At 51.0% G+C, this 122,190-nt stretch overlaps 6 protein-coding genes and 3 pseudogenes across 6 annotated transcripts; 3 read left to right on the top strand and 6 right to left on the bottom strand.

The window, feature by feature from the left end:
* Positions 1–2,334: 2,334 nt before the first annotated feature.
* LOC135883117 (olfactory receptor 52B2-like) lies at positions 2,335–3,270 on the bottom strand. Its single transcript, XM_065410178.1, has one exon. The coding sequence runs from the start codon at positions 3,268–3,270 to the stop codon at positions 2,335–2,337; it is 936 nt and encodes a 311-aa protein (XP_065266250.1).
* A 17,640-nt stretch (positions 3,271–20,910) lies between these two features.
* LOC135883115 (olfactory receptor 52B2-like) lies at positions 20,911–21,846 on the bottom strand. Its single transcript, XM_065410164.1, has one exon. It carries the CDS (start codon positions 21,844–21,846, stop codon positions 20,911–20,913), a length of 936 nt encoding a protein of 311 aa, XP_065266236.1.
* Positions 21,847–28,710: 6,864 nt separating this feature from the next.
* LOC135873711 (ubiquilin-1-like) lies at positions 28,711–30,294 on the bottom strand (annotated as a pseudogene).
* Positions 30,295–39,714: 9,420 nt separating this feature from the next.
* LOC135883082 (olfactory receptor 52B2-like) lies at positions 39,715–40,689 on the bottom strand. Its single transcript, XM_065410124.1, has one exon. It carries the CDS (start codon positions 40,687–40,689, stop codon positions 39,715–39,717), a length of 975 nt encoding a protein of 324 aa, XP_065266196.1.
* Positions 40,690–51,346: 10,657 nt separating this feature from the next.
* LOC135873700 (olfactory receptor 52Z1P-like) lies at positions 51,347–119,642 on the bottom strand. The gene is made up of 3 exons (XM_065398341.1): positions 119,411–119,642; positions 97,786–97,798; positions 51,347–52,046 (listed from the first exon to the last, which is right to left on the bottom strand). Exons 1-3 carry the CDS (start codon positions 119,640–119,642, stop codon positions 51,347–51,349), a joined length of 945 nt encoding a protein of 314 aa, XP_065254413.1.
* LOC135895457 (olfactory receptor 52B2-like) lies at positions 72,377–73,327 on the top strand. Its single transcript, XM_065423569.1, has one exon. The coding sequence runs from the start codon at positions 72,377–72,379 to the stop codon at positions 73,325–73,327; it is 951 nt and encodes a 316-aa protein (XP_065279641.1).
* On the bottom strand, positions 74,728–76,390 carry LOC135892137 (olfactomedin-4-like; annotated as a pseudogene).
* LOC135895458 (olfactory receptor 52B2-like) lies at positions 91,094–92,044 on the top strand. The gene has a single exon (XM_065423570.1). It carries the CDS (start codon positions 91,094–91,096, stop codon positions 92,042–92,044), a length of 951 nt encoding a protein of 316 aa, XP_065279642.1.
* Positions 92,468–96,448, top strand: LOC135892035 (olfactory receptor 52Z1P-like; annotated as a pseudogene).
* Positions 119,643–122,190: the final 2,548 nt, after the last annotated feature.

Raw genomic sequence — 122,190 nt, 5'->3', positions numbered from 1 at the left:
CTGTTTCAGCAAGGGCTGCTGAAGGGGTGTAAATGAGTTAGGGGAGGTTAAAGATGATTTGGCCCCACAGGGTTTCGAGTCAGAAGCAGAGTTAACAGACCAGCTTTAGAGACAGGAGCTGGGACTTGGTCCTGGGGGAGTGGAGAAAAAAGAAAAGGTTTCGAAGTGAAAAATGGCCGGGTTTGCAGGAGCAGGTAACGACCCCCCCTCTTCTCCCAGAGCCAGGCTGAGAACCTGGGGGTGAGGGTATCCAACTGTTTCAACCCGGGGAGCCTACTCTTGGCTCAGAGGTAACTATATCCTTTTCTTCTTTTCCTTCTTCTTTCTCTCTTTATTTAATTTGCTGCTGGTAGCCTGTCCTTTAAACTGACCTCACAAGCTTACTTGGTTTCTTTCCACCTCTTCCCCTCCACTCCCCCTGCCTTTCCACACTTCTGTTTTTCTGATGTTTTAATGGAGGGGACTTTGGATACTTATGTGAAATGTTTTTGAGGTTTTTTTTGGGGGGGGGGGTGGACAAAGGATGACGGAGGTCTGCTGTATTCCACAGGAATTTTTGGAGTAAAAGATCCCTGGGCAACCATGGAGACAAATGTTTTCCTGCCTTTTGAACAGTCTCAAGATAAAGGCAGCACAGGCTAAGGAACTGGAAAAGTAAACGGTGTGGGTGTGCGGAGCTGTTTTATGGGAAAGGCTGATACCGGATTCCTAAGAAGGGAAAGAAAGGGAATGATCATTTCCACGGTCAGTGTTCAAAAGGTTCCTATAGAAAATCCGGCTGTTGGCTCTTGCCAGGCTGGGGCTTCATGGTCTGTGTAAGGACCTGACGCCCAAGAGAGGAACCGCAGCAGAGACTTGGTCCGTAGATTGACTTCCCTCCCCTCCACATAGGTCACATTTAAAAACGGGGCAGGGGGGTACATAGGTTAGACGGGGCTCAGGGCACTCACCTGGGATGGAAACCCAGGGTCAAGCGGCTGCTCAAACTCAATAGAGCACTTGAACGTGGGTCCCCCACAACCGAGGGGAGTGGTTGCACCACTGGCTCCAATCTGTCTCCGTCTTTCTCAATCTCCCAGTTGAAGCACTTCCACTTTGTGTAACTCATTAAACGTTCCCCGGGCCAAAGAGCTAGAGACCGACTCTGGAGCCCAGTGACTGGGGCATTCCCCGGGGAGACCCGGGGACGCGTCTCTGCTCCAGCGACCACACAAAGTGGACCAGCTCCAAGGGAAGGGACAGCAAGAGGCCTGTCACTGGGTAAGTGCCCCCCCACCCCCCCGTAGGTGGGCACGGGATCCAGTGTGCCTGTGACTCCGCAGGTGCCATCTGCCTGGGTTTAAGTGAGGGCACCTGGGCTGGAGGAGGGGGCAGGTGAGGGCTGGGGAGACCGAAGGAGCAGCAGAGGCCTGCCTGAGGGAAAGCTGCCGGTGCAGAATTTGGAGGACAGCTGTTGGCGGGGGCTGGCTGCAGCTGGGGAGCCCTGCTGAGTTGCAGGGAGGCCCCTAGGAATGAGGGGAAGAGCCAGCATGGTCCGTGTAAGCCAGGCCCAGAGGCAGGGCTCACAGCCAGGAGGCCTGAGGAGTGCGCCAAGGCAGGAAGCCCTATGGCAGAAGACCTGGCACCCAAGTGGAGCCAAGGAACGAGGGGGGTCCTGGTGGGAGGTTGCCCTGAACAGGGATAGGACTCCTTGGAGGCCGGGCCAAGTGGAATCCTGCTGGGGGCCCTCTCACAGGAGACCTGAGTGGGGGCTCTGGGAGAAGAGTGGTGGAGGGAAGCGGGTCTGGGAGGTCTCGGGGAGAGGCCTGGAGAGTGGAGGCATGGAGAGGGGGCTGATGAATGGGACAGAGGGGTGAGACAATACTCCTTTGCATGGGTAACTTCAGGGGAAACTGAGCCAGACGCACCTGTCATGCTGCCCTTTGCCATTGGAGGTAGCTCCAGGCAGGGCTGCCTTATTACAAGCCCCACCCCAGAATAGCCTATAGCCTGGTGGTTCTATAGATCTATTTGATCCCTTTATAATAATTTCTAAGAAGCTCGTCATCTGAGCTCCTGCAGTTTGAGAAGCGCAGAGGAACAGCTATTTTCGATTTGTAAAGGACTTTGATAGACAAGTACGAAATACACTCAGACTGTGGTGGGATTAGAGTAGTATGGGGAAGCCTCAAATGAAACAACGTGTATCAGGAATTGTAGCCTGCCAGATTCAGCTTCATTATGTTGTCTGCCTGCATCGTCCCACTGCAATTCTCTACCCAACATCATTTAAACCCAATTTCATTTCTAAACAGACTTGTTGGCGAGATTCATGGCTCAGCCCAGCTGCCACACTCAACGCGAGAACGCACGGATCGCTCCTTCCCAGACCTGTTTGCTCCTCACCCCGTAAACGATGGGGTTCAGCATGGGGGGGACGACGACATAGAGGTTGGCCAGTAGGATGAGGGTGTGGCGGGGGATGCGGCGACCAAACCGATGGGTGCCCCAGGAGAAAAACGCTGGGGTGTAAAACATCAGTACGACACAGATGTGGGAGCCACACGTGTTCAGAGCCTTGAGGTGGACGCCCTGGGATGGCAACCTAAAGAGAGACCTGAGGATGCAAGCGTAGGAGACTGCAATAAAAATAGCATCCAATCCAGCTGATAGGAAAGCAGCTGCTACACCAGACCAAATGTTGAGTGTTATGTCCACACAGGCCAGTGTGGCCACACCTATGTGCTCGCAGTACGTGTGAGGCATAATATTATGTCCACAGTAGTGGAGCCGTTTAAGGAGAAAGACGGCTGGGAATATTAAACAGAAGCTCCTGGTTAGAGCGGCCACGGCTATCTTCCTGATCACAGAGTGTGTTAATACAGTTGTGTACCGCAGCGGGTCGCAGATGGCAACGTACCGATCAAAGGCCATGGCCAGCAGGATGGCCGACTCGGTAATGAAAATAAAATCAATGAAAAACATCTGGGTGAGGCAGCCGTTGAAAGAGATCTCCTTGGAGAGAGACCAGAAAACACTCAGGGTTTTCGGCACCGTGGTGGTGGATAACAGCACATCGGCCACTGTTAACATGGAGAGGAAAATGTACATGGGCTCATGGAGGCTCGGCTCTGTTATGATGGTGAAGAGGAGGACAGAGTTCCCGAGAAGGGCTATAACGTACATCAGACAGAAAGGGATGGAGAGCCAGACGTGCGCCTGCTCCATGCCTGGGATGCCGAGCAGGACGAACGTTGCGGGATGGGAGGTGGTGTAATTGAGCGCTGACATGGTACGATACAGGCCAGTCACTGCCACGCAGGCTCTCCGGCCTGTGAGGGAAGACAAGAACAGTCGCTGTCAGAGTATCTGAAACTACAAAGTTCATTGCCAGAAATATTCATTAGCAAGTGTCCTCCCCCCCCACCAGCCCCCATTTGGGCGAGCCGGCGTTCTCAGGGTATGTTCTCTATTGTGATCAGCCCAGATCCCAGCCAAGCTGCAGTGAGCTTAGGGGGAGGGATAGCTCAGTGGTTTGAGCATTGGTCTGCTAAACCCAGGGTTGTAAGTTCAATTCACTTAGGGATCTGGGGTAAAATCAGTACTTGGTCCTACTAGTGAAGACAGGGGGCTGGACTCAGTGACCTTTTAGGGTCACTTCCAGTTCCATTTAAAAAAAGAAAAGAGCCCCATTGTTCAGGCTCTCTCTGTCAGTGTCCTGGGGACTGGCTTTGCCATTGTCTTCTCCAATTCTCCACTGATATGGGGACCCCTCAGGCAGTCCTTTTTAGTGACCCGTTCAGATAGCTGGGTGACATTCCTACCTATGTTTCTTAGCCTGGCCCGAGAGCAAACAGTCCTTCCCCACTCCCCCGGATAACAATGCAAAATAGAGGGGAAACTGAGGCATGCATAGGCTTCATAAAAATATGACAGAAAATTCCCCCTTCACCACAGCCACATAGAATCGTGTCTGCTTCCTGGATGGGATCAGTTTGATAAGGAGAATAACAAACATATGGAAGGGAAAATTCCCTTCTGGGTTGTATTTTGGAGGGACGAACATTCATGGTAAAATGTAGGAAACCTTCACATTTGCAACACCCACCCGCCACTCGCTTGCTCCAAAGATTGATGTCACCGGTGAGTCCCGCTTGCTGCTTTTCTGTCCAGAGACATTCCTGCATCAATAACTTTTGGTTTCACCCGCTCTAGGGCATGACAGAATTGCACCATCTTGAATGTGGTTTGCAAAAGAAGGTAAAGTGCCTGCCCACCTGTGCACGTTCGCACAGACCTTCGCATGGCGGTTTTGTAGCCAGCGTTCCAAGGTATTTATGTGCCCGATATGCTCAACATTCGTATGCCCCTTCATGCTTTGGCCATCATTCCAGAGGACATGCTTCCATGCTGATGATGCTCATTAAAAAAATAAAGGGGGAGGAACACCCAGTGCTCTATTTGAGCTGCAAGCCGTTCCCGCGAGAACGGGCCGACTCTGTCACAGAGAAGGAGGGCCTGTCAGTGAAATGGGCCATAGACTCTCTCCAATACTATCTCCTGGGAAACCCATTCAAGCTCGTCACCGACCCTGTCCTGTTAAGATGGCTAAATGCCATGAAGTACACAAAACCCCGCCTGATGCGCGGTACCTGTCTCTCCAGCCCTACGTGTTCCAAATTGAGCATGGAGCCAGGAAAGCCACCAGAACGCTGACTTCGTTTCCAGGGAAGGGGGTGTACAAAGCCCACACTAGGCAACAAGGGGCTGAGGGATTATTTAGGGCTCAGCGCCCTGCCACACCTGCAGAAAATGCTCCATCTGCGGGAGCAATTATACGGCAGGGGATTGGCTCATTTGGGTGGCAGAGCTGGAGGTGAGCAGACCTGCAGCCCACAGCTCCAGCAGAGCAGAGGGAAGCCTAAGACTCTGCCATAACTATAAAGGGAAGGGTAACAGCTCTCCTGTGTACAACACTATAAAATCCCTCCTGGCCAGAGACTCCAAATCCTTTTACCTGTAAAGGGTTAAGAAGCTCAGGTAACCTGGCTGACACCTGACCCAAAGGACCAATAAGGGGACAAGATACTTTCAAATCTTGGGGCGGGGGGAGGCTTTTGTTTGTGCTCTTTGTTTTGGGGGTTGTTCGCTCTTGGGACTGAGAGGGTCCAGACATCAATCCAGGCTCTCCAAATCTTTCTGAACAAGTCTCTCATATTTCAAACTTGTAAGTAAACAGCCAGGCAAGGCGTGTTAGTTTACCTTTGTTTTCTCAACTTGTAAATGTACCTTTTACTAGAGTGTTTATCTCTGTTTGCTCTACTTTGAACCTAAGGCTAGAGGGGGGTCCTCTGGGCTCTTTAAGTTTGATTACCCTGTAAAGTTATTTTCCATCCTGATTTTACAGAGATGATTTTTACCTTTTTCTTTAATTAAAAGCCTTCTTTTTAAGAACCTGATTGATTTTCCTTGTTTTTAGATCCAAGGGGGTTGGATCTTGATCCACCAGGAGTTGGTGGAAGGGAGGAGGGGGGATGGTTAATTTCTCCTTGTTTTAAGATCCAAGGGGTTTGGATCTGTATTCACCAGGGAATTGGTGAAGAGTCTCTCAAGGCTACCCAGGGAAGGGAATTAGCACATTGGGAGTGGTGGCAGCGGACCAGATCTAAGCTGGTAGTTAAGCTTAGAAGTTTTCATGCAGGCCCCCACATCTATACCCTAAAGTTCAGAGTGGGGAAGCAGCCTTGACAGACTCTGATACAGCTGCCGAAATAGGCCCTCCCTGAGGGAAGGGGGGGACACACCCTGGAGACAACCAGAGAAGAAAATACCCTCTGGACCATGGACATTGGTAACCCCCTCTTACCCATTGGTGTTTGGGTTTCCCCACCAGGGGGAAAACCTTGGACTAAGCTGACCCCAGGGGTGGTGGATGAGAGGAAGAGGCCCAGGGAGGACAGCCAGACTGCTGGTAGCACAAAGGGCCCTGGGTCGCAGCCTGGTGTAGTGGGAGGGCCCGGGCTCCCCTCCCCACAACCCCCTTGGCAGTCACAAGTTGCAGCTGTGACCATTAGAACATGCTCCCCAAGTGGGAACTGTTACAACTCTCCTGCTATGGAAGGTCTCCAATCCAGAAGAGGGAAGATGGTTTGGATGGTTCTGGCCCCAGGTGAAGCAGGGCGCGCCCGCCTGGTGTTGCTGTCCACAGCAGAATCTCACCTTTGCTACAGTCACCCTGAGGGCTCCAGCGGTGACTGTGAGAGTGAGTTAAGGCAGCCACATGACTGGTTCTTCTGGCACTTACCCCGGTTTCACACTCACTACTGCAGAGTCACTCCCAGTTAGTAATGGGATGAGAGAAGAACCCCTTTCCTTCACAATACCTCTGCTGGCTCCTTCATGCTCTGAGACCCTGACCCGACCAACACTCAAGCACACGAGTGAACTCATTCACGAGCAACTCCCATTGACTTTTATGAAAATACTCACCTGAGTAAAGTATCAGAGGGGTAGCCGTGTTAGTCTGGATCTGTAAAAAGCAACAGAGAGTCCTGTGGCACCTTTAAGACTAACAGATGTTGTCAAGGCTGTATCCCCACTTTGAACTTTAGGGTACAAGTGTGGGGGCCTGCATGAGGACTTCTAAGCTTAACTACCAGCTTAGTTCTGGTCCGCTGCCACCATTCCCTTCCCTGGAAAGCTTTGAGAAACCTTTCACCAATTCCCTGGTGAATACAGATCCAAATCCCTTGGATATTAAAACAAGGAGAAATTGACCCTTCCCCCCTCCTTCCTTTCACCAACTCCTGGTGAATACAGATCCAAACCCCTTGGATCTTAAAACAAGGAGAAATTGACCCTTCCCCCCCCTCCTTCCTTTCACCAACTCCTGGTGAATACAGACCCAACTCCCTGGGATCTAAAAACAAGGAAAAATCAATCAGGTTCTTAAAAAGAAGGCTTTTAATTAAAGAAAAAGGTAAAAATCATCTCTGTAAAATTAGTATGGAAAATAACTTTACAGGGTAATCAAACTTAAAGAGCTCAGAGGACCCCCCTCTAGCCCAGGTTCAAAGTATAGCAAACAAAGATAAACACTCTAGTAAACGGTACATTTACAAGTTGAGAAAACAAAGTAAAACTAAGATGCCTTGCCTGGCTTTTTACTTACAAGTTTGAAATATGAGAGACTTGTTTAGAAAGATGGGGAGAACCTGGATTGATGTCTGGTCCCTCTCAGTCCCAAGAGCGAACAACCCCTTAAACAAAGAGCACACACAAAAGCCTTTCCCCCCCCCCCCAAGATTTGAAAGTATCTTGTCCCCTTATTGGTCCTTTGGGTCAGGTGTCAGCCAGGTTACCCGAGCTTCTTAACCCTTTACAGGTAAAAGGATTTGGAGTCTCTGGCCAGGAGGGGTTTTTAGTACTGTACACAGGAGAGCTGTTACCCTTCCCTTTATAGTTATGACAGATGTATTGGAGCATAAGCTTTCGTGGGTGAATACCCACTTCGTCCGATGAAGTGGGCATTCACCCACGAAAGCTTATGCTCCAATACATCTGTTAGTCTTAAAGGTGCCACAGGACTCTCTGTCACCTGAGTAAAGTTGCAAGTTTTTTCAGGATTTGATTATGTGAAGTCAATCTCAGTTAAGGTCTGGTCTGCACTACAGACCTATACCGGGATAATTATGTTGCTCAGGGGTTACTTCTGAGTGCTGTAGTTACACCGACCTAACCCCCATGTAGACATAGCTACCGCCTCTCGGGGAGGTGGATTAACTACGCTGCCAGGGGAGCTCTCCGCCATCAGCGCAGAGCGTCTCCACTAATGCACCACAGCGGTGCAGCTGCGCGGACGCAGCATTTTAAGCCTAGCTGAGCTGGTAGCTCTGCTCCAGAGAACTACAGCTGCAGTAGGTGGAGGGGGACCAGAGGTTTTTAAAGGGATAGTTCTGTATTTAAACCTTTCTGCAGGTGTCCCAACTTTTTCTTATAAATGGGCAAATTGTCCCGTATTTTCTATCTCCCCCCAGTCGGTACTGGCATGTCCTGCTGCTGGCCAGATCCCTGCTTCCCAGATGCCCGCCTACCAGCGGTGTGTGTGTGTGTGTCTATTGACCGACGATTAGGGTGGGTGTGCAAGCTGGTGGGAAGGCAAAATGCAGCACATGGGGCCGGACGCTCCCCCTGCTGGTCCATCAGCTCAACCCCCCAATGTGCTGGCTCTTGGCCAGCAGGGCCCTGTCCCCCATCCCATTTCCTGCCATCACTGGTTAGGCCCTGGAAGCTGCAGTGGCCAGTGAGTGCGGGCAGGCACCAGGCAGCGGCCAGTTACCTGTTGCCTCTGCTGCCCACCCATCAGTCTTTTCCATGCTCCGCCTCTTGCTGTGCTCTCTCTGCTTTGCCCCTTCACTCCCCCAAACCCGCAAGTGGGGTGCATCCTGCTTCCAGCGCTGGGCGGGGAACCAGCCCCTCCTCACATCACTCAGCTCATTAGCAGATGGGCCGGAAGGCTCCTTCATCCCCACACTGCCTCTGGCTGGGCCGGCGCCCCAGGAAAGGCCAAGACCCTCCCGCCCGGGGCGCTGGCCAGGAGGTGCTGAGACCTGCATGTGCCAAAGCCCCGCACAGCGCTGGCACGGGGAAGCCTCTCTGCCCCTCAGCTAAGCTCTGGAGTGGCTGCGGAAGGAGGGGAAAGCAATTTCCAGCCTATTCATTGGGGGAGGAATAGCTCAGTGGTTTGAGCATCAGTCTGCTAAACCCCAGGTTGTAAGTTCAATCCTTGAGGGAGCCACTTAGGGATCTGGGGCAAAAATCAGTACTTGGTCCTGCTAGTGAAGGCAGGGAGCTGGACTCAATGTCCCTTCCAGTTCTGTGAGATAGGTATATCTCCATTTATTTTTTTATTTTATATTTTATTCATGCCACGAATCTCTAGGTTCCACAACAGCCTCCGGGGCAGGGGCTTAGCACCATTTTCACCCCCCAGCCCCCCACCCTGGGTCCTGGTCCAGGAAGCTTGGGGCTGCTCTGTCCCCTAGACACCCTCCTCTGCTGAGTCACCTCTCTGGCTGGGTTTGCTGAAACCCCTGCAGTCAATGCATCCTTAGGGCTTAACCCCTTCCTGCCCGCGCTGTAGCCAGGGGACAAGAGGTGGCTGGGTTATGTGGGTGTGGGCAGGCAGAGACAAGCTGCTTCCAGACTCAGGGAGGGCAGGGGGAGAAGAGATGAGTTCTGCAAAGACATGGGCCAGATCATCCCTTCCCCCACCCTCCTTCCCTGTGACTGGAAGCAGCTCCTGTCCCTCCTCTGCCCACCCCCCACAGTGCAGAAAGGCTGCTGTTGGCCACATTCTTGTGTGAACCCTGCAGAAATCTGGATGTGTGATGCTGTTTGCTCCTCCCCCTCCCCCCCACCACAACGTGTTGCCTTGGGAAGTCATGGTGCAAGGTAACCGGAGAGGCGGATCCATCCTGGGGGCCCAGCCAGGCGTGGAGGGGAGAGACCGCTTGGCAGGGAGGGTCAGGTCAGTCAGTCACCCCCCGCCCCTCCCCGTGTGAGACAGATGTACGAGATTCATAGATTCATAGATTCTAGGACTGGAAGGGACCTCGAGAGGTCATCGAGTCCAGTCCCCTGCCCACATGGCAGGACCAAATACTGTCTAGACCATCCCTGATAGACATTTATCTAACCTACTCTTAAATATCTCCAGAGATGGAGATTCCACAACCTCCCTAGGCAATTTATTCCAGTGTTTAACCACCCTGACAGTTAGGAACTTTTTCCTAATGTCCAACCTAGACCTCCCTTGCTGCAGTTTAAACCCATTGCTTCTTGTTCTATCCTCAGAGACTAAGGTGAACAAGTTTTCTCCCTCCTCCTTATGACACACTTTTAAATACCTGAAAACTGCTATCATGTCCCCTCTCAGTCTTCTCTTTTCCAAACTAAACAAACTCAGTTCTTTCAGCCTTCCTTCATAGGTCATGTTCTCAAGACCTTTAATCATTCTTGTTGCTCTTCTCTGGACCCTTTCCAATTTCTCCACATCTTTTTTGAAATGCGGTGCCCAGAACTGGACACAATACTCCAGCCGAGGCCTAACCAGAGCAGAGTAGAGCGGAAGAATGACTTCTCGTGTCTTGCTCACAACACACCTGTTAATACATCCCAGAATCATGTTTGCTTTTTTTGCAACAGCATCACACTGTTGACTCATATTTAGCTTGTGGTCCACTATAACTCCTAGATCCCTTTCTGCCGTACTCCTTCCTAGACAGTCTCTTCCCATTCTCTATGTGTGAAACTGATTTTTTCTTCCTAAGTGGAGCACTTTGCATTTGTCTTTGTTAAACTTCATCCTGTTTAACTCAGACCATTTCTCCAATTTGTCCAGATCATTTTGAATTATGACCCTGTCCTCCAAAGCAGTTGCAATCCCTCCCAGTTTGGTATCATCTGCAAACTTAATAAGCGTACTTTCTATGCTAATATCTAAGTCGTTAATGAAGATATTGAACAGAGTCGGTCCCAAAACAGACCCCTGCGGAACCCCACTCATTATACCTTTCCAGCAGGATTGGGAACCATTAATAACAACTCTCTGAGTACGGTTATCCAGCCAGTTATGCACCCACCTTATAGTAGCCCCATCTAAATTGTATTTGCCTAGTTTATCGATAAGAATATCATGCGAGACCGTATCAAATGCCTTACTAAAGTCTAGGTATACCACATCCACAGCTTCACCCTTATCCACAAGGCTCGTTATCCTATCAAAGAAAGCTATCAGATTGGTTTGACATGATTTGTTCTTTACAAATCCATGCTGGCTGTTCCCTATCACCTTACCACCTTCCAAGTGTTTGCAGATGATTTCCTTAATTACTTGCTCCATTATCTTCCCTGGCACAGAAGTTAAACTAACTGGTCTGTAGTTTCCTGGGTTGTTTTTATTTCCCTTTTTATAGATGGGCACTATATTTGCCCTTTTCCAGTCTTCTGGAATCTCTCCCGTCTCCCATGATTTTCCAAAGATAATAGCTAGAGGCTCAGATACCTCCTCTATTAGCTCCTTGAGTATTCTAGGATGCATTTCATCAGGCCCTGGTGACTTGCAGGCATCTAACTTTTCTAAGTGATTTTTAACTTGTTCTTTTTTTATTTTATCTGCTAAACCTACCCCCTTCCCATTAGCATTCACTATGTTAGGCATTCCTTCAGACTTCTCGGTGAAGACCGAAACAAAAAAGTCATTAAGCATCTCTGCCATTTCCAAGTTTCCTGTTACTGTTTCTCCCTCTTCACTAAGCAGTGGGCCTACCCTGTCTTTGGTCTTCCTCTTGCTGCTAATGTATTGATAAAAAATCTTCTTGTTTCCCTTTATTCCTGTAGCTAGTTTGAGCTCATTTTGTGCCTTTGCCTTTCTAATCTTGCCCCTGCATTCCTGTGTTGTTTGCCTATATTCATCCTTTGTAATCTGTCCTAGTTTCCATTTTTTATATGACTCCTTTTTATTTTTTAGATCATGCAAGATCTCGTGGTTAAGCCAAGGTGGTCTTTTGCCACATTTTCTATATTTCCTAACCAGTGGAATAGCTTGCTTTTGGGCCCTTAATAGTGTCCCTTTGAAAAACTGCCAACTCTCCTCAGTTGTTTGTGTGTCACCTCTCCCCTTATGTATGTGTGTGTTGGGGGTGGGGGTGGGGAATGTGTGTCACCCAGCCCTATGTGGACCCTAAAGCCTTAAAGATAAGAAGGTAAATAAAAAGAATCCAACTACGCTGCATTTTTTTTAATGGTGGCTCAGTCAACTTGATGTCAAATTGAACGTTTGTACTGCATAGTTCTGATTGCCGTTGAACTCGCTTGAATACCAGGTGTCCCGTATTCAGAGTAGGGAGATCTGGTCACCCTAAAAAGCTGGAACATCGGTATCAAAGCAGCCCTTAGAATTGGCTGCTCCAGGGTCCTACAGTTCAGACATTCACAGCTATGCTCCTTGAAACCAGATAATTTCTGCCAACCAGAACAGACCCAGTCCTGGGGTCCTTATGGCATTAATGGAAGTGTTGCCTGAGTGAAGGTCTCGGGATTTGAGGTGTAGAATATTACAGGGCCTGAGTAGGTTTCCAATGAGGTTTACTCTGAACAGTCACGTAACCAAGAATGGCCCAATCCAGAGCCCACTGAGGTCAGCAGCAAGACCCCCAGTGACGTCCGTGGAAGTGCATCAGGGTAACCCGGAGACCTCTTCCTAACACCGAACCCCAGCGCAGTCACAGGAGCGTTATCTCAGTGCCCCGGCTCCCGTCCTGCCCCTGCACTCAGAGTTCCGCACCCCCATTCTATCCAACCCCAGCTCAAACATTGCACAGGTTTCATGTCTTTCCATTCGCCCCTTCACAGCTTCATTCCATGCAAACGACTCACCAGGCTCCGGCCCCAGCTGGGGAGGAGGAATCTCTGCCTGTGACCGGGTCGGGGAGCTGCAGGCAGCGGGGAATCTGCACTGACCCGGGCTGAGGTACAGGGATATTTATACTGCTGCCCTGGGAATCCCAGCAGGGGCTCAGAGCCAGTAGGGAGCCCCAGGGACCTGGTCTCTGTGACTGGCTCAGGTGGTGAAGAGCAGCAGAGAATTAACCCTTTCCTCCTCTCATTTGTTTGATCTGATCATTTCTCCTTTTGTACGTTATTTAGAAAGGTCCTTGTGACACTGAGGCACGCGGCAAAGAGTTCCCTGTTCTTTGCAAACAGTTCTCATCTCAGGCCTGACAAACTCACTACACCACACACAAGTCTATGGAATATTTACCCATAAAGAGTAGCATGTAAGGTGTGTGCGGAAAGCTTGTAACTTCTCAAGCTTCATAACCATTGCAAAATGTATGTCCAGGTAATAGTTAAGGAATAACATATTGATATTGACAGTGTGTTTTATGGACTTAGAGAAGTTAGTCACCAGGGCATAGTGTGTCTTGGTGATGGCCATTCCAGGAGGGCGTCATCACCCCACGCTGGTTAGCCGGGGATGTAATGCCAGGCTCAGTTCTCCACCCTTGTTCCAGCCCAAGATTATCAATGGAAAACCATCAGAGACAACTGCAAACAATGAAGGAACATTACAACAGACAGGATTGCCCTGTCATAGAATATCAGGGTTGGAAGGGACCTCAGGAGGTCATCTAGTCCATCTGTCTGTGAACAGAGACAAAAGACTGTTTCAGGATAACACAGAGTGGGGAGAGGCCCTCTGGATCCTTTTACTGAGGAGACATCTTGGAGTGAGGGGATGTTATCATGAAAAGTTGGTTCCCGGTTCTTGTGAATCCAGCCAGCTCTGCAACAGACTAAACTTTGGGAAGGAGGAACCTACTTTATTAACTAGGAAAGGGAACTATTGACCCAAGTTTTCATTTTGTGATGTTCTATTGGAACCATTTGTTTCCACCTCTCTCTCTCGTTTCTAGTTAATTCTCCTTTCTTCTTAACTAAACCGACTTTTATTTTATTATAAGTGCTGACACAAGCCGTGTGTAATACAGGAGTGGTGATTTACAGCAACTCTGGTAAATTGGGATATGCTGCTCCTTTTGGGGCAAGTATCAGGGGGTAGCCGTGTTAGTCTGTATCCACAAAAACAACAAGGAGTCCGGTGGCACCTTAAAGACTAACAGATTTATTTGGGCATAAGCTTTCGTGGGTAAAAAACCTCACTGCATCTGAAGAAGTGGGTTTTTTACCCACGAAAGCTTATGCCCAAATAAATCTGTTAGTAATTAAGGTGCCACTGGACTCCTTGTTGTTCTTTTGGGGCAGAGATTCTGGATTTCTCTGAGTAGCCAGTGTCAGGGGCTGGGTGTCACAGGGGAATGAGTCACAGGGGCTCAGAAGTGGAGGTGCCCTTTTGTTAACCTGTGAGGTGAAGTCAGGGCTGGCCTAGCCCAGAGGAAGCTGCCTGAGTGGCTGAAGCGCAGGTGGTGTCCGGGACCTGACACCCAGTCACCACAAGAGAGACTCCCTCTCTCCGAGTCAGGCGGTAATGAGGTGACTCGCAGTCCTGGGACCCCCCGAGAGCCATCACAGTCGTTTTTATACAGACTGCCTTTAGCCTCACTTATTCCAACCATCCTGAACACCTGTATGTGTGTGTGCCATGTCATTGTAGCCCTGTCAGTCCCAGGATATTACAGAGACAAGGTGAGGGAGGGAATATCTTTTCCTGGATCAACTTCTGTCAGCCTGTTCACCTTGAATGGTCCCTTTGAATAGGCATGAGCTACTCATGCTAAACTATCTGATCCACCTTGTATTTAGCTGGGACACTCTCAGTACCTTTCCCACACCTGAAGAACTGCTATATGTAGCTGGAAAGCTTGTCTCTCTCCCCACCACAAGTTGGTCCAATAAAAGATATTGCCCCCCGCCTGCAGCTTGTCTCTCTCTATGTGTATATGTAAGACAGTAGATGTGATAGAGAGGAGAAATTATGAGCTGCTCTTTTTCTTATTACACAAGAACAAGGGACATGCAAGGAAAGTAAAATGTGACAAATAAAAAACGATACAAGGAAATAGTTTTCCCTACAACACGTAATTAAACTCTGGAACTCACTGCTGCAGGATTTTGTTGAGGCCAAGTCCTTAGCAAGATTCAAAAAGGGATTGGGCATTTATCTGGGTATCAAAAATACCCAGAGTTACCAGAATTAATGACACACATTTTGGAAGGGAGCGTGAGCCCCATGGCTTTGGGTTTGAGCCAATATCTGTTAGAGATAAGGATGGGACACAGGGTATGAGGGGAAAATTATCCCATATCCCCCTCATGATAGATTCTCACAGCTTCTTCTGAAGCATCTGGTGCTGGCAACTGCTGGAGATTGTTGTGCTAGATGGACCCGGCTCTGATCCAGTCTGGTGGTTCCCATGTTCCTCTAACAAGGTGCAAAGTTGACCTGCTGGCACTTTTCAAAAATCATTGGCACTTTTTAGGAACAACTTAGACCCACACCTGTCAGGGATGGTCTAGTGATCACTTCCTCCTGCCTTGAGTGTAGGGGACTGGACTAGATGACTCATTGAGGTCCCTTCCAGTCCTATTTTGGGCCCCACACTACAAGAAGGATGTGGAAAAATTGGAAAGAGTCCAGCGGAGGGCAACAAAAATGATTAGGGGGCTGGAGCACATGACTTATGAGGAGAGGCTGAGGGAACTGGGATTGTTTAGTCTGCAGAAGAGAAGAATGAGGAGGAATTTGATAGCAGCTTTCAACTACCTGAAGGGGGGTTCCAAAGAGGATGGATCTATACTGTTCTCAGTGGTACCAGATGACAGAACAAGGAGTAATGGTCTCAAGTTGCAGTGGGGGAGGTTTAGGTTGGATATTAGGAAAAACTTTTTCACTAGGACGGTGGTGAAGCACTGGAATGTTTTACCTAGGGAGGTGGTGAAATCTCCTTCCTTAGAGGTTTTTAAGGTCAGGCTTGACGAAGCCCTGGCTGAGATGATTTAGTTGGGAATTGGTCCTGCTTTGAGCAGGGGGTTGGACTAGATGACCTCCTGAGGTCCCTTCCAACCCTGATATTCTATGATTCTATACGGCTAGGATTATCACTGGGTAATGTCCCCTAGGGATTCCAAGTCAGGTGGGTTGACCTGATTGCTTCTGTCAGCGAGGGGCTGAGTCTGAGAATTTGTCCTCTTTGCGCAGACTTGATTGGCAGCAGTAGTAAAGGGCGCCAGGAGAGAAGGCTGCCATTGGCCTGTTTGACTCTGTCTCCATTGCTGTCTGTGTGTCAGGGACCACAGGTCTTAAACTGGGTCTACAGGGCCTGAGGCACTAATACTGGCCAACCTGCCAGCAGTTACTACACCGGAAGCTGAAATCCTCAAGAGGACTCCAGTCCTGGAAGCTGCTTGGCAGGATGCTGGGGTCCTGCCTAGTCCACAGCTCCTAAAGAAACCCAGCGCAGGAACGGGAAGTTGTCCTCGCAACTGGGATCCACCCTGCTCTGGACTCTGTGCCATGTGGCTCCTCCTCCTGCTCTCCCGGCTTGACGTCCTGGTATCCTGACCCGGCCTGACTCCATTTATTGATCTGTGGTTCTCTCTCAAGTTTGTCTCCTGCCTCTGATCTCCTGGTAGCCTGACCCTGATTGCTTCCTGATGCTCGATTCTCATGTTGCCCTCTGGCCTATCTTGGACTCTGACCTACTGGGATCTGCCCTGGCCCGATTCCTGCTTTTCCCACTGGGTCAGACTGCCCACGTCCCAGCCGTGACACGGTGACACCAGGAGCACTGGGGGTGCCACAGCTAGCAGAGACCAGAGCTAACCCCCCAGGGCCTGGGGGAGCCTCCTACCATTGGGGGTCACCTTCAGGTCCAAGCAAAAGGTGTATCCCCTTGAATGGGCCTCCCCCGCAAGCACTGATTCCCCTGGGGGATAAGAGCGACGCCCAGTTTGGAAAGCAGAGTGCACAATGATGGGGGGGCCCAGCCCTCTCAGGCGAATGACCCTTCTGTTAGCCTCTGTGTACAGCACCTGGATAACTCGTCACTGGGGTAGTGCCCAACATGTGCTGGGAGCCGCACATACAGGTAGGGAGAGACTGTCCCTGACCGAGGTGCTCTCGGTCTACGCAGACCAGCCAGACACAGCATCTGGGAAGGGGGCAGATGCACGGGGGTGGCTGAGGTGAGGCCGGGTGCAGAGATTGGGCGCTCGAGGGGTGCATACATTAATTTTAGTTGAGCTGTTGTGGTTTGGCTCTTCACACAGCATTACAGATACGGGGACACCAGACGGACCCAGCTGTGTTCCAAATCTCCGTGTTCAGTCACTCTGTGCAGACATACAGACCGAGCTACGCACACATGCTGCTTCTGTCAGCAACGAGTGGTTTCTGCAACAGCGGACAGGGAGCGGGCACCCAGGCGATTTTAAAGGGATGCTTCTCAGTTCGTCTAGACTACAAACACCATCACCGTTCCCCACTCCTCCCCTCTTCCCAGGTGCCCCTATCTGCCAGGAAGCCCTTCCCCCGGCTAATCCCGGCTCACCTAGCGACCCCTTTCCCTTCCCTGCAGTCTCGGGCCCATCCTGTAACTACTAGGCCTTACTTCCTCTTGTGTGTTTCTGCGGGCGATCAGACCATCTGCAGCTATATATTGAATAGCCCAGGGGAGAGAAACCCCCAAGCCTCAGGATAGAAACTATCCAACAGCAGATGGGAGTGAGGAAAAAACCTCCCCCTATGAGCAGGCTACTCCAGAACTGCACATGCTGGGACTTCTTCCATGGCTGGTCTGTGTCAGTGCCAGGCCCCTGGGCCGGCCGCCCCCTGCTCTAATGGTAAGTCACCTCTGCTTATCCTGGCCAGGCTGGAATTCATCCAGCCCCTCTGAGCGGAGGGGTCACAGCCACGTTCCTCTGCTGCCCTCCACAGGGCCGAGGAGAGCGTGACAACTTCAAACCGGGCTGCTGGTGCTGGCTGGACTCACGCCCACTCGCTTTTCGCTCCCCTTACGCCGGGGTCAATTTCACAGAGCAACAGATGAAACCGCTCCACTAACGTCTACAAACACTGACAGCTACAGTCACTGCAAAGGGTGGTTTTTTTCCCCTTTCTTATCTGAAATTTTGTCTGTGCTCAATAATGTAGATGCTGAAACAACTGATTACGTAGGACAACTAAATGTATTATTCAATCCTCAATAGAAGAGCCAGGGTGAGCCTACATGAAAGCAGATCTCCAGTGGTCAGACGTCCTAATCCCTGGTTTGCTTTTCTAAGGTATCAAGTGTGTATATAAAGCCAACTCCTTCAGGGGTCATAAAAGCCCTCATGCATTTAGTTGCAGAGGTCCCAGGTTTGATCCCTGCTGCTGACACCCTGTGGGGGTTGATATATAGCTATAGTCCTGCTCCGAGTGCATGAGACACACACAGGTGATTTACTGAGGTCCCTTCCAGCCCTTCGATTTAAAGGCAAAATAACAAATCACTAGTGAGGGCTGTCAGCGTTGTTCCTGCTGTGCTGGACCCACTTGTCTCTGGAGTGTTATTCAGAACAAGGAATTGGAAATGTAAATGGTGTGGGTGTGCGGAGCTGTTTTATGGGAAAAGCTGATACCGGATTCCTAAGAAGGGAAAGAAAGGGAATGATCATTTCCACGGTCAGTGTTTAAAAGGTTCCTATAGAAAATCCGGCTGTTGGCTCTTGCCAGGCTGGGGCGTCACGGTCTTTGTAAGGACCTGACGCCCGAGATAGGAACCGCAGCAGAGACTTGGTCCGTAGATTGACTTCCCTCCCCTCCACATAGGTCACATTTAAAAACAAGTGGGGGGGGGGGGTACATAGGTTAGACAGGGCTCAGGGCACTCACCTGGGATGGAAACCCAGGGTCAAGCGGCTGCTCAAACTCAGTAGAGCACTTGAACATGGGTCCCCCACATCCGAGGGGAGTGGTTGCACCACTGGCTCCAGTCTGTCTCCGTCTTTCTCAGTCTCCCAGTGGAGGCACTTCCACTTTGTGTAACTCATTAAACGTTCCCCGGGCCAAAGAGCTAGAGACCAACTCTGGAGCCCAGTGACTGGGGCATTCCCCGGGGAGACCCGGGGCCGCGTCTCTGCTCCAGCGACCACACAAAGTGGACCAGCTCCAAGGGAAGGGACAGCAAGAGGCCTGTCACTGGGTGAGTGCCCCCCCCCCTGTAGGTGGGCACGGGATCCGGTGTGCCTGTGACTCCGCAGGTGCCATCTGCCTGGGTTTAAGTGAGGGCACCTGGGCTGGAGGAGGGGGCAGGTGAGGGCTGGGGAGACTGAAGGAGCAGCAGAGGCCTGCCTGAGGGAAAGCTGCCGGTGCAGAATTTGGAGGACAGCTGTTGGCGGGGGCTGGCTGCAGCCGGGGAGCTGTGCTGAGTTGCAGGGAGGCCCCTAGGAATGAGGGGAAGAGCCAGCATGGTCCGTGTAAGCCAGGCCCAGAGGCAGGGCTCACATCCAGGAGGCCTGAGGAGTGCGCCAAGGCAGGGAGCCCTATGGCAGAAGACCTGGCACCCAAGTGGAGGGCTGGGGGAGGAGCCAAGGAACGAGGGGTGTCCTGGTGGGAGGTTGCCCTGAACAGGGATAGGGCTCCTGGGAGGCCGGGCCGAGTGGAATCCTGCTGGGGGCCCTCTCACAGGAGACCTGAGTGGGGGCTCTGGGAGAAGATTGGTGGAGGGAAGCGGGTCTGGGAGGTTTCGGGGAGAGGCCTGGAGAGTGGAGGCCTGGAGAGGGGGCTGATGAACGGGACAGAGGGTTGAGACAATACTCCTTTGCATGGATAACTACAGGGTAAACTGAGGCATGCAGACTTGTCATGCTGCCCTTTGCCATTGGAGGTAGCTCCAGGCAGGGCTGCCTTGTCACAAGCCCCACCCCAGAATAGCCCATAGCCTGGTGGTTAGGGGACACCCTGGGATGTGGGTGACCCAAATGAAGGCCCTACTCTGAGTCAGACAGATTAATCATGTGATGGGTTGGGTCACAGAGACCCCCTTGGGACTGCCACCTGGCAAACTTATACAGGGTAAACTCATAAATTGTTCGCCCTCTATAACACTGATAGAGAGATATGCCCAGCTGTTTGCTCCCCCAGGTATTAATACTTACTCTGCTTTAATTAATAAGCAAAAAGTAATTTTATTAAGTATAAAAAGTAGGATTTAAGTGGTTCCAAGTAATAACAGACAGAACAAAGTGAGTTACCAAGCAAACTAAAACAAAAACACGTAAGTCTATGCCTAATACAGTAAGAATCTGATTACAGATGAAACCTCACCCTCAGAGATGTTCCAATAAGCTTCTTTCACAGACTAGACTCCTTTCTAGTCTGGGCCCAATCCTTTCCCCTGCTACAGTCCTTGTTCCAGCTCAAATGGTAACTAGGGGATTTCTCATGACTGCTGCCTGCTTTGTTCTGTTCCACCCCCTTATATGGCTTTGGCACAAGGCAGGAATCTTTTGTCTCTCTGGGCCCGACCCCGAATTGAAAATTGAAAAGCAGCAGGTTAAAGATGGATTCCAGTACCAGGTGACATGGTCACATGTCCTGTGAGACCCCAGCCTCCATCCTTCCTGGCCTGACTCACAGAAAAGCTTGCAAGTAAACAGAGCCATCTATAGTCAATTGTCCTAGTTGATGGGAGCTACCAAGATTCCAAACCACCATTAATGGCCCACGCTTTGCATAACTACAATAGGACCTCAGAGATATATTTCGTATTTATAGTTTCAGATACAAGAATGATACATTTATACAAATAGGATGACCACACTCAGTAGATTATAAGCTTTGTAAAGATATCTTACAAGAGACTTTTTGCATGTAGTATATTCCAGTTACATTATATTCACACTCATTAGCATATTTTCATAGAATCATATGGAGTACAACATGACAAATCAGTTAAAGACAGTGTAAAAAACATATCCACGAGGAGGGGCTGTACTCAGACTGCCTGGGCCTTCTGGCATGTCCGAACATGTGAATGCTTGACTTTGCAACCTTAATAATGTTCTTTTTAACATTGTGTTTTGCACGTTCTATAGATCTATTTGATCCCTTTATAATAATTTCTAAGAAGCTCGTCATCTGAGCTCCTGCAGTTTGGGAAGCGCAGAGGAACAGCTATTTTCGATTTGTAAAGGACTTTGATAGACAAGTACGAAATACACTCAGGCCGTGGTGGGATTAGAGCAGTGTTGGGAAGCCTCAAATGAAACAACGTGGATCAGGAATTGTAGCCTGCCAGATTCAGCTTCATTATGTTGTCTGCCTGCATCGTCCCACTGCAATTCTCTACCCAACATCATTTCAACCCAATTTCATTTCTAAACAGACTTGTTGGCGAGATTCATGGCTCAGCCCAGCTGCCGCACTCAACGCGAGAACGCACGGATCGCTCCTTCCCAGACCTGTTTGCTCCTCACCCCGTAAACGATGGGGTTCAGCATGGGGGGGACAACGACATAGAGGTTGGCCAGTAGGATGAGGGTGTGGCGGGGGATGCGGCGACCAAACCGATGGGTGCCCCAGGAGAAAAACGCTGGGGTGTAAAACATCAGTACGACACAGATGTGGGAGCCGCACGTGTTCAGAGCCTTGAGGTGGACGCCCTGGGATGGCAACCTAAAGAGAGACCTGAGGATGCAAGCATAGGAGACTGCAATAAAGATAGCATCCAATCCGGCTGATAGGAAACCAGCTACTAAACCATACCAAATATTGACTGTTATGTCCCCACAGGCCAATGTGGCCACACCTATGTGCTCGCAGTACGTGTGAGGCATAATATTATGTCCGCAATAGTGGAGCCGTTTAAGGAGAAAGATGACTGGGAACATTATACAGAAGCTCCTGGTTAGAGTGGCCACGGCTATCTTCCTGATCACAGAGTGTGTTAATACAGTTGTGTACCGCAGCGGGTCACAGATGGCAACGTACCGATCAAAGGCCATGGCCAGTAGGATGGCTGACTCGGTAATGAAAATAAAATCAATGAAAAACATCTGGGTGAGGCAGCCATTGAAAGAGATCTCCTTGGAGAGAGACCAGAAAACACTCAGGGTTTTCGGCACCGTGGTGGTGGATAACAGCACATCGGCCACTGTTAACATGGAGAGGAAAATGTACATGGGCTCATGGAGGCTCGGCTCTGTTATGATGGTGAAGAGGAGGACAGAGTTCCCGAGAAGGGCAACAACGTACATCAGACAGAAGGGGATGGAGAGCCAGACGTGCGCCTGCTCCATGCCTGGGATGCCGAGCAGGACGAACGTTGCGGGGTGGGAGCTGGTGTAATTGAGCGCTGACATGGTACGATGAAGGCCTGTCACTGCCACGCAGGTTCCCCGGCCTGTGAGGGAAGACAAGAACAGTCGCTGTCAGAATAGCTGAAACTACAAAGTTCATTGCCAGAAATATTCATTAGCAAGTCTTGTCCCGCCCCCCATTTGGGCGAGCCGGCGTTCCCAGGGTGTATTCTCTATTTGCAAATAGTGACTAATTTGAATGAAGGTCGGATGGTGGTTTGGCCATGAGGTGTTTCCTCCAGCTATTCACTACCCTTTATCCGAGCTGTGTGATTGGCCACTGTCACAGACCCACAGGATCCTGCTGCGCTCCCAGCTTTGGAACCCCTTCAGCCTGCCAGACCCCAAGTGGTCTCTCTCTTCCTCTGGGGTAGGTCAGGAGGCCTCTGGTATTCAGCCCTCCGGCTTCACACCATGAGCTCTGCCCAGCAAGTCCAACTGAGGCAGACAGACCCCTGGGAGACACTGGTCCATGCTGCAGGGGTTAATGCCCCTCGCCCAGCATTTGCAGTGACACTCCAACTGCATTGTCAAAACAGTCGGTTTATTAGTTGACGAATGCAGCATGGGAAGTCCTAGGTAAGCACAGAGAACTGACGGTTAAAGCGTCGTTTGTTCTGGTCAGCTCAGAGCCCAGCCAAGCTGTAGTGAGCCCCACTGTTCAGGCTTTGTCTGTCTCTCTGTCAGTGTACTGGGAACTGGCTTTTCCATTGTCTTCTCCAATTCTCCACTGATATGGGGACCCCTCAGCCAGTCCTTTTTAGTGACCCATTCAGGCTCAGATAGCTGGGTGACATTCCTACCTATGTTTCTTAGCCTGCCCCGAGAGCAAACAGTCCTTCCTCACTCCCCCGGATAACAATGCAAAATAGAGGAGAAACGGAGGCACGCAGAGGCTTCATAAAAATATGACAGAAAATTCCCCCTTCACCACAGCCACGTAGAATCGTGTCTGCTTCCTGGATGGGATCAGTTTGCTAAGGAGAATAACAAACATATGGAAGGGACAATTCCCTTCTGGGTTGTATTTTGGAGGGACGAACATTCATGGTAAAATGTAGGAAACCTTCACATTTGCAACACCCACCCGCCACTCGCTTGCTCCAAAGAATGATTTACCCAGTGATTCCCGCTTGCTGCTTTTCTGTGCAGACACATTCTTGCATTAATAACTTTCTGTGATACAAAACATACTCCTCATCATTCCCTATGGCGCTTCACTCCTGTCTTCTGGAGTGTGGCACCGGGCAGGAGCCAGCCCAGCATTTGTGCCATACATGGTGGTGTGCACAGAGATGGACTCACTCCATGCAGTCCCGCTCCCGGCAGAGGAATCGCCTGGTTAATATCCGGGCAGGTGACTCCGCTGTCCCCTTCATGTCATGGAATGACAGGTCCCAGCCCCCTCCCGGGGATCCTTACCAGAGGGGTTAGAATGTCACAGGCAGAACGTCTGTCAGGTCAGGGCATGGCCGTGTGTCCTGGGCAGTGACGCCACATTATAATCAATCCTGTCTGGGCGAGGGGCGGATCCCAGCTCTGAACCTAGAAGCTGCATCTCCTGAGTGTTTTTTCCTCCAGCTGCAGATTCCCTCCCCCTCGCTCCAATCACAGTCCTCATGCCAACAGGCCCTGCTGAATGCCCGAGAGCTGCCCCCGACCCAAACGTCTAATGCCAGCGACTCACCAGGCTCTGGCCCCGGCCGGGGAGGAGGAATCTCTGCCTGTGATCCGGGTGGGGAGCGGCAGGCGGTGGAGAATCTGCACTGACCGGGGCTGAGACACAGGGATACTCATAGTGCTGCCCTGGGAATCCCAGCGGGGGGCTCCGAGCCAGCAGGGAGCCCCAGGGACCTGCCTCTGTGACTCAGGTGGTGAAGAGCAACAGGGATTTAACCCTTTGTTTCTCTGTGCATTTTTCTAGCATTATTGGCATCATAATTCTGCCTTCCTATAGCCAAGGCGCTTCCTCATTGAACAGGGATCCCATTTCAGTATCTGATGGGGCTGCGCTCAGTGACCCAGGAGAGCCCTTTTAGTCCTACACACGAGCACCCCATGCAGGAATGAGCCGACCAGAGCCTCAAGCACTGGGTTTGCCCCTAGGGCTGCCTGGAACAGCTGTCATCAGCACCAGAACAGAGACCAGTGATCTCTGCAGAGTGTGTTGCATGGCTCCGGCTTGGGAAGGGTGTCCAGACCTAGGCTGTTCAGTCAGCGCTTAGAGCCCAATCCTGCAGTCCCAGTGCAAGGGAATCAAAGCAGTAGCAATTTATACTCACTCGGTACAGCTGCACATACTGTAGGCAAGGCAAGTTGCCAGGCAGGGCAGTATCAGGCCCTCTGCATTGTGTGTGACATATCACGGCCGTTCCTGCCCGTAGACTGTTACCACTTTGCAGCAGCAATCTGCTATTTCAGTGGTTCTCAAACGTTTCTGCACCCACAGATGCAGAGGAACACAGGTGATAAAGGGTTAACCCTTGTGGAAATTCCAGTTGTGTTTTTTCTGGTTGTCCGCTGGTTCTGGAACCCAGCAATGGATTTATCAGGCCACTGGTTCGTGGGGCTACTGGTCCTCCCCAAGAAATCAGCAGAGACCTATGGGAGGGTTGGAATGGAGTCTGCTGGAATTTCTACAGAGCAAGCAGCCACTTGCATTGCATGCTGCAGGGAGGCTGAAATCAGAGGAGAAGAGACTGCAGACCTGTGCTTGGAGTGGGTCACTAGGATCTAGGACTCCTGGGTTCAGCTGGTATCAACCAGCTTCCCAACAGGCATGGAGCTTTGAGAGGCCAATCTGGATTTCTCAAGAATTAGTGAATCATCAGGTGGCCGTAATACATCTGAGTAAATCAACTAATCGCTCATTCATGGCTCTGCTGTTGTGTAATTTTAGGCAAGACAGTTAAAATCTCTGTTTGCCAACCAGTGAAATAGGTGGGCTAACCCTTGCCCACAAGGAGTTTTATTGGCAGTGTTGTTGTAGCCGTGTCAGTCCCAGGATATTACAGAGACAAGGTGGGGGAGGTCATATATTTTATGGGACCAACTTCAGTTGGTGAGCTTGTCTCCCTCCCCACCTTGTCTCTCTCAGAGTATTGCTGTGAGGAAAGGCATCTATTAAGGCCTTGATCAGCAGAACACTTAAGCACATGCTTTACTTTAAGCATATGTTATCTCTGTCCCTATTCAGTAAAGCACTTAAGTATATGTTTAACTTTGAAGATAATCAAAGAATCATAGAATCATAGAATATCAGGGCTGGAAGGGACCTCAGGAGGTCATCTAGTCCAACCCCCTGCTCAAAGCAGGACCAATCCCAACTAAATCATCCCAGCCAGGGCTTTGTCAAGCCTGACCTTAAAAACCTCGAAGGAAGGAGATTCCACCACCTCCCTAGGTAACCCATTCCAGTGCTTCACCACCCTCCTAGTGAAAAAGTTTTTCCTAATATCCAACCTAAACCTCCCCCGCTGCAACTTGAGACCATTACTCCTTGTTCTGTCATCTGCTACCACTGAGAACAGTCTAGATCCATCCTCTTTGGAACCTCCTTTCAGGTAGTTGAAAGCAGCTATCAAATCCCCCATCATTCTTCTCTTTTGCAGACATAATAGGTATGGCTACACTGCAATTAAAAACCCACGGCTGCCCATGCCAGCTGACTCAGGCTCCAGGACGCCGAGCCCAGATGTCTACACCACAGTGAAACAGCACCTTAGCCCGAGCCCTGGGAGCCCGAATCAGCTGACACAGGCCAGCCATGGGTGTCTAATTGCCATGTAGACATACTCATTGGGTCTTAAGCATGTGCTAAGATGGATGTAAGCACGTATTAAAGCTCAGACCATGCTTAAGTGCTTTGCCCAGTCAGGGTCTAAGTGCAAATAATCACAAAGGGCCCACTGTAAAGTCCATTGAAGTCACCAGGAGTGTTTCTGTGGAGTTCAATGGCCCAGCTGTTCAAGGGGACCTACAGATTCTACCTTGCATTTCACTCAGCCCCTTTCATAAACTCATAGACTCATAGACTTTAAGGTCAGAAGGGACCATTATGATTGTCTAGTCTGACCTCCTGCACAACGCAGGCCACAGAATCTCACCCACCCACTCCTGTAATAAACCCTTAACCTATGTCTGAGCTATTGAAGTCCTCAAAACGTGGTTTAAAGACCTCAAGGTGCAGAGAATCCTCCAGCAAGTGACCCGTGCCCCACGCTGCAGAGGAAGGCAAAAATCCTCCAGGGCCTCTGCCAATCTGCCCTTGAGGAAAATTCCTTCCCGACCCCAAATATGGCGATCAGCTAAACCCTGAGCATGTGGGCAAGACTCACCAGCCTGCACCCAGGAAAGAATTCTCTGGCTGGCTTCTGAGTGAGGCGTGCAGGAAGGCCAACTTCGGTGAAAGCCCTGGCGTGCGATACGCAAACCAGCCTCGCCACCCAGCGGCTGCACCAGGAGCCTAGCACAACCCAGTGTTCAGAAAGCCGGGGAGGGATAGCTCAGTGGTTTGAGCATTGGTCAGGGTTGTGAGTTCAATCCTGGACGGGGCCATTTAGGGAGCTGGGGCAAAAATCTGTCTGGGGATTGGTCCTGCTTTGAGCAGAGGGTTGGACTAGATGACCTCCTGAGGTCCCTTCCAACCCTGATATTCTATGAGTCTCTCCGCGGGGGAGCCATTGGAAAGGCCCTGTGAATGCTGTGCTTTCCCAAGGAGCAGCGGAGCAATTAAGCTAACATTTTAACCAAGCTCCAAGTATAAATCTTCCTAAGGAGCTGACTAATATCGCATTATGTATGAGTTGAACGGGCAGGCGCTCTGGAGCTGGTGACTGATTGACCAAGTGGTTCGTTTCCTCTCTTTCCCAAACGTGCACAACCTGTGCAAAAACCTGCCCGAGGCCGCTCAGTCACCCCTCAGAGCAGAGTTACTGCCAGGGTTTGAAAATGCTTCCGCCGCCTTTGCAGGAGGGCTGCAAAGTCTGACAAAGGACTGGATTGATTTCTAGGTGTACGGTGTGCGTTTGTTCAATGCCGTCCTTTTAGACCCAGTCACCTAAGTCCTCTAAGTGACAGCGGGCTGGTGTTTTAGAGCCACGGAGGACCAATAGCTGCTGTTGAGGTCAGTGGGACCACTCATGTAAGTCACGTTACTCTTGTGCTCAGGCATTAGCAGGCCATGAACTGGGCAGCGAGGCAGCTGGCATGCTGAGCCCACTGCCCATCACGCTGGCCAAGAGTGTCTCATTTGTTCCTTGCACTCCCCCATCTGTCTGTCTGCGCCTCTCATCTGATACTTCTTGTTCTGTGATGTACAGCACCTGGCACAACAGGGACCTAGTCCGTGACTGGGATTCCTTGGCGAGAGGGTAATATGAATAGATAACGATAATTAATAAAACAAGACACACTAAGCAGGGGTAACCAGGGCCGGCTCCAGGCACCAGCTAAGGAAGCAGGTGCTTGGGGCGGCCGATACAAAGGGGCAGCACTCCGTCCGCTATTGGGGTGCCCCGTCCAGGTCTGCGGCGGGTCCCTCAGTCCCTCTCTTTCTCTTTGGGCTGTCGCCAAAGTGCTGCCGAAGAGGAAGAGAGGAGGAAGAGAGGAGTGAAGGACCTGCCGCCGAACTGCCGCCGAAGAATGGAGCGGCACAATTGAGCTGCCGCCGAAGTGCCGCCGATCGGCTTTTTTTTTTTTTTTTTTTTGCCGCTGGGGCGGCAGAAAACCTGGAGCCGGCCCTGGGGGTAACAAACAAGGCCCTAATTCAACAAGGAGCTTAAACATGCTCCTCACTTTAAATGCATGGGCAGTCCCATGTGCTCACAGTTAGGCATGTGCCGATGGACCTTCCTCTGACTCGGGCCCCAGGGGAAGGAATGGGGAGGAAGAGACGGGGGTAACAGTGTTAGGAGCAGTGGGTAACGCACATGTGATGAACAGTCACGACAGCGATGTTTTTGAAATATAAATAAATACATGTTGTGTAGTAGAAAGAGAGCCTGAAACATGGGCCTGGTCAAGGCCTGAGGCCTAGACCACAGCCAGCAAAAGTTACACTACAAGCAGCAGTCAGGCCCTGTCAAAAGCAGATGCTTCCTGAATTCCTGCCAGTCAGTGCCCAGTACATGAACTCGGCACCAGTATCGCTAGCATTGCTAAAACACACTGAACAGGTGAGCACATTCCAGCAGGCCAGCACAAGCACACCCCAACCAAGCAGACGAGAGGATGGTTTGTGATGAAGAGTGATCTCTTGTCTGAAACATCAGGAGTAAAAGTACAAAGCCAGGTGGTGAATAGGGAGGTTTCTGCTTTTTCACAGGGCCTGACCCTTGCTCAGAGCATAACTTTTGCTGACCCTGGTTCAGGCCTCAGGCCTTGAACAAAGCCCGTGCTTCTGGCTCTCTCTTCCCACTACAGTTGGTAACTGATTATTATTAGAGCTGGTCAAAAATGTTTAATCCAAAAAAGAATTCAACCAAAAATGACCTTTTTTTCTCCACCTTTGTAGGTATTCATCAAACAGCTGCTAAGAACCACCAGGAAATGGTTTTCGCCACCTTTTTTTCTTGGAAAATAAAATACATTTTTTTTTTTTTTTTTGGCCAGCTCTAATTTTTTTCTTCATATCACGTTATTTGCTTCTGATGCAGGAAACCCCTTTTACAGAGGAAGCTTTGAGGCCCTCTGTGGCGACGGCTGCTGTGCTCCTACCTTAGGCAGAGCAACACGACCCGGAATGAAATAAACAAAGATGGGGCTTGAAAGATTTAGGGACTTTTTATCAGAAATCATGACATTCTTTTTGTTTTTTGTTTCTTTTTCATGTTAAGTGACAGCCGTGCTGGGAGCCCAAGAGCCTGTTCATTGTCGCATCAGCATTTCCTCTGCTGCTAGCGGAGCTGGGGAATTTGCACGGCGCCTTGGGAAGCCCATGGCACTCAGCAGCTCCGGCGGCTTGTCAGAGGTTTTGGGCTTGCTGCGGATTTGCTCTAGCAAGGGCCTGCAGCATCTGCTGAACAGTGAACAGCTGGCTTGCGCTGCTGAGGCGGGATGTGCCGCTTCCTTGAGCCCAGCGCTAGAGGGCGCTGTCCCTGCTGAGCCTGCAGTGTCCCCCGACTCCGCTAAAGGAGACAGGAACTGCAGTGGGATGCCAGGTTCTCCCATTGCCAGTGCCTGCAGCCTCTGTTGAATCTGTGCCAGCACTTGCATTTCTCTAGGGCCCGGCATGGCCGCCAGCACCTCTGGGTGCCAGATTTGCTGATGGGAGGTTGGGAGGGGCTGCATCGGAGGCTTCCCAGCTGTCGGGGGGTTCTGCAGCGGCGTCTGTCCCCCCAGGTCGGGGTTCTGGCTGAGCGACTGCCGCACGCTCCTCGCACCGGGCCTGACCAGGATGTTCTGCACAAGCTGTTTGACAGCCCGCTGCAGCAAGCTCTTGATGGTTGTTGAGACAGCGGCACTGGCTCCTCTTCCTGGGTCTGGAGTGGCTCCGGTGCAGCTCTGTGCTGTGCAATCAGTAATGCTACAGCTGCAGCCGAGGCTGCTGCTGCTGGTGGTGTTACTGGGGGAGCTGGATTGTGGAGTACAAGCCGGGGGCGAAGGGGTTTGGCCCCTGGCGAGGGATGAGTTGCTCCTCAGAGAAGCAAATGAGTTCCCCGCAGTCTGCGTCTGCACCGCCTTCAGCGTTAGATCCGGGTGATCCCTACCCACGTGCTGCGAGGCGCTGCCTCCGTCCAGGATGCTGGCCAGAAAGCTCAAGGCCTGGCTGGGGTCCTTCATGATTTCCCGCACGGTGGCCGGGCTCCGAGCGAGCTCCAGCATGAGCCTCAGCATGTCGGGAGTGTTCAGGAAGTGGCCGATCTCCGGGGTTTTCTGGATCACTTGTTGCTTCAGAGGATTGTCCGTGATCAGCTCAGTCATCAGGTCTGGGTTGGAGAGCCGGCTCTGAATGAAGGGGTTCTCCAAGAGCTGGAACATCATCTCGGGGTTGGACGTGAGCTGGCTCTGGAACTCGGAGAAGTTGGCCGTGTTCAGGCCGAGGTTGCTGGCAAGTTCCTGCAGGCCGTCCGTGCCGAAGGCCGTGCTGGAGAAGCTGCTGTTCTCCACCTGGGTGGCGGCCGCACCCTCTGGGGAGCCGGCGTGCTGACCCAGACATTCCTGAGGTCTCCTTCGTGACTGGATGACAAGGTAGATGGTGGCATCGTCCTGGATGCCATGCTGGCTCAGGGTCTTTTGATCTTTTAAAATCCTGCCAGCGAATATCAGCACGAGCCGGTCGGTGGGAGAGGAGAAACGGGTGGAGATGCCAGCCTTAAACTCCTTGATGAGCCTGTCCTCGGGCACCACGAACTCCTCCTTCTGCCCGGGGGTCTTGACGGTCACCCTGATGACTCGGGGAGCGGCGGCAGCCTCTAGACGAGCTCCAGGGACATCTCCGCTTCTGACCATGCTTAGTGGGATGGTGTCTCAGTGATGGGACATTTGCAAGCTTTGGCACAGGGATGGGGGCGAGAGGCAAAGGACACAGCGTCTTCTGCTTCCCCGCTACTGGCCCCCTCTAATCATGGGACTCCGGAGAGAACCTCCTCAGTGTCTCCAACCAAAGCCCGGGCTCCCCTGTTGCTCTGCTCCTCTACTGACCTGCAGCAATTGATGGAGCTGCCCGCAACCTCCTGTGTCTGCACTGTGACATCACGGCTGATGCCATAAGCTGCCATGGCACCCGTGGATTTCCTCTACACTAACTCCCACGCAAGCAACTCGCTCTGAGAACTTCAACTTGGCAATTTCCTGGCAAAGGCCCAAATTCTTCCCCGGTGGCGTAAGTAGGTGCAACTAGGCCGAGGGCAATGGAGCTGGGTCTTCGTACATCACAGGTGAATTTGGCCCCAAATCTGTAATAATCTTAGTTCTAATAATAAATAGTTCTGGGATCCTTACTCAGTCTTTACTCGGGCAACTTCTATGGGGAGGGAATGGAGGTTTCTCTGCCATCCATCACTTTTACCCTGCACAAACTTAAATATCAGTCTGGGCTGGGTTAAATCCAGTTGAAGTTGCAGGAGTGTAGCAGCCACCTTTCATTCAGGATAAATGTGAAGCAGCGAGTAAGCTCCTTTATTAACCAGGGAACTGAAACAATAGATGCCACCACCCATCACACGGGCTAGGCTTTAGTAGAGGTTGAACTGTGTGGCCCAGTAGGTTTCCCTGGGGACTGATACAGCAAATGCAGATGGAACTGAGTGTGTCTGGGTGTCTCTGAGAGAGACACTGCAGCAAGGCCAGCAAAGCTGGGAAACAAGGCAAGAAGGAAACACCAAATTGCCACCGAAGCGCTGGTGGAGTGGCCCTGAGAAAGGTAAGAGAGCTTTTTGGCAGAGTGCTGGCAGAAAGAGGCTTGGAGCTGCAAACAAAGAAACTATCCCCTGTTGCTTAGTTCCTCCTGGAGTCAAGGAACCAGGACGTCGTACCTTCTGTGTAAATAAACAGGATTCCATCAAAGAAATGTGTGACAGCATCATCAGTTTCGCATCCTAACAGAAACAACTTGCAGGGCCCCAAACTTTGTCCAACCGCTTAGGCCAAAAGTGGTAACAATATGAATAAAGCTTTACTGGCCTCGACAAGGGAACAAGAGGGTCCTACAAAAAGCCATGATCCAAACTTTAAACACACTTAGCAGCTGCAGACAGTCAGACCCTCCAGTGGGGTTCATCAGCAGAGCTCCACTAAGGCCTGGTCTACACTAGGAGCTTATATCGAATTTAGCGCCGTTACATCGAATTAACCCTGCACCCGTCCACACCAGGAAGCTACTTAGTTCGAAATAGAGCTCTTTTAAATTCGACTTCTGTAATCCTCGAAAACGAGAGGAGTAGCGCTAAATTCGAAATGGCAATATCGAATTAGGCTAGGTGTGGATGGAAATCGACGGTAATAGCTCCGGGAGCTATCCCACAGTGCACCACTCTGTTGACGCTCTGGACAGCACTTTGAGCTCGGATGCTCTGACCAGCCACACAGGAAAAGCCCCGGGAAAATTTGAATTCCTTTTCCTGTCTGGCCAGTTTGAATCTCATTTTCTGTTTGGACAGCGTGGAGAGCTCAGCAGCACTGGCAACGATGCAGAGCTCTCCAGCAGAGTTGGCCCTGCAATCTAATAGAAAGAGGGCCCCAGCATGGACTGATCGGGAAGTCTTGGATCTCATCGCTGTGTGGGGCGATGAGTCCGTGCTTTCAGAGCTGCGCTCCAAAAGACGGAATGCAAAGATCTACGAGAAGATCTCTAAAGCCATGGCAGAGAGAGGATACAGCCGGGATGCAACGCAGTGCCGCGTGAAAATCAAGGAGCTGAGACAAGGCTACCAAAAAACCAAAGAGGCAAACCGACGCTCCGGATCCCAGCCCCACACATCACGTTTCTACGAGGCACTGCATTCCATCCTAGGTGCGGCCGCCACCACTACCCCACCAGTGACCGTGGACTCCGAGGATGGGATATTGTCCACGGCCGGTTCCTCCTCGGAAATGTTAGGTGACGGGGAAGATGAGGAAGGAGATGAGAAGGACGAGGCAGTCGACAGCGCTTGCACCGCTGATTTCCCCGACAGCCAGGAGCTCTTCATCACCCTTACCGAGATCCCCTACCAACCGTCCACAGCCCTTACCCCGGACACCGAATCAGGGGAAGGATCAAGCAGTGAGTGCTTTAAACATCTAAACATTTCATTTTAACATAACTGGAATATTTACATTGTTAAGAATGGGCTTTTCAGTCACTCATTTAAACATAGAAACTTTTATTTATAACAAAACAGGAATATTCACTATATTAGTAATTTGTTGTTCATGATTTGGTTGGCTTAGTGAACTATTTACTCCTAACTATGTATAGAAAATCAAGTACTGTCCGGATATTCATGATTAGTCCACCACTGGACGCTCCACTCTGTAGTCCCTGATGCTGAACTTAAATGAAAAGGCGGTCAATGTGCCCGGGAATGGACAGACAGTCCTCCTGGGATAGCTCGGCATAGCTCTCCTGGAGGTACCGCTCCAGCATGCGCATGAGGTTCCACGGCAGGGCGATCTTGTTCGGTCCCCCGTGGTAGGACACGTTCCCACGCCATGAGTCCATCAGGTAGTCGGGGATTAGTGCGCGGCACAGCATGGCGGCATACGGCCCAGGCCTCTGCATGCTCTCACGCAGCATCCTTCCCCTCTCGGTCTCCGAGATCCTCATGAGTGTAATGTCACACATGACGCCCTGCTTTAAATTAGGGAGGGGAATGTTAGTATTGGGACTGCTTTACAGCCACGCGGTGGAGGCGGCAGAGGGGCAGCATACAGGGAGCTTTCCCGGGGACAGCCGCGAGGTGGTGGGACAGGGGCAGAGCTCATGCTTCCCTGATTGCTGCCAGCAGAGAGTGGCCTTGCATTCAGTGCGAAAGGAGCCCAGTGCTACTATTACATTTTTAAGCTGCCACAAGTCTACGGCTTACCATGTTTTCCTGCAGCAGAAGTAGAGGTGTCCTGCAACGGTTCTCTGAGCGCAACTGCAGGACCCCAGACACATAAGGCGAGGGCCGAAAATTCGACCTTGTCCTGAGTGCGCATGTGAAAGGTGCAGTGCATGGTGTTGTTCACAGAGAAAGACTATGTTCTTTGTTAGCAACTTCATTTATCTGTCTCAGGAATTTACTCCCTTTTTCCCATTCCCACAGACACATCTGCGACTGTCTCCCAACCCAGCCTGGCATCACACTCCCAGAGGCTAGCGCAGATTAGAAGAAGGAAGAGAAAAACGCGGGAAGACATGTTTTATGAACTTATGGAGTGCTCACGAGAGCAGGCAGCCCAGACGACACAGTGGAGGGAGAACTTGTCACAAATGCACAGAGCAGTCATGGAACGGGAGGAGAGGTGGCGCCAGGAGGACCAGCAGGCTACTCAAACCCTGCTTGGACTAATGAGGGAGCAAACGGAGACGCTCCGGCGCCTAGTGGATGTTCTGCAAGACCGGAGGCAGGAGGACAGAGCACTGCTGCTGTCTATCTCTAACCGCCCTCCCCCGCCACCAAGTCCCACACCCCCCTCACCAAAAGTACAAAGAAGGAGGGGCGGCAAGGGCCGTTAAAACTTTCAGTCAGCCCCTGCACACTGCTGCAGCAATGGAAGGCTCTCGTTCCAAAGTTTGAAAAGTCCTTTCCTACCCATCTCACACTTGCCCACGTCCAAGTTTCCTCCCCCCCCCTTTTCATGTGCGGTTCATAATAAAACATCTGTTTCTGTTAAGTACTGTTTCCGAAAGTGTCTTTTGGAGGGGATTCTGTCTGAAGGGGGGGAAGGGGTTTGTTACTTGGACAGGACAGTCACCTGTAGCAGGCTACAGAGGCGGGGGCAGGTCCAGCATCAGGACACATACACAGCACAGTCACCAGTTACCCTGGTCAGTCTGGGAGGCGGTTTTCTTGTTCTGGGGTGCGAGGGGGTTGATCTGTGACTTTGTGGCGGGGGAGGGCAGTTAGAGATCCTATGCCGCGGTCCTTATCCTGGATCACAGAGCCACGCAGCAGGGGATCTGTTACCCTCCGCCCCCTGCCAGAAAGTCACTTGGCCGACACATACATGCAGTCCCGCCCATGACTGCTGGCAGGCTGCGTTGAAACAACCAATCCAGCACTGCGGAGCCTGTCATTCCCGGACTTTAGAAGCATCATTTGCATCAAAACACTAAGTCCGCCCCCCCGCCACAGTCTGCGTCCCCGGTTTAAAACATTCCCGTGAAAACAGTAAAAAAGAGAACCTTGTTCATTAACAGAACAGAACAGATTTTATTTGTTGGGAAGGTGGGGAAGGGGGTATGTAACTTGGAAGGATAGTCAACAGTAACTGGGTAAAGAAACGGGGGCAGGTTCAGCATCTGTGTCCACAAAGTAAAAAGTCACTGGAGACCCTGTTCAGTCAGGAACCTGGCTTTCAAAGCCTCCCTGATGCACAGCGCGTCCCGCTGGGATCTTCTAATCGCCCTGCTGTCTGGCTGGACGTAATCAGAAGCCAGGCTATTTGCGTCAATCTCCCACCCCGACATATAGGTCTCCCCCTTGCTCTCACACAAATTGTGGAGCACACAGCAAGCAGCTATCACAATCGGGATATTGGTCTCGCTGAGATCACAGCGAGTGAGTAGGCTTCTCCATCTCCCCTTGAGACGGCCAAAAGCACACTCCACCACCATTCTGCACTTGTTGAGCCGGTAGTTGAATAGTTCTTTCCCTGAGTCCAGTGCGCCAGTGTAGGGCTTCATGAGCCAGGGCATTAGCGGGTATGCAGGGTCCCCGAGGATGACTGTAGGCATCTCCACATCCCCAACAGTTACTTTGTGGTCCGGGAAGTAAAGACCTTCCTGCAGCCGTCTACACAGACCAGAGTTCCTGAACACCCTAGCGTCATGAACCTTGCCAGGCCATCCAACGTAGATATTGGTAAAACGTCCCCGATGGTCCACCAGTGCTTGCAGCACCATGGAAAAGTAGCCCTTCCGGTTGATGTACTGGCTGGCCTGGTTGTCCGGTGCCAGGATAGGGATGTGAGTCCCATCTATAGCCCCACCGCAGTTTGGGAATCCCATCTCGGCAAAGCCATCTCTGATGAGCTCCACGTTTCCCAGGGTCACTACCTTAGATAGCAGTAGCTTGACGATTGCCCTGGCTAGTTGCATAACAGCAACCCCCACGGTAGACTTGCCCACGCCAAACTGGTTAGCGACGGACCGGTAGCTGTCTGGCGTTGCGAGCTTCCAGAGGGCTATGGCCACTTGCTTCTGGACAGTCAGGGCTGCCCGCATCCGGGTGTCCTTTCGCTTCAGGGCAGGGGACAGCAACTCACACAGTTCGAGGAAAGTCCCCTTCCGCATGCGAAAGTTGCGCAGCCACTGGGATTCATCCCAGACCTGCAGCACTATGCGGTCCCACCATTCCGTGCTTGTTTCACGGGCCCAGAATCGCCGTTCAACAGTATCAACAAGACCCAGTGACAGCGAGATGTCCTGGGCGCTGGGTCTCATGTTCTCAGAGAGGTCGGAGCTAGTGTCCGACTTCATGCCGTCACGGTGGTGCCGTAGCCTCCTGTCATGATTGATCTGCAGCTGCCTCTGGTACAGGTGGAGGAGAAGCTGCGAGGCGTTGAGAACTGCCACAACTGCAGCGATGGTCGCAGCGGGATCCATGCTCGCACTGCTGTGGCGTCCGCGCTGTCAGTAATCAGAAAAGCGCGCGAACTGATTTCCCGCCGGCGCTTTCAGGGAGGGAGGGAGGGAGGGCGTGAGTGACGGACGGATGACGACAGGCGCCCAAAAGCGCCCTCGACACATTTTTTTACCCAGAAGGCATTTGGGGCTCGACCCAGAATTCCAATGGGCAGGGGGGGCTGCGGGAACTGTGGGATAGCTGCCCACAGTGCATCGCTTCCAATGTCGACGCTTGCCCCGTTAGTGTGGACTCACAAAGTCTCACAAAGTCGAATTACTGTCCTTAGTGTGGACACACACGTTCGACTTAGTAATATTGATTCCACATAGTCGAATTAACTAAAATCGAAGTACTCTCGTAGTGTAGACAAGGCCTGAGACTGAGCTATACCAGTGGAAGGGGAGAGGACGAGACAATGGATGGACAGATGTTTCCCAAAAACCCTTAGCATACTTCTTGGAGACCTTCCCAGCTCTTAATCCCTCAGCTTTCCAGTCAGTTCCTTCTCCGTGCTGCATGTCCCTGCTGGAACTCCTTGCGTGATCTTCACAATTAGCACAGCCATGTCCTATAACCCAATGTATTGTCCTGTCCCTAGCAAAACAGACCCCTGGGCCTATAAAACATGCAGCTCCAGATTGAACTGTTTGAATCTCAAAACGGACTGTCATTGAATAATTATTGTCTGATCCCCCCTCATCATTTCTCGCAACTGTGAAAATGTACATTCGTGAAAATCGAAAAGAAAAATGCTTCGAACCCGTAACTGCGCACAACTGCGAAAATCTCAATCACTACAAATAGAAAAAACAATGCTTAAAATAAACATTGAGCTTATCTGCTGAAATGATACATATAAAAAATCCCATTCTGCCAAGTGTAAACATCATCCGTCCTGCGCTCTCACAGAGCAACGTCAAGGCCCTGGTGCCCACATGAAACCTGGATGAACTATGGTTTTTAATTGAGTCTAGATCTTAACATGAGTGATAGTGCCACAGCATGTGACCAAAAGGAATGAGATGCTGAGCAAGAGGGACTGGTTGTGTTAGACTTCTAGTGACCCTGGAATACCAGTGTTATTTCATTTAAGGTTTGGGTTAAAGCAGTAAAGACAAAGAAAACATAGGGAGTTGGACACCAGGTGCAGTAAATAATCAGTTTCTTTAGTTTATTATAAAGAAATGCAGTTTAGAACGAAATATGGGAAAATGAGATAAGAAGGAAACCTTGGGAAGAAAGGGGCCCAGCCATGAATCTTGTCCTACCCAGACCTGAGGGCAAGGTTCACCCCTAAAACTGCCTCACCTGCCCTTAGCTAAGGTCCAATAACTGGCAACGACACCTCTTGTGTGTTATAGTGTATAAAAAGCCAGGTTTTTAGGGGTTCTTTGTCAAAGCTTTTCCTTAGCCCTCTGGAGAGCACCATGATGGAAAGGTATTTCCCGGGCCTGATCCCGTTGGTACTTATAATTGTATGCTGGTGGGTACAGAATATAGGTGCATACGTTTATGTTTGTACTCTGGGTATAATTATCACCAAGTGGCCTTTGAATTACATAAAGGAACGTTTGTGTGGAAGTTCAGCTGTGGTAAACCTTAATAAATGTAGTAGGAAAATAAGTCCCAACATCTCCTCTGCTGTGTCTTTGTCTTTGCAGGGAGTCTCAAACGGGCCTACATAATCTAGAAACACACGTTCCATTGGCTTGACTTGACTTCCAATGGGGGGTTTGTGAAAATCCCATCCCAAGGGAACCAAGTGCTTTTTGCCTCTGCTTGGCCCAGGAAGAGGGAGGACCAAAAAGGGGCTGGGCTGTCATTCGAGCAGCTCTGAGCCCCTTATGGTAATGCTCCTGGGGTCGGCAGGCAGCCATCCCAGTGCTGCCGCCATCTTGTTTTTTCCCTTCTCTGTGAGGCAATCATGTCTGGCCCCTCCATTCCTGCACCACAGAGCAACTTCATTATGGGCCACATCTAACCCCTTCCCAGCCCACATTCCCATCTCACCAGAGCCGCCGGGCATGGCACAGAGAGTTTATCAGCACCAGGGGAAGGACCCTTCCCTTCAGAGTCACTGCTGTGCTCTCCTTCCTCGGGGGGCAGGGGGAAATTGATGGTAGTAGATCTGTGAAGCAGCAGGTCCACTGCCTTGCCCCATAACCCTGATGCAGAGGGACCCTGGACATGGCACATAGATGAGGTAGATCCAGGTGCAGCTATCTTGCACCAGATCTCTCAACAATGCCTCCAACAGAATGGAACTGGGTTCACCCCAGACAGGCTCTTCTGCCCTGTAAGGGGATGGGCCAGGGTTTGCCTAGATCAGCGGAGGTTTGGGTAGATCTAGCACAGAGGGCATTGGAACAATTGGGGGCATTCATGCTCTAAACGTAAATCCAAGCCACCTTCACTCTTCGTAGGCTTCATGGGCCTGATTTGCCCCTGCCCTGCTCCTAGTAATTCATTTGCTCCTCTGCAGAGTGTGTGTGAAATATTGTCCCTAGTGTTTCACACCTAGTTTGCACACAGTAACAAGACCATGCTCTTACATAGTGCTTTTCAGTGGCAGATCTTGTGCTACAAAGGAGGTCAGTAGCATTGTCCCCCCCCTTTACCGATGGGGAAATTGAGCCACAGAACAGGGAAGTGACTTGCCCAAGATCACCCAGCAGGCCTGAGGCAGAGCTGGAGATAGAACCCAAGTCTCCTGAGTCTGTCAAAAAAAGATATCAAATTAGTTTGACAGGCTCTAGTTTCCATAAACTAATGTTGATTGGTATTAATTGTATTACCCTTTAATTCTTTAGTAATCAAATCCTTTTTTGCCCACTCCATTATCTTGCCCAGGATCAATGTCAGACTGACAGGCCTATAATTACCTGGGTCATCCCCTTTGCCTTTTTTTAAAAATTGGCACAACATTCGATTTCTTCCAGTCTTCTGGAACATCCCAACATTAATAGTCCACTGAGTGCCTGAGACAGCTCTTTTAAAACTCTTGGATGCATTTGCTCTATACCTGCTAATTTAAAAATGTCCAACTTTAGTAGCTGCTGTTTAACATCCTCCAGCGATACTAGTGGAAAGGAAAGAGTGTTGTCATCATCATATGATAGGACTATTATCCATATCCTAGTAATGCCTGATGACTCCAATCAGAGCTCAGGGCCCCACTGTGCTAGGCGGTCTCCTGATAACACAAAGACAGCCTGCACCTCAGAGCGCTGACAGTCTACGATTGAGACAGTGCACAACAGGTGAATAAACAGACAAATGGGAGGGAAGGAGCGGACAGACTAACAATAGTGACAGGGATATAAGATCACAGTCACAGAGATCTCGACAATCCTCACTGTTTTCTGAATGTTCTTCATTTGATCTGTGCTGGAGGGGAGCGTCTGATGGTTCATCTGAGCCACAGGAAGCAAACACCACGGGAGGAACCTCCAGTGATGAAAAGACCAGATGAGCCAGGCTCCCATCTCCTGAAAACCCTCCTTCGAAGCAATCTGGTTTCATTTAGAAGGAACCTGCCGGTCTTGGGTCTCTGCCCTGCAGCAGCACTCAGCACCAATTGCTCATTCCCAGTCCGCATCTTGGCATTATGTGCAGGTCAACATCCCCTCCCCCCGCAGAAGCAGTGAAATCCCCAGGCCTGGGAGACCATGCGGGTCACTCGTTCCCGGATTTGTCTTGTTCTCACCCCGTAGACGATGGGGTTTAGCATGGGGGGAACAATCACATAGAGATTGGCCAGGAGGATGTGAATGTGTCCAGGGATATTGTGGCCAAACCGGTGAGTGAGGAAGGAGAAAAAGGCTGGCGTGTAGAACATCAGGATGACGCAGATGTGGGAGCCGCAGGTGCTGAGAGCCTTGAGCCGGGCGTCCTTGGACGGGAGCCGGAAGACGGCCCTGAGGATCAGCACGTAAGACACAGCAATGAGCATGACATCCAGCCCTGACGACAGCAGAGTTGTGGTGAACCCATACCAGATGTTGGCTGTTATATCAGCGCAGGCCAGCCGGGCTATGCCCATGTGCTCACAGTACGTGTGAGGCATAACGGTGTGACCACAGTACGGTAGCCTCTTAAGGAGGAAAATAGGTGGGAACATTATACACAACCCTCTAACAACAGCTGTCACAGCTATTTTCCCTATCACTGAGTGTGTGAGGATAGTCGGGTATCTCAGAGGGTAGCAGATGGCAACATACCGGTCAAACGCCATGGCCAGCAAAACGGTTGACTCTGCGATGAAACTAAAATGGGTAAAGAACATCTGGGTAACGCAGGCATCAAAAGAAATCTCCCTGGCACTAAACCAGAATATGGCCAGCATCTTGGGCACCGTAGTCGTGGATAACATTAGATCAGCGACCGCCAGCATGGCGAGGAAAAGGTACATGGGCTCATGGAGGCTACGCTCTGTTATGATGATGAAGAGTAAAACGGAGTTGGCAAAAAGTGCAACAACGTACATCAGGCAGACTGGGACGGAGATCCAGATGTGAGACTCTTCCATGCCCGGGATGCCGGTCAGGATGAACGTTATAGGATCAAAGCTGCTTTGGTTGAGAGTCGGCATGGTGGGCCCTGTGTTTGAACTCACACTGGCTCTGTAGAGAAAGACAAACGCATAAATAACTCCTCTGATTAGCTAGGGGTCACACGACCGAATTGGACCAGACATAGTGTCGCCCCTTACAAATGTCTGTTTCTGAAATGACTCCAGTTAGAAGATGTTTGCAAAGCAGGGACTTAATTCATGAAGGAATCTCCCTTTTTTAAAATGGACTGAAGTAGTAAAATCATTAACCAGCTAGTTCCCTGCCATTCGCCCTCTTTAATTTTATTTCTAAGGGCTTCTTCTCTGGTTGTGCAGTTATAATGGGCCAGATCCAGTCTGACTTGGGGTTGAAATATCGCCGTAGTCTCTGTGCACTCAGATCCTACAAACACTTACACGTGGGAGTAACTGTGCTCCCAAGTAGCCCCGTTGAAGCCAATGGACCTGCTCACGTGCGTACAACTCATAAGTGCAAAGTTACCCCTGTGCGTCACTGTTCATAGGACTGTGCCCTTGCTTAGCAGGGATGCCTGGGCCAGTGTTTCCCGGCCTTTTCAGGTTTTCGCATCCTCCTTACACATCCAAAAAAGGTCTCCATGCTGACAATGATAGGAGCTGTATAATATAGCTCCTACTACAGCTATGCCAATTGTCCCCCCTTTTGGGACCCCTGGGGAAGGGGGTCATGACTCATTAGCTGAGAAACACTAAGCTAATGGATAGGGCTCTGCGCTAGCACATGGGAGACTTGGATTCAATTCTCAGCTCAACCGTCCTGGGTGAGGCATTTAATCTACCCGGGCCTCAGCTACTCATCTGTGAAATGGGGACAATACTTCCCGCCTTCCGGGCACGAGGTTAGGATAACAGCCCATTCTCCACCTTGACTGCAAGAACGAGGGCCAGGGAACTGCCTAGAGAACTACATTACTTTCTGACAGGCAAACAACCAATAGCACAAACGACAAGCAAGCCGTACTTGGTATCAGGTGAGTGAGGCCATGCTAGACACACAGGCAGGGCTGTGTAATCACCGGCCAGACAAGAGGGTTCCTTGTCTTTTGTTTTGCTTTTCTGCAGGTTTTTCAAATGCCACGAAGTGCCCAGGGCCACCAGGGACTGACTGGTGATTCTGCTAGGGGCGTGTGCAATGGCCAGAGTCCGGATCAGCATTCATGTTCCGAGTGACCAAATGCACTCGGCCCGAGAGCCAAGCCCTTTCTTTGCGATCACTTCCCCCATATCCCAGCAAGGACATCTGGGCTTGGTGTTAAAGCATCAGAACAGCCATACGGGGTCAGAACAACAGCCCCTCTAGCCCAGCGTCCTGTCTTACCACAGGGCTGGTGCCAAGTGCTTCAAAGGGAATGAACAGAACGGGGCAATTTATCGAGTGATCCATCCCCTGCCGTCCTGTCCCAGCTTTTGGCAGTCAAAGGTTTAGGGACAACCCGAGCACGGGGTTATGTCTCTGACCATGCTGTCTGATAGCCATTGATGGACCTATCCTCCAGGAACTTATCTCATTCTTTTTTGAACCCTGTTATACCTTTGACCTTCACAACATCCCCTGGCAATGAGTTCCACAGGTTGACTGTGGGTTGTGTGAAGAAATATTTCCTTTTGTTTGTTTTAAACCTGCTGCCTATTTATTTCATCGGGTGACCCCTCTACGGAAGCAGTTCCATACCCCTAATCATTTTTATCACTCATCTCTGTCCCTTTTCAATCCAATATCTGTTTCTGAGCTGGGGTGATAAGAACTGCACATAGTATTCAAGGTATGGGGGAACCATGGGTTTGTGTAGTGGCATTATGATATGCGGGGAGGGGGAGGGAGTATACATTTAGTTTGAGCCTCTATTATGGTATTTGTAAAGAGTTTCCATTTAGCTGGCAGGAATTTCATTCTTATCACGGTTCCTTTTCGTTTCTGAGTAACTAGCTTCCCCATTTGTGTGTAGTTCGCCTTTTGGAAGTTAACACTACTGTGGTACGTTTCTTTGGTATTTTCTGCCCTACAACAATGTTAAATTTAATTACATTATGGTTACTATTACCAAGTGGTTCAGCTATATTCACCTCTTGGACCAGATCCTGCATGCCACTTAGGCCTAAATCAAGACTTGCCTCTCCTCTTGTGGATTCCAAGACTAGCTGCTCCAGGAAGCCGTCCTTAGTGATGTCTAGAAACTTTATCTCTGCATCCTGCCCTGACATGTATCCAGTCAATAAAGGGATAGTTGAAATCCCCCATTATTGTTGGGTTTTCTGTTTTTGTAGCCTCTCTAATCTCCCTGAGCATTTCACAATCACCATCACCATCCTGGTCAGGTGGTCGGTAGAATATTCTTACTGCTATAGTCTTCTTATTCAAGCATGGGATTTCTAGCCATAGAGTTTGATTCATTTAAGATTTTTACTATATTTGACTTTCTGCTTTCTTTCACACATAGTGCCACTCCCCCACCAGCACAACCTGCTCTGTCATTCCTCTACATTTTGTACCCTGGTATTACCATGCCCCATATATTAACATTGCTCCACCAAGTTTCTGTGATGCCTGTTATATTAATATCCACATTTAATACCTGGTGCTCAAGTTCACCCACCTTAGTATTTAGACGTCTAGGATTTCTATACACGCACTTATAAAATCTGTCAGTATTTAGTTGTCTGCCTTCATGTGACGGAACTGAATGTCACTCTTTTTCTGTGACTGTTTCTCTTCAGTTTCTGCCTGCATTTCATCAACTTCTATCTGCTCTTCTTTACTAGGACATAGAGAATCCCCATTAATAGATCCTCCCCTAAAGGATGTCTCTTTCCGAACCGTATACTCCTCCGCACCTCTTGGCTTTCCCTCAGCCCTTAGTTTAAAAACTGGTCTACAACCTTGTTAATTTTACATGCCAGCCATCTGGTGCAGGTGGAGTCCATCCTTCCCGTGTAGGCTCCTCCTTTCCCAAAAGGTTCCCCAGGTCCTAATAAATCTAACCCCCTCCTCCCTACACCGTGGTCTCATCCACACATTGAGACCCTGCAGCTCTGCCTGTCTAACTGGCCCTGCGCATGGAACTGGGAGCATTTCAGAGAATGCCACCACGGAGGTCCTGGATTTCAGTCTCTTCCCTAGCAGCCTAAATTTGGCCTCCAGGATCTCTCTCCTACCCTTCCCTATGTCATTGGTACCTACATGTACCGCGACCACTGGCTCATTCCAAGCACTACACATAAGTCTGTCTGGATGCCTCATGAGGTCCGCAACCTCTGCACCAGGCAGGCAAGTCACCATGTGCTTCTCCTGGTCATCACAAACCCAGCTAGCTAGAATCCTAATAATCAAACTGAAAATGCATGATGAAGTCACACGCTGAGCTAAGTCAGGAAAAGCCCGTGGCTATTCTCCCAGAGGGAGACCCTGCATTTGCCCACTTCATTGACTGCCAAGGCTTGTTCCCCTCACTGTTCCCCTCATGCTCATGGAGTTTAGAATCATACAGGACAGGAGGTAGCCAGCTTGCAAACCCCCTGAACTAAGTCATATGTCCCCACCTCTGAGCCTAGAAGTGCCTCTCAGAGGAGCCATTTGTCCCAGCTGAAAATTTCCTGCCTTTGAACATTTTTTTAAATGACTTTGAGCTGCCCCAAACCCAAACGTTTAATGCAAACAACTCACCAGGCTCCTGTGTTGGCTGGGAAGGAAGATCCTGTGCCTGTGATCCGGGCGGGGAGCTGCAGGTGGTGGGGAATTGGTACTGACCAGGGCTGAGACGTGGGGATATTAATATTGCCTCCTTATGAATCCCAGCAGTGAGCCCCAGGCAGGCTCTTGGATTTGCTGAATCTTAAACTGCCTGGTGCATTAAAGATTAACAGGAACTAACCCGGTCAGTTTGGTTTAGCCATTTCCTGCTTTCCCATCATTTGCATTACAAGTGGTTTTACTTGTCCAACCTGCAAGGGCCTGAGTGGCACTTATGCTGACTACTTAAACCAAGAACAATGGATATGGAGCCAGGCACTGAAGAGCATTAAGAGCTTCAGAGCCAGGCTGGTGTTTTCAGGGCCTGGTCTCTCTGCTACCTAGGATACAATTTACCCTTTAGTCTTTGTGAAGATATTTGCATTACCAGCAACACCTCCAAACACATCAGCTACATTACGCAGGTGTTGCTCTGTGGGTCTGGCTGTGGCAAGGGTTTCTGCCAGTGGCAAAACACAGAAAGCTGCATAGTTTCTCCACACGTTAGCATTCCACTCTGAACTAGCATAAGCTGAATTACATTCACGTTTCTGGTGAAGACCAGAGAGGCCAGAATCTCAGAAATTATTATTTATTTATAGTTCATTACTATTCAGACAGCATTTTAAAGGTGCATGACACTGACAAATGACAAGCAAGGTCCCAGCATCCCAAACTATAGCTCTATCTATTTAGCTTGTCCAAGGGAAGGTTAAGAGGTGAAGAGATTTCTGATAGTAGGTGGCTCTTTGCTCTACTCTACTCTGGCTTAGACAGAAGTTATAGGCTTGGCGCAGAAATGGCTAGGTAAGATTCTGTGCAAGAGCCCAGAATAGATAATCACAGGGATCATTCTAGCATTAAAGTCAATGAATTTCTCAGTCCCTGGCCTTGAACAGCTGAAATAATATTGATGCTCATTTTCCTTTATAATGCCATCTTGCATCCAAGAAACCAAAGCATTGGAGGGCTACTTTTTCAAAAGGGCATGTGCTGCTCGCATGCCTGGCACCAGATTTTCAAAGAAGCTTGGTGCTAGTGCTGGTAGAAAAACGAAACATGTCTTGCACAAAAAATCTTGAGAAAAAAACGGTCCCTTTTTTGTCGGAAAATTTCAAAACTTGGGGGGGGGGGGGGAGTGGGTTTTTTTGTTTTTTTTTCCAGCTCTGCTCGGCACCCAGCAATTACCACTGAAAACACCAGCTACTTCTGAAAATGCTGGCCTTCACGCCCACAAGCATATGCAGATCTGTCTACACTGCACATAGGCCCAGAGTCTGACTCAGGTTTGAGTCCAAGTCCCGCTTCCATCCACACAGAAGTCAGTCTCAGTTGAGTCAGCGAGCTTCAGGAACCAAGGCACTAGGACCTGGCTAGCAGGGTGGGTCAGAGCCCGAGTCCCACTGGGACTTGAATCCAAGCCCTGTAATTTTGCAGTGTGGACACAGGCCAAGCCCCAGAGCCAAGTCAGAAGGTCTGTGCAGTGCAGGATGGATGCGTTAGCACAGCTGGGTCCAGCAATTGTACATCTCCCCCCCCCCAGGTTAAACCCCATCATTTATGGGGTGAGCATGAGGCAGATTCGAGAGTGATCACATGTTGGCCCAGATGAGGAAGTTGTGAGGAATTCTGCAGTGGGACTGCTCCTTGCCCGATGCAGGTAGAACTGGAATCCGGGTCTGCAAGGGGAGGGGGCTTCTGAAACATCTCATTGGCTCTGGATCAAGTTCTCTTCCCCTGCTGGCAAAGACAAGATCAGTCCCATGCACCCCCTGCTGCACACACCCACAACTTGCAGGCGTTCTCAGCAAGGCTGAGCATCACGGGCTGCAGCGGGAGCTCCTCTTGTTAACCCTTTTCCCGCACATACTGCAGAGCGTTACCTGGGAGCCCGCGCAGCGTGAGAACCCTGACCCACCCTCAGATGGGAGCAGAGAGCACTCAGGCCTGGACGAGCGCGAACCCGAAAGTCTGACCCAACCCCCACTAAGCTCGGGAGAAAGACCCGCTGGGTGAATTCAATGGACCAGGAGCTAAACGAGCAGAGCACATTTTGTGCTGCTCCTTGCCGGAGGCAGGCTGTGCCTTGCACATGTCCTCCTCGACGCCTTCGGAGCAAAGGGCTGCAGCTGAGCAAACAGGGCAAGGAAAGAATTATTCTGCAAATAGTTGTGGGGGTTGGTAATGGAGCTCCCTCTGGCCGTGCCCTCGCGTTCCCTGAACAGTCAGGAGCCTGGGGTTGGGCACAGGCCCCCTTACAAGTGCTGATGTAGCACCAAAAAGAATTTCAGGGGCCTTGCAACAGTGGCAGCCAGTAAGGAGGGGCTAATGGGGCTGCCCCTGGGCCAGTAAACTCCCTGTCCTTCCTTCCTTCCCTCCCCCCTTGTCTCCAGCACCCGAGGGAGAGAACAGCAGGGGGAGGGGACCGGAGGTGATGAGGGGGGTCAGTACAGCAGGGCCATAAAGGGCAGTCAGTGGGCTCCTAAAATGGCTGCACCCTCCCTTGAAACTCTTAGAGCTCACAGCATTTTTGGAGGTTGACGTTTAGCCCCTCAAAGCCTGAGCAGCCTCACAGCGCAGAGCCCCCCTCTGCCCCCCCCCCCAGGGGGGGAAACTGAGGCAGAGAGGGCTTGTGATTGCAGGGGTGCTGCAAGGCAAGGAGGAGCCTGGGATCTGGTGAAGGTGGGGAGGGGTAGTGAGCACAGCAGTGTGTGTGTGTGGGGGGGGGTGCCCACTGATTTGCAGCAGAGGAGTTCCATCACATGAGCTGTGGGGGAGGGAGCAACTGGATTGATTTACTGGGGGCAAGGAAGGAGCCCCCGCTCATTTAGTTACTTGGCTGATTTTATCTGGGAAGCCAGGAATAATCTGGGGGACATGAGAACAGAAATACATGGTGAGGGGGCAAGGAGGCAGCCCCAGCACCACCATCACCCTAGGCACCACTGCCCTGCAGGCGGTGCCTGAGGGGGGCCCCTCTCCCAGCGTTGACCTACAGGATGGGGAAATGGAGGCACCACGGGGGGACTTTGCTCTGTGTCCTGATTGCCCATGCCTCCCCTGTATCTCTCTGGCTTGTCCCCTCTTCTCCTGCGTTCAGATCTCCGTGGAAAACTCTCAGGTTTTCCCAAACACAAAGACCAGCCAGAAATGTCCCATCAAAATGACCTTTATTTTAGACTAAGGAAAACATAAGGAAAAACATAAGAACGGCCTGACTGGGTCAGACTAAAGGTCCATCTAGCCCTGTGCCCTGTCTTCTGACAGGGGCCAATGCCAGGTGCCCCAGAGGGAATGAACAGAACAGGGCAATTATCAAGTGATCCATCCCCTGTCGCCCAGTCCCAGCTTCTGGAAGTTGGAGGTTTAGGTACCACCAGAGCATGGGGTTGCATCCCTGACCATCTTGGCTAATAGCTGTCCTCCATTGCTCTGGAGGGCATTCTGCGCCAAACAATTTGAACTTCTGCAACGAAAAATTAGAAATTCTGTGCACAATATTTTAAAATTCTAACAAAATTTGGTAAATTTTATTTGTCAAATAAATGTGGAGGCTCCAGCATGGCATTGGGGAGCACAGGCCACTAGCTGCACTGAGGTGGGAGATCACCCTGCAGCTCCCCCCTCCCCCGGCACATGGACTCAGCGGTGATACTGCACCCAACCCTGACACAGCACAAGGACCAGGCCTGCCCCAGAAACACCCCAGGGCCCTGCCCCTCCATGCCAGGTGCACCAGGTGTGGGCAGACAGGCTCAGCCAGCCAGGATCCAAGTGTGGAGGGGCTTAGTGTGGGGGGATCCAGGTGTGGGTTGAGAGGGTTCTGTGCGGGGCAATCTGGGTGCGGGCGGCTCAGTTGGGAATCTGGGTGCAGGGGGGATCTGGATGCCCAGGAGCTTACTCAGGGGTTATGGGTGCAACAGTAACGGGAGTCTGCAGGAGGGTCCAGGTGAAGGTGGTTGGGGCTCAGCAGGTGGGGGGGGAGTGTGGGTGTAGAGGGGGGATAGAGCTCGGCGGGGGGGTCTGCATGTGGGGGGGTCTAGTGGGGGGTCCAGATGTTAGGGGAGCGGGGCTCTGTCAAAGCTGATTCCCCACTCTGGCACTTTGAGTGCAGAAGGTGGGGGCCTGCAAGGATTTTAAAAATTAATACTGGCCACTCCAGGCTGGTATTAAACTCCGAAGGTTACAGCTTCTCTCTGACCTTGGATGGGTAGCTACTGCAACCACCCAAGTGCAACCCCCCCGACCCCTTTTGAGAACCCAGGAAGGAACACTTGGGAATTCCTTCCTGTGGGGTACCCTCAAGCCCTTTCACCTCCCCCTGGGGAAGAGCTGAGAAAAAAAACAAAGGAAATCAGCTGTTGCCACCAGCCAATTAAACTACATGCACAAACCTCTTAGGGACACAAAAATCCAATCCTGTTCTTAAAAAATGTAAATTTTATTAAAAACAAAAAGAAAGAAAATACATCTGGAACTTAGGCTTTTTCTAGATTTTAAAAAAAACCCACTTACAAAAATAAAACATCAAGAATAACCTTCGTGAGGTCCAGCTTAAAGGTTACAAGCAAAACAAAAAGCATTTGGGGTTAGCACAGAGGAGTCCACAAGCCAATAAGAAATAAAGGAAATAACCCTAATCGCATCTTTTTAGACATTCCCTGAGTTACTTACATATCTGGGGTTTCAGACAGGTAGGGTCGAGGTATGAATTGATGCTTTTTCATATCTGGTTTTAAAGCTGCTCACAGCATTGCTGCTCTGTGCCTCCGCTCTCTGGAGAACACCACCACCCAGACAAAGGGAAGTATTTTTTCCCTATTTTAAAAAGTTCTAGCCCTCACATTGGCTCTTTTGCTCAAGTGCCCACTCCCTTCCTATACCTGTAGACTTTTTAACCCTTTTACAGGTAAAGCAAGTAGAAAACAGCTACTAAGAGGGACTTTATAGCCAACTGGCTGGCTGGGTGTCCATAAAAGGGAGCTACCCCCCCCCCACCTCTTCATTTATCCCAGTCTCAGTAGAGTATGGATCCAGGTGCAGCTGGTTGAGGCTTGGTGGGGTGGGGTCCGGGTGTGGGTGGCTCATGAGGGTGGTCCAGGTGCAGGGGGAGTGGGGCTCAGCAGGGGGGTTCCTGTGTGCAGGGTCGGCGGGAGGATCTGGTACGAAGGGGTCTGGATGCATGGGGGTTGAGTGGATGGGGGAGCATCTCCCTGTACAGAGATCCCTCCCCCTGCAGCTGAGGAGCGATGGGCACAGAAAGCAGACAGGGGGAGACTTTACAGAGCTTCCTGCAGCCTGGTGAGAAATTTTAAGGCGCATCTGACCTGGCCCCGGATGCCGTGCAGGGGAAAAGGAAGTCCCGTCCTCACCAGCCTAGCCAGGACTAGCAACTGAGCCCAGTGCAGGGTAGGAGCCACCATCTGGGTCTTCCCCAGTCCCACCCCCACCCCACAGTGATTTACCTCTCTGCCAGCTGCCCTGGGCATCCAAACCATACTGCTGGGGTGGGTCACATGATTGCTCTGGAGGCTTCTCTTTGCTTCCCCGTGAGAAAGACATTTTTCCATGAGGAAACAAAGAAATCTGCGGGGGACATGAATTCTGCACATGCACAGTGGCACATAATTCCCCCAGGAATACTCCATGAACTTATCTAATTCCTTTTTGAACCCTTTGGCCTTCCAACATCCCCTGGTGATGAGTTCCACAGGTTGACTGTGCATTGTGTAAAGAAATACTTCCTTTTGTTTGTTTTAAACCTGCTGCCTATTAATTTAATTTGGTGACCTCTGGTTCTTGTGTTATAGGAAGGGGTAAATAATACTTCCCTACTCACTTTCTCCAGACCATTCATGCTTTTATCATATTCCCACCCCCTTATTCATATCTTGCCAGTATTTATTCTCCTTTTATTTTCTTCACTAGGATTTGCCTTGTAGTTGCTCTTTTTGAAGGTAAATGTTACTTTGGTGCGTTTCTTTGATATTTCCCCCTCTACAAGGATGTTAAATGTAATTACATGATGGTCACTATTACCGAGCAGTTCAGCTATATTCACCCCTTATACCAGACCCTGTGCTCCACTTAGCACTAAATCAAGAATTGCCTCTCCCCTTGCAGGTTCCAGGACTAGCTGCTCCAAGAAGCCGTCATTAATGCTGTCTGAACATTTTATCTCTGCATCCTGTCCTGAAGTGACATCCCACTCAATATGGGGATAGTTGAAATCCTCCATTATTACTGCGTTTTCTGTTTTTTTTAGCCTCTTCAATCTCCTTGATTATTTCACAATCACCCGCACCATCCTGGTCAGTAGCATATTCCTACTGCTCTACCGTTCTTATTCAAAGCATGGAATTTCTGTCCACAGGGATTCTACGCTACAGTTTGATTCATTTAAGATTATTACTATATTTGACTCTGTTTTCTTTCACATATAGTGCCACTCCCCTAACAATGCGACCTACTCTGTCATTCTTCTCTATTTTGTATCTAGATTTTTTTCCCATATGAGAATTTTTAAAACACTAGTATTGAATTCAGGCTGGAACAGGTGTGGAGAAGGACTGCTAGGATGGTCAGGGCAGTGGAGGGCCTGGCTTAGGAGGGGAGGCTAAAGGACCCTAACTCTAAGGACAATTCAGCTCTGGAACAGGCTTCCAAGGGAGGTGGTGGAGCCCCCTCATTGGATGCTTTTAAACACAAGTTGGACAAACCCCTGTCAGGGCTGGTCTAGGCATACTGGGAACTGCCACAGCGCAGGGGGAGGGATTGATGCCTTCTCAAGATCCCCTCCAGCTCTCTATGTCTATGATTAACCATTGTGCCTGGTGCTGTACAAACAACTCATAAATGACAATCTGATTCCGCTTCTGGGGAAGCTTGTTGGTGAGGTTAATTGCTCAGGTACTGGGCCAGCTGCAGCCCTCAGAACCATTTGCCTGCCTTGCAGAGCTCCTGAATCACTTGTTCCCGAATCTGTCTGGTTCTCACCCCGTACACGATGGGATTTAACATGGGAGGAACGATTACAAAGACATTGGCCAGCAGGACGTGAATATAGTGAGGGATGTTAGCTCCACCAAAGTGATATGCAAAGATTGAGAAAAAGGCAGGGATGTAAAACATCAATATGACACAGATGTGGGAGCCGCAGGTGCCTAGAGCCTTGAGCCGGGCGTCTTTGGACGGGAGCCGGAAGACGGTCTGGAGGATCAGAATGTAGGACACAATAATAAACACAGCATCTAGCCCTGTGGTTACAAGAGCCACCGTTAAACCATGCCAGATATTGAGCATTATATCAGCACAGGCCAGCCGGGCTATTCCCATGTGCTCGCAGAACGTGTGATAAATGACATTAGGTCCGCAGTACGGTAACCTTTTCAGAAAGAAGATAAGGGAGGCCACCAGGCAAACCCCTCTGATGACAGCTGCCGCCGTGATTTTCCCTATCTTTGAGTGCATTAGTATGGTGGTGTATCTGAGGGGGTCGCAGATGGCAACGTACCGATCAAATGCCATGGCCAGCAGGATGGCTGACTGCATGATGAAAATAAAATGGATAAAGAACATCTGGGTGAAGCAGGCACTGAAAGCGATTTCCCTGGCGTTGAACCAGAATACGCTGAGCGTTTTGGGCAGTGTGGTGGTAGACAGCAGAACATCCAGATGTGAGAGGCCTCCGTGCCTGGGATGCCGACCAACGTGCAACTTACGAGAGTGAAGCTGGTGTGATTGAGAGTGGCCATGATGGGGCGGGGCTCCGTTCCAGTTCACAGGGGTTCTCTGTAGACAAAACAAGTGGCAATGACTGTCCGGTTAACTGAGAGTCCCATCAGGCGAAATTCACCCCCAGGCCTTGATGGCCCCACACAGGTCACGTCTACCCAGAAAAGAAAAAATAAATAAAAACCCTGAGGCAGCAAGTCTCAGTGCCCAGGTCTACAGACGCGGGCTCACGCTACGATGCTAAACACAGTCGTGTAGGCATTCCAGCTCAGGCTGGAGCTCAGGCTCTGACACCTGGAGAGGAGAGTTTTAGAACACAGTGTAGACGTAAAACTTGGGCACCGCTTAAATCCTATTTATTCAGAGACTCTGAGGCCAGACGGGATCATTGTGATCATCTAGTCTGACCTCCTGTATAGCACAGGCCAGAGACCTGCCCCACAATCATTCCTAGCGCAGAGAGTTTAGAAAAATGTGCAATCTTGACATAAAAATCACCAGTGATGGAGAATCCATTATAGCCCTTGGTAACTTGTTCCAATGGTTAATTACCCTCACTGTTAAAAAGTTAGGCCTTATTTCCGATCTGAATTTGTATCTTCCAGCATTAGATAGCCTTATACCTTTAACTGCTAGACTAAAGAGCCCATTATCAAAATTTTGTTCCCCATGAAGGTACTTATCAACTGCGCTCAAGTTACACCATAACGTTCTCCTTGTTAAGCTAAAACGATTGAGCGCCTTGAGTCTATCACTATAAGGCAGGTTTTCTCATCCTTTAATCATTGTCATGGCTCTTCTCTGAAACCTTCCCAATTTAGCAACATCCTTCCTGAATTGTGGACACCAGAACTGGACACAATATTCCAGCAGTGCTCGCCTGAGAGCCAAATACAAAGGTCATATAACCTCTCTCCCCCTACTCAAGATTCCCCTGCTTTCTCATCCAAGGCTGACAGTAGCCCTCTTGGCCACAGCATTAAATTGGGAGCTCATGTTCAGGTGATTATCACCATGTCCCCCAAATTTTTTTCAGACTCGCCACATCCCAAGACAGGGTCCCCCACCCTGTAAGTACTGCCGACATTCTTTGTTTCTAGATGTCTGCATTTACATTCAACCCTATTAAAACACATGTCTGCTTGTGCCCAGCTTACCAAGCCATCTGGTGGGCCTAAGTACCACCTAAGAGCAACTTCAGAAGGGCTAAAATGGTACTGAAGTGCTACTTAGGCCTGCAGGAGTAGGACATAACGGGGGCTTAGATCTTGCGCTGGGTCCAGAGGGGAATTTCCCCATACTGAGGTGTATAGAGAGTGCCTTTTGAAGAGCTGTCATTTTAGCAGTGGTGCCATTGGAATATTGCATTCAGAGAAGGAACCTCCAACTCTGCTCTACAAAAGATACAAGGGTCAATATCTGCTCAAAGCAAGTTCCTTTCACAATGGGACAGGAACTGACCTGTTCTATATTTCAAAACCTTGCTGTCTCTCTAAGTTGGGAACCCAGCCCAGCTCTAGGATCCAGGCGGTGTGTTCCCGTAGGGATGTGAACTCCCTGTCTCACTTCCTTAAGAAGATGTGTCTTTGAATTTGCAGATGGATTCAGTGTCACCAGCTCTCACGAGTCTGACAATGTTTGGTCTTTTCCTTAGAGCCCCATCCTCTGAAGGCATGTGAGTCGGGGAATCACCGACCAGCCAGCGTAACTTCAACACTTGGAAAGATACTGGAACAAATTATTAAACAGCCAGCTTGTAAGGACCTAGAGGATAATAGGGTTATAAGGAATAGCCAGTATGGATCTGCCAAGAAGAAATCATGCCAAACCAACATCATTTCCATCGTTGAGGGGGGACTGGCCAAATAGATGGGGGAAGCAGTAGTCTTGATGATCTTGATTTTCATAAGGGGTTTGACAGAGCCCCACATGACAGTCTCATAAACTAGGGAAATGCGGTTCAGACAAAATTACTATATGATAGGTGGACAAGCAGTTATCAATGGTTCGCTGTCAAATATGGTGGGCGTATGTAGTGGAGTCACTCAGGGGTCAGTCCTGGGTCCATTGCTTTTTCATTTCTGACTATGGATAAAGGAGTGCAGAGTTGGCTTATAAAGTTTTCACATGAACCAAGATGGAAGGGGCTGCTAGCACTTCAGAGGACAGGACTAGAATTCAAACTGACCTTGACAAATTGGAGAATTGGTCTGAATTCAACAAGGCGAAATTCAATAAAGACAAGTGCAAAGTACTGCACTTAGGAAGGAAAAATCAAATCCACAACTACACAATATGGAATAACTGGCTAGGTGGTCGTACTGCTGAAAAGGATCTAGGGGTTATAGTGATCACAAATGGAATATGAATCAACCGTGTGAAGCAGCTGAGAAAAAGGTTAATATTCTGGGCTGTATTAACAGGAGTGTCATATGAGAGATACAGGAGGTAATTGACCTGTTCTGCTCAGCACTGCTAAGGCCTCAGCTGGAGTTCAGTGTCCAATTCTGGGCAGCACAAATCAGGAAACTCTCTAACTTTCAGGCTAGTGAAGCTCTGGAGCAGGCTTCCAAGGGAGGTTGTGGAATCCCCTCATTGGAGTTTTGTAAGACGAGGTGGGACACATGTCAGGGCTGGTCTAGGTTTACTTGGTCCTGCCTCAGCACAGGGGCTGGACTTGATGACCCCAAGGTCCAGCCCCAGTGATTTTATTATTGCTGGAGAATCTCAGCTTTTATTACTTAAGAAAACAAGGTCCTATCCCCGTGACTGGGGGGGAGTTTGAGATTGTGCTGCACCAGGAGCAAAGCAAAAGGACCTGTCGTTCATTATTTTTGATTATTTCATGACTTTTTTTAGTCATTCTCCTGATTTTCTGGTGCCTGAAAGAGCGCAGATTGCTAGCGCCAGGGGCTGATGTCCCCGCACTCCACCCCTCCTCAAGCCTCAGCCCTGACATGGAGAGGGCCCCATGGACAGCTCCGTCTCCACGCCCAACCAGCCCCTGATCTTTGCTGTGGCTAGCAGCAAAGGGGCCAATGAATATAAATGCTGAAGGGGTTTTTCTGATGTGGGCACCTCCCCACTGGGAGTCAAGCTGAACCCCATCCCGCTCATTTACACGGATGTCAGGCAGCGGTCAGGTGCTGGGTGTGGGCTACTAATCCCTCCTCTCTGTCCAGGGAGCCCGGCTGTCACGTGTTGGCTCTGCCAGTGGTCCGCAGGACCTGCTCCTGCTCCTGGTTTGGTCAGTGGCAAAACTCTCACTGATGTCACTGGGGGAAGATCGGTCCCGGCCGTGCTTCCAAGCACAGACAGTGAAGGACACTGACTGAAGAGAGAAACTCTGGGTCATGTCTGAGCGGGAGACTCCGTGGCCCACTCCCGGCGTGGAAAGACGCATCCCGTCCCCCTCCCGGGGATCCTTACCAGAGGGGTTAGAATGACACAGGCAGAACGTCTGTCAGGTCAGCACATGGCTGTGAGTCCTGGGCAGTGACGCCACTTTATAAATCCTGCTTGGGCAAGGGGCGGATCCCAGCTCGGAACCTAGACGCTGCATCTCTCAGGGGCATTTCCCCCGGCTGCAGATTCCCTGCCCCTCGCTCCAATCACAGTCCTCATCCCACCAGGCCCTGCTGAAAGCCGGAGAGCTGCCCCCGACCCACAGGTTAATGCCAGCGACTCACCAGGCTCCTGGCCCAGCTGCGGATGAGGAATCTCTGCCTGTGATCTGGGTGGGAAGCTGCGGGCAGTGTGCAATCCATACTGACCAGGGCTGAGACTCGGGGATATTTATCCTGCTGCCCTGGGGATCCCAGCAGGGGGCTCCGAGCCAGCAGGGAGCCCCAGAGACCTGTATTTCCCCAGTGCTGCAAACACCAGCAGCGATTCCCTGGGTGAGATGCCCAGGCTGTTAGCAGCCGGAAGACACACAGAGCAATCCACAAGGAGAGCAGTGACTTTCCAAACACTCGTGTGGTTTCCATGGCAAAGACTCACTTCTCCCATTTACCAGCCACACACATTATCCAACCCTGGCTCCCTCGGCCATCAGGTCCGGATTCCCAGGGGTGAATCACCGGCAAAGGAGCAGCTTCGCACACACAGAGACCCGAACACCCGAGTTCTCCAAATCCTGCCCCCTATATGTCCAGATGGAATGCCCCCAAAATGCAGGTGCCCCAGCACCAGAGCCCGGCTGCTACCTAGGGAAGGACCCCTAGGAAGGTGCCAGGGAGGCTGCTGGAGATGTGAGGTTAATGGGGGGGGGGGGGCAGGTTGAGGGCAGAGCGAGTTATTTCTGAATCACCCACATGCAGGTGGGAGCTGAACTGGTGACGGAGCAGGAGGCTGCGGAGAGACAGAGACGCAGGGAAGAGGAGGGGGCATGGCTGGAACCCCAAGGGGGACCCATGGATAGGGGTGAAGGGAGGCTGCAAGGCCTGTAATGGAGACACTGCAGGAGCACTCAGCAAGGGGGGAAGAGAGGCCCCGACACCAGGGGAACGGGCTGCTTAGGGAACGACCACACAAGCCGGGGCTGGAAGGTCCAGCGGGGAGAGGTGCCTGCGCTACCCCTCAGGGAGCTCTGGTGCTTCCCACCGAGTGCAGCCCCGCGGCGTCAGTGGCTCCCCACTGCGGGTACGTCCCATGGCTCTCGGCTGGGATCACGCTCAGGGCAGCCAGCCCTTCTTGTCGCTAGCGCTGCGCCAGCGGCCTTTCTGTTCCTAGCGTGCTCGCTCACCTAGCGCTGGCGCAGGTACGGCACTCGCACTGGAAATGACCCCTCCGGCTCCAGCGCAGACGCACCATAGTCAAATGGGGCCTGAGCTGCTTCTGGGCAGCGGGGCCTCCCTGGTGAAGCCCAGGGCCTCTCTCTCCGCTACTGGCCTGTGCCAGACGGCTCGGCGCCTGTACTGGCGGGGGGCGAGCGTGCAGAGCTGGGTGCAGGCGGAGGTGCACCACAGCCACCTAAATCTGCTCACTGACCCTCTTCCACAGACTCTAAGGGGAGGCGCCCCATAGGCTGAGGCAGTGACCCAGGAGCCCTGCTGATCCCAGAGGAGCAAAGGCTTATCGCCCGGGGCTCTTATCGCAACAACTGCGGACCCTGGGAACAGCTGCCATCTATATCTTGGCCGGAATGGTATCTTGGGGCAGTGAGTTCCAAAGGCTAATTGTCTTGTGTAAAAACAACAAACCCTCCCTCCACCATTATGAATTTGTTGCTTTTTGGTTTCATGGAATTTCTTTCCACACCCACGACCCAAATTTTTTTTCCTGATCGTTTTTCCCAATATCCAACCTAGACCTCCCCCACTGCAACTTGAGACCATTGCTCCTTGTTCTGTCAAAACATAACCGCATATTTCTGTATTGTTCATCCCTAGGGCTGGCTGGGCCTCCTCCATGCCAATCATTTCATCTGCGAGCTCCCTCCTGCACACTACCGGGCGAGTGGGTTGGCCACCTCCCAGGCCCATGGTCAGCACGGCCATCCCACCCTGCCCGTCTCCAGCATACCCCTGTCCCCAGCCCACCCCCCCCCACTGGGGCCCACGCCAAGCCCTCTTGTGGGGAGTGTCATAAACAGATAGTTAAGGGTTAATGCCTCTTTTACCTGTAAAGGGTTAAGAAGTTCACCTAGCCTAGCTGACACCTGACCAGAGGAACCAATGGGGGGACAAGATTTTTTAAGAGGAAGGAGGGAAGTTTTTCCTTTGTTTTTTTTTTTTTTACTTGGAGCTGGAGTTTAGCCGTTTTCCGTTGCATTTTGTGCGTCTCCTGTTTCATTTGTCGAGCTTTTTTTTTTTTTTTTTTAGCAGCCAGCAGCTCCAGACGCCCCTTACGAGCTTTTTTTTTTTTTTTTTAAAGTTTAGCTATTTTTTGCTCTTTTAGCAGTCGAATGTCTGCTAGTTTTTGTTTATGCTTAAGTTGCAGTTTATTTGCTGCCTTCTGCACTCTAATTTTTCTTGCATTTTTTTGTAGCTTTAGGTAAGGGCTGCGCTCTTGCCCCCTGAGAGAGGGACCCAACTGAGAGAGTTAATTCAGGACAAATCGCTTAAAACAGGGCAGTCACAGCCCAAGGCGGGGGTTTTTCCACCTCTAAGGCAAACCAAACCAGCCAGAGTAAGAGGACTTTGGTCTCACCCCACTGCCAGGGTAGTGAGTATTAGGCCTGGTCTACACTAGGAGTTTATGTCGAATTTAGCAGCGTTACATCGAATTAACTCTGCATCCATCCACACAACGAAGCTATTTAGTTCGACATAGAGGTCTCTTTAAATCCATTTCTGTACTCCTCCCCGGCGAGGGGAGTAGCGCTAAATTCGACATGGCCATGTCGAATTAGGCTAGGTGTGGATGGAAATCGACGGTAATAGCTCCGGGAGCTATCCCACAGTGCACCACTCTGTTGACGCTCTGGACAGCAGTCCGAGCTCGGATGCTCTGACCAGCCACACAGGAAAAGCCCCGGGAAAATTTGAATTCCTTTTCCTGTCTGGGCAGTTTGAATCTCATTTCCTGTTTGGACAGCGTGGCGAGCTCAGCAGCACTGGCAACGATGCAGAGCTCTCCAGTAGAGATGGCCGTGCAATCGCAGAATAGAAAGAGGGCCCCAGCATGGACTGATCGGGAAGTCTTGGATCTGATCGCTGTGTGGGGCGATGAGTCCGTGCTTTCGGAGCTGCGATCGAAAAAACGGAATGCGAAGACCTACGAGAAGATCTCCAAAGCCATGGCAGAGAGAGGATACAGCCGGGATGCAACGCAGTGCCGTGTTAAAATCAAGGAGCTGAGACAAGGCTACCAGAAGACCAAAGCAGCAAACGGACGCTCCGGATCCCAGACCCAGACATGCCGTTTCTACGAGGCACTGCATTCCATCCTAGGTGCGGCCGACACCACTACCGCGCCACTGACCGTGGACTCTGACGATGGGGTATTGTCGACGGCCGCTTCCTCGGAGATGTTCGCGGACGGGGAAGATGAGGAGGACGAGGCAGTCGACAGCGCATACAGTGCTGATTTCCCCGACAGCCAGGATCTCTTCATCACCCTCACGGAGATCCCTTACCAACCCTCCCAAGGCGTTAACCCTGACCCTGAATCAGGGGAAGGATCAGTCGGTAAGTGTTTTAAACATGTAAACATTTATTTCGATCAGAACAGGAATGGAATATTAACAATGGGTTTTTCATGATTACTTTGCCCTAGGCGCTCTACTTTTTAGTCCTTGCCAGTGCAACTACTGGAAAATTCTGTCAATATGTCCGGGGATAGAGCAGAAATCCTCCTGGGACATCTCCACAAAGCTCTCCTGGAGGTAATTTGAAAGCCTTTGCATTAGGTTCCTGGGGAGAGCGGCCTTATTGGGTCCTCCGTGGTAGGAAACTTTTCCGCACCAGGCTAGCAGCAAGTAGTCCGGGATCAGTGCCTCGCACAGCATGGCCGCATACAGCCCTGGTTTTTGCTGGCATTCACGCAGCATGCGGTCTTTCTCTGTGTCCGAAATCCTCATCAGAGTGATATCACTCATGGTGACCTGCTTTAAATTAGGGGAATGTTGAATTGGGACTGATTGCCTGTTCCTTTACGTAACTGTAACCGGCGGTTTACAGCCCCACGGTGGAGGCGGGACAGGGGCAACATACAGGGATCTTTCCCGGGGACAGCCGTGAGGGGGTGGGACAGGGGCAGAGTTCATGCTGGCCGGATTGCCGGCAGCAGGAACTGGCCAACACTAGGGGCATTGCTTTGAACGTGAAAGGAGGGCACTGCTATAAATTAAGCTTTCAGCAGCCAAAAGTCTACGGCTTACCATGTCCGCCTGCTACCCGAATTCCACTGTCCTGCCCCGCTTGTGTGATCTGTACTCCAAGACCCCAGGCACTGAATGGGAAGGCCGAAAATTCGACCTTGTCCTGAGTGCGCATGTGATAGGTGCTGTGCATGGTCTCATTCACAGAGAAAGACTATGTTCATTGTTCACAAAAATGTATCTTTGTGAGGAATTCACTCCCTTTTTCCCATCCCACAGCTGTGAGTGTCTCCCGACCTACCCCGGCATCCCCCTCCCAGAGGCTGGCGCAGATTAGGCGCTGAAAGAGAAGGACACGGGACGAGATGTTCTCTGAACGTATGGGCTGCTCCCAAGCCAAGGCGGCCCAGCAGACCCAGTGGAGGGAGAACATGTCGCAATACCAGCAATCACACAGCGAACGGGAGGACAGGTGGCGGCAGGAAGACCAGCAGGCGACTCAAACGCTGCTTGGACTAATGAGGGAGCAAACGGACATGCTCCGGCGCCTTGTGGATGTTCTGCAGGACCGGAGGCAGGAAGACAGAGCCCCGCTGCAGTCTATCTCTAACCGCCCTCCCCCGCCACAAAGTCCCATCCCCCCCTCACCCAAAGTCCCAAGAAGGAGGGGCGGCAGGGGCCGTGAAAACAGTCACTCCACCCCTGCGGACTGCTCAAGTAGCAGACGGCTCTCATTCCCAAAGTTTTGATAAGTCCTTTCCTTCACTCCAAAAGCACCTCACCCAAGCCCCCATCCCAGTGTCATCCCCTACCTGTGTAGTTAATAAAAAATATGTTTCTGTTAATTACTGTTTTCATCATGTTCTTTACAGGAGAGTGTGTTTGAAGGGTGGAAGGGGGTTGGTAATTGGAGAGGACAGTCACCTTTACCAGGGTACAGACATGGGGGCAGGTTCAGCAGCAGGTCACACACACATTGCAGTGACTAGGCACCCTGGTCTGTCTGGGAGGTGGTTTTCATGTTCTGTGTGGGGGGGCTATGTGAGTTTGTGGCGGGGAAGGGCGGTTACAGATCTTATGCAGCGGTCCTTAGCCTGTATGACAGAGCCACGCAGCATGGGATCTGTAACAGTCCTCCCCCGCCACAAACTCACATAGCCCCCACACACAGAGTCCCGAAAAGGAGGGGTGGCAGGCTCCGTTGAAACAACCAGTCCACCACTGCGGACCGCTCTAGGAGCAGGAGCCTGTCATTCCTCGAGTTTAGAAGCGTCCTTTCCAACACTACACCCGCTCCCCACCACAGTCTGCGTCCCAGTTTCAACCCTTTACCACGAAACCCTTAATAAAGAAAACAGTGTTAATGAACAAAGTTCCATTTATTTTATTTTTAAAGGTGTGTTGGACGGGGGAAACGGGGTGAAGGGTATGTAACTGGAGAGGATAGTCAACATTAACTGGGTAAAGAAACGGGGGCAGGTTCAGCTTCTCTTTAAACAAACTTAATAGGTTACCCTGCTCACTGTGGAACCTAGCTTTCAAAGCCTCCCGGATGCACAGCGCGTCCCGCTGGGCTCTTCTAATTGCCCGGCTGTCTGGCTGGGCGTAATCAGCAGCCAGGCGATGTGCCTCAACCTCCCACCCCACCATAAACGTCTCCCCCTTGCTCTCAGAGATTGTGGAGCACACAGCAAGCTGCAATAACAATGGGGATATTGGTTTCGCTGAGATCAGAGCGAGTCAGTAAGCTTCTCCATCTCCCCTTGAGATGTCCAAAAGCACACTCCACCACCATTCTGCACTTGCTGAGACGGTAGTTGAAGAGTTCTTTTTCACTGTCCAGGGCGCCTGTATAGGGCTTCATGAGCCAGGGCATTAGCGGGTAGGCTGGGTCCCCGAGGATCACTATAGGCATCTCCACATCCCCAACAGTTATTTTGTGGTCCGGGAAGTAAATACCTTCCTGCAGCCGTCTAAACAGACCAGAGTTCCTGAAAACACGAGCGTCATGAACCTTGCCCGGCCATCCGACGTTGATGTTGGTAAAACGTCCCCTATGGTCCACCAGTGCTTGCAGCACCATTGAAAAGTAGCCTTTTCTGTTAATGTACTGGCTAGCTTGGTGCTCCGGTCCCAGGATAGGGATGTGAGTTCCATCTCTAGCCCCACCGCAGTTTGGGAATCCCATCGCAGTGAAGCCATCTATGATCACCTGCACGTTTCCCAAGGTCACTACCTTTGAGAGCAGTAGCTCAATGATTGCATTGGCTACTTGCATCACAGCAACCCCCACGGTAGATTTACCCACGCCAAAGTGGTTCGCGACTGACCGGTGGCTGTCTGGCGTTGCAAGCTTCCAGAGGGCTATGGCCACTCGCTTCTGGACACTCAGGGCTGCTCGCATCCGGGTGTCCTTGCGCTTCAGGGCAGGGGACAGCAACTCACAAAGTTCGAGGAAAGTCCCCTTCCGCATGCGAAAGTTTCGCAGCCACTGTGATTCATCCCAGACCTACAGCACTATGCGATCCCACCAGTCCGTGCTTGTTTCCCGGGCCCAGAATTGCCGTTCCACAGCATCAACATGACCCATTGCCACCATGATGTCCACGGCACAGGGTCCCGTGCTTTGCGAGAGGTCTGTGTCACTCTCAGACTTAATGTCCTCACCGCGCTGCCGTAGCCTCCTCGCCCGATTTCTCAGCATCTGCCTCTGAAAAAGGTGGATGATAAGGTGCGAGGTGTTGACAACGGCCATAACTGCAGTGATGGTCGCAGCGAGCTCCATGCTCGCAGTGCTGTGGCGTCCGCGCTGTCACTCACCAGAAAAGTGCACGAACTGATTGCCCGCCGGCGCTTTCAGGGAGGGAGGGTGGGAGTGACGGTTGAATGATGACAGTTACCCAAAACCACCCTCGACATTTTTTTCCCCAGCAGGCATTGGGGGCTTGACCCAGAATTCCAATGGGTAGCAGGGACTGCGGGAACTGTGGGATAGCTGCCCACAGCGCATCGCTTCCAATGTCGACGCTTGCCCCGTTAGTGTGGGCTCACAAAGTCGAATTACTGTTCTTAGTGTGGATACACACGTTCGACTTTGTAATATCGGTTCCACTAATTCGATTTAAGTAAAATCGAACTACTCTCGTAGTGTAGACATACCCTTAGAGAAGGAATGAATTAGCTTATGTTTATTTCCTTTTGTGACTTTGTCTTTTTGCATTAGAGGAATAATCAAATTGGGATTTCTTTTGTGTAACTAAGGTTTTTGCCCAGGGGAACATCCTCTGTGATTTGAATCTGTGGTCTGTGAGAGTAGTTTACATGCTAATCTCACAGAGGTATTCCTTTCACCCCTATTCTTTAATGAATAGTCTTCTTTTTAAGAACCTGATTGATGTTTTCTTGTTGTTAAGATCCAAGGGGTTTGGATCGGTGTTCACCAGGAAATTGGTGAAGAAGTCTTTCAAGGCTACCCAGGGAAGGGTTATAGTACTTGGGAGGGAAACATTTTCGGGGGGAAACAAAGTTCCCAAATGACTCAAATGGTTGTTTAAATGATTTGGTGGTGGCAGCATACTAATCTAAGCTGATAATTAAGCTTAGGAGTTCTCATGCAAATCCCCACATCTGTACCCTAAAGTTCAGAGTGGGGGTGAAAGCTATGACAGGGCATTTGAAAGAAGATCAGACAAACCCATGGAGAATAGACTGTAGGGAATGATCCTGGGCTGGCTGCTGGTGCCTGGGCCGGCTTTAGGCCGATTCCCCCGAATCGGGCCCCGCAGGTAGGAGGGCCCTACGCCTAAGAGGGCCCCGTGCCTTAGGCTCACCTGACGGCAGTCCGCTCCGGCGGCATTTTGGCGGCGGGGGGGTCTGCTCTGGGGTCTTCAACGGCATTTTGGCGGCGGGGGCTCCTTCAGTGCCGCGGAAGACCCCCTGCCGCTGAAGTGGCGCCGAAGACCCGGACCACTGCCAGGTATTCGAATTGGGCCCCGCAGGTCCTAAAGCCAGCCCTGGCTGGTGCCATGCAGCAGAGGGGACCCAAGACATCTTCTCCACCTCTACCAGCAAGGAACAGCCACCGCCTCTGAGGCGGGAAGGGCTCAGGCTGACTAAACACACAGCAGCTGCTTGAGAGGCCAGCAGAACTGAAGCGTCCCAGCCCGTGGAAGCGAACAGCCAGCACCTCAGCAATTCACCGAGCGGAGGTGGGGACATCTCCCAGCACCTGCTTCTAAGGGCCGTGCAGTGAACCCAGAAAACAAACAGCAGCTGCTTCTAGGGACGGAGCGTTGGCTGTGTCCCTGTTCCCATTCCCCTCCCATTAGCAAAACATGATTCCAATTCCCCCACCCCCATTCCCGCCCTTTACTTCCTGATTGACTGCAGACTATATAGTAAAGCTTGAGTTCTGCTTAGCTATACCTTAACCAATCATTTTACTGACATTTAACTAACCAATCCTAACACATTGTAACATGATTATTTAACCAATTATATCCCACCACCTTAATTGGTTTACACCCAACAAAATTAATTATACAGCAGACAGAAAATCACAGAACCAGACAGAGATTATACAGACAAACAATAGGGAAGTGGAGACTACAGTGATAGAACAATACAGAAATGAGGATTTCACATCCCAGCTATTGATAAGTAAGTTCTTGCCAGACAGGATGCTATCAAACTGTTTCCTTTTACATCTTCTAGGCTCTTCCCTCTCTCTGGAGCTGATAGATCGATCACCTTCCTAACAGCCCCAGATTGCCTGATTTCAATGTGACTGGTTTGGGATGTGAGGATGTGACCGTTCACTTCCCAGCTTATGGTTGCCTCTGCTGCTTAGCCCAAGGCTTAGCCTAAGAACAGGGCCTCAGACTGTCACAGTGAGAAAAGGCCCTTACACAGACAGACAGTGATTTTGATTCTCTCTTTTATACCTCTATAACTAGCTACGTGATAAACATATACCTACATTCTTAAAGTATAGGCCTTTGCAGACAGGCCTGAATATCTACATCCTTGCCTTCAGCTAACTCTCCTGGTAGGGGATCTGTAGGAGGTCCGGACTCACCCCTGCGGTGCCTCCTACTGGTCGTCCAAGAAATTAGCTCACCAGCCTCTGGAGCGCCCTCTGCAGGCCGGTGATCCGCCTTGTCCTCTGCACTGGCCCCCGTGTCCCTCCCAGGACCCCGGTGACCCTTGCTCTGGGTGCTGCCCCCTGGCAATACCCACACACATGCTCGGTCTCCCCTTCCTGGGGAACCCCCACCCCCTAACCCCACCTCACCTCAGGATAAGGCCACTGCCAGTCACCAACTAGCCCCCACTCTCTGGGGCAGACTGCAGTATAGGCCACTCATCACTGGCAAGGGGGGGGTTGGACCTGCTGCCTTAGCCTAGCCCTGGGTTGCCCTCTGCAGCCCCCCAGTACCCCTTGGCCTATTACCAGGCTGCAGCCTGGGGCTTTCCAGGCTGGAGCTCCCCAGCTCCTCAGCCTTTCCCCAGCCCTGCTCCACTATAGGTACCCTGTCTAGCTCCCTGCAGCCAGGCCCTTCTCTTTCTGAAGGCAGAGACAGACTGTTGGACGCCTGGCTCCCAGCCTCTTTATACCGGCCATCTGGGCTCTGATTAGGGTGTGGCCCAGCTGCAGCAACTTCCCCCAATCAGCCAGGGTTTTACCTTGCCCAGCCCCAGCCGTCTGCAGGGCTTTTCCAACCCCTCAGGGCAGGAGCGGGTGTCCACTCCACTACACACCTCCCCCCTTAAAACCCCCACCCCAGGGAATCAAGGGGCCTTCTGGCCTGTGTGGCCCGGAGGTGTCCCGCCAGCTGCGCCTGCTTCTCCTCACTGTCCTTGAGCTTGACAGCCAGGTCTTCCCTCTCCTGGCAGGCTTTTTGGAGCCGCGCCTCTGCCGTCCACCGGGCCTGCTCCGTGGCCTCTAGCCGCGTCCGCAGGTCCTGGTCCCCCAGGCCGTCTTCCTGACCCCCCACCCTCAGGGTCTGGGTCCATTTGGTGGCCTGGTCATGGACCACTTGGGTCCCAGCCTCTTCCTGGGCCCACTTGCTCTGGGTCTCATCATCGGCGACAAACCCCGGGCCAGTCTGGGTTCATGCCTCCCGCAGGGATCCCTCCATCCCGGTCACCGCCTCCAGCGGTTTTGGCCCTTCTGGTGTCACAGGCACCTCCTCTGGCCTCTCCTCACTTCTTCTGAGGGGGCAGTGCCTCCTTATATGCCCGGGCTCCCTACAGCCCCAGCAGGCATCCCGCCTCTGTGCTGCCCCGGGCCTCGGTATTTTCCTTTTGTCCTTCACCGGGCCAACCCTCCCTGGGCCGTATTCCTGGGGCTGGGGCACTCCTGCTTCAGGTGCCCCCTGCGCCCACAGGCCCAACATGCCTTCAGCCGCTGAAGTTCCCTCCCCCCGCGGCCTACTTGAGGGATCGGGCTCCGGCGCATTGCGGGGTGAGGTCCTCTGCCTCCAGCCCCATTGGGACAGTCCCGTTTTAAATGTCCAGCCTGACCACAGGCGTAGCAAGCCTTCGCCACAGGCCTCCTGGCCCTGGCACTCTGTGGCCCACGCCCTCCGCGGTCTCTTGTATACTCCCTCCTCAGGAGTGTTCGCACGGCCCGCTGCTCCTCCACCAGCTGGCCGATCTGTGCCTGGAGGGCCCACAGCACCTCCCACAGTCCATCCCGGGTCTCCCGGGCCCCCGTCAGCCCCCTTCCACTGGGCCTCTGACGCCGGGCCCCACCCGGGGACAACCCCCGGGGTCTCTGCATAATATACCCCGCAGTATACGGGATCCATTGTCCCGTTCCTCAGTTTCCCCTGTCCAGGCAATAGTCCTGCTGTTCTCGTCTTGCCCCTTGTGTCAGGGGTGGATCGCTATGCCCGCATTCTCCACCATATGTAGAGGGGTCCGGACTTACCCCTGCGGCGCCTCCTGCTGGTCATCCAGGGAATTAGCTCACCAGCCTCTGGAGCGCCCTCTGCAGGGCGGTGATCCGCCTTGTCCTCTGCACTGGCCCCCGTGTCCCTCCCAGGACCCCGGTGCCCCTTGCTCTGGGTGCTGCCCTCTGGCAATACCCACACACGCTGGGGAAAGGCTGAGGAGCTGGGGAGCTCCAGCCTGGAAAGCCCCAGGCTGCGGCCTGGTAATAGGCCAAGGGGTACTGGGGGTTGCAGAGGGCAGCCCAGGGCTAGGCCAAGGCAGCAGGTCCAAACCCAACCTTGCAGATGATGAGTGGCCTATATTGCAGTCTGCCCCAGAGAGTGGGGGCTAGTTGGTGACTGGCAGTGGCCTTATCCTGAGGTGAGGTGGGGTTAGGGGGTGGGGGTTCCCCAGGGAGGGGAGACCCAGCGTGTGTGGGTATTGCCAGGGGGCAGCACCCAGAGCAAGGGTCACCGGGGTCCTGGGGGGGACATGGAGGCCAGTGCAGAGGACAAGGCGGATCACCCGCCTGCAGAGGGCGCTCCAGAGGCTGGTGAGCTAATTCCCTGGACGACCAGCAGGAGGCGCCGCAGGGGTGAGTCCGGACCCCTCTACAGGATCCCATAGTGCTGCAGCCATTGTCTGCAGAAACTGACCCCTCCCTCTTCTATCATCCTGCTAACCAAGAGATTCTCTAGTGTTCTTCGTTTAAAGTTGTTTCACCTGTACCGTGTCCCAGATTTGTCCCAAAGCAGGTGGAGAGGAAATATGTTACAATGTCACACACGGCGTGACCACCTGTCCTTTGTTCGGGGCCCAGTGTTCCACATTACACATCAAATCAATAAATATTGTCTTGTAAACACCAGGAATCATGCAAAGGATGGGACACTGTAATACAATCGGTTCTTTGTATATGAGTGTGTGTCACAAATCAAACATCGGGGGGGGGGCCTTAAAAATAGACATTCTCCAATAATTTCCAAGTTGTCCTTTATTTGAAATCTAAAGGGTGTGTACATGGGCGAAAGGGAGATTACCAGAGCCAGGGACTAGCTGTTCTGGTGCAGGAACATTAGTGCTAGGGAAGCTGTGCGTTCCCTGTTGCCAGGCCCTTTTGTGCTGCCCCTGGTGTTAGCACCATCAGACCCACTTACTTTTTGCAGACTCCGGGCAGCACCCACCAGTACGAAGTGCCAGGCTTTGTGCACAGCGATGCCTGGCTTCTGGCAGGCTCCTAATGTGCCCCGCTGACTGGGCGGGTTGCAGTGGCCACCCCAGTGGCAGAGGCCAGACCAGCCCCAGTGCACTGCCCCCGGATGCACTGACAGAGACATGCCCCAAAACACACTAGCCAACATGCATCTCCTGCAGGGAGGGACTGGCCTGCACAGCCACCTAGGGGAGCAGCTGCTGTGTCCCAGTTGCTGGGAGGGGTGTGGGTGGGTGGGTCAACACAGCATTTAAAGCTGGCTGCCCCCTGTGGCTGACTGGGGCTCGCTGTGGGGCTGTGTCTGGGCTAGCTGAACCCCAAGCACCGAGACCCCTGGGGGGAAAGGGACTCACAGAGGCCAAATGTCTACACAGCCCCAGTCCGCTGAGCAACTGCAGGAAGGGGCGTGGGCCTGGCAGAGCTAATCCCCAGACATGGCCAGAAGGAGGCGCCCCTAGGGGCAAGCGGAGCACCCCGTGACACGCTCTCAGAGAGGAAGAATCGGCTTGTGATTACGGCTCTGGGCTGGGACTTGGGAGCCCTGGATTCAAATCCTGGTTCTGCCACTGACTCCCTGTGTGGCCTTGGGTGAGTCACTTAGCGTCCCTGGAGCTCCGTTCCCCACCTACAAACTGGGGGCAATGTGACTTCTTTGCTCCCACCCTTTGGTTAGGTTGAGAGCTCTCTGGGGCAGGAGCTGCGCTCGCCGTATGTGTCCAGCCCAGTGCAGCAGCGCCCTGATCCCCGGTAGGGCTTGTAGGTGCTCCCCTGCTCCCCGTGTGAAATAACAGCCAGAGCCTGGGCGTTTGGGCTGGCGATGGGGAAAGCCGGCAGGAATATCGTTCATACAAACACTGGGCAATCCCCTGTTTAAAGATCACACCTGCATGAGGCTGATGCGGAAACTGGTGAGTCCCTGGGGCTCCCTGGTGGCTCAGAGCCCCGCCGGGATTCCCAGGGAGGCAGTATAAATATCCCTGTGTCTCAGCCCTGGTCAGTGCGGTTCACACTGCCTGGAGCTCTGCACCCGGCTCACAGGCAGAGATTCCTCAGCCCCGGCTGGAGCAGGAGCTCGGTGAGTCGTTTGGGATCGGGGCAGGCCTCCATTACTGTGCATCCCTCTCTTTAGAAAGTCGCCCGTTGCGTATCATCAGTGGGAACATTAGCACGCAAAGGACCCAGGCCAAGGGCACCTTCAGCATCCACTGCTTTCAATGGGAGCTGAGGGCACATAGGATCTTGCAGGATCGAGCCCACAGTCAAAGAAAAGACAGTGAGAATATAGACTCGAATGCAGTGTGTTTCATGCCTGTAATGAGCTGCAGTATTCTCATCGGGTACTGCTGCTGGCGCGCAGCAGGCCCAGGAACAGAAAATAGGCATTCCCAGTTCTTGTCCCATCACCTGGCCTCTCCCTGGCCCGGATCCTGCAAAGACGTTCCACAGGAGGGGTCCCTGTAAGGTCAACACCTATGTTCATTTTTCCAGTGTGCAAGGAAGAGATAATACCTGCTGCACCTCCCCGTGGGGCTGATCCTGCTAAGACCTGCTAAGCGCTGTTATTACAGATCATTCCTGTCCCATTCAGGGAGGGGAGGCATGTCTAGATTTCCCTTCCCATCCCAATAGCTCAGACAGGAGCAGGCCAGAATCACTAGCATTTCTTTATACCAAGCTTCCAAATGATTCAGCTATAAAATAATCATGAACTTCAGGGCTTTAGATACTGAGGTGACAGTGCCTTGAAACACCAAAGATGGTGGGTGGAGGGACAGAAAGACAGGGAGATAGAAACTATTTTTTTATTTTGTATTTTCAGGGAATGTGCAATTCTAACAGAGCAGCTGAATTCTCCACTCTGCAAATCACGCGTGCAAGGCTGAAGTGTGCTTTGTCTTCCCCGTGGATCATATGGAAAAACTGTGTGTAACTACTGCAATGGGATATTACATGGGGCTGCCTTCGTGCAACATCCCAGTTACCCTGGATCACAAGCTGACCCTTGACATTCTCCCAAGGTTGGTTGCAACAACACCAGTTTTTACCTAAGTCTGTAAGCCTCAGATAACAAAGGGCCAGCTCATCAGCCGGTGTCACCTGCCGTAGCTGCATTGCCTTTGATAGGGCCGTGCGGATTCCACCAGCTGGGGATCTGGCCCCGTGTGACAGCTGGACACATTTCTGAAGGAGCCCTTTGTCATTTAAGCAGTGTGATGGAATAGGGTGAGAGGCAGGGCATAGGCAGCCAGGAGAAAATGCCCCCAAGAGATGCAGCTTCCAGGCTCACAGACAAGGAGACGCCCGTCGCCCAGACAGGGTTTATAATGTCATGTCTCTGCCTGGGACACACGGCCATTTCCTGACCCGGCAGACATTCTAACGGGCCCAGGGAAGGGTGTGGGGTGTCATTGGTACCCGAGTCTCCTGCTCCCCGTTACCCTGGAGAGTCTTCTGGGCATCTCCGAGCTGGGCTTAGACTGTGACTCCAGAACGCTTTCACTGACAAACAATCTGCTATTTTGGGCCGGACTAATTAAAAGCACCAAAGAACAAAGTGCACCTACTACAAAGGTAGGAACAGAGGCATTGCCAGGCTGGGTCAGACCAGGGTCTGTCTCGTCCAGCGTCCCCCTCCAACAGTGAGCTGCACCAGGTGCTGCAGGGAAGGGGCAAGAAACTCCAGAACTGGCAGATGTGGGATAACATGACACTTCTTCAGGGATCATCCTGACCGGTAATAGTTGGCAATTGATTTAAATGTGAAGCGTGAGGTTTAATCTCTTTCAATACTCGGTTATTTCCTAGACCTATTGACTGATTGATTAAAGATGAGGATTAGAACTTTCCTGCAGACTCCCTATACCAGGCGATGGCAAATTGGTTCTGTGGAGAGGGCTGAATTTCATTGTTAACTCTGGTCCCTTGGCTGGGGTGTAGAGTTAGCCCAATGGATCTGCCATTGAAATCAAGGGGAGCGCTGCATGGAGACCACGGGGCGAGGGATCTGAAAAGGACTTGGGGGTTCTGGGGGATAATCAGCTGAACATGAGCTCCCAGTGCCGTGCTGGGGTCAAATGGGGCTAATGTGATTCTTGGACGTATGAACAGGGGACTCTCAGTACGAGGAGGGAGATTATATGACCTTTGTATTTGGCACTGGGGTGACCCCTGCTGGAATCCTCTGCCCAGTTCTGGTGTCCTCAATTCAAGAAGGATGTTGATAAACTGGAGAGGGGGCAGAGAAGAGCCATGGGAATGATTAAATGATAGGAAAAGCTGCCTTGTAGGGATAGACTCAAGGAGCTCAGTCCACTTAGTTTAACGAAGAGAAGGTGAAGGGGTGACACGATCACAGTTTATGAGTACCGAGACGGGGACCAGAAATGTGAGAACAGAGGGCTCTTCAGTCCACAAATATCTAACACGATTCAGTGGCTGGAAGGTGAAGCTAAACAAATTCAGACTAGAAATAAGGCACAAATTCTCAGCAGTGAGGGTGATTAGCTCTTGGAACAAGTGACCACAAGTTGCGGTGGATTCTCCATCCCTGACAATCTTTAAATCGAGAGTGGAGGCGTTTAGAAAGATCTGCTCTTCGTCAAACAGGAATTGATTCAGGGCAGTTCATTGGGCTGTGTTATACAGGAGGTCAGATGTGATGATCACGGTGGTCCAATGTGGCTGTAGAATCTATGAATCCATTAGTAATCCCTTCTGCAGTGACTAACATTTGAGTTGCCGTTGTATTTAGTTGTTCAGTAGTTGACTGTTGCATTCTGCATCAATCAATGGGAAAAGATAAAGTAGGAACCGAGCTGGGTAAATAATTCCTAACAAAGCTGAACTTCACCTTTTTGGTTTCTGTTTGTGCATCATCCCAGAGCTGACTGAGATTTGCATTCATGCATAAGTTATCTGAAATTATCCGCCCAATAATGCTTGTGCTGTGGCTTCTTTACAGTGGGTTTGCAGGTGTTCCTATCTGACATCTGCTCTTTCTGACTGGTCACTGTCACATGGTACGTTTCTGTCCTTTACTTGTCTGAATGTAGCTCTTATGCTCAGGTTTGTATTGCATTCAAAGAATGCACATTTCAAGTTCACGTTATGTGAATCTTGGCACTATTTCCTGAAAAGAACCTGTTTCTGGTGGCCAAGACGGCCCTGGGCCTTGTGCAAGCTCTTGGCAGGGGGTGAATTTCGCTCTAGAATGTTAGTGAGAAGTGAGCGTGAAAGGGGCACTACCCCCCAAGTAATGACCTTGTCTTTCTTTCCAGTTTGCCTAGCATCTAAGCAGAGCCCACACTTCATCATGTCTGCTGTCAACAGCACAAAATTCAGTCATCTCACATTCATCCTCCTCGGCATCCCGGGCCTGGAGGACTGGCACACCTGGATCGCCATCCCCTTCTGTTTGATGTACACTGTTGCTCTTTTAGGGAATTGTGTTCTAATATTCCTTATTGCAACAGAGCGCAGCCTCCAGGAGCCCATATACCTTTTCCTCTCCATGTTGGCAGTCAGCGATTTAATATTATCTACTTCTACAGTGCCGAAAATGCTGGCCATCTTCTGGTTTAGGGCCAGGGAAATTGCTTTCGAGTCCTGCCTCATCCAGGTGTTCTTTGTTCACTTTGGGTTTGTTGCCGAGTCAGCCGTCCTGCTGGCCATGGCGTTTGATCGGTATGTAGCCATCTGCGACCCCCTCAGATACACGACTATCCTCACCAATGCGAAGATTGGGAAAATCGCCATGGCCATAGTCATCAGAAGCTTTTGTATAATTGTCCCCGTTTTCTTTCTGCTCCAATGGCTGCCCTTCTGCGGAAGCAACGTCCTACCGCACTCATACTGCGAGCACATAGGGGTGGCCAGCCTGGCCTGTGCAGACATAACCGTCAATATCTGGTATGGCTTTGCAGTGCCGATTGTAACCGTTATACTAGACGTTGTATTTATTGGGGTGTCTTACGTGCTGATCCTCAGGGCTGTCTTCAGGCTCCCCACCAAAGATGCCCGGCTCAAGGCTTTAAGCACCTGTGGCTCCCACTTCTGTATCATCATCTTGTTTTATACCCCAGCATTTTTCACTCTCCTAACCCACCGCTTTGGCCGACATGTCCCCCGTCACATTCACATCCTGCTGGCCGATCTCTACGTGCTCATCCCCCCCGTGCTAAACCCCATTGTTTACGGGATGAAAACCAAGCAGATTCGGAAACAAGTGGGCTGTATGTTCTCGCAGAAGTGGAAATGGTGCTGAGTGCCCCCGCTGGGCTGCTAGCTGAGCAAGGAAACTTACTCGTTTGGCTTCTTCCTCACTGCATGGAGAGGGTCCCTTGGCACCGAGAAATGGATGTTAACACTTTCACTCCCTGTAGCAAAATAGACATTATCAGCTCCCGGGGTGTTTCATTGCACACCCAGGGCCATGGCACTATGTGGGCTCGAGATCTATTCATTGGTAGCCTTCTGATCAGTTTTAATGACACCCCCAGAACAGGGAGGGTCTCACTAGTGTGAGGGGAAGCCAAATGGGAGGTTAGTTCTTATGCTGCCCACTTTAGGCCAGACGGAGAGGCACAAGGAAGCTGACAAGTGAGTTACGCTCACCTTGACGGGCACCGAAAAAGTCTGCGGCTCCATGGAGTGCTGCTGCCACTTCACAGATGATGGAGGTGAAAAACCCTCCAGTTAAGGGATGATTTTGGCCAGTTAGACAAAGAACCACTTTTGCCTTCAGTACAGTAGATATCTATGGACATGGGAACTGCCGGGCTGGACCAGAGCCGTGGTCCATCTCGTCAGTATCCTGTCTCTAGTAGCCGGTCCTGGCTGCTTCAGAGGAATCCCCGCAGGGCTATGCACAGTTATCCTCTGCATGGGAAAGTTTCTTCCTAAACCCCATCACTTAGTGGTTGACTTATGCCCTCATTACTGTACATTTGGTATTCTCATCTATATTAATGGCCAAGTCTCTTTTGAACCCTGCTCAGTTCTTGGCCTTAATGGTATCTTGTGGCAGTGAGTTCCAAAGGCTAATTGTGTTGTGTAAAAACAACAAACCCTCCCTCCACCATTTTGAATTTGCTGACTTTTGGGTTTCATTGAATTTCCTTCCACAACCATGACCCAACAATGTGGTTTTTCTCTCAAGATTCGGCCCTAATTTTCCCCCATGTAAATCTCTGCCTCTATTAGTTTTCTAATTGTTCTAAATGATTAATTTTAATGATTAGTGCTGTGATTATTTTGATGTCCTGTGAAAGTGTCAGTAAAAAAACATAGAATCATAGAAGATTAGGGTTGGAAGAGACCTCAGGAGGTCATCTAGCCTGACCCCCTGCTCAAAGCAGGACTAACTCCAATAAATCATCCCAGCCAGGGCTTTGTCAAGCCGAGCCTTAAAGACCTCTAAGGATGGAGATTCCACCACCTCCCTAGGTAACCCATTCCAGTGCTTCACCACCCTCCTAGTGAAATAGTGTTTCCTAATATCCAACCTAGACCTCCCCCACTGCAACTTGAGACCATTGCTCCTTGTTCTGTCAAAACATAACTGCATTTTTCCATGCGATGATGATGCATTTTTTATTTTTGCTTTGGCATTCAAAGGCAGCTATTTCTGCCACTGGGGGATTCACTCTGAATCACTCTGCATGACTAATTTGCACAGAAACCAAAGAAAGCTCTCACTGGGAGGTGGGCTGGAAGCTCAGGTTGTAAGTTGCCATCATTGTCCACCTAGAGCTTATGGTCCAAGGGCTGGTAGTTGATTCTTTGCACTGTGTTTAACATTTTATCCAGCCTGATGCTAATTCTGCCCTCTTTCCCAGTGTTGATATTGTACATATAAAATATCTCCTCCTGCCTAGTGTGGACAGATCTAGTGGCATAAAGAACCCCACATATAAAGAAAGCATTGGAAACAGAAGACTTGTATGGCCTGTTATACCAGGTATTTTGCACTTGCAGGTAGCCTTCACTGAGTTTGCTAATCACAGTGTAACCTGTATTTGCGTCTCTTGAATTAATTACCCACAACCCACTTTCATCCACAGCAAAGTCAATGTCCTGCCATGATGCACCAGTGTAGGAAACGCAGTTGTTGTACATGAATCTGGGATGTATTTTAGACTGAACTAGCTGGTTTGTATTTAAGTTGAGCTTATACGTATTGCCAGTGTCGTAGAGTTACAGTACATGAAATTCCTATCCATGGTAATATCCCCACCTTGTCCACACTGAATTCTGTTCTCCTGATCATTTCTCTACACCAGCAAATCATCATATGACTGGTAAAGACGGTAATATGCCAGCGATCTCCCATCTGTGTTCAAAGGTGTCACCCAGTAAAGTTCCTTCTCTGGGTTAGCAGGAGAGTGGGATAGGAATAGGCATGGCCCCATCTAGTTCAGCTGTGTCAAGACGGGTTTGCTGATGCCCATGAGCCCACCATGGTCACAGGTCCCTGGAATCAAAAGGAAAATACATGGTTATAAAATTGGGATACAAAGGAGGTTAAGGACTCAGAAGCGTAGCTAGCGGGGTGCAGGGGAAGCAGCCGCTTCCCCCGCCTTTCCAAAAGCGGCCGGAGGAGCGAGGGGGGGCACAGGCTGGCAACCCGCAGCGTGGTCGGCAGCCATGGGGGTGCGGCGGGCATGGCCGGAGGAGCGGGGGGGGGGTGCAGCATGCGGCCCGCAGCACGGCCAGAGGAGCGAGGGGAGCGCAAGCTGGCGGCCCGCAGCGTGGCCGGCAGCCATAGGGGGGTGGCAGGCATGGCCAGAGGAGTGGGGGGGGCACAGGGGTGACACGGCAGGGCCGGAGGAGCCATGGGGGGGGAGGGGCGGTACGGCCGGAGAAGGAGCCAAGGGGGGGGTGCGGAGCAGCCGGAGGAGGAGCCAAGGGGGGCGTGGCCAGAGGAGGAGCCAAGGGGGGGCGCCTTTTTTATGTTTCCTCCCCCACCTCTTGGAACCTGTCAGGACTCCATGGATCCTTCCATCCTCTGCCTCTATGGATGGGGTGATTAGGGTCACAGGGAGACACTGGCAGCCAGGGAGCAGGAGTGGGGAGGTTTCTTCCCCACCCCACCTCCAGCTAAAGGGACTGAACTCTGGGGAGTGGGCATTGGTGGTTGCTGGAAATCCACAAGTCATCCCCCTTCCCTTCCCCTCCTATTCAAGGAATAGAGGCCATGCTGACCGGGGGTGATGTGTTTGGTGGCATTCTCCTCCTGCCATGCCTTCAGCCGTTCCTGCAAGGCCGCGGTTTCCCGGTGGATGGCCAGGACCTTCTTTTTGTCCAGCATCTCCAGCTGATCCACCATGAGGCTCACGTTTGTACTCCCAAATTTATAACCATTTATTTTCCTTTTGATTGTGACCACTGGCTCAGTGAAGGGTGAGCACCAGCCACTGTCTAGACTCCTAACTCGGCGGATGCTAGACTAACACAGGCCTCCTGGCCTGCTCTGAGGGGAATGCCACCCCAGGGGTGGGGGAGCAGGGGGTAGGGGAATGCAGGCCCGCCTGACTCCACTGTGTCCCAGCCCAGGACCCTAACAATGGCAGAGTGATCTGGCACTGGGTCAGTGGGGATCGGCCCACAACACGCGGACCTTGTGAAAGAGAGAGAACCCCACGGCCCAGAGGTCTGGGCGCTCACATGGGGTGTGGAGACCTAGGGTCAAATCCCTGCTCCAAATCACACAGAGCTTGGTCTTAAAACTAAGTCTTCCACAGCCATGTGAACGCTCTGCCATGGGTAATTCAGGCTTGGGGAGCGCTTGCTCACCAGCCGTTCCATCCTGAGGAAGCTGCCTGGTGAAGGTTTCATGGAAACCAACACGTTCCTGTGAAAAGGTTTGTTTTGGAGACACTGGCATTTCCCACCAACAAATGTGTCCTCAAAAAATGCCCGACCGGCTCTAGTTTAGATTGGAATGGGCTACTCCACCGTCCCTGCTTCATATCCCCTCAGCGCTGGATTGACGTCAGCTGTTCCAACTGCACCTCCATGGCAATGCAAACGACTCCCCAGGCTCCTGCCCCGGCCGGGGATGAGGAATCTCTGCCTGTGACCCAGATGGGGAGCGCCAGCTGGTGGGGAATCTGCACTGACCTGGGCTGAGACACAGGGATATTTATACTGCTGCACTGTGAATCCCAGCAGGGGGCTCATAGCTACCAGGGAACATAAGAACAGCCCTACTGGGTCAGAGCAATGGTCCATCTACCCTAGTATTCTGTCTCTGACAGTGGCCAATACCAGGTGCTTCAGAGGGAATGAACAGAACAGGGCAATTTATCGAGTCATCCATCCCGTCGTCAAGTCCCACTTTCTGGCAGTCAGAGGTTTAGGGACACCGAGAGCATGGCGTTGTATCCCTGACCATTTTGTCCTCCAAGGCCTATTTAATTCTTTTTTTAACACTGTTTTAATTGTGGCCTTCACAACATCCCCTGGCAAAGAGTTCCACAAGTTGACTGTGCACTGTGTGAAGAAATACTTCCTTTTGTTTCTTTGAAACTTGCTGCCAATTCATTTCATTGGGTGATCCCTGTGTGACATTATTGACATAAACTGTGACCCTATAGATCATTGTTGCAACCACTGTTGTATATTTGCAGCAAATATTGTACAAAGGTTGTTGTGTGAGGTGTCTATGAAAAGGTTATGATTTGCTGCTTATAATTATACTATCTGTATGTGTGTATCATTTTGTAGTTGAAGTTATGAATATTGGCTATGTACTTGTATCTCAATGTGTTTTGATTCTAAGTAACCTCAGTGAAGCATTTGGTCAGCTTCTTGAGGAAGGACTATTCTGGGTAAGTGCCCAGTCAAGGAACACTTAACTGAGAATGAACTTTGGGAGATGCCAATCTACATCTACGCTTTCCTGGGAACATTCAAACTAACATGTAAACAATGGCATCGGCCTGAAAACTGAGTCATGCGTGGACATGTGACTTGCCCATGTGACTCCAAACGCCATCTTGCTGCAGTGTTTTTCCACAGTAAGAACAAAGAGGTCCTTCCACAGGGCAGAGAATATAAAAGGCCCTGGAAACCCCTCCATTTTGTCTTCAGTCCTGCTTCTTACTTCTGGAGGAACCTTGCTGCAAACTGAAGCTCTGAACAAAGGACTGAATGACCCATCGCAGCTGTGGCTGTGCTCCAGAGATCTGATTTGAACCTGCAGTTTATTTCATCACTGCTACAAGCCTAAACCAAGAACTTTGCCATTGCTGTATGTCATTGATTCCATTTAACCAATTCTAGCTCTCATCTATATTACTTTCTTTTTATAAATAAGCCTTTAGATTTTAGATTCTAAAGGATTGGCAACAGCGTGATTTGTGGGTAAGATCTGACTTGTATATTGACCTGGATCTGGGGCTTGGTCCTTTGGGATTGAAAGAACTTTTTTTCTTTTACTGGGTTATTGGTTTTCATAACCATATACGCCATAACGTGTGGCACTGTTGGTGATACTGGGAAATTGGAATGTCTAAGGAAATTGCCTGTATGACTTATGGTTAGCCGGTGACGTAAGATTCATAGAATCATAGAATCATAGAATATCAGGGTTGGAAGGGACCTCAGGAGGTCATCTAGTCCAACCCCCTGCTCAAAGCAGGACCAATTCCCAACTAAATCAAGAATGAATGAAGTCCTCTCTGTTTGGCTGGTTTGATGTGCCTTAATAATAATGGAACCCCAGCCAGCCTTGGGCTGTAACTGCCCTGCTCTAAGCAATTTGTCCTGAATTGATACTCTCAGTTGTGTCCCACCACAGGCATCATCGTTACACCCTGTGCTTGTATTATGGGAAGGAGTAAATAACACTTCCTTATTCTTTTTCTCCGCACCATTTATGCTTTTATAGCTCTCTATCGTATCCCCCTTACCCAGATCTTGCCAGTATTTATTCTCCTTTCTATTTTTCTCAGTAGGATTTGCTTTCCAATTTTTAAAAGATGCCTTTTTGCTTTGAACCACGTTTTCTGAGCAGAACCACACTTCAAACCATTTTACAGGTGGGAAGGGCCTCGCACTATTTAAGTCAGATTTCCAATGGTATTTTGATTTGCATGTGTGTTGCCTATAGTTTTTTTTCTTCCCCATATGAGAATTGTTTAAACAAAAATATAGAATCCAGGCTGGAATAGGTGGAGAGAAGGGCTGCTAGGGCGGTCAGGGCAGTGGAGGGCCTGGCTTTGGAGGGGAGGCTAAAGGAGCTTGGCTTGGTTAGCCCTGCGAAAGTCAGGCTGGGCGGGGATTGGACTGCTTTATAAATACATCTCGAGGTAAACACCCGGGAGGGAGAAGAGCTATTGATGCTAAAGGACAGTGTTGGCACAAGAACAAATGGGGATAAACTGGCCAGGAGTTAACTGAGGCTGGGAATGAGAAGATGGCTTCTAGTCATCGGAGGAGGGAGGTTCTGGATGGAGCTTCATAAATGTATCCACGGGATGATATGACAGGGCTGCCTGTGATAGCAAGAGATTGGACTCAATGACCCAGGAGATCCATTCCAGTGTTATGACCCTTTGTATTTATTATTAGCAATGTTTATTATTTACATTCTTATTTATTCTTTACAAGGAGACAGTGTTAAAGGCACAACAGTAAACCATTCCAATGCAGAGGAAATACAGAAAGAATAGCAAGAGGCCAATATGGCTCAATCAGTAGCTCTTCAATGACCTGACAATCAAAAAGCTTTCCTACAAAAAGTGGGAACATGGACAAATTGATAACGAGGAGTACAAAAGAATGGCACAACTATGGGTATGTCTACACTACAGGATTAATCCGAATTTATATAATTCGAATTTAGGAAACCGATTTTATAAATTCGAATGTATTCGGCCACACTAGGCACCATTAATTCGGTGGTGTGCGTCCAAGCTACCGTAGTAGCATCGATTTCCAGAGCGTTGCATTGTGGGTAGCCAATAACATCTAATTGCCAATAACATCGAATTGCGGCCACACTAACCTTAATTCGGATTAACAATACCGATTTTGACGCTACTCCTCTCGTCGAGGAGGAGTACAGAAATCGAATTAAAGGGCTCTTTAATTCGAATTAAATGGCTTCGTTGTGTGGACGGGTCAAGCGTTAATTCGAATTAAAGCAGCTAAATCCGAATTAAAGTCGTAGTGTAGACCAGGCCTATGTAGAGACAAAATCATAGAATCCTAGAATATTAGGGTTGGAAGAGACCTCAGGAAGTCATCTAGTCCAATCCCCTGCTCAAAGCAGGACCAAATCAGAAAGGCTAAGGCACAAAATGAGTTACCTCTGGCAAGGAACAAAAAAGGCAATAAGAAGAGGTTCTTCAAATACATCAGTAGGAAGAAAAGATGAAGGGAAGGGTAGGTCCTCTACTTAGCGTGGAAGGAGAGCTCAAAACTAATGACAACAAGAAAGCTTTGGTGCTTAACGCCTATTTTGCTTCAGTCTTTCTTTAAAACGTTTATGATGAGCAGGTACTCAACACAATTAATATTTCAACTAGGAGGAAGTTATGCAAGCAAAATAGGGAAAGAACAGGTTAAAGAATATTTAGATGCTTTAGATGTAATCAAGTCAACAGGGCCTGATGAAATTCATCTTAAGCAAGTAGCAGAAGCAATTTGGGGGCCATTAGCAATTATCTTTGACAATTCCTGGAGGACAGGACAGTTCCTAGAAGACTGGAGAAGGGCAAACATAGCACCTATCATTAAAAAGTGGAATAAGGAGGCCCCAGGGAATTATACACCAATCTTCCTGACTTCAGTACCTGGATAGATACTGGACCGAATTATTAAACAATCGATTTGTAAGCCCCTGAAGGATAACAGGGTTATAAGGGATAGTCAGCATGGACTTATCAAAAACAAAACAAGCCAAAACAACTTAATTTCCTACTTTAATAGGGCTACTGACCTAGTGAAAAGGGGGGGAATCAAGAGACAGGATATAATTTTGGTAAGGCTTTGACACAGTTCCTCACAACATTCTCTTAAGCAAACTAGGAAAATGCTGTCCAGATGAAATTACGATAAAGTGACTGCACAACTGGTTGAAAGATCTTACTCAAAGAGTAATTATCAATGGCCTAGGGTCCCCTAGGGGTCAGTCCTGGTTCCGGTACTATTCAATAATTCCATTAATTACTTGGATAATGGAGTGGAGAGTAGGCTTATAAAATTTGCAGATGACACCAAGCTGGGAGGAGTTCCAAGCACTTTGGAAGATAGGTTTAAAATTCAAAATGTCCTTGACAAATTGGACAATTGGTCTGAATTCAACAAAATGAAATTAAATAAAGACAAGTGCAAAGTACTACACTTGAGAAGGAAATATCAAATCCACAACCGCAGACTGGGGAATAACTGTGTAGGTGGTCATATGGCTGAAAAGGATCTGGGGGTTATAGCGGATCACAAACTGAATAGGAGTCAGCAATGTGATGCGTGTAGTACGTAGGACACAGGAGGTAACTGTCCTGCTTTACTCAGCACTGGTGAGGCCCCAGCTGGAGTACGGCATCCAGTTCTGGGCACCACAATTCAGGAAGGATGTGCACAAATTGGAGAGTCCAGAGGAGAGCAACAAAAATGATCAAAGGTTTGGAAAAGCTGATCTCTGAGGAAAGGTTAAAAAACTGGGCATGTTTAGTCTTGGGAAAAGAAGACCGAGGGGAGAGACCTGAGAACACTCTTCAAGTATGCTCTAGGCTGTTATAAAGAGGATGGGAAGAAATTGTTCTACAGGTCCACTGAAGGTAGGAGAAGAACTAATGGTCTTAATCTGCAGCAAGGGAGAGCTGGATTACATATTAGGAAAAACTTTCTAATTTTAGGGACAATGAAGCTCTGGAATAGGCTTCCAAGACAGGTTGTGGAGTCCCCATCATTGGAAGTTTTTAAACACAAGTTGGACAGCAATGCGCAGCTTACGAGAGTGAATCTGGTGTGATTGAGCGTGGCCATGATGGGGCGGGGCACCGTTCCAGTTCACACGTGTTTCCTGTAGACAAAACAAGTGGCAATGACTGTCCGGTTAACTGAGAGTCAGATCAGGTGAATTTCACCTCTGGGCACCGATGGCCCTACACAGGCTTCGTCTATATATTAAAAAAAAAAAAAAACTAAAATCCCTGAGGCAGGAAGTCTCAGCACCCAGGTCTACAGACACAGGGTCATAATATGGCAGTAAAAGTAGTCGTGTAGAGATTGCAGCTCAGATTGGAGCTCGGGCTCTGAAACCTGGAGAGGGGAGTTTTAGAACAAAGTGTAGACATACCCTGAAAAACTTAGGGACCACGTAATTCCTATTCATTCACAGATTCCAAGACCAGAAGGGACCATTGGGATCATCTCGTCTGACCTCCTGCACAGCACAGGCCAGAGAACGTCCTCAAACTAATTAATCCACTATGGCCCTTGGTAACTTGTTTCAATCGTTAATCACGCTCATTGTTAAAAATGTGAGGCCTTATTACCCATCTAGCCATTGGATAGTGTTATACCTTTATCTGGTAGACTGAAGAGCAATTTTCGTTCCCCATGAAGGTACTTATCAACTTTGATCAAGTTACCCCTGTGGCATAACATCCCATATTCTTCATAGCGATATTGTTATGATATGAATATGGCATAACTTTTAGATGTGTCTTATGCAAGATGGGTCATGTGAGGTATCATTGGAAAGGTTATGATTTACTGAATATGATTATCCTATTTGTATACATGTATCATTTCTGTATCTGAAATTAGGAATATTGACTATTTAACAATTACAACTGTGTTTATACCTGGGAAACGCCCACCAGACAATATGCAATCAGCGTGGATGGGCCATTAGGAAAGACAATGGGTCTTTAAAGATGCTGATCTCCCGTCTTCCTGGAGGTCCTTCCTGTCGACGTTGCAAATAAACCTTGTTTCATCGTTGCTTTGGCACTGCAGGGTCATGTGATCATGTCACCTGATACTGGATACCATCTTGGACTGCTGGTACTTTTCCACTGAAGGGGGGTGGGGATCAAACTGGGAAACAAAGGATATGTAAATCCTATTTAAGCCTGGGGAGTGAGTTAATCAAGGTCGCTGGTTGTTCACTGAATCCCCGCCCAGAATGACTGCTGAAAACACCTAAGACTGATCTGGGGAAGAAGGACTGGGACCCAGGCTGAGAAAGGGATCCGGCCTGTGAAAAGCTGGAACTTTAAGCTGGAAGTAAGAGCGGTTTGTCTTCAAGAAACTCTGCAAGCTGCCTAAAACAACAGTTAGGGTGAGAAATTACTACTTGTAACCCGTTTCTTTAGTACATTAGGCTTAGTTTGCATGTTTGTTTATTTTGCTCTTTAATCTGCTTTGATCGGTTTGCTATCCCTCATAACCACTTTAAATCTACCCCTTGTATTTAATAAACTTGTTTTGTTTATTCTAAACCCAGTTTGTGTAATTCATAACGGTGGCGGGGGGAGCTGTGCATCTCTTCCTCCACATTGAGGGAGGGAGCGAATTTCATGAATTTACGCTGTACAGGTTTCTGTGCAGCACAAGACAATACAATTTGGGGTTTACACTGCAAAGGAGGGTGCACTTGAGTCCTGGGCAATCTCCTACCTGAGCTTTCCACACAGAGCTGATCTCAGAGTCTGTGCTTCTTTCTGCAGCTGGGTGTGTCCCTACCAGTGTGTGCGCGAGAGACTGGCACAGAAGGATGGTGTCAGGGAATCCATTCTGGGGGGAACAGGTGAACTCAGTGGGACCCCAGTACTTCAGATGACACCCTGGACAGGGGAAACCCGTCACAACCCCTTAACCTTCTCTTTGTTAGGCTAAAACGATTGAGCGCCTTGAGTCTATCACTATAAGACAGGTTTTCTCATCCTTTAATCATTGTCATGGCTCTTCTCTGAAACCTTCCCAATTTACCAACATCCTCCTTGAACTACGGACACCAGAACTGGACACAATATTCCAGCAGTGCTCGCCTGAGAGCCAAATACAAAGGACATATAACCTCTCTCCCCCTACTCAAGATCCCCCTGTTTTTGCATCCAAGGCTCACAGTGGTCCTCTTGGCCACAGCATTACATTGGGAGCTCATGTTCAGCTGATTATCCACCATGTCCCTCAAATCTTTTTAAGCCTCACCTCTTCCCAAGATAGGATCCCCCACCCTGTAAGTACGGCCGACATTCTTTGTTCCTAGATGTCTGCATTCACATGTGACCCAATTAAAACACATGTTATTTGCTTGTGCCCAGGGCTTTGTCAAACCTGACCTTAAAAGCCTCTAAGGAAGGAGATTCCACCACCTCCCTAGATTATACCATGCGTGCCAAAGGCGGCACACGAGCTGATTTTCAGTGGCACTCACACTGACCGGGTCCTGGCTACCGGTCCGGGGGGCTCTGCATTTTAATTTAATTTTAAATGAAGCTTCTTAAACATTTTAAAAACTTTATTTACTTTATATATAACAATAGATTAGTTATATATTATAGACTTACAGAAAGAGGCCTTCTAAAAACATTAAAATGTATTACTGGCACGCGAAACCTTAAATTAGAGTGAATAAATGAAGACTCGGCACACCACTTCTGAAAGGTTGCCGACCCCTGGATTATACGGAGAAGCAATAGGGATGTGGAGACTACAGTGACAGAACAATACAGAAATGAGGATTTCACATCCCAGCTACTGATAAGTGAGTTCTTGCCAGGCAGGATGCTACCAAACTAAGGGCTGGTCTACACTGGGGGGGGGGATCGATCCAAGATACGCAACTTCAGCTGAAGTCAAAGTATCTTGGATCGAATTACCTGGGGTCCAGACGGCGCGGAATCTTTGGCCGCGGCTCCCCCGTCACTGCGCTACTGCCGCTCGCTCTGGTGGAGTTCCGGAGTCGACGGTGAGCGCGTTCGGGGATCGATATATCGCGTCTTAACTAGACGCGATATACCGATCCCAGATAAATCGATTGCTACCCGCCGATACGATGGGTAGTGAAGACGTACCCTAAGTTTCCTTTATACATCTTCTAGGCTCTTCCCTTTCTCTGGAGCTGATAGATCGATCACCTTCCTAACAGCCCCAGATTGCCTGATTTCAGTGTGACTGGTTTGGGATGTGAGGGTGTGACCGTTCACTTCCCAGCTTATGGCTGCCTCTGCTGCTTAGCCAAAGGCGTTAGCCTAAGAACAGGGCCTCAGACTGTCACAGTGAGAAAAGGCCCTGACACAGACAGACAGTGATTTTGATTCTTTCTTTTCTACCTCTATAACTAGCTACGTGATCAGAATACACCTACATTCTTAAAGTATAGGCCTTCGCAGACAGGCCTGAATAGCTATATCCTAACAGAGACTATTGCAGGGGCTTGATTTTTCTTGCCTTCAGCTAACTCTCCTGGGAGGGGATTCCGTAGTGCTGCAGCCACTGTCTGCAGAAACTGACCCCTCCCTATTCTATCATCCTGCTAACCAAGAGATTCTCTAGTGTTCTTCGTTTCAAGTTTCTTCACCTGTACCGTGTCCCAGATTTGTCCCAAAGCAGGTGGAGAGGAAATATGTTACAATGTCACACGCGGCGTGACCACCTGTCCTTTGTTCGGGGCCCAGTGTTCCACATTACACATCAAATCAATAAATATTGTCTTGTAAACACCAGTAATCATGCAAAGGATGGGACACTGTAATACAATCGGTTCTTTGTATATGAGTGTGTGTCACAAATCAAACATCGGGGGGTGCCCTTAAAAGTAGACTTTCGCCAATGATTTCCAAGTTGTCCTTTATTTGAAATCTAAAGGGTCTGTATATGGGCGTGAGGGAGATTACCAGAGCCAGGGACTAGCTGTTCTGGTGCAGGAACATCAGAGCTAGGGAAGTTATGCGTTCCCTGTTGCCAGGCCCTTTTGTGCTGCCCCTGGTGTTGGCACCATCTGTCATCGGTTTCACCCCCACTCTGGACTTTAGAGTACAGAAATGGGGACCTGCATGTGAACCTCTGAACTGAATTACCAACTTAGATCTGGTTTTGCTGCCACCACTCCCAAGTTCTAACTCCTTTCCCTGGGTAGCCTTGAGAGACTTCTTCATCAATTTCCTGGTGAACACCGATCCAAACCCTTGGATCTTAACGCAAGGAGAATTTAACCATCCCCCCTCCTTTCCCCCACCAATTCCTGGTGAGCCCAGATCCAACCCCCTTGGATCTTAAAAGAAGGAAAAATCAATCAGGTTCTTAAAAAGAAGGCTTTTAATTAAAGAAAAGAAAGGTAAAAGAAAACCCTCTGGGAGAGATTAGCATACCAGCTACTCTCACAGACAACAGATTCCAAACACAGAGGATGTCCCCCTGGGCAAAAACTTAGTTACACAAAAAATACCCAATCTGATTATTCCCTAATGCCCAAGACAAGTTACAAAGAAAATAAACATAAACCTATTTATTTCCTTCACTAATACTCACTACTTGATAAGAGGCTGAATTCTGGAGCTTTCCCACTCCGGTCAAAACTTAAAACTGAAACTAAACAAAGGGAACTGCCCTCCTTCCTTTTGAACCACCTTGTCCCCCCCTTGGTTCCTCTGGTCAGGTGTCAGCTAGGCTAGGTGAACTTCTTAACCCTTTACAGGTAAAAGAGGCATTAACCCTTAACTATCTGTTTATGACACCATCAGACCCACTTACTTTTTGCAGACTCCGGGCGGCACCCACCAATGCGAAGTGCCAGGCTTTGCGCACAGCGATGCCTGGCTGCTGGCAGGCTCCTAATGTGCCCCGCTGACTGGGCGGGTTGCAGTGGCCACCCCAGTGGCAGAGGCCAGACCAGCCCCAGTGCACTGCCCCCGGATGCACTGACAGAGACATACCCCAAACCACACTAGCCGACATGCATCTCCTGCAGGGAGGGACTGGCCTGCACAGCCACCTAGGGGAGCAGCTGCTGTGTCCCAGTTGCTGGGAAGGGTGTGGGTGGGTGGGTCTACACAGCATTTAAAGCTGGCTGCCCCCTGTGGCTGACTGGGGCTCGCTGTGGGGCTGTGTCTGGGCTAGCTGAACCCCAAGCTCCGAGACCCCTGGGGGGGAAAGGGACTCACAGAGGCCAAATGTCTACACAGCCCCAGTCCGCTGAGCAACTGCAGGAAGGGGCGTGGGCCTGGCAGAGCTAATCCCCAGACATGGCCAGAAGGAGGCGCCCCTAGGGGCAAGCAGAGCACCCTGTGACACGCTCTCAGAGAGGAAGAATCGGCTTGTGATTACGGCTCTGGGCTGGGACTTGGGAGCCCTGGATTCAGTTCCTGGTTCTGCCACTGACTCCCTGTGTGGCCTTGGGTGAGTCACTTAGCGTCCCTGGAGCTCCGTTCCCCACCTACAAACTGGGGGCAATGTGACTTCTTTGCTCCCACCCTTTGGTTAGGTTGAGAGCTCTCTGGGGCAGGAGCTGCGCTCGCCGTATGTGTCCAGCCCAGTGCGGCAGCGCCCTGATCCCCGGTAGGGCTTGTAGGTGCTCCCCTGCTCCCCGTGTGAAATAACAGCCAGAGCCTGGGCGTTTGGGCTGGCGATGGGGAAAGCCGGCAGGAATATCGTTCATACAAACACTGGGAAATCCCCTGTTTAAAGATCACACCTGCATGAGGCTGATGCGGAAACTGGTGAGTCCCTGGGGCTCCCTGGTGGCTCAGAGCCCCGCCGGGATTCCCAGGGAGGCAGTATAAATATCCCTGTGTCTCAGCCCTGGTCAGTGCGGTTCACACTGCCTGGAGCTCTGCACCCGGCTCACAGGCAGAGATTCCTCAGCCCCGGCTGGAGCAGGAGCTTGGTGAGTCGTTTGGGATCGGGGCAGGGCTCCATTACTGTGCATCCCTCTCTTTAGAAAGTCGCCCGTTGCGTATCATCAGTGGGAACATTAGCACGCCAAGGACCCAGGCCAAGGGCACCTTCAGCATCCACTGGTTTCAATGGGAGCTGAGGGCACATAGGATCTTGCAGGATCGAGCCCACAATCAAAGAAAAGACAGAAAATATAGACTCGAATGCAGAATGTATTTCATGCTTGCAAACAGCTGCAGTATTCTCATCGGGTATTGCTGCTGGCGCGCAGCAGGCCCAGGAACAGAAAATAGGCATTCCCAGTTCTTGTCCCATCACCTGGCCTCTCCCTGGCCCGGATCCTGCAAAGACATTCCACAGGAGGAGTCCCTGTAAGGTCAACACCTATGTTCATTTTTCCAGTGTGCAAGGAAGAGATAATACCTGCTGCACCTCCCCGTGGGGCTGATGCTGCTAAGATCTGCTAAGCGCTGTTATTACAGATCATTCCTGTCCCATTCAGGGAGGGGAGGGGTGTCTAGATTTCCCTTCCCATCCCAATAGCTCAGAGGAGAGCAGGCCAGAATCACTAGCATTTCTTTATACGAAGCTTCCAAATGATTCAGGTAGAAAATAATCATGAACTTCAGGGCTTTAGATACTGAGGTGACAGTGCCTTGAAACACCAAAGATGGTGGGTGGAGGGACAGAAAGACAGGGAGATAGAAACTATTTTTTCATTTTCTATTTTCAGGGAATGTGCAATTCTAACAGAGCAGCTGAATTCTCCACTCTGCAAATCATGCGTGCAAGGCTGAAGTGTGCTTTGTCTTCCCCGTGGATCATATGGAAAAACTGTGTGTAACTACTGCAATGGGATATTACATGGGGCTGCCTTCGTGCAACATCCCAGTTACCCTGGATCACAAGCTGACCCTTGACATTCTCCCAAGGTTGGTTGCAACAACACCAGTTTTTACCTAAGTCTGTAAGCCTCAGATAACAAAGGGCCAGCTCATCAGCCGGTGTCACCTGACGTAGCTGCATTGCCTTTGATAGGGCCGTGCGGATTCCACCAGCTGGGGATCTGGCCCCCTGTGACAGCTGGACACATTTCTGAAGGAGCCCTTTGTCATTTAAGCAGTGTGATGGAATAGGGTGAGAGGCAGGGCATAGGCAGCCAGGAGAAAATGCCCCCAAGAGATGCAGCTTCCAGGCTCACAGACAGGGAGACGCCCATCGCCCAGGCAGGGTTTATAATGTTAAATCTCTGCCTGGGACACACGGCCATTTCCTGACCCGGCAGACATTCTAACGGGCCCAGGGAACGGTGTGGGGTGTCATTAGTACCCGAGTCTCCTGCTCCCCGTTACCCTGAAGAGTCTTCTGGGCATCTCCAAGCTGGGCTTAGACTGTGACTCCAGAACGCTTTCACTGACAAACAATCTGCTATTTTGGGCCGGACTAATTAAAAGCACCAAAGAACAAAGTGCAGCTACTACAAAGGTAGGAACAGAGGCATTGCCAGACTGGGTCAGACCAGGGTCTGTCTCGTCCAGCGTCCCCCTCCAACAGTGAGCTGCACCAGGTGCTGCAGGGAAGGGGCAAGAAACTCCAGAACTGGCAGATGTGGGATAACATGACACTTCTTCAGGGATCATCCTGACCGGTAATAGTTGGCAATTGATTTAAATGTGAAGCGTGAGGTTTCATCTCTTTCAATACTTGGTTATTTCCTAGACCTATTGACTGATTGATTAAAGATGAGGATTAGAACTTTCCTGCAGACTCCCTATACCAGGCGATGGCAAATACGTTCTGTGGAGAGGGCTGAATTTCATTGTTAACTCTGGTCCATTGGCTGGGGTGTAGAGTTAGCCCAATGGATCTGCCATTGATATCAAGGGGAGCGCTGCATGGAGACCACGGGTCGAGGGATCTGAAAAGGACTTGGGGGTCCTGGTGGATAATCAGCTGAACATGAGCTCCCAGTGCCGTGTGGGGGTCAAATGGGGCTAATGTGATTCTTGGACGTATGAACAGGGGACTATCAGTACGAGTAGGGAGATTATATGACCTTTGTATTTGGCACTGGGGTGACCCCTGCTGGAATCCTCTGCCCAGTTCTGGTGTCCTCAATTCAAGAAGGATGTTGATGAACTGGAGAGGGGGCAGAGAAGAGCCATGGGAATGATTAAATGATTGGAAAAGCTGCCTTGTAGTGATAGACTCAAGGAGCTCAGTCCGCTTAGTTTAACGAAGAGAAGGTGAAGGGGTGATACGATCACAGTTTATGAGTACCGAGACGGGGACCAGAAATCTGAGAGCAGAGGGCTCTTCAGTCCACAAATGTCTAACACGATTCAGTGGCTGGAAGGTGCAGCTAAACAAATTCAGACTAGAAATAAGGCACAACTTCTCAGCAGTGAGGGTGATTAGCTCTTGGAACAAGTGACCACAAGTTGCGGTGGATTCTCCATCCCTGACAATCTTTAAATTGAGAGTGGAGGCGTTTAGAAAGATCTGCTCTTCGTCAAACAGGAATTGATTCAGGGCAGTTCATTGGGCTATGTTATACAAGAGGTCAGATGTGATGATCACGGTGGTCCCCTGTGGCTGTAGAATCTATGAATCCATTAGTAATCCCTTCTGCAGTGACTAACATTTGAGTTGCCGTTGTATTTAGTTGTTCAGTAGTTGACTGTTGCATTCAGCATCAATCAATGGGAAAATATAAAGTAGGAACCGTGCATCGTCCTAGAGCTGACTGAGATTTGCATTCATGCATAAGTTATCTGAAATTATCCGCCCAATAATGCTTGTGCTGTGGCTTCTTTACAGTGGGTTTGCAGGTGTTCCTATCTGACATCTGAGCTTCCTGACCAGTCACTGTCACATGGTACGTTTCTGTTCTTTACTGGTCTGAATGTAGCTCTTAGACTCAGGTTTGTATTGCATTCAAAGAAAGCACATTTCAAGTTCACGTTATGTGAATATTGGCACTATTTCCTGAAAAGAACCTGTTTCTGGTGGCCGAGAGGGACCTGGGCCTTGTGCAAGCTCTCGGCAGGGGGTGAATTTCGCTCTAGAAGGTTAGTGAGAAGTGAGCGTGAAAGGGGCGATACCCCCCAAGTAATGACCTTGTCTTTCTTTCCAGCTTTGCCTAGCATCCAAGCAGAGCCCACACCTCATCATGTCTGCTGTCAACAGCACAAAATTCAGTCATCTCACGTTCATCCTCCTCGGCATCCCGGGCCTGGAGGACTGGCACACCTGGATCGCCATCCCCTTCTGTTTGATGTACACTGTTGCTCTTTTAGGGAACTGTGTTCTAATATTCCTTATTGCAACAGAGCGCAGCCTCCAGGAGCCCATGTACCTTTTCCTCTCCATGTTGGCAGTCAGCGATTTAATATTATCTACTTCTACAGTGCCTAAAATGCTGGCCATCTTCTGGTTTAGGGCCAGGGAAATTGCTTTCGAGTCCTGCCTCATCCAGGTGTTCTTTGTTCACTTTGGGTTTGTTGCTGAGTCAGCAATCCTGCTGGCCATGGCGTTTGATCGGTACGTAGCCATCTGCTACCCCCTGAGATACACGACTATCCTCACCAATGCGAAGATTGGGAAAATCGCCACGACCATAGTCATCAGAAGCTTTTGTATAATTGTCCCCGATGTCTTTCTGCTCCAATGGCTGCCCTTCTGTGGAAGCAACGTCCTACCGCACTCATACTGCGAGCACATAGGGGTGGCCAGCCTGGCCTGTGCAGACATAACCGTCAATATCTGGTATGGCTTTGCAGTGCCGATTGTAACCGTTATACTAGACGTTGTATTTATTGGGGTGTCTTATGCGCTGATCCTCAGGGCTGTCTTCAGGCTCCCCACCAAAGATGCCCGGCTCAAGGCTTTTAGCACCTGTGGCTCCCACGTCTGTATCATCACCTTGTTTTATACCCCAGCATTTTTCACTCTCCTAACCCACCGCTTTGGCCGTCATGTCCCCCGTCACATTCACATCCTGCTGGCCGATCTTTACGTGCTCATCCCCCCCGTGCTAAACCCCATTGTTTACGGGATGAAAACCAAGGAGATTCGGAAACAAGTGGGCTGCATGTTCTCGCAGAAGTGGAAATGGTGCTGAGTGCCCCCGCTGGGCTGCTAGCTGAGCAAGGAAACTTACTAGTTTGGCTTCTTCCGCACTGTAAGGAGAGGGTCCCTTGGCACCGAGAAATGGAAGTTAACACTTTAACTCTCTGGCCTGGTCCACACTAACCCCCCACTTCGAACTAAGGTACGCAAATTCAGCTACGTTATTAACATAGCTGAATTCAAAGTACCTTAGTTTGAACTTACCGCGGGTCCAGACGCGGCAGGCAGGCTCCCCCATCGATGCTGTGTACTCCTCTTGCCAAGCTGGAGTACCAGCGTCGACGGCGAGCACTTCCGGGATCGATCCCAGAAGATCGATTGCTTACGGCCAGACCAGGAAGTAAGCGTAGACCTGCCCTCTGTAGCAAAATAGACATTATCAGCTCCCGGGATGTTTCATTGCACACCCAGGTCCATGGCACTATGTCTGAAGAGAAGACTGAGGGGTGGCCTGATAAAAGTCTTCAAATCTGTGAAGGGCTGTTATAAAGAGGACGGTGTTCAATTGTTCTCCATGTCCACTGAAGGTAGGAGAAGAAGCAGTGGGCTTAATCTGAGTTTTAGGTTTCATATTACGAAAAACTTTCTAACTCTCTGGGTAGTTAAGCTCTGGAACAGTTACTAGGGAGGTTGTGGAATCCCCATTACTGGAGGTTTTTAAGACCAGGCTGGACAAACACCTGTCAGGGATGGTCTAGGTTTACTTGTTCCTGCCTCGCGAGGTCCCTTCCAGCCCTACATCTCTATGAAGTGACGAGCACTGGTTTCTTGAGAGGGCAGTGCCTTTTTATATGTCTGGTCTCTCGGCACTCAAAACAAACCCATGTCCTTGCCTTGTCAGTAGGCCATACTTCGGCCTTCACCCGCCTAGCCCCTTCTCCTGGGCTCGCCTTCCCCTCACAGTTCAAAGGGCGAGCTCGTGTGTTTGATTTGCTTATTCTTGGCCAGTGAACCCAGGGGAAGGAGACTGGGTGAGGTGGTGTAGGCTTGGAAGCTGGGGAGATGCCTTGCCAGCGTAGTCCGGTACTTCCAGCATAGTCTGGTACTTTGAAAATGGAGGCATTCCCGTTCTGGTTGAGGAGGCCTGTGCGGTTGGAGTTATGGGTTCAGAATTATACAGTGCAGGGTCGTTCCCGACCCCAGTACTCACACAGCCCCTCAGCTAAATCCCCTAAAATAACCTAGGCTAACAGAGGGCAATGGGTGGCAGGGAATGAGTTCCTCAGCAGTGAGGGGGCTCACTGATGGCTCGCTCTTTGCTAACATTTGAGTCTGGATGAGATAGAGGCAGAGCAGGTCCCTGGGGATCCCTGCTGGCTCTGAGCTCCCACTCTGGTATTCCCAGGGCAGCAGTATAAATATCCCCATGTCTCAGCCCCAGTTAAGGTGAACAGGGCTGGTCCTAGACCAAATGGCACCCCAGGCAAGGAGCATCTTTGGCCCCCCTCTTCATTTGTTAAACTTTTGAATACCTTATTTTTAATGCATTTGTAGCTCATTTCACAACGTTGATGCACTATTTGCATGCATGATTAAGACTATAAATTTGCACACTAAGATCTGTAAATCTGTATTTATTCATGCCATATGTAAGCAAATCCATTTTTTTAAATAGTGTTACAGTCAGTGACAGCTGTAGAATGTTAACCCTCGTCCTTTAGTTCAAAAGGTCGTTTTTCTCGCCTTTGCCCTCGGGAACTGAAGCACATCGTCAGACAGATCCAACGACTGGACAATGGCATTTTCAAGTGAAAAAAGAATGAGCAATCTCATTAAATATGTTCTTTATTAGGCACTGCTTACACGCTTCAAGTCTTAGAACACAGGTACACTTTCACAATTACACAATAAAATGAGGTTCACAATATCGTAGCTGGACTCTCACTTCACTTTGTTCTTCTATCTCACTGACTGACTGACTGGCCCAGCCCTGCCCCTTATCTACCCACCAGGGCCTGGCAAACCACGTTCTAGGAGGTTCCAGGAAAATGTAGTTCTCAGAAAGTCTGGAAGGTTCCAAGAGATTCTAGAAAGGTCCAGAACATTCTAGAAGGTTAGTGAAAAATGAATCCACATGGGGAATACCTGAAACATTTTCCTTCACACATTCTATTTTCCCTTTTGTCGCTAACAACAAAAACAGCACCCCGAGCTAGGTGCCCCTCAAGCCTGGCACCCCAGGCAGTCGCCTGCCCCTAAATCCGGCCCTGAATGTGATCCTCACCCGGATCACAGGCAAAGATTCCTCATCCCCGGCTGGGCAGGAGCCTGGGGAAGGAGGAGTTTCTGGACTATGTGTCTGACTCTCTCAGACTTCCCAAGTGATCTCAGGCCAATAGCTTTAAGTCTCTAATAGGCACTGCCTTGATTTTTGGATACCCAACTGTAGGCGCCCAAATTTGAAAATTTGGGCCTAAACGTAGGCCCCTAATGCCACACACCAGAGCAGCATGCCTCCCAATATTCCAAGTGGCTAAAGTGGGATGGGCGTTGCAACCTGGCACACAAGGGTCACAGCACCGCTTAGGTTTGGCCCATCTGCCCCTCTGCAGATGGAAACAGAGGGGCAGCTGGCCAAACCTAAGGGGGGAGCGAGGCGCTGTGACCCCCATGCCCCTGATTGCAACACCACTTCCCCCCCACACACACTCTAGGCAGCCCTGAATGCAGGAAATGTTCTATCTCAGCCAGGAGAGGTGGTTTTGGGGGTCAAATCAAGCCAGCCCTGTGACACCCTGGGACTGTTGGGAAGTATGGAACAGGCAGTGAAGAGCTGGAGGCTTCTGGAGACAGGCATCCAAAATCAGAGTCCCCTTTTGAAAAGGTGAGCCTTAACCGCTGAGCCTGTTTATCCTTCTGCGCTTTGGCGTTCAAACACCAGGCCCTGCTCAGAACTTCCCCAGCTTTGGATTCCGTGTTTGCAGCTTGAACCTCTCAATAATGAGCCAAATCCAAATTCATCCACATCTAGGTTCAAAATTTAGGCTTAGATCTGAAGTTTCATCTGTAGCCCCAACAACTAGTAAGCCACATTCCTGTCTCGTTTACAGCTGTGTAAACTCAAAGTAATTATACTGATGTCTGTGTGTGTGTGTCTGTGTGTGTGTCGTTACCTTGAGTGTGCAACCCTCTGATCATATCACCATTACCCTCATCTTCCCTCTCCCACAATGTTTGTTCATTGTGCTCCCTTGTGGGTCCCGTTTCAAACAGTGACAACACACAGGAGAACAAATGTGTGTCTCTATAATTACCGGTGACTCTTAGGAACATAGATATTGCCATCCTGGGATGGGTGCGGCTACTGCAGTCTGGTCTGACCCATGCTGCGGGGGTGAGATTCTGGCTCTGCTGAAGTGAACGGCAAAGCTCCTAGAGACTTCACCAGTGCCAGGATTTCATTCCAAGGTATGCTGTAAGTTCCAGCTCATTTTAACACGTTCACTGATGCTGTTTTTCCCTTTTAGTTACCAGACACTAAATAGAAGATCAAAGGCCAGCATGGCAGCTGTCAATCACAGACTCCAGTGCTGTAACATTCACCCTAGTCGGTATCCCTGGCACGCAGGAGTTGCACGTCTGGATCTCCATCTCCTTCTGCTCCATGTACATTATTGCACTGCTAGGGAACTCTAGTCTATTATTTATCATAGTAGCAGAGCAAAGCCTCCGTGAGCCCATGTGCCTCTTCCTTTCCACATTAGCGGTGGCCTATCTGCTATTATCTACCACCCCCATCCCCAAGATGCTGGTATATTCGGATTCAGGGCCGGGGAAATTTCCTTTGGCTCCTGCCTTACCCAGATGTTCTTTATTCATTTAATCTTTTTTGCAGAGTTCGCAATACTGCTGGTGATGGCGTTTGATCGGTACGTTGCCATCTGCAACCTCTTGAGACATGCAGCTGTATTAACGCACTCGGCAATATGGAGACTAGAGCCGGCAGCTCTAATTAGAAGTCTCTATATAGTTCTCCCATTCGTCTTGCTGCTTCAGAGGCTGCCGCACTGCGTTATCCATCACTCTTACTGTGAGCACATGGACATAGGCCGCTTGGCCTGTGCCAGCATAAAAGCCAACGTTGTCTATGGCTTAACAGTTGCCCTGTTGTCAACAGGGCTAGATGTTGCATTTATCACTGTGTCCTATGCTCTGATCCTCAGGGCCGTCTTCCAGCTGCCGTCCATGGACGGCCGGCTCATGGCTCTCAGCACCTGCGGCTCCCACATCTGTTTCATGCTAATTGTTCTATACATTGGCCTTTTTCTCATTTTTCACACACCTCTTTGGGGGCCACAATATCCTGGGTCACATTCACATCCTGCTGGCCAGCCTCTGTGTACTTGTTCCCCCCATGCTAAATCCTTATGGGAGTGAAAAACAAGCCGATTCGTAAAAGGGTAACCCACACGTTTGCTTGGAGCACTAGGTGGCTTTGGGGGCTGGGAACAGGGTACGTTGCCTTTGACGGCTTGGTCAGCGTTTGGATCCAACCACTGCCATTCTCAGATGGCTGTCTTGCGGCTCACATGAAAACAAGTGGAGATCACAGTCCATTTTGTAGGGAACGGCGTCCACACCACCAAATTGACCACTTCCCCATCTCTATTTCCCAGTCTCTGCAGAGAGACCAAAGAGATTGGATCAGCCAGGGGATGAGGTCTCTCCAGGTCCGGATTGTGGCACGTTGGTTGGTCAGCATGACGGGAACTTGCACGGTTGCTGCCTGTGCTCTACGTCTGCGCATAACTACAGAGTAGGAGCTGCACCAGGCCTTTTTGCCTGGTCAAGGAAACCTCCCAGGCAATTCCCTGGAGCAATGAGCTGCCCCTTGGCTTTGGGGTTCAGAGGTCAGAACTGCACAGTGACAGACGACTGGCCGGAGCCCCGCTGCTCGCCAAGACAAAGCAGCAAACAGCCACCCTGCCATTGCCAGCACATTTCCCACTCTGTGCGCTTTTCAAGGGGAAGGAGCCGCCTGAGGGCTAGCACCGCTCCTGTCCCATCCCCCACAGACCAGGAGTCTGTTTTTCATGTGAGCGCCCAGGTCACGTGTACTGAGACTGCCCTTACGTTAGCTACGGGCAGGCTTGGACAGCGGGAAGCTGGGCATGCAGGCTGAGCCTGTCCCAAGAAAAGGGATGGAGGGGATAGGCCTAGCTCGCTGCGGGGATGGCCGACCCCTTGTCAGGAACCATTTAGCAGGGGCCGGGGAATATCTAGGGGGAGTAGGGAGATCGCACTAATGAGATCATTACCGGATACCGTGTCCAGTTCTGCTGTCCACACTTCCAAAAAAGATGTTGAAAAACTGAAAACTGTTCAGAAAAGAGCTGCAAGAATGCTTCAAGGTCTGAAAAACCTGCCATATAGCTACAGACTTAAGAAGCTCAATCTACGGAGTTGATCCAAGAGAAGTTTATGAGGTGACTTAATCATGGTCTACAGGGAAGAGATTTCTGCCAGCAGAAGGCTCTTTAATCTAGCAGACACAGGTATAACTAGCCCAAATTTTAACAATGGGGGTAATTAACCATGGGAACAATTTACCAAGGGAGGCACTGGATTTTCCCTCACCTGAAGTCTTGAAATCAAGACTGGATCCCTTTCTGAGAGCTCTGCTCGGACTCAGAAGTTACAGACTAGATGCAGAAATTACTGGGTGAACATCTCTGTCCTATGCTATGCCAGAGGCCATGGCAGATCATCATAATGGTCCCTGGCCCTCAATACCTTAGTACCTGGGCTTCTTACACTCATGAACAGATTTTATCCTCTGGACCACTGGGAGGCAGGGAGGTATATCATAGAGAGGCTGCAGGGCAGGCAAGGGAAAGGCCAGAGTAAAGACTCCAAGTGAGGCTGTTGCTTAGGTTACAGATTTGACATATGATCAAGTGTATCACTGCTCCCTAGGGGATGGGATAGGTCAGACCTGACCCCACATCTATGATCGAGCCAATCTCTGTTTGCTGTGTTGGTGTAGCCTGGTCCATCCCAGCATATTAGAGACAAGGTGGGGGAGGTGATATTTTTTTATTGGACCAATTTGTGCTGATGGAAGACACGAGCTTTCAAGCTACTCAGACCAGACTAAGAGCTCATTACAGAAGCAGCTTTGCCTCTCCTGGTATTGACACCTCCTCATCTATTATTGGGAGTGGACTACATCCACCCTGATCGAATTGGCCCTGTCAACACTGGCTCTCCACTTGTGAGGTAACTCCCTTCTCTTCATGTGTCAGTATAGAATGCCTGCATCTTTAACTTTCACTCCATGCATCTGAAGGAGTGGGTTTTACCCATGAAAGCTTATGCCCAAATAAATCTGTTAGTCTTTAAGGTGCCACCGGACTCCTTGTTGTTTTTGTGGATACAGACTAACCCGGTTACCCCCTGATACTCGAAATCGTGTCTCTTTCACCTACAGAGGATGGTCCAATAAAAGATAATACCTCCCCCACCTTGTCTCTCTGCTATCCACTCTCCGGTATTTTGCAGGAGCATCCAGTTTAAAGCCAACGGTTAGAGAGCTAAATCCACAGTGATAAATGGCCTGAGCGGTGCTGAGCGTTTGCAGCTCCCCCTGAAGTAGACGGGAGCTCAGTGTCTCTGAAAATCAGGCTGCTCATTTAGGTGACTAAATACAATGTCGGTGCCTAACTTTAGCCACTCAGCTTTGAGCACTTTGGGCTAAGTGATTTGGTCAAAGCCTCACGGTAAGTCAGTGTCAAAGGCTGTCCCCCAAAGTAGTGCTCCCCAGATCTGGTACCTAGAACGCAGTACTCTCAAGTCTCAAGGTATCTCAGATCTCTGCTAAAGCCCCAGCTCCTGACGTCATGTGCTAACACACAACTCTCAGCTTTCATTTTTCCTAGAGTAGGTTTGGTGACAGAGGAAAAAACGTTTGAAATGTCAACCTGAATGTCATTTGGGGAGGGGTCTCATCTGACTCATGGTTTTTGAACAGCTGTGGCTGGCGAGGCTAAGACCCAACTCTGCATCCTCTGCTACCACAGGGGGGTTCGGTCTGAGGTTCTGTTTCAGGCCCATCTTTAATAATCACCACCCACAAAGCAGAGGGGCTGGGTCCGTACTCAATACCTCAAAGGAACTAGACACCTAATGGAACAGAGTGAACAACTCCAGATTCTGAGCATGGTACTGAGCGCTAGGAACTAACTCCTGATGTGCTTGGGCAGGTCACTGCGCATAGTGAGGCTGTTTATAAAATGCCCCTCACTGTCGCATCTAGGCAGATAAGTGGGGAGGGGCAGAGTTATGTAAACCACCTTGAAAATAATGCTTTGCCTTTCTCCACCCAAGGCTGTCAGTCTAGAATACAAACACGGGTGGATTAAGACTCACAAACCCATTGCAATGTGGGCCTGAGCCCGATTTTACAGATGGGGAGACTGAGGCACAAAGCAGTTAGTCATCTTCTGCAAAAGTCTTTGGGTCCTGGAGATCCTCTGAAAATTAAGTCCTACGAGTCTCCAAATGGGGGCCCCCCAAATCTCAGGCAGCCAAAATTAACGGGAAATGCTGGGAAAGTTGGTGTAAGGGATGTGGTCATACAGCAAGGCTCTGGCAAAGATCAGAATAGAACCCAGGAGTCCAGGTTCCCAGCCTCCCCCGCCGCTCACTCTAACCCCTAGACACCCTCCTCCTCTCCCGGAGCCGGGGGCAGAACCCAGGAGTCCGGGCTGTAACAGTACCCCAATCCCTAAACCCCTCCCTTTCCTCCCCCCCCCCGCCGGGGACGGAACCCAGGAGTCCGGCCCCGGCGCCCCCGTCACACCAGGGTCCCCCAGCCAGCGCGCCCCGGGCGCAGTGCCGGGCTCCCGGGGCCGGGCCGGCGGGCGGAGGCAGCGAGCTGCTCTCTCCAATACGGGCCCTGCGTGGGCCGAGCCCGGCCCGCCCCTGCGTCCTGCCCAGCTACTTCCTGCCGGGGCGGCGCCGGCCGGCCGGGAACCGCCGCGAGCCTGGGGCCCGCCGAGCCCGGCTGCAGGTAACGCGCCCGCCCCGGTGCCCTGCAGCGCCGCGCCCCGCCCCAGCCCAGCCGCGGGGCGGGAGCTGGGGGGAACCAACCCGGCTCCGGTCTGCAGCGAGACAGGCCAGGGGGACCCCCCCCTACACACAGCTGCTGGGGTGTCCCCCCCCCCCCCCCCCGCAATGCGCTGCTCGCCTCCTGTCCCGGGGGCATTGCAGCAGTGCCTGGAGGAGAGGGAGCTGTGCAAGGTCAGGGAGCAGATCAGTGGCAGAGCCAGGACTAGAGTTAATTCTTAGCACTTGTCTACATGGGGTAGTTTATTGGCCCGGCTGGTGTTGGTACTCATAGGTGAAGGAGCTAGGGGTGCTCCTGCACCCCCTGGCTTAAAGCGGTGTCCATCATATACAAGGTTTACAGTAAGTGGCCGTCAGCATCCCTGCTATACAAATTGTTCCAGCATCCCGTGGGTACCACCGTCACCGCCGCCCCGGCGTGGGTACCCCCGTCACCGCCGCCCCGGCCTGGGTACGCTGTGCTGTATGTAGCTAGGTTGTTGTAACTCCCCTTGCGGACATCTGCCCCCCAGTAAGAATGGCTTTTTCTGGCTGACTACAGTGTGGTTGTAGCCCTGTGGGTCTCAGGATATTAGAGAGCCCAGGTGGGCGAGGTGACATCTGCTAGACACTAAAAATCGTAGCCTGAACATAGACACTGGATTTATGGCTTATTACAATCCATAGCCCCCACTTTTTGTCCTATGACTGCAGGGGTTTTAATGGGCCACTTCATCTTGAATGGGCCCTTACAACATGTGCTAACTACTCAGTCCTCCCCACCTTGTATTAGGCCGGGATGCTGGCAGCCCTGCAGAAGAGCTCTGTAGCTCCAAAGTGGGTTTCTCTCCCCAACAGAAGTTGGTCCAATAAACGATATTCCCTCCCCCGCCTTGTTTGTCCGATTTAGCTTTTGTCGCCTGCGAAGTACCCTAAGCCAACTGGGGGAAGCACTCTTATTTTGGGGGTAAGAATGTCCATGCGGGGACTTACCCCTGAAGAACTATGCCAGCCAACTTCCCTACGTAGACTAGTTCTTAGCCCATTGGGCTACTCGCTGGGCAGGAAAGCTTAGAGCAGTTTATCCCTAGGACACATTTAAGAGGAGAATGCACACCCTCCCGCACAGGGACTAGCGCCGTGAAAACAGTGCCGTCTGGTCCAGCACTTCATTCCCTTCGGTGAAAGGCGTGAGGGTGCATGATTGCAGGTGTGTGTGTGGGGGGGTGTTGGGGTGGACAAGGGGGTGTGTGGGCTTGTGTGAGACATACCCTGGCCGTGTTCATAGGGACAACAGGGCTCAAAACTGAGGGTATCCCAAGCAGGGAAACAAAAGCTCTCATTCGGCCTTTGACAGGGTCCAAATAAAAGCCCTCCCACTTTCTGGGCCCCAAGGAGGGGGCAAGGCCTGGTCTCCCCACACACCAGGCCAGCGTCCCCTTTCATATTTCTCCTTTTTATGCCTGGCAGATTAGCAAGCCCCCTACTGCACTGGCGCGGCAGCCTGGTAACCCTTCCCGCCCCCCTAGACCTAGCAGGAACCATGGGCCTTGAGTTACAAGGGGCTAAGACCAACTCAGCTGCCAAGAGACTTCTGTGGGACCCAGCTGATCCGTTCGTCTGATCCCCTGTACAGTACAGGCCAGCGAACTGCCCCAAAGTAATTCCCAGAGCTGATTTTTTTTTAGAAAAACGGTTATCGGGCACAGGGGTCGGTTGCTAGCGGGAGGCATGATCACACATGTGAGTGTCTGTGTGTGTGTGTGTCACTTGGATCCAGGCCTCTGCTGCCCCTGCAGAGATGGTTTGGAATGCATGGTGCTGAGCTCGTCACACGCTTTGTTTTTCAGGTGTACGCCTTGCTCCCCGGTGTCCCCTCAGCTTGTCCCGCCGGGGAGGTGCTGGGAGAAGGGCTGGCAGTGCGGTCTGGGGTCGTGCCTAAAGGAGAGTTCAGGGAGGCTGATTTCTGCCGGGTGAGGGTCCCGTTTGGCTCTTTCAGTGGGCTCCGGATAGTCTGTGTAATGCCCAGGCTGGCTTCCGCATTCGGGGGTCCCCAAATGGTCCAGACTCCTAGTGGATTCATGGCTTTACAAAGAGAATGACAAGACCACTCACCTTCCTCATGGCACGCGGGCTGGCTGTGGAGTCGCAGCCGTTGGCTGCTGGGCCGCCGGCCGGGTAGTGACTGGTCAGCGGGGTATATGGAAGGAACTGGCAGGTCCCAGCCCAGGTCCTAGTGGCCCAGCATCTACATGACAACCTCCCAGAGAGTAGCCCCTGCAGTTAGATCTAACTACCCATCTCACGGCAGCCTGAGAGGAGAAATGGACTGGCCCTTGCACCAGGGACCCCCATTTCCTCTGCTCCCGCTGCCCTAAGGCTGGGCATGTGTGGCTGCCACTGCCCTTGCTGAGCCGCCGTGCGAGCAGATGGCGCAGCAGTTGGAAATGTGCATGGTTCCTCCGAGACGGGCGAAACGTTGCGTTAGAACGCGGCGCATCCCTCTGCCACGCTCGGGGTTTGTGCCGCTTCTAATCCCTGCCTCTTTCTCCAGTGCGAAAAGGGAAGGGCTGAGCACGAGTCATGGATTCTCAGGACGCGGAAGGGGAGGAAACTCCGGCCAGCACCTGCTCTGGTGAGCAATGGGAATTCAGACTGCTGGGGAAGGAATGGAAATTAAGTTGGCTTGGCTTGATTTGTTCTTGACAAATCCATGCCGACTATTCCTTATAAGAGCGGCCATACTGGGTCAGAGCAAAGGTCCATCCAGCCCAGTATCCTGTCCTCTGACAGCGGCCAATGGCAGGTGCCCCAAAGGGAATGAACAGACAGGTTATCATCAAGTGATCCATGACCTGTCACCCAATCCCAGCTTCTGGTAAACAGAGGCTAGGGACACCATCCAAGCCCATCCTGGCTAATAGCCATTGATGGACCTATCTTCCATGAATCTATCTAGCTCCCTTTTGAACCCCGTTATAGTCTTGGCCTTCACAACACTCCTCTGGCAAAGAGTTACAGAGGTTGACAGTGCGTTGCATGAAAAAATACATTCTTCTGTTTGTTTTAAACCTGCTTCCTATTAATTTCATTTGGTGGCCCCTTGTTCTTGTATTATGAGAAGGAGTAAATAACACTTCCTTATTTACTTTCTCTATGCCACTCATGATTTTATAGACCTCTATCATATTCCCCCTTAGTCGCCTATTTTCCAAGCTGGACAGTCCCAGTCTTATTAATCTCTCCTCATATGGAAGCTGTTCCGTACCCCTAATAATTTTTGTTGCCCTTTTCTGAACCTTTTGCATTTCCAATATATCTTTTTTGAAATCATAGAATATCAGGGTTGGAAGGGACCTCAGGAGGTCATCTAGTCCAACCCCCTGCTCAAAGCAGGACCAATTCCCAACTAAATCATCCCAGCCAGGGCTTTGTCAAGCCAGGCCTTAAAAACCTCTAAGGAAGGAGATTCCACCACCTCCCTAGGTAATGCATTCCAGTGCTTCACCACCCTCCTAGTGAAATAGTGTTTCCTAATATCCAACCTAGACCTCCCGCACTGCAACTGGAGACCATTGCTCCTTGTTCTGTCATCTGCCACCACTGAGAAGAGCCGAGCTTCATCCTCTTTGGAACCCCCCTTCAGGTAGTTGAAAGCAGCTATCAAATCCCCCCTCATTCTTCTGTTCTGGAGACTAAACAATCCCAGTTCCCTCAGCCTCTCCTCATAAGTCATGTGCTCCAGACCCCTAATCATTTTTGTTGCCCTCCGCTGGACTCTTTCCAATTTTTCCACATCTTTCTTGTAGTGTGGGGCCCAAAACTGGACACAGTATTCCAGATGAGGCCTCACCAATGTCGAATAAAGGGGAATGATCACGTTCCTCGATCTGCTGGCAATGCCCCTACTTATACAGCCCAAAATGCCGTTAGCCTTCTTGGCAACAAGAGCACACTGTTGACTCATATCCAGCTTCTCGTCCACTGTGACCCCTAGGTCCTTTTCTGCAGAACTGCTACCTAGCCATTCGGTCCCTAGTCTGTAGCTGTGCATGGGATTCTTCCGTCCTAAGTGCAGGACTCTGCACTTGTCCTTGGGACGACCACATCTGCACGCAGTATTCAAGATGTGGGCGTACCATGGATTTATATAGAGGCAATATGATATTTTCTGTTTTATTATCTATCCCTTCCCTAATGATTCCCCAACATTCTGTTCACGTTTTTGACTGCCACTGCACATTGAGTGGATGATTTCAGGGAACTATCGACAATGACTCCAAGATCTCATTCTTGAGTGGTAACAGCTAATTTAGACCACATCATTGTATATGTATAGTTAGGATTATGTTTTCCAACGGTCCTCCAGGTGCTTACAAATTGATTGTTTAATCATTTGCTTCAGTATCTTTCCAGGTATTAAAATTAGACTGACTGGTCTATAATTCCCGCAACCTCTTGTTCCCCTTTTTAAAGATAGGTACTGTTGGCCCCTCTCCAGTCTTCTGGGACCTCTTCTGTCCTCCATGGCTTCTCAAAGATCATGGCTAATGGCTCCAAGATTGCTTCAGCTAGTGCCCCAAGTGCTCTAGGATGAATTTCAGCAGGCCCTGCTGACCTGAATACATCTAACTTATTTAAATAATCTTTAACCTGCATTTTGAGAATATGGAACTGGCAGCTTTTGAGAATTCAGGGAAAAGATGGATGTGATGGCAAAACTTTTTCTGCTCTCCTTTGCTCAGGATATCCTGCTCCCCGACTGGACATCTCAATAAAGGTTGAAAGGGAGGATGAGCCCCAGTTCACAGATGCCCCGGACTTCACTGAGGGAGTGGTCCCCCAGGGTGAGTGATCCCATTGTAAAGGGATTGGCAGCTTGCTGGAAAACATCCCTCGCATTACGCATTGCACTGTTCATTAATAATCACATGCAAACACTTACTGCTGCTTGGCAGAGGCAGAAACATTTGTGAAAATTTTCCTGGATGTTTTTGCATTGAAATATTCCGACTGCTCTGTAAAACTGGTCAAAACACAATTTGCTGGCCAAGGGGGGAATCCTCCAATATTTGCAAAACATTTTTCATCTAAACATTTCAACCAGCTCTTCATACAGTCCGGAACAAACAGAGGACAAACTTGGACCAGTTTTCCCTCTGAATGGCTGGAGCTGTTCTGACTGTGAAAATGCTCGGAGAAATGGGTGAAAGTGAATTGCTTTGTAGGAATTTCATGGCGCACCAACCCGCTTTCCTTCTCGCTTCTGAACTCCTCTCTTCCAAAGAGGATGTTTGGGGGCGGGAGGTGGTTGCTTTTTAGGATGCACCCCACGAAGTGGAGGAGTCTCAAAAAACATCCTCTTCCCCAGCCCTTCACACTCCTGGGCATAATTTTAGGAGGAAGAGGTGGTCATAGAATATCAGGGTTGGAAGAGACCTCAGGAGGTCATCTAGTCCAACCCCCTGCTCAAAGCAGATCCAACTCTGCTCCCTTCCTCAACCCCAAACTTTTAGCCCCCAGCTCTCTCCCTCCCCAATTACAATAGAACCCCCATTTTGTGAACATTGATCATGTGAATGGCTGGTTATATGAGCCACTTTTCTGCCGCCAAATGTGACTTCAGTCCTTCGGCCAACGTTCCAACAGCTGGACAGCTTTAGGAAAAAAACAAGGTTTGGTAGCAAAGGAGAAGTGCACATCTCTCAGACAAAGAAAAACCAGATGCACTGTACACAGTTACCATTTGTTATGTACGCTGTCATTGAATGATTAATCAATTAAGTTATGCACCGGACCCACTGTAACTGAGATGTTCAGTGATTAACTCCTCAGTCGCCGATTCATTCATAAAAACACGGCTCTGCTGTATTTGGCTGGGCAGGCAGGAGTAAGCTGCATTGGCAACATCCAGCTCCTTGGGGTTGCTCTGTCCTCCTGCTGGACAAGCACCCGGCTGTGGCCTGAAGCTGCTGCTCCCTCCCAGGGGCTACAGCTCCAAAATCCCAGACCCTGTCGCTGACTTGCCCAGGGAGCATCCTGAAGACGGCTCTCTGCTGCTCTTCAGTCAGAGATCCCCAGTACCTGCTCCTGGTCCCCACCTCAGGCCTGTTATGGAGTGAGGTGTGATGGCCGCTGGGTGTGATTCCAGGGACAGGTCAGTGGTGACTCATTGGGCAGGGAACCAGGCCCCATGTGCTCAGCCAGGTACCCGGGGCTTCAGACGGGGCCTGTGTAACGGGCACCCCTCTAACTCCTTGTATTTTCATGGAGCTGCCGGTCCAAGCTCCTTCCAGCCTGGAATCTAGAGCTGGGCTCTCAGCTCGAGCTGCCCACCATCCACCCTCCAGAGCGGCTGGCGCAGTCTGGGCTCCTGGCTGGGTGCTGGGGGCTATTAACCCACGAGCTGCTGGGTTAGCCCAACCCTGCAGGCTGATGGTCGGTATGGATATCCTGGCTTCAGCCTGGCTATCCCACCTGTTGGTGAGTCCATGGGAGATGGGGACATTTTCATCATGATGATTATTTCTCTTTTGTCTGTAGGGTATCCTGGCGCCAAACGTGACTTAGTAAAGATGGAAAGAAGCAAACACGTGGATGTCCTGGACTCTGCAAAGAGACGAACTACCCGCAAGAACTCCACAGGTGAGGGAATAGTGTCCCATTTCCTGGGTGACGCTCATATTGCATCACAAACCCCGCATACATAGATCGCTTGGCCATTGCCTGAAATGCAACCGCTTCTGGGGTAGAACGCTGTCACCACTGTGTAACAGCGATCCTACACAGCTCTGCCTAGGAGGGCAGGAACATAGGACTGGAAGAGACCTCCTGGCTCATGGAATCCAGCCCCTGCCATCGCAGGCAGCCCCGCCATATCATCCCGTTCACACAGCTCCACTTGGAAGCTCGTTAGGCTGTTTGCCTAGGTGGCCCGTTCTGTCCCTGCGGTTCTGACTGCACAAGTCAGGAAGCAAGATCATGTTGGGGCTCACACAAACCGTAGTCATCTCTTACGTCCTGGTTTTAAGCAGGAGGTAAGTGGTGCATAGACGCTGCGGGCCCCTCACACAAAGCTATTCTCATCCATCAGGAATACATCATCTCCCTTTTTATTTATCCACATCTGTCACGTCTTAGTGACAGGTGTCAATCATGAATTTTCCCTCACTCCCAATAGCCTTCCAGTGGGTGTCCCTCCTTTTGACTCTCCTGTCCCCTCTGGGATATAACTCTTCAGAAGTCTGGGTCAGTTTCTACCCTGATTTACTCCTTTGCCACCCAGCTGAAGTTAATGGGATGTAAGACAGACGTCCTGGGCCGAATCAATCACTGGTGTAAGCCCATTGACTTCAGTAAGGTTACTGCAGAGGCCAGCCTGGTCAGGCCTGGGAGATGTATTGGGTATCTTTTGGGGAGTTGCCCAAATTGGTTAGACAAAAAAATCTGAAGTTAGGGTTTGCTACGAGGAAGGCGGCATAGTCCAGCTGGGTGCTGGTCTGGGCAGGAGCCCTGGTTTACTGTGAGAACACGGTATTGTGTGATGATCCTGTGACTTCTGGTTTCTCTGCTTGATTTTGGGGAAAAAAAAAATCACTCCATGGGAATTCAGTCCATTCAAACTCTGGCTTTCTCTGTTCATCTCTGATCTGCACCACATTCCAGGGGAGGGCTCGATTGTATTTTTCATTTGTTGTGTGTGATTTTAAAAATAAAAAGAACACTGAGGCACAATTCTAGTCTATGAAAATGACTGGATTTTTTTTCCTGTCTTTGCCTCAGTCCTTTTGTGCTGAAATCTCACTTTGCATTTTCTCCTCTAGAGATGTGAAGAGCAAACAGGATTTTTTTTTTTGCTGGCTCACGCATTGTTGTAAATTCCTTTGCCTAAGTACTAACATGGCGCCAATCACCTTGGTATCTGAGCATCTCACAATCTTTAATGCAGCTATCCTCACACACACCTGTGGGGCCGGGCAGGTGGGGAGCCAAGTCAGAGAGAGACACTGGGGGGGATTTGGAAAGACACAAATGGCAGTTAGATGCTGTGTCAGGGAATTGAGCCTGCAGTTTCTGAGTCCCAGGGGAGCGGCCTAACTACTGGACCATCCTTCCCTCCAGCATGAAACAGGCAAATAAGAGTCCCATTCAATTACATCACATGGAGGCAGACAACTAAATCCCCGTGGATCTGTACTGGGGCCAGTACCATTCAACAGTCATAAATGATCTGGAAAAAGGGGAAAACAGTGAGGTGGCAAAATTTGCAGATGATACAAAATTACTAAGGATAGTTAAATCCAAAGCAGACTGAGAAGAGTTACAAAAGGATCTCACAAAACTGGGTGACTGGGCAACACAATGGCAGATGAAATTCAATGTAAATTAATGCAAAGTAATGCACATGGGAAAATATAATCCTAAGTATACATACAAACTGATTAGCTGTTATCACTCCAGAGAAGAGCAACAAAAATGATTAAAGGTCTAGAAAACGTGACCTATGAGGGAAGATTGAAAAAATTGGGTTTGGTTGGTCTGGAGAAGCGAAGACTGAGAGGGGACATGAAAACAGTTTTCAAGTACATAAAAGGTTGTTACAAGGAGGATGGAGAACAATTGTTCTTCTTAACCTCTGTAGCTAGGACAAGAAGCAATGGGCTTAAATTGCAGCAAGGGAGGTTTAGGTTGGACATTAGGAAAAACTTCCTAACTGTCAGGGTGGTTAAGCACTGGAATAAATTGCCTAGGGAGGTTGTGGAATCTCTGTCATTGGGGATTTTTAAGAGCAGGTTGGCCAAACACCTGTCAGGGATGGTCTAGATACTTAGTCCTGCCATGAGTGCAGGGGACTGGACTAGATGACCTCTCAAGTATCTTCAAGTCCTATGATTCTATGAAAAAAGAGATCTTGGAGTCATTGTGGATAGTTCTCTGAAAACAATGTGCAGCAGCAGTCAAGAAAGCTAACCGAATGTTAGGAACTGTTAGGAAAAGAATAGATAAGACAGAAGATATCATCATGTCACTATATAAATCCATAGCACTCCCACACCTTGAATACTGTGTATAGTTCTGGTCACCCCATCTCAAAAAAGATATATTGGAATTGGAAAAAGTACAGAGAAGGGCGACAGAAATGATGAGGGGCATGGAACAACTTCCGTATGAGGAAAAATTAAAAAGACTGGGACAGTTCAGCTTGGAAAAGTGATGACTAAGCAGGAATATGATAGAGGTCTATAACATCATGAGTGCTGTGGAGAAAGTGAATCCAGAAGTGTTATTTACCCCTTCACATAACACAAGAACAGGGATCATCCAATGAAATTAATAGGCAGCAGGTTTAAAACAAACATAAGGAAGTATTTCTTCACACCACACACTGTCAGCCTGTGGAACTCATTACCAGGGGATGTTGTGAAGGCCAAAAGTATAACTGGGTTCAAAAAAGGATTACATGAGTTCATGGAGAACAGGTCCATCAATGGCTATTAGCCAAGATGGTCAGGACACAACCCCATACTCTGGGTGTCCCTAAGCTTCTGACTGCCAGAAGCTGGGACTGGATGACGGGAGGGATCACTCAATAATTTCCCAGTTCTGGTCATTCCCTTTGAAGCACCTGGCACTAGCCCCTGTCAGAAGGCAGGATACTGGGCTAGATGGTCCACTGCTCTGACTCAGTGTGGCCTGTCTCATGTTCTCAATGGGCAGCAGGTTTAAAACAAATAAAAGGAAGTTCTTCACACAGCGCACAGTCAACTTGTGGAACTCCTTGCCTGAGGAGGTTGGGAAGACTAGGACTATAACAGCGTTTAAAAGAGAACTGGATAAATTCGTGGAGGTTAAGTCCATTAATGGCTATTAGCCAGGATGGGTAAGGAATGGTGTCCTTAGCCTCTGTTTGTCAGAGAGTGGTGATGGACGGCAGGAGAGAGATCACTAGATCATTACCTGTTAGGTTCACTCCGTCTGGAGCACCTGGCATTGGCCACTGTCAGTAGACAGGATACTGGGCTGGATGGACCTTTGGTCTGACCCAGTACGGCCGTTTTTATGTTAGAAGGATTCTGCAGGCTTGTTCGCATCTGGGGGACCTCACTGCTTTCAGTGGAGCTGCACAGATGCAACTCGGGGTAGCAGCTGGCCCCACAAGTGGCACTTCGCTGGCATCTCTGTTGAAGATGCCCAAACCAGAAGAGAATCCCTCTCTTCCCTCCAGCAGAGGCAGCGGGCCTGATTCTGACACCACTGTAGCTCTTTTAGCTTCCCTGGAGTTACTCCTGGTGCCAAGTGAGAATTAGGCCTGAACTGCCACGGCCTTGCACTTTGCATGGTCACGCACACCTGTGCAAACTCCCTCTGAATGGCAGCCTCTTCCATGCCCTCTGCAGAGATGCCCTGGCTAGACACGGGGCACAACAGGGAGCACTTGAGACCGGAGGCTCTGCACCAGATAACACCCTAGCAGAGCTGTGTGAGGAGATGGCTGTTTACACAGACCCTCTGGTAACTGCACTCCAGCGGGAAGTGGCTTGGCTTGGTGCTGTTCCCTGCCTTAGCAGCCACTAACAGTGTCTTTGGCTTGTCTTTCCCTTGCCCTGCACAGGTGACTGGGCTGCGAAAGCCATTAAGGAAGAAGGGTCAGGAAAGGACCATACCAAGGAGCTGGAGGCCCCCTGGGTGCTGGCAGGGAAGCTCTACAAGAACCCTCTGACCCCCAGGAGCCAGCCAGGGAGTGGGCAGGACGCTCCTGCTGAGTGTACCAGGGCCCTTGGGAAGCACAGCGCCAGGGCCTCCCAGCCGAGGAGCCCCGCGGGGGAACTGGCGTTGGCCTGCGGTGACTGCGGGTGGCGGTTTGGAGATGTGGCATCCCTGGGTGAGCACGAGCAAAGCCACGCGGCGGAGCGCACCTTCATCTGCACCGACTGCGGCAAGAGCTTCGGGCGGCACGCCACCCTGGTGGAGCACCAGCGCGGCCACACGGCGGAGAGCGTCTTCGTCTGCACCGACTGCGGCAAGAGCTTCACCCACAAGGCGGCGCTCACCGTGCACCAGCGCACCCACGTCCGCCAGCGCCCCTACCGCTGCGCCCAGTGTGACGGCGCCTACGGCTCCCACGCTGAGCTGGCCGCCCACCAGCAGGCCCACGCCGGGCCGGCCGTGGCCTCGGAGGAAAGTGCTGAGCCGGCTGCGCCCCTGCGGGCCCCCGAGGCTGAGAAGCCCTTCCCCTGCATCGACTGCGGCGACAGCTTCCGCTCGCACCCCGCCCTCCTGAGCCACCAGCGCATCCACACCGAGGAGCGGCCCTACAAGTGCACCAAGTGCGGCAAGAGCTTCTGCTTCCACGCCGAGCTGGCGTCGCACCAGCTGTGCCACCCCAAGGAGCGCTGGTTCCCGTGCGGCACCTGCGAGCGGCGCTTCAGCTCCAAGACCGACCTGATCCTGCACGAGCGCACCCACCCCGAGTCCAAATGGTGCCTGTGCGCAGACTGCGGCAAGATCTTCGCCTGCCAGGCCGACCTCAGCCGGCACCAGGCCAGCCACGCCGCCAAGGTGCACGCCTGCCCCGAGTGCGGCAAGGCCTTCAGCTACCTGACTGACCTCATCATGCACCAGCGCTCGCACGCCGAGAGGCTCATCTCCTGCAACAAGTGCGGCAAGGGCTTCGGCTCCCGCACCGACCTCCTGATTCACCAGCGCATGCACGGCGACAGCCAGTCCTTCACCTGCACCCAGTGCGGCAAAGCCTTCGGCTCCCGCACCGACCTCATCACGCACCAGCGCTCACACGCCGAGAGGCTCGTCTACTGCAACAAGTGCGGCAAGAGCTTCGGCTCCCGCACCGACCTCCTGATTCACCAGCGCGTGCACGGTGAGAGCCGGTCCTTCACCTGCACCCAGTGCAGCAAGGCCTTCGGCTCCCGCACCGACCTCATCATGCACCAGCGCAGCCACCGCGACCGCCAGTCCTACTCGTGCGCCGAGTGCGGCCGCGTCTACAGCAACCAGTCCTACCTGGTGGCCCACCAGCGCATCCACACCGGGGAGAAGCCGTACAAGTGTGCCGAGTGCGGGCGCAGCTTCAGCCACAAGTACCACCTGGGCAGGCACCAGCGGACACATGCAGGGGGCACCCCGCCTGTGTACTGAGCCCCAGGGCCTGTGCCACCTCCACCAGGGAGTGCACGGGGAGCGGACGGGGAGGAGGACAGGGGAGTTGCACAGCATTGCAAGGGAGGCTGCACGTTGCCCCCGTGGCAGGTGAAACACCTATGACACAGAGCTGGGTGCGGTGCCGATGCAAGTCAACACTAAGGGGGAGAGACTTCTCAGACATGAAACTGGTGACCACCCCCTCGCCTCTCCCCCTGCAAGAAGTCCAGTGTCACCTGAAATTTCCTTGCAGGGAGGGAAATCTCACCCCGGAGTGACAGCTGCTTCCTAACAGGTTATCACGAGCAAGAGAGAACCGGACTAAGAGCTAGACAGAACTGTGCATGCTACGGAGCTATAGGAAGTTGGGCAAATGCTGTTAAACTAAGCGTGGTGGGGGTCAAGGGGCAAAAAACGGACTCAAGCTGGTTCTTGTTCCCCTTCAGCAGCGAGATTTCTCTTCTGTGTCCCCTTTTCGCCCTCCCCTCCTTCTCCTGCCCATGAGGAATTCAACAAACATAAGGAAAGCCACTGCCATCACTAGACTCACCAAATTCATGCACATGCTACGTGAAGGGTGTAACTAATCCCGTACCCAGAACTGTGAGACCATGCTAGGGTGAGGTCCTTTAGCTTGGCGGTCCAGTTCCACAAAACTGCTGCAAAGTCATCCCCTGCCCTAATGTTTAGGGGACCAAAACAAGTAAAAATGGCATTGAGCCAGCTGGTTTGAGGCCCTTCCCACCCTGAAGGAACGAGGGGCTGAGTTAGCTACGGACAATGGGCCGTATCCTCAACTGGTGTCAATGGTACAGCTCGGCTGAAGCCAAGAGAGCTGGGCCAGCACCCAGCAGCCAAGTGTCTGGCCCAAAGTTAAGGGGGATGTGATGTATTCCAGTGTCTAAGGGAAAGCCTGCACAACAACATGTGGGTGCTGTCATAGAATCGCAGAATATTAGAGTTGGAAGGGACCTCAGGAGGTCATCTAGTCCAACCCCCTGCTCCAAGCAGGACCAACCTCAACTAAATCATCCCAGCCAGGGCTTCGTCAAGCCGGGCCTTAAAAACCTCTAAGGATGGAGATTCCACCCCCTCCCTAGGTAACCCATTCCAGTGCTTCACCACCCTCCTAGTGAAAAAGTTTTTCCTAATATCCAACCTAAACCTCCCCCACTGCAACATGAGACCACTGCTCCCTGTTCTGTCATCTGCCACCACTAAGAACAGTCTAGATCCATCCTCTTTGGAACCCCCTTTCAGGTAGTTGAAGGCGGATATCAAATCCCCCCCTCACTCTTCTCTTCTGCAGTCTAAACAAGCCCAGTTCCCTCAGCCTCTCCTCATAAATCATGTGCCCGAGCCCCCTAATCATTTTCATTGCCCTCCGCTGGAGTCTCTCCAATTTGTCCACATCCTTTCTGTAGTGGGGGCGGGGGCCCAAAACTGGATGCAATTCTCCAGAAGTGGCCTCTCCAATGCCGAATAGAGGGGAATAGTCACTTCCCTCGATCTGCTGGCAATGCTCCCACGAATGCAGCCCAATATGCCATTAGCCGTCTTCTTTAAGGCCTCCCCCCTGTCGTCTCAACTAAGGCCTGTTTCAAATCCTTTTCTCTGTCCTGGTTTCTGCACCACTGAGCCTGCCTGGAGAGGAGAGGACATTTGAAGGGGCAGAGCGTGGTGCCCCCTCCTTCCGCAGGGCTGGGGGCAGCAGACAGGCTCTGGGCCGAGGGCATGCCCTGTACGATAAACGCCTCGCGGTGAGGGGCGGCCTCTAGGAACCAGCCAATGAAAGCAAAGCGAGAGCATCCCAGGAAGCCGGCCACCAGCCCATGACGTGGAGGTGATGCAGCCCTCCTCATCTCTGACACACGTTTGGTCCCTGGAGACAAGCAAGCCCAGCAGGCCCTTCTCCAGCTTGATGTGAGTACGAAGGGTTAAACAAAGTGTTGCATGCTGGGACCTCTCTCCGTGGGCTGAACCCCTCCCTAGGCACGATGAGGCTGGCTGTGGGCTGCATTGTAGAACTCTCTAGCTGGCTACTTGGCTGTGTTTTGGCCACCCCGTCCACTGAAACCCAGTGGGCTGAACTGGGTGGAAATATGGCTTAATTTAGCACGTTGGGAAGGAACCATAATGCTGCTCGATATGAGGGGAGAGTGCTCAGGGGTTTGGGTCTGATTACAGAGTTGCCGCTTCCATGTAGGAGAGCGCCTGTCTGCAATGGGGCAGGGGTGGGGAGGAGACACTCTTTCCATGTGTCCTATGATACAGGCCCGGCTGTTCGTTTAATTCTGAGCATTAGAACATCAGAGGCGACCCGTTCAATGAAGTCAGAGTTCCCATCCGCTCCATGCACTCGGATTTCCTTTGTTCACCTCAGTCTGCCAAGAGCTGGCACTTTCACTGAGCTGTTGTGCACACCCGGCCTAAACCACATGTTTCGGAGGGAAATTGCTTTGTAAATATGTGATCCTAGCAGAGAATTCCAGCTCTCCTCGGGCACGTCTGTGTCTGAAGCACTTTGGATACTCCGTGGCGCCCAACAGACATGGCACTTGCTCTTGTTTCATTTCTAAATTGATTTCCTGTCCCAGGGGCTGTCCTGCCTTAGCTCAGAGACCAGTTGAGCGCACTAGCTGTTCCTCTGTGGTGTAGAGCTTCCTTTGGAGGGTTTGGCCCTGGGAGACAGAGGACGAAGACGGTTGAGAGGGGATGCGTATTTTATTCACGAGCATTTTAAAGGAACGAAATCAAAACTGTCATAGTTCAATAGTACACACAAGTTCCGTGTCCAATACGTCCTGTAAGAATGATCTGTGTGCGTGTGCTTCAACGTGTCACCTGGGGAGAGTTCGGCCAAAATCCACCGCTTTGCGACTGTAGAGGAAATTCCCTGGAAAGCAAAACTTGGTGCCCAGTGACCCAGTTGAAAGCATCCCCTTGGTGTTCAAACTTCCATGTTCGGTTTCAACCCCGTAGATCAGCCGCGGGGAAGGAAGCACTACAGGCTTTGACTCCTACCTGTGTGTTTCTCTCCCTTAAAACTTTGAATAAAGTTAGTTCGTTTAATCCCACGTTGCAAGCACAGTTTGTCCTTGTTGGTGTGCTCCGAGGCTCCAGCAGGCTGGCTGAGCTGCAGGGCCCACGTCCTCCTTCATGGGCCGTGTGTATTTGTACTGCAGTAGCGGCTAGCGCTCCGGGGCTTGTAGCGTTCGGTGTTGTACCGAGCGCTGCCCTCGCTGGGGAACTCACAGCCCCCACACGTTTTGAAGGTCACTTCATGCCGGTGAATAGGGCTGAGCTGGCAGCCAATAGAGGATTTCTCTGCAGAACCGGGGCAGTGGCGCTGCGAGATTTCTCCGTGCATGGCCCCTCGTTCCCTAAGCTGCAGGGGCCCCTGGGGTTCAGAGGCTGATGGACAGTGGTGATGGGCTCAGGGCAGCGCCCAAGCGTTTGCTGCTGCTCTCCCGCCAGGGGCCTTTCAGACTGGGGAAGGAGAATGGAGCCCTGGGAGTCACCCCTCATTTACCCGCCCCCTTTAGCTCCATTCACAAGGACTGGGCCCCACTTCGTGGAGCTGAATGTCCTGCTTCTCTGTGAGTGGGAGATTTGTCCAGTCATCACGGCGGATGCCAGCATGGGGAGTTGCCTCCTCCAGACCCTGGCTGCCCTGGCCTCACCCCACACAACCCTCCTGCATGGGGGTGGGGCAGGATTTTTAGCCTTGGCCATTTGTAGAGGGTGGTGTGTGTCGGGGGGGCTTGTTTGGCTGAGCTCGGGGGAATGGACAGGGCTTCCTGTGTGTCCCCAGGGTAGATGGCAAGGGTGTTTGGCTGAGTCAGGGCTCTCTGTGCCTGCCCTGCAAGTACATGTGGGGGCATGAGTCCAGCTGAGTCTGGGGGGGGGGCAGGACACCCCATGCCTGCCCCCAAGGTAGGTGCAGGGGGGTGCACCCTGGTTAGCCCCCCAATGTAGGTGGGGAGGAGGCCAGAGGGGGTGGCTAAGCCAGAGTAGTGGGGTGCCCCGTGTCTGCCTCCCAGGGTAGGTGGGGGGTGCCCTGGGCTGCTCCTTAGGGCTACGTCTTCCCCCCAAGGTAGATTGGCTCTGAGACCAACACACACCTGGCCGGCCTGGCGGCAGGGGCTAGAGCAGGGGTCTCAAACTCAAATGACAATGAGGGCCACATGAGGACTAGTACATTGGCCCGAGGGCCGCATTACTGACACCTCCCCCCCGCTGCCCTCGGCCCCGCCCCCACTCCACCCCTTCCATGAGGCCCTGCCCCCATTCCAACCCCTTCCCCGAAATCCCCACCCCAACTCTGCCCCCTTCCTGTTCCCAGGGGGTGCAGGAGGGGTGTGGGGTGTGGCGGGGGCTCAGGGCAGGGGGTTCGGCTGCAGGAGAGGTTCGGGGGGCGGGCTCCAGCCCGATGCGCACCGGGGGCAGGGCAGGCTCTCTGCCTGCCTGTCCCCGCACCGCTCCGGGAAGTGGCCGGAACCTGGGGGAGGAGGGGCACAGGGGTCTGTGTGTTGCTGTTGCTTCAGGCACCACCCCCAGCAGCTCCCATTGGCCGGGAATGGGGAACCGCGGCCAATGGGAGCTGCTGGGGGTGCTGCCTGAAGCAAGAGCAACACAGACCCCTGTGCCCCCCCTTCCCCACGTTCCGGCCGCTTCCCGGAGCGGCGCGGGGGCAGGACAGGCAGGAGCCTGCCCTGCCCCCAGTGCACGTCGGGCGGGAGCCGCTCTAGGTAAATGCTGAGGGTCAGGGGGGCCACAAGGAGCTTGCGGGCTGCAGAAAACAACCCTGCGGGCCGCGTGTTTGAGACCCCTGGGCTAGAGCCACCTCTGGAGGCACCAGTTTGCTGGGGGGAAGCTGGAGCCTGCTGCATGGGAATCGCAGAGCTCTAGACAGGGGCAGGCTGGGACACCCTCTGTGCACATCGTCCCTCCCGCATAGCACCCAGCTGAGCGCTACAGCTGCAGGCCTGAGCCCAGGGGTGGCTTGGAGCGCAGGCCCAGCCCTTGCACTAGGGCAGGCTTCTGGAAGCACTGCAGCCTGCTGGGCCTGCCAGCTCCGCGTGCAGGGACGGGCCGTGTGCTGCACCGAGGGGTCTGGAGCGTAACACATAACGACGGCGCAGCAGCTGGAGAGAGCTCGCCCCCTCGTGCGAGATCACGAGTGATGCATCGAGGCAGTGGAGTCGTCCCGGCACAATGTTAGCACGAGAGGTGAATTCGGCCCTGGCCTGAGATGCTACAAATCAAGTTCCACCTAGTTCTCAAAATATTTCCTCCCACCCAGAGGCAGAGTGTGCCCAAAATGATCGGGAAAAGGCATGATCCCAGGAGCTTTCCACCCAGCTTCTGCAGGCCCAGGGCTTCTGGGTGAGGTTCACATAAGAGTCTGGTTTGGAACTTCTTCTCCGACCCGAACAAAACTGGCCCCCTGCTAGTCACAATGACTAGAGCAGCGATTCTCAGGCCCCAGTGCTTCAGGAGCCAAATTCGCAATCAGCGTTACCCAAAAAAGCCACAGACGTGTGAATTCATTGTTTCATTTACTACACTGCTATACAGTCACATCTCAACAGTACGACAGGAGAAATATTTAATTATATGTCTCTGTATTATATATAAAAAGCAACAGAGGGTCCTGTGGCACCTTTAAGACTAACAGAAGTATTGGGAGCATAAGCTTTCGTGGGTAAGAACCTCACTTCTTGCATCTGAAGAAGTGAGGTTCTTACCCACAAAAGCTTATGCTCCCAATACTTCTGTTAGTCTTAAAGGTGCCACAGAACCCTCTGTTGCTTTTTACAGATTCAGACTAACACGGCTACCCCTCTGATACTTGTATTATATATATTATTTTCACAGCAAAATGACTGACCAATATTATTATTTTATCAACTACAGTTGGTTAATAACACAGTAAAACCATCCTGATTGGTTAATAATTCAATCACACGGTGTTTTCATATCGTGTGCTGCAAAGAGCCACAGGAGACACATTCAAGAGCCACTTCAGGCTCACAAGCCTCAGTCTGACTATCACTGGCCTAGAGTCTTCTCTGGCTGCAAACAGAAAAACCATCAGCGCAATAGAGACATGTACATGGTGATCAGAGACGCACCCTCTGACCTGCTCCAGCCCGTCAAGCCAGAACCTTTCTCTTTTGCACCAGCTGGCTCAGCCGGTCATGAGTCTCTTTGGTTTTGACCCTGTACACAATGGGGTTTAGCAAGGGAGGGAGCAGGAGGTAGACATTGGCTAGAAGTGGGGCAACGCTGTGGCCAACATGGTGCGTTAGGACAGAAACCAGAGCTGGAGCATAGGAGGGCAGCAACGGTGCTGAAAGCTTTATGGTGGGAGGGCCAAGCCAGCCCGGGCCACCATGCAGTATGATAGGGTGATGAGCAGCAGATCAGCTCCCACCACCCACCCACACGTGATACTGATGATATCATCGGCGGAGGCAGCTTCATCACCACCAGGTGTGACCAATAGGTGTGAGCCATGACCTTGCTTCTGCAGGAGGGCAGCCTCGCCGCCCAGAAAGCTATTGGTGTGATAAAGACTGTGTCTCTGATCATCACCTCTGCCCTGATCCTGGCTAGCACAGGGCGGGTTCATATCTCAAGAGATGGCATATAGCAGTGGTCCCCAAACTTTTCAGTCACGCTCCCCCTTACCTCTGTCCACCTCCCACCCCCGGGAGCCAGGCCAGGAGTGGGACCGTGGCTTGTGGGGGGCCACGGACAGGGGTAAGGGGGCTGATTCTGGGAACGGGAACAGAGTCGCGGGCAGGGGTGGAGGCTGGGGGCGGGGCAGGGACCAGGAAGAGAGCTGCAGCTGGGGTCCAAGGCTGGGGGCGGGGCCGGAGCAGAGTTGGGGGTGGACTGGGGCACTCCCTCCCCACCCCTGTGGGGGCTGGCCTGGGACCTGCCACCCTCACCCCCCAAGCATTCCTCTGCCCTCCCCTGGGGGGGGGGTGCTACACAATTTGGGGACCACTGGCATATGGCAATGTAACGATCAGAGGCCATGGCTAGCAGCATTGTCGACTCCATGATGGAGAAGGAGTGAATGAAAACCATCTGGACCAAGCAGGCATAGAAATTAATTCCCCCCAACCCCGAACCACAGTACGCACAGCATTTTGGGCAAGTGCTAGATCAATCACAGCCAGCATGCACAGGAAAATATCCAGAGGCTTATGGAGGCTTGGCTCTGTCTGGATAGCGATAAGGAGATGTGCAGTGCCCCAAAATGTAAGTTGAGGACAGAGGGCTGGAGAGCCAGGAACATGCAGCTTCCAGGCCTGTCCCACCCAGCAGGACGAATGAGAGGGGTTGACGTGACTGCTGTTAAATGCTGACATCGTTCCTGGTCTGCAGCAGACGGGACTTCAGGAACTACAGTCAGCAGCCAGGTTAGGACAGAAAAACAAAGCGGATGCATGTAAGCTGCATAGAAACCAAACTGGGATTGCTACAGAGCCTGGGTGCAGAAGCACCCAATATGCTTATCCTTGCTCAGCACTGTCAAACCCAGGTTACCAAAAATTACAAGTCAGCCACCCCCCAAACCATGAGATTTTAAAAAGAAATCCATGTGAAGTGCTGTCTGTCTCCTGGCTTTGCACCTTTAAGGGTCACGTTGGAAGCTCATCTCTGCAATTATAAGGAACTTTTTTAATATTATTTTTTTTTAATGAAAGCTGAGACTCTGATGTAGTCAGCTGGCTCCAGGAGCTGGGGCTTTAAGATAAACACTTAAAATCATACGATTTCACTCACCTCTGGAATGCGGCTAACTCTGGTGCAGAACAGCTAGATGATGGGGCCAGGAGGCAAGGCAATGTGATGAGAGATAAGTGGGGACTCTGAAGGCAAGGGAGGAGATGTTTAGATGTGGCAGTGTGAAGGAAGGGGAGCCGGTGAAGAGACTCAAAGGCAAAGGATGGGGTTAGATTGACAGGACAGAAAGATAATTTGTGGCCACATTTTGGATGGATTTTGCGTGGGTGTTAGGAGAGGCATTGTCTTTACCAATGCTGCAATATTAATGGCCACATGATAGTTCAGCATCCTGGTGGGAGAGCTCATTCCAAAACTAGTTCTACACGCATTAAACTTTATACAGGGGGGATTAAAAAAAAATAATAATGCTGGCCAAATCAGTTTTGTACTCGAGGTGAAACGAATGGAATTACATCAGTTTACGTGAGTGATAACTGGCTCAGCATTTACTCTGTGCTTTATAATCGGTTGTGCTGAATGAAGAGGCAAAGAGTGCTATTAATACACCACTAACCCCCTGAAACCGCCCGGCCCCCTGCAGCTGACATTGAATCCTTGCATAAATACACACCAGTTGCACTAGGCTCTGTTGGGTTGAATGTTAACTCTGCATGTAAAATCAGGAAATGACGAATAGCCACTGAGGTATGTACTGTTCATTTATTTTTCAATTTATCAAAGCAATTTAGTAGGGCCAGCAGAGGGGTTGTAACCCACCACAGAAGCTGCCCCAAAGCGGACAGCGGACCATCTCCTCCCCTGCCTGGAATCCTCCAACTCTCTGGGCCCCACTGTATATGCTGAGGTGACTTGGAGACACTGCTTTTTTTTTTCATGCAACGCACTGTCAACCTCTGGAACTCCTTGCCAGAGGGGGTTGTGAAGGCCAATAACGTAACGGGGTTCAAAAGGGAGCTAGATTGATTCATGGAAGATAGGTCCAGCAATGGCTATTAGACAGGATGCACCCCTTGCCTTTCAGAAATTTTGGCTGGTGAGTCTTGCCCACATGCTCAGGGTTTAGCTGATCACCATATTTTGGGGTGGAAAGGAATTTTCCTCCAGGGCAGATTGGCAGAGGCCCTGGAGGTTTTTCGCCTTCCTCTGCAGCGTTGGGCACGGGTCACTTGCTGGAGGATTCTCTGCACCTTGAGGTCTTTAAACCACGTTTTGGGGACTTCAATAACTCAGACATAGGTTATGGGTTTATTACAGGACTGGGTGGGTGAGATTCTGTGGCCTGCGTTGTGCAGGAGGTCAGACTAGATGATCATAATGGTCCCTTCTGACCTTAAAGTCTATGAGGATGAGCAGGGATGGTGTTTCTAGCCTCTGTTTGCCAGAAGCTGGGAATGGGTGACGGGGGATGGATCGCTTGGTGATTCCCTGTTCTGTTCATTCCCTCTGGGGCACCTGGCACTGGCCACTGTCAGAGGACAGGATACTGGGCTGGATGGACCTTGGGTCTGACCCCGTAGGGCCGTTCTTATGTTTATGGCTTACATATAAAAAACAATGCTCAGCAAACCAGCTTCTGATGGAAACACCAGAGGGAAGTGTCCTCCTGGCTGCCCCAATAAACTCGTTTCAATCCAAGCATGCTGTGGTGTTGGCAAACCAGGTGCCAGCTTACACCAAGGTCCCTAGCCTCACTGAGCACTGACGAACACATAGCTGGAAACCCGTCTGGCTCACCTGTGTGTTGGTATTGTTAAAATAGGCATTCGATTTCTAAAAATATGTTGAGTGTTCACACTTTATGAAATGCTTGTAAGTTGCTGCCTGCATTAATGGTAACCTCTGTACCCCATGTTAAAGGTAATATTTAAGTGCTCTGTAACTATAAAAGTGTTTGCTATGAAACTGGAAACCCCCATAGTCAGGGGAGAAGCTTTACCAAGTGGGAGATACTAGTTTTCCCCAAGAGGTATAATCTCCTGCCCAACAAGAGAAGGCCCATAGAGACCAGAGAAGCCACTGTGGAAAATCAGAGGACAAAAGACATACAGGTGGACTCGTCCCATCAGCTTGATCTGGGGGGGGAGAAGGAATCCCCAGTTGCTTAGCCTGGGTTAGCCTTAATGGACACACCGAGCTTGCATATTACAGCAGCTTCTATTCTCCTTT

Source organism: Emys orbicularis, chromosome 1 (genome assembly GCF_028017835.1).
Source record: "Emys orbicularis isolate rEmyOrb1 chromosome 1, rEmyOrb1.hap1, whole genome shotgun sequence".
NCBI classification, from domain to species: domain Eukaryota; kingdom Metazoa; phylum Chordata; order Testudines; family Emydidae; genus Emys; species Emys orbicularis.
Note: the sequence above shows the minus strand (reverse complement) of the source record. Positions and strands in the feature narration are given on the sequence as shown.

Bases quoted from the DNA above. Each gene is read 5' to 3' on its own strand.
- LOC135883115 (XM_065410164.1), bottom strand. From the start codon at position 21,846: ATGTCAGCGCTCAATTACACCAGCTCCCACCCCGCAACGTTCGTCCTG.
- LOC135883117 (XM_065410178.1), bottom strand. From the start codon at position 3,270: ATGTCAGCGCTCAATTACACCACCTCCCATCCCGCAACGTTCGTCCTG.
- LOC135895457 (XM_065423569.1), top strand. From the start codon at position 72,377: ATGTCTGCTGTCAACAGCACAAAATTCAGTCATCTCACATTCATCCTC.
- LOC135883082 (XM_065410124.1), bottom strand. From the start codon at position 40,689: ATGCCGACTCTCAACCAAAGCAGCTTTGATCCTATAACGTTCATCCTG.
- LOC135895458 (XM_065423570.1), top strand. From the start codon at position 91,094: ATGTCTGCTGTCAACAGCACAAAATTCAGTCATCTCACGTTCATCCTC.
- LOC135873700 (XM_065398341.1), bottom strand. From the start codon at position 119,642: ATGTCAGCATTTAACAGCAGTCACGTCAACCCCTCTCATTCGTCCTGC.